The 144,179-nt window shown below is 42.9% G+C and overlaps 2 protein-coding genes across 2 annotated transcripts in view; both read right to left on the bottom strand.

The window, feature by feature from the left end:
• Positions 1-4,598, bottom strand: part of LOC311245703 (mannosyl-oligosaccharide 1,2-alpha-mannosidase IA) — a 468,514-nt gene extending 463,916 nt beyond the window's left edge. The window contains exon 1 of the mRNA XM_084335645.1: positions 3,094-4,598. Coding sequence (XP_084191771.1) covers positions 3,094-3,669 — 576 coding nt within the window. The 5' untranslated portion in view covers positions 3,670-4,598. The remainder of the gene's footprint in view (positions 1-3,093) is intronic.
• Positions 4,599-32,974: 28,376 nt separating this feature from the next.
• Positions 32,975-142,835, bottom strand: slc9a1a (solute carrier family 9 member A1a). The gene is made up of 12 exons (XM_084336880.1): positions 141,739-142,835; positions 100,122-100,585; positions 98,085-98,335; positions 94,732-94,949; positions 76,799-77,001; positions 64,025-64,114; positions 54,543-54,613; positions 53,753-53,935; positions 50,204-50,327; positions 49,311-49,412; positions 45,604-45,685; positions 32,975-41,339 (listed from the first exon to the last, which is right to left on the bottom strand). Exons 1-12 carry the CDS (start codon positions 142,031-142,033, stop codon positions 41,053-41,055), a joined length of 2,370 nt encoding a protein of 789 aa, XP_084193006.1. The 5' UTR covers positions 142,034-142,835; the 3' UTR covers positions 32,975-41,052.
• Between the last annotated feature and the right edge of the window lie 1,344 nt (positions 142,836-144,179).

The raw sequence follows: 144,179 nt of genomic DNA, 5'->3' as shown, positions 1-144,179 counted from the left end.
TAAGAAAGTACTGATGAGGTCCTTTGACATGATTGTATATTCATGTGTAGGGTAAAAAACAAACACATTTTACAGATTTGTGGACCAAATAGATGATCCTATGACTACCAGTGATTTGCTTTAGTCAACGACGGCCCAATTTGTCAGGCGAGAGGTACAAAAGAGGTGAGCGTGTGCAGCCGCTGTAAGACAACACGGATTAGCATTGATAAAAGGCTGTGGCAATACTCGCCAACTTGGCAACGTTCATATTTAAGTGCAGGCACATGCTCGTCTAGATAAGCGTCAACACACAGAAGCCCGCGCGGCTCTGGATCCCCCGAGGACAGCGCTCTTATCACCAGCAGTGGAGAAGGCTGAGGCACAGAGATGCTGCAGTGAGCCTGTCCTCTTGCTGCAGTGCTCCCAGCAGCCAGTTCCTCTCCTTCTCCCTGTGTCACCTGCCCCCCAACCCCCCACCCACCCCCATCCACCCCCCATGCAAACACCTCCTGCCGTTGAGCCCACATTGTACTTTTCCCATCGCCCCTAGAAGACGCACCTTCATTCCGCCTGTGCCGACACAGCCCTGAGAACATACAAAGACGTAATCGAGAGCAGATCTCTGGCTTTTGCAGAGACTTTCTCTTTTAGGCTAACGCGTGCCTCTCTTCTGACGTGTGTGATGTTGTGCAAAAGAGAGCGAGACGAGACTAGATAGAGAGGCCCGCGCCTGGGCCCGCGCCTCAGCCTCTGCATCGGTACGGAGCGCCTCTGACCTCTGACATTTCCTATTTGCTTTGACAATTGTGTTGGTTCTGACGATGCCGCCCGTGTACTTTGCAGTCACGCTGTGTTATTGTTTCATTCTGACTTCTAAACAGTACCCGAGTTCCAAGTGCATCCGTGACTTTAGAAAGGTATGTGGAGAAAGGACAACCTCCTGTTGCTCTCGGGCGCGATTATCAAATCTTGTATTCTGGAGCCGATGAGGCAGCAACATGGCCATGCAGGAAACTCAATGAGCCGCGACATCACAGGGCTTACAAACAGGAGGCCCTCATCCTGGTCCGGCTAAGGACTTTCAGGGGAGAACAAACTACTTTCCGAGCCGGGAGTTGACGTAGGTACAGACGCACAGTGCCGAGCGCGGAGGCCTGGCTGTGTTTGCTCGTATCATGGTGGGTCGAGGTGGTCGTTCAAACATTTCCCTTACGTGATCTGCTCGACATTGTCTCCCATGCCACCCTCCTCTCTTGGCAGTTAGCGTGCATAGGGGGCCTGTTTTCTGGTATTTTGTCAGTTGAAGAAAAAAACTATGCCCATTCACAGGTCGGGCACTATGAAGGGGGGCCCAGTTGGCCGGGCAGAGCCCCCTTTGTTTGCTCTGCGAGGGGAGCTGTGATCTCGAGGCGGCCTCCCCCTGCGTTCCCTTACCAAGAAATAATGAGTTTCCGTTGCCCCGCTGTTTCTCTGTCCAACAGAACACAGGCAGTAACACTCTCGTCGTTTAATTCCCTCTCTGCTCGTACTCCCTTCTCTACAGTATCAGTATCATATGATTCCCGGATGCTGGACATATCTACTATAGTGTTCTTCTCATAGTTTTTTTTTCTTTCACAACCATAAACATGGTCAAGCTGCCGGCTTTGAAATGTGCCGACCACAGGCTTGGAGTTGGCAGGATGAATGTGAGCCTCCGGGAACAGAAGAAGCTTCTGGAACGCTGCCAGCGAGCTTCAAACAGTGGAAACTGTAGCGCACAACAATAGGAAATAGTGAGAACACATGCTAAGGCTACAGAGACACAGGGACACGGACACCGGAGTGTGCAGTGTGACTCAGAAGGCTATAGGGTATTTATTCTCCCCCAATTAAAAAAAAATTATATTATCTACGTATCTATGTTCAGGGAAGAGAAATCAAAACTTGGGAGACAGCTACTGGGACGGGAGGGGTGCGGTGCAAAATAACAACCCCCCCCCCAGGCAGAGGAACATGCCGAGCTCAGCTAAAAAAGAAAGGGAAAGCAATGTCACGTTGAAGTTCAGTCGATTTTATTTTTTATAAACAGCCATAGAGGAGGTTTCGTCACTAGCTCAGCATACGAGGCTCAACTGACCTGCTCTGTCCCGACACACGCGTTATCATGTAACACTGTGACCTCTAGATGCAGGGTGATGGCAGGGTGATGGCAGGGTTTAAGTGACCATGACAACAGGCCGTACCCCCCCCCCCCCCCCCCTTCACACAGAAATGGCTCAGAGCCATCTGCACATGCTGGCTGGCCAGTGGTGACCTCTCCCACCAGCCTCTGCTGCCTTTGAGAGGGTGCAGATGTGCACCGCTCCAGGGGTGTTCTTGGACCCAAACAGTGCTCCACACACACCGGAACAAGAGCTTGGATAAGCCTCTGGCCATAGTGTCACTGGACATCATTTGATGTGTTGGGGATTGTGTGTGCGGCAGCTATGAGGTATACGTGTTCAGGTTCATCTTAGACAGAGGGGTTTGATGTGTGTCAGGAGTTATTATGACCCCCCCCCCCCCCCCCCCCCCCCCACTGTCACACGCACACACACACATTTTTCATTCATGGAAAACAGTCAAGCTTTCACCGAATCCCAACACGTGTTCAAGTTATCTTCCTTGTTGTGATGTGTCTGAGTTTATTGTACACCCCCCCCCCCCCCCCCACACACCATATTTTCATTAATGGAAATCTATCAAATGTTCACTATAGAAGAGGCAAAGCTATTAGGTAAATTGGACAATTGATGCGATTAGAACTCTGATAGGGTCATTTCGTTTCGTCCGCGCGGACAACTGTGCACGTGGATTTAGAAATGTAAACTCTATTTCGCGGGCAAAATCAGATAAATATAACGTGCGTAGTTTGTGCGTAATTACGCCATAGCGTGTGTTTATACCAGCTGTTATTATTATGACTGCTTTATATTGTGGTAATGACGTGGTGTCACTGGAGTTACCGGTCTGTTGTGTTTTGAGTTGACAGCAAGAACGAGGGGTCCCCGGCGACTCCCCGTCTCCCGAAAGAGTGTGCAAGTAAAGCGCGTGTCCATGCAGCAGGTACACGTGCAGGTCAGCCCCTACCTCTTTGACTTTCTCCCGGCGCTCCTGGGTCTGCGGGTCGCTTGGCTTGCCGAGGTCTTTCCCCAGTGGCGCTTTGGTCAGACACTTCACGAACTTGTTGTAATTTAAAGTATCCGATCTGGCGCCGTTACTTGAGGAGGTCACTCTCTCCGAGGCAGACTCCGTCTTGGACCTCGCTGGAGTCAGGTCCTCCTGCGCTTCCCCGGCGGCGCGCCTCTCCTCCGGCACCTCGTCGTGATGAGTGACAGTGGGTCTGCGTCTCGGGCTCTTGAGTCTGGTGCTGGTCTCTCCCTTGGCCGAGGCGATGCTGCCGCGCAGATGGTCTTGATCCTTAGCCTTTTTTATTAGATGATCAATGGCATCGTTGTTGTCGGAGCCCGATCCGACTGTGACCGGCGGCTGAGTCTCCGTTTTGGAAAGAAAGATCCGTTTTAATCGGACAGAGTCGGGCAAAAAGAAGAGGGCCCCGAAGCACAGTGTGACCAACCCCGAGAGGAAAAGTAGAAACACGAATTTTTGGGACAGGCGCAGACCCATGCCCGATGCCGACACACCGGGCAACTTTCGGAAAACCATTGCAATGTTATGTATTGAATGTTACCTTATTGTTATCGGCAGGAGTCAGGACTATGCTGTTGCTATACAGTCTCTCCACTATGTGCCGAGCAGCAGCTCCACGGTGCGCCTTGTTGCATGTGTGTAAAAAGTTGCTGTGCGGGTCGGGGTTTAAAACACACCCCGCTATGACACTTGCAGAGAGAGGAGCCAGGCTGCAGAGCGGTCCTCCTTATCTCGCTATCGATTAGATCTGCATAAGCAAAGGTTAGGCCTGCACGGAACTAGTACAATTTAGCAATCGTTTTGCACCGGTGCCACTTGAGAGCCTCGTAGCTTATTGTACATAATGTGGTTATTGACATCAATGGATTGTAATAATAATACAGGAATCCCCGCCTCTTTAAGAGGACGGGGCTTTGGGTAATAAATGGCACTCGCGTTTGCCGGTTGCCAATCTACAACCAGGGGTAACGGATACCGTGGAGGTCGGTCTAATATGCCTACTTTTGGGCAAATAATGATCAAATGCAACCACCTCACGAGGAAATGGCATACAAAGTTGTTCCCTTGTGCATTATTCCACCGCAATGCAAATCCTCAGTAAGACATGTCCGTACAGTCAAGAATCAAGCGTGCATTAGAGCATCTTCTCGTCGGCTCCGTTCATCATACCATACCGACCCACGTTGTTTGAATGTTCCGTAAGCCCGAAAATCACATTGATCACAAGCGCACGGCTGTGTATCCTGTACAGCTGCTGGATGAACGCGTTTGTTTATTCATGTCGCCGTCCGTTATGCACGCGCTTCAACCTCTTCTCCATCTGTGTGTTATTATAATGCAAAAGAATACACCAAAAACGGAAGGCGCGAACAACGGGGTCGTGTCCCACGCGCACGCGAAGTTATTATAGCCTCTACAAATCCCTAGAATAAACAATTCCGTCCTCCAGCAGAGAGAAACAGCAGCCCGCCGTGTCTTGTAGCCGCCGCCTGCCCGCCTTGCCCTCTCTGTGTGTATCTTGCTGTTCCGCGGCTGCCCGCTTGCTCAGCAGCGCAAAGGGAGAGGAGAGAAATGCAGCATTTGTAGCATACCTGTCAACCCTCCCGTTTTCCCCGGGAATCTCCCGTGTTTCAACCTTCTCTCTCGCTAAAATATTTTCCCGTATTTTTTATTTATTTATACAAAATGGCTGCAATTCCCAATAGGGGGTATCTGCAGAGCCGCAGAGCCAGGCTGGACGGGTATAAGTGGTCTGGACAAGTATAAGCGGGGTTCGTCTCGTTTACATAGGTACATCTAGAGTCACCAGTAGCTCAACTGCAAAAACTGCTTTTTTATTTGATTAGATTTATTTGGAAATTAAAAACACATCATAAAAACAAATGATCTTGACCAATTTGTATTCCTGAGGATATCACCTAAAAGCATTCATTAACAAGCATTAACACTTATTTCCAAGGTGGTCCTCGATGGAAGACATAAAAACACAGCACATTATAGCCTACTCAACTGCAAATTTTTCCTCAACTGCAAAAATGTATGCCTACTTAATCTTATGTATTAGCCTACAGGGAAAAACACATTCACAACAGGCAGCAAAGTTTGTTTTCAGCCAAGTATGGTAATAAGGTAACTATTATGATATATATGGTATGGATTACTTACTCTTAATAACTTATTACTATCTGTGGTAGCTCTAGTCTCCACCTACACAAATTGTTTTTGTGCTGTCCATTGATCATGCACCTTCACGTGGTAGGCACATAGGTCAAACTCCCCAAACAAACACACCATTGATTTAATTGCCATATAAGATGAATATAAAACAAGAAGGTGATCTATTAACTGTGTAAACCTTATGCAATATTCATCATTGATATTTGAATACTTGAAATCTGTATGAACTGAGTAGTTAGTATCAAATGAAATAAGATGGAACTGCTCCATGCATTCATTGAATAAACAACTATTTTCTCATTACCAGTATGGTATTGTTTAAATTGTACAGCTTTTTGCACATATTTGTCAGGGGATTCCAACAATTCTGGACCTGAATGTACCAGTTAATTGTAATCATCTCTCTCCTTATGTCTAGTCAAGCCAGGTTGTGGAGGAGAGAGACAGGGATGAACAGGCTATAGACTACTTTGCCCATCCTGAGCCTGCTATGATGCAGGTGTTTTTACATCACCACCCAAAACAAGATTCAGCCAAGAGCGAGTGAGTACACTGGTCCACTTGTCCATGGCACTTACTACCCAGCTTTGTAATGGGTTGTGGGGGGGGGAATAGTACAGTAGGTACGCATATTTAAGGGGACCGTAAGGATGGTGTACTGGTGGGTGGTGTCCGACCGATTATAGTGGGCCGGTCTGGGCCAAAAAAATAAATGGACCTCCCTAATTTCTAAACCCTGGCTACGGCCCTGATCTAGACATGTAATAATAGAGTAAACTTGTACCCATACAGTGTTACATCTAGACATACCAGATCTAGTAATAATAGAGTAAACTTAACTTTCGTCTCAGTAACAATGTTCATAAAGTGTTGAGTGCTACAGTGTAGGTTAGTTTATTAGGACAATTCCACCATTGTGGGGCAAGGACTAAGAATAGGCGACTTCTCTTTGATTACCCGACTTCTCTTTGATGACCCTCCCGGAGCTTGGATAGGAGTAGGAATAAACTGTACATATACAGCACTGTTTGAACCTGGCACACAACATACTTCACATGTCATTTTTCTTTTTGTGGAGACGAAGATGATGAGTACCGGTCTTCTCCTCAGACATAAAATCAGTTTTTCAATACAAGTACGACTCAAGACACAGAACATTAGTATGCAAAATAAAAAATGAACACAGATTTTGAGTGTGAATGAAAACTTTATTGCAACAAGATTGCAGAATGGGTACAATACAGTACGGCTCAATACACACAATTGTTAAGGGGATGCAGACGAGAGAAAGAAGTTTTGTCTTGTCTTCTCGTACTGAAAACGTGACTGTTAGCACAGAGACGGCTGCAGTTACACACAGGGCCATTTTCGTTTCGTTTTCAGGGTCAGTTTCGCTTTTCAGAACGAAACGTAATGGCAGGCAAGTTGCCCAGTCCACACGAGCGCTGGATTTAATATACCATGATTGTATGTGCGCAGTTGCACTGTTCGGCCACACACAACCGGGGATTTGCTACACTGCAACCCCGGTCTTTGAAAACCGGAGTCCAGGGTGAAGTTTTGCGGTTTTGTGTGGGCATAGCAACCAAGGTTCCCAGTGTACAGCAGAGCTGTCGCAATTATTTCCCATGTTCACGGCAGACTGTAAAAAAACAATAGCAAGTTAGCAACCGAGCGCGGGGTAGAGAGATTAGTGTCTCGTTTACATCAGGGTCATATCGACCCTGTACCCGTTGCTCTTGAAGGGCTATTAGACAAGTACAGTACAATGAGAGAGGTAGTGCGACCTTCCACACGTTACTCTCCCAGTGAGAATCTGCGCTGCGTCGGAGGAAAGCATGAGACAGTCTCCGGAGTTTCTTTCCAGCTATACGCGTCCGGCGTAGATGACAACATATTTAGTATGATTACAAATCCTGAAAATTAAGAAGTTGTCCTTTAGGTGGTCAGAGACTAAACCATTTAGGCGGGATGACTAACAGCTATAGTCAGAGAACACCCTGGAGTGTGTGTGTGTGTGTGTGTGTGTGTGTGTGTGTGTGTGTGTGTGTGTGTCCACCCATGTACATGCAGGTGAGTTAAAGGAGAAATGTAGGTGTCATGGGGGGGGGGGGGTACAGGTATGGACAGGGTAATAGTAGAAAGACATAAATACAGGCAATAAAATGTCATCTGAATATAAAAAATATGAGAAAAATAAACAGTATTATTCAGGCGAGGGTCTGTACCCTAACTGGCATGATATACATTATAGGTGCTGCAGGTTTTGGTGGTTAAGAGTCAGACACAGTTAGCAGTCAGACATTCCTAATAGTCGTGCAGCCATTAGTTCTCCAGCTGCTGGCAGCAGCATCTTTGAGGGAACAAAGTGACAACTAAACACACATCCTCCAACTGTTGACACACTGACTCTATTATTACATGTCTAGATGTAACATTACTGTCTATGTATAATGTACCTATGTAAACGAGATCGGTTGCCGAAAAACTGTTGGGCAAAGTGGGGTTGTTCCCGGAGAGCTCACTCTCGGCCGTGGTTTCTCAGTGTATAATGTATATGGTGCTCTCCCTCAACATGCGAGTAAGGTGAGACAACACCATTCTTTAGTCCAAATAATACCCTACTTTATACTATATTATTGTCATTCATTTAATGTAAAGTCAGTCTTACATTGGCACTGCTTTAACATTGCATTGCATTTACCCATAATCCATTGCTGTATTAGACCCATGTGCCAGTATAATTTTGTATTATAAGTAATGACGCGCAAATGTAAAGTTAATCAATACACAATGAAACAATATCTTTATCTATATCACATGTCAAAACTACTTTAATAAAACAAGATTTCCGTTTTTCATTTCTACTCATTCATCCAAAACAAGACAGCAATTCTACTTCTGCATGCACCAGGAGAATTGAGCTCATAGCACAGATTTGGAGTTGATAGAATGGACATTGCTGTTCTTAGGAAATGTTGCACATGGTGGAAATAATGGAAATTAACATTTCTAACATTAACATTTAGTGTATGTTTAAGTTGATACATTGATGCATGGTAGAATTCCACTTTATATTACAGCAGTATCCGTTTTTTTAACATTACAATTAGTGTCTGACACTATACACATGTTAAAAGTCAAAGTCAACTTTGTCATTTTCCAATTTGTTTAAGAAATACAGAAATTCAATTACGTGCCCCCCTTCCCACGGTGTATATAGAAAGAGACAATATACACAAAAGTAACATAGGACACAATATACAACACACAGGACTATGTACAATATAAACAGTACCTACAATTAAATTAATGAGTGAATTAAATAAGAGGTAAAAGAGAACTTAGTGTAAATATTCCTTAATTTGTGTCAACGTTGTAAAAATCCTATTGTATTTAACAAATTAATTATGATACACCACAATGTGCCCTTTCTATCTATTCTAAATCTATGGCCTTGCAATTCCACGGCTGTGCAGTGCCGACAAGAACAGGCGTTCCATCTCCTCTACAGAAACACTGACACTTCCATTCATTTAATGCAGGGATGTACACAGCATTTCACTTTCAACCAGGTATCGGATTAATTTAATGTAGCAATTAGTAGTTCACCCAGTCCTTGGGTAAATACAGGTTTTGACAGCAGATGGCAGCGACGAGGCAGCTCAGCAGAGAGCAGCTGAGCTCTCCCGTTTTTTCAAATCCCAATGTTGACAGCTAATGTCTACTGTACAATACAATCGAGAGGGTTGGTCGAAATCTTGACGGATACTCACAGCGGCTTATCAAAACACGGTGAAGCCATTCGATTCCACGGACAGAAGGAAAACTCTCGACGACTTTGTTTGGAATTATGTAGGCTATACGCAGTGTTGTCTGTTTAGGTGTGACCACGGATGAACCCCAAGCACCGTATAACAAGTTGTACAGGTGGGATGAGTAGGAGCAGGGCCGTAGCCAGGGTTTAGAAATTAGGGAGGTCAAATTTTTTTTTTGGCCCAGGCCGGCCGCTTATAGCTTATCCGCAACAGTAAGTGACTTCCGGGGTAGGCCTGATTGGCCCCGACAGGCACGTGACGCGCAACTTTCTCTGCCGCGCGGCACGCTCCGCGGAGCCGAGCGGCAGAGCTTACGGAATTACGTAACCGTCCAAATACGCCATGACTCTCATTCGGTGCTATAGCTCACCTGGCAGAGCACCGGTCCTGCGATCCTGTGGTCTGTTGTTGGTGAGTTCGAATCCCATCAAATCTTTTTTTTTTTACGTGATTTTTTTTTAACGTGTATTCTTTCGCCGGTTAAGGTTAGGCATGGTTAAGGTTAAGGTTAAGGTTAGGCATTGTTTCGGAGTTGGTTAAGGTTAGAACGGTTAAGTTTAGGCGCTGTTAAGGAGCTGGTTAAGGTTAGAGTTTGTCTTAGAGAATGGCAATATTCTTTCTATGGTTAAGGTTAGGCATGGTTAAGGTTAAGGTTAAGGTTAGGCATTGTTTCGGAGTTGGTTAAGGTTAGAACGGTTAAGTTTAGGCGCTGTTAAGGAGCTGGTTAAGGTTAGAGTTTGTGTTAGAGAATGGCAATAGACAGCCTATTTCCGCGCGACAGCTCTCAGCAGCCTCGTTGCGCGTCCTGAGTTTGCCGCGTCACGTGCCTGTCGGGGCCAATCAGGCCTACCCCGGAAGTCACTTACTGTTGCGGAACAGGTACACGCGGTCCGGACCTCGGTGACCTCATAGCTGGCTACGGCCATGAGTAGGAGTACATTGAAACATTAATTTGTTGTTTTGGCACTACTCCAGCACATTGGATTTTAAATGGAATAATGAGATTAAAGCTAAGGGCAGACTTTCAGCTTCAATTTGAGGGTGTTTACACACCGTACCCCCATTTAGGGGATCACATTTTTATCCTCATTGTAATGAGGATAAACTTAAAAGTAACGTCGTCATATGCAGCGTTGCAGTGGTGGTAGGACGGGGTAAGACGGATGTGCACGCGCGCACACAAAAATGCTTTCACAATTGTCACTGGACTCGTTGCGCCGTGCGCCAAGTACCCGGCCGGCACTTATCACCTAGACTTTGCATAATAATAGGATACCGATAGCATAACAACGAGAAGAGCCAAACCAAAATACAAGCCCTGTACCAATTGGTGGGGGTTTGCTTGATCTGTGGTCCCGACTGGAAGGACGAGACATTAAGTTGTGCTTCAGTCTGAAGGAAACTGTCCTTCTGTAAACTAAGTTACATTGTTAATTTAGTTTGTATTTACTTTTCTAGTTTAAGTTCATTCAATTAAAGAAATTGTAACTACAATTACATTTAAAACATTGTTATGCATAATAATCATCTGTTCTGTGCGCAAGCGAGGGAACATGTATGCGCGCGTGGCGTCTGGGCAGTTCCCATATTACGACTGCACCACTGGTCAATGTTCATATGTAATATTTGATTGCAAAGGATTAACTGCCTGAAGTCTTAAGGGGCCGTTCATTAAATTATGTAGTCTTATGTAGATATTTCCAAAATAGTATCACCTTTGTTATTTGTATATTCACAGGTTAGGAACTATGAAATAATGAACCAACTTGGTTGTAATTAGTAACTATTCCTATGTTGCTCCAGAGGGTTGTGTAATCGATTATTATTATTTAGAATTTGTCCTCATAGCGTTGCCCTTGAGAAAAGTGCGTAGTAGGCATACCAAAAGTTTTGAAAGTTATTTTACATAAGCAAGGAGGAAGATGAATCATGGACATGCTTGTTGTCTGCACTAGAGATAAAAAAAAAAATAGATGATTCCATGTGGTGGTCATTATTGAAGAGCATAGCACAGCACTATACAACTAACTCACTTGAGTCTAAGGGATTGAAGGCGATAATGAGAAAAGATAGGCCCGGTACACTGCAATATTGGCTTCTAATTGCAACCTGCAATGTACCCCCCCCCCCCTCTCTATCTCTCTCCCTCTCCCTCCCCCCTTTCTCTCTCTCAAGAAAACGGCAAATGACGTTTAAATTCCTCGAAAAACAACTCTATAATTTCTCGAGTACCGATAGCAGAATGGATAAGTTAAAAAAAATTCTCAGTGACGTGAACGTGGACGTTGGTGTCTAGGGGCCGGGCGCATGGGCGTTGGGCGTGAATGGCTCAGTCGCCGGCTTGCGCAAGTTTACATGGCACCGTTCCAAGGGACTTTGAGAACGAAAACCCCCTTCGAGCGTTGCCGCTAGGAGAACAAAAATACCAGCTAAAACGCTGTTGCCTTTTTTTTTTTTTTTATATATTTTTTGCACAAATCTCTCCAATATTCAACACATATCTTTCCACATCACAATATGCAACGTCCAAGATTTGCCTTTTTTTGTAAGAACATACAAAACATGTAAAAGAGATACAAATACATTAAAAACTGACATGGAAATTAAAAAAAGACTTACGAAAAAGAATACTATACATTGTGCATATATATCCCTGATGCACATACTTTACATGTAGACCGATCTACCGGCGAGCAGGTATGTGCTGCATCTTCTATCGGGATGCCATCCTTCTCCATATTGCATGTGAGAGAATGCGTCTCAGATATATGTAGGTGTGCATGAGAGCATGCATGCATGTGTGTCTCAGATATATGTACGTGTATCACGTAAGTATGTGTGCATGCCTCATACGTGTGTGTGTGTGCATCTTTCTGGTGTGTGACTGTACTCCTACCTCTTGTGTGTGTCTCGTATCCATGTGTGCCTCTGCCCCCTATGTGAGTGTGTATCTCAGGTATGTATATGTATGTGCGTCTCAGCTACGTATGTGTGTGTCCCCTATGTATGTGTATATCCCCCATATGTGTAAGTGAGAGCCTATGCTTCAACTATGTGTATATGTACGTGTGTGTATGCCTATTTCCTATAAATTAGTATGTGCATGTATGTGTGCCCCTGGCATGTATATCTCAGCCTTGTGCATATGAGTGTGTGTAAATCTATTATGTACACATACGAATGTGTATCCTAGATACGTGTATGCGGCTAAACATGCGCATATGAGAGTGTGATAGAGACGGTGGCCATTCCATAGATACACCATCCGGACACGCTGTTGCCTTTTAACTTGGACATGCAAACGAAATCATTCGAAAATACAACGTTGCTGTTTTCCCCCAGTGTAACCAAGGCCTCAATCCCCCGCTCTCTCTCTCACCCCCTCTCTTGCTCTCTCACCTCCCCCTCTCTCTATAGTACTGATTGATTGATTGATTGATACTTTTTTATTTTTGTGTCTATAGGGCTTACAAGACACATAGTAAAAATGTATTTAATTCTACATATCAATGATATATAATTGAGTAATCATCTACATTAATCAGTTGCCTGATTTGAATTCATTAAACTCAGCAATGACCAGTGGATTCTGATTCTGAACAGAAGAGACATATACAAACATCTTGATACAGGAAGTGGTTTATTTAAGATTATGAGAATACCAAACACCCACACAGATTCCAGAACAGTTTGTTAGGTTAGGTTAGGTTTACTTTATTTGTTCAAGGGGGACAGTGTACATTAATAAAACATTTTACAATGTAAATGCACCCAATTTTAGCCAAAAGGCTAATTTCCATTGGTAGTCCCCCTGCCAGAAGGTACAGGCTAAAATCCTGTGTAAAAAAAGGGTTAGCAATAAAAACAGAATAAAATAAAGATAAATACATTAGAATAAAAACACAACAAAAGCACATAGACATAGTAGGGATACAGGTCACAATACAGTCATGGACACAAGGACAGAGCACATCATGACATATTAAGAGACCCAGACATAGACAGACGCACCATATCCATATCCACACACACATATACACATACAGACACCTCAGTGTTGACAGTTCTGGTTATCAATGAGCCATTCCCTAACCCTGCACTTAAGTTCAAGTTTCAAGTTTCAAGTTTCTTTAATAGTTGTCATACAGAAGTACAGAATACTTTTGTACAAAATGCTTCTTACTGTTGCGCTCCAGAGACTGTGCAAGACAAGATAAGTATGAAATAAAAACATAGTAAAATTAGAAGTAAAAAAAGAGGTCACAGTGTTCAGTTTAGACATATGTACAATGTTCGATGCAGAATAGACGTAGTTACCATACAATATACAATACTGTGCAGTGTACTAATATACAATACTATATAGTGCAAGGCAGAAATGGAGAAATGGGACGAGGTGCAATTTAGGTACAATTCACAGTAGGTGTACGAGTTGTAGTGCAAATCCTTTATCAATAAATATAAAGTGTAAGTGTGTTTGTGTGATCTAAAGTGTGGAGAGTGGGTGCTGCAGTGTGTTGTTTGTTTGAGTGAGTGTGTGCGTGTGGGTGTGTGTGCTGTGTGCATTTGATGGTTGTTGCATAGTGATTATTGTTCGTTTAGCGATTATTGTTCGTTTAGCAGCCTGATGGCCTGGGGATAGAAGTTTCTTCTGAGTCTTTCTGTGCTCGCCTTAAGACTCCGGTATCGCTTGCCTGACCGCAGCAGTTCAAAGAGGCAGTTGTTCGGGTGGCTCGAGTCCTTAATAATTCTCTTAGCCTTCCCCTTGCACCGCTTGATGTAAATGTTCTGGAGGGTGGGAAGCCCCCCTCCAATTGTGCGTTCGGCTGAACGTGTCACTCTTTGTAGTCTGCTACGGTCTTGTGCAGTGCTATTCCCAAACCAGGAGGTGATGTTGCCGGTCAGGATGCTCTCTATTGTACATGAGTAGAAGTTCCTAAGGATCTTCTGACTGACTTGGAACTTCCTTAGGCGCCTGAGGAAGTAGAGGCGTTGTCGTGCCTTCTTCACAACACTGTCAATGTGTGTGGTCCATGTCAAGTCCTCGGATATGTGGGCTCCGAGGTACTTGAAACTGTTCACTCTCTCAACCGGTGCCCCGTCGATGCTGAGGGGGCTGTAGTCCTTGACCCCCGACCTCCTGAAGTCCACAATCATCTCTTTTGTTTTGCTGACGTTCAGGGAGAGGCAGTTCTCCTGACACCACTGTGACAGGTTCTCTACCTCTTCCAGGTAGGCCCTTTCGTCGTTGGCAGAGATCAGGCCCACCACTACTGTGTCATCAGCAAATTTGATGATGGTGTTGTTGTTCCGCTGTGCTACGCAGTCATGTGTGTACAGGGAGTAGAGGAGGGGGCTCAGAACACAGCCCTGGGGGGCCCCTATGTTGAGCGTGATGGATGAGGAGGTGCAGTTGCCGGCTCTTACCACCTGGGGTCTGCCCGTCAGGAAGTCCAAGACCCACTGGCACAGGTCATAGTTCAAGCCCAGGTCCCTGAGCTTGGCTATGAGTTTGGAGGGGACTATGGTATTGAATGCTGAGCTGTAGTCGATGAACAGCATTCTCACATAGTTCCCCTGCCTCTTGTCCAGATGTGATGCTGCTGTGTGCAGCACATGGGCTATGGCGTCCTCCGTGGACCTGTTGGGGCGATATGCAAATTGCAGAGGGTCCAGGTTGATGGGGAGGGAGGAACAGATGTAGCCCTTCACTAGCTTCTCAAAGCACTTCATGGCTATGGAGGTGAGGGCTACAGGGCGGTAGTCGTTGAGGCAAGCGGGCGTAGATTTTTTGGGTACAGGGATGATGGTGGACTTCTTCAGACAGGTGGGGATGACAGCCTGTTCCAAGGACAGGTTGAAGATGTCAGTGAATACCGGGGCCAGTTGGTCGGCACAGACTTTTAGGACGCGGCCGGGGATGCCGTCCGGTCCTGCTGCCTTCCTGATATTCACTTTTTTAAAGATCCGTCTCACCTCATGCTCTGTTACCCTGAACACTGAGTCTCCATCAGCAGACCCCCCCCCCCCCCATTGCCGTGGTTTGTAGGCTGGTGTTGTTATTCACAGCCTCAAACCTCGCATAGAAGGAATTGAGATCATTTGCTAAGGAGATGTCACTGTTCAGTTTGAGGGGGGTTCCTTTGTAGTCTGTCATTGTTCTGAGGCCCTGCCACATGCCTCTAGAGTCAGCCTGTTCAAACTGAAGTTCAACTTTATCCCTGTAACGCCGTTTTGCCTCTATTACTGCTCTCCTGACGTTGTATCTTGCCATCTTGTGTTCTTCCATGTTGCCTGTCACCAGCCCGGTGTTGTATGCTGATGTGCGCACTTTCAGAGCCTCACGGACGGATTTGTCTACCCAGGGCTTTTGATTTGGGTAGATTTTAATTTTGGTGGAGGGGATTGTTTCTTCTACCTGAGTACAGACATAGTCAATCACCGTTTCGGTGTATTCGTTAATATTGGCTGTGTTATCACGGAATACACTCCAGTCTGTACTTCCCAGTACAGCTTGGAGTGACTCCTCTGACGTCACGGCCCAACGCTTAACCTCTCGCGAGACCACCGGCGTTCGCTTGAGACTTTGTTTGTACTTTGGCAAAAGAAATATTGCAGCGTGATCGCTTTTACCGAATGGACTAAGAGCCTGTGACTTGTACCCATTCTTAAATTGCGAGTACACAAATTTACACAAATCATGTAAAACCCAGATTCGGCTCAAACAAGGGACTAAACACGTTTCGCAATTATGCCACATCAATGTGGAACGCCCTACCTAAAGCTGTAAAGGAATGTGAATCACTACCCACCTTCAAAAACACTCTCAAAAAACACCTACGTGAGACTGCAATTCGAAACTGGCCCCTACAAATGTCCTAACCTAGTTGTACAGTAAATGACCAAGTAAGGCTTTGTCAATATTCCAATGTACAGTGTAAAATGTGTGTGTGTCCCCTTCCCAACCCCCCCCCCCCCCCCCCCCACCTCCAATGTACAGCCCTCACCCAACCCACCCAACCCCACCCCACCCAACCAACCTCCTCCAATGTACAGTTTCTATGCCAAATGTATATACACTCCTTTTCTGGACACTTTTGTATCACAAACAGTACTGTATTTGCAAATCTGATATGTCATAAATGTATAGATGTAGCAGTACTGTCTATCTGTATGTCATGTATGTCATATATGTTATGATGAATTGAAAATGGGGGACCCTGATGTAAACAAGACGAAAGTCTTTCTCTGGTCTGCATCCCCTTAACAATTGTATGTATTGAGCTGTACTGTACTGTACCCATTCTGCAATCTGTTAATAAACTTTTCAATCAATCAATCAAGTATACATGGTCTAATATGTTCTCGCCTCTGGTGGGACAGGTCACATGCTGATAGAAATTCGGCAGCACCTTTTTAAGACGCGCGCTGTTAAAATCACCCAGAACCAAAATGGCGGCGTCAACATTAGCTGCCTGGAGTTTGTTTACCTCGTCGTGAAGTTTTGAAAGTGCGACCCCAGTGTTCGCGTGTGGTGGAATGTACACGCCGATGAGGATGATGGACGTTAACTCTCTTGGGAGGAAGAAGGGTCGACATTTTATCGTGATAAACTCCAGGTCTGGGGAGCAGTGGTTAGACAGTTCCTTTGTGTTGCCTAAATCGTACCACTCCTTGTTTATCATGAAGGCAATGCCGCCTCCTCTCGTCTTTAGTGACTCTTCTGCCGTCCGGTCCTTGCGGAGAACGAAGAAGTGGTCTGCCGGTTCTATTGCGTGATTCGGGACATCTGGACTCAGCCAAGTTTCTGTGAAACAGAGGACGTTACAATCCCGAATGTCCCTCTGGAATTGGATCCGTGCTCTGATGTCATCCAGTTTATTTCCTATCGATTGCACATTGGTCAACAATATGCTGGGCAATGTGGTTCTGTGTCGTTTGGACCTCAGTCTGTTTCGGACCCCCGCTCTCTTTCCACGTCTTCGCGGCGGTTTCTCCTCCTGGTCTTGGCCATGATAACAAAGGATCTCGGCGGGCCATTTCTGCTGTTCAGCGATCCGATCCAGAGAGCAAAACTTAAATGAATGGTATGATGTGGACACTCTAATTGTTTGAGGAATTGAGTTCCATTGGTGGGATGCTCTGTATGAAAAGACAGCCTGGCCAAATACACTTTTTTTAAAGGGATTGTACAGTCCCCCCTTGCCGCACCTCTAGTGTTCCTGGTTGAGGCAGACTTGAGGTTGATGAAACCGGACAAAGGAGGAGCCAATCCACACTTTATTTTAAAAACTAGACAGACGTTTTTGATATAGGGTCAGGTTTTCCCAACTGAGTAGATTATATTTTTTTAGAATGTGACAATGATGGTACCTGAATGGTTTCTTGTCTAGAATTTTTATTGCTTGTTTGTAAAGTGATTGAAGTGGTTTCAGAATGGTGGAATGTGAATTGGACCAGGTTATCAAACAGTATGTGATGTGGGAAAGAACCATTGAATGAAAATATAGCTTTGCTGCCTCTGTTGAAAGGAAGTTTCTTATGTACCTGAAGTTTGATAGGCTGAACTTTACCTTATTGCAGACTTTTTTTATGTGATTTTTGAAGCTAAGGTTTGGGTCTATGTGTAATCCTAAATACTTATATTCTGATACTACCTGTAATTTCTGACCGGAGATGAAGATATCCTGCTCTGCAACTTCTCTGTGGCCCTTGGAGAAGAACATACAGACAGTCTTAGAGACATTCAATTGTAAACAGCTGTTCTTAAGCCAGGATGTGACATTCACCATGACATTAGACAATTTTGTTGCAACCTCTTCTGTGGTTTTACCGTGTGTAAAGATCACTGTATCATCAGCATACATCAGTACATCACATTGGCCACACACAGAAGGCAAATAGTTAATGTACATGCTGAACAGGATTGGACCCAAGACAGAGCCCTGCGGGACACCAGTTGACATACAGATGGCAGTAGATTTATGATTTTCAATTTTGACAAGTTGGGAACGGAATGAGAGGTATGATTTGAAGAGGTTGAGGAACTCTATGGAGAAGTTGAAATTGACCAGCTTTTGGAGTAGAATAGTATGGTTAACAGTGTCAAAAGCTTTCCTTAGATCAAGGAACACAGCCCCCACAACCCCACCCCTGTCCATTGAAGCCTTGACTGTCTCTAAAAAGAAGCATGTTGCTGTTTCTGTTGAATGGTTAGCCCTGAATCCAAATTGCATTGGGTGCAGTGGGAAGGAGCTGTTATTGAGATGATCAGTGACCTGTTTGGCAATCAGTTTTTCAAACACCTTGGACACTATGGGTAGAATACTGATGGGTCTGTAATTGGATGTCATGAGAGGGTCACCACTTTTAAATAAAGGGACCACAACTGCAGGCTTCCATGGGTTAGGAAAACTTCCTTGATTGAAACCCATATTGATTATATGGGTCAGTGACTTCACTATAAAGGAGTTTATCTCTTTCAGCATGAGTGTGTCCATGCCATATATATCCTTAGCTCTTGATGATTTGAGGGATGTAATTATATTTGCAACCTCTATCTCAGTGACTGATTTTGGTATGACTGCTGGTTCATAAATATTTACAGTAGATGTAACCTCTATTCAACATGTTTTGTAATTGAACAGCCAACACATAACAAAACATTCATGTATGAATCAAAATTAACACAAAACTATTTCCCTGTCTTGTATATCTTAATTTGTCTTTCTTTCACATAACTATTTACAACAAGGTCTGTGCCCTGAAGCATGCTGGGAAAACCCCTCCTCTAGCCCTGACTTGGCACACCTCGGGATGCCCCACAGCCCCCACCTGAGGGGTTCAGCTGTTCCTATAGCAACCCACGTGTTCAGCTGTCCCTATAGCAACCCACGTGTTCCACCACAAATTCGCCTCATAGGCCCAGGAGGCTCAGGTGTTCCGGTGTGGGGGTCATTCGGTGTTGCGGGGCCTCTCAGTGTCGAACAATGTGTCTTCCATGGCGGTGAGGGCCCTGATAGGGTGCCAGCCAGTCCTGATGGTGGACCACCCTACAGCCCCCCCATCAGCGGCACCTGGTAACCCACATGGCCCAGTCCATCGGCTGCTGAGTTGAATAAATTCAACGCTTCGACAGAAAGTGCTTTTCGAGTCAAGTAGTAATAAAGAAACATTTTCATTTGATATTTAAAAATTGCTATAAAATGAAGGACGCAATTATATTGAATACATTTGACCTTATACATTATTTAAAAGCTACATGACCACAGAATAATTTATAAAAAAAAGGTAGAGAACATTCGCAGCTGCTTCTCCCAACCCCCACCCACTCCAAACGCTTATTCAAGAGCCTCATCTTTCACTCTGTCATCTTTATCTCCCATTACAGATGCAGAGGCCTTGACACTGGTATAATGTCGAACCATCCCACGACATGCCAGCTGGACCCGATACTCTCCCCACTCCTCCAGACCATAGCACCAGACATCCTCCCATTCCTGCATCAAGTCCTCTTTCAACTCAGGGGTGGTTCCCACCTCTATAAGCTCTAAAATAAGCTAGACTCACACTGCTCATCAAAAAAACAGAACCCCACTGCTCATCAAAACATCTTGGTTTTCCTCTCTAAATCACTTTAACACTCTGTAGCCATCCAGCTCACTGATTATCTATTACAGAACGACCTCCTAGACCCAAATCAGCCAGGCTTCAAGACTGGTCACTCCACAGAGACAGTCCTCATAGCAGTCACAGAGGCAAGAGCGAAAGGCCTCCTTTGTCCTGATTCTCTTGGACCGGTCACCAGGAATGGGAGTTGTAGAGTCTGCACTGCCATGGCATGCATCTTCTAACTACACACCCCCAAGACCCCTACGCTCTGCATCTTCTAACTACACACACCTCAAGACCCCTACGCTCTGCATCTTCTAACTACACACCCTCAAGACCCCTACGCTCTGCATCTTCTAACTACACCCTCAAGACCCCTTTGCTCTGCATCTTCTAACCACACCCTCAAGACCCCTACGCTCTGCATCTTCTAACTACACACCCTCAAGACCCCTACGCTCTGCATCTTCTAACTACACACCCTCAAGACCCCTACGCTCTGCATCTTCTAACTACACACCCTCAAGACCCCTACGCTCTGCATCTTCTAACTACACACCCTCAAGACCCCTACGCTCTGCATCTTCTAACTACACACCCTCAAGACCCCTACGCTCTGCATCTTCTAACTACACACCCTCAAGACCCCTACGCTCTGCATCTTCTAACTACACACCCTCAAGACCCCTACGCTCTGCATCTTCTAACTACACACCCTCAAGACCCCTACGCTCTGCATCTTCTAACTACACACCCTCAAGACCCCTACGCTCTGCATCTTCTAACTACACACCCCCAAGACCCCTACGCTCTGCATCTTCTAACTACACACCCTCAAGACCCCTTCGCTCTGCATCTTCTAACTACACACCCTCAAGACTCTCTCTCTGATCATCATCATCAGCTTATTTTTTGCCTTCTCTAAACGTGTTGAGTTTAAGCCTGGGATGAGCTGTTATTTAAACCCCAGTGTCATTGTCAAGCCATCTCCTCCAATAGCCCCAGTTGAATTGGACAAGGTGTCTATAATTTAAATTAACCTATTCTCGTCCAAATGCCATCCTCCAAGGTGAAATACAACGGACAGGTCTTTGTGCTGCTTTGTAACAGTTCAGCCATGCATGGCTGGAGATTTAGCTGAACAGATTTTAATACAATATCTACAGATAAGGATAATAGCATAATGTGTCTGTATTAATCAGCATCCCGTGAATGTACTAGGCGATGGAGTAGTCTATGAATTGAAGCTTGTGGATTATTCATACATATTAATTCCATCAAAAGGAACTAGCAACTGCCGCCTTCTTAAAACAACTTAATAGGCTCATCAAGTCAATGTTTCTCAAAAGGCCAAGTTATACATGAGGCTAGTCATTGAGCTTGCATGAAGCTGTGCAGGCCAGTGACAGCCTAGTTTATCATGGGGATAGATGAGGACGGCAATACACTCTCACCACTATCAACAGGCTTGGGCGAAGCCAAACCGCCAACATTTCTCATAGAAAATAAATGGTTTGCACAAGTAAATGGGTCTCTCAAAGGCCATTCCTTGTGTGCTTTGCATTACTTCTTGCCGTCAGAAAACCAAGCACAATCCTCTGGAGAGTGGTATATGATTCTGCTGCACAAATGTCACACGCAATGAGCGTTAGCTCTTTATAAAGCAGCACTGGCACGCCAGAAAAGCAACCTCATCAGCTCAGTAGTGAGCATGCTGGACGTTCTAATGCTTCATGGACAGATGCATATTTCTCTGTTTCTTAACGATGGGGAGGAGAATGTATTGCTGTATGCAAAGCAGTTTGCATGTGGATGATAAGAAGCCATCCCTCAATGGGCCTTCATTATCCAAATGACTATTTATCTGCTGGGCATCTGGATTTACATAAACAACATGCAACTGGGAACAGAAAGACATTTGTGGCCCTCTGTGCAAAATTAGACTTGCATGATGATCAGTGGGAAAACGTGGTACACGTGAAAAGAAAATGTGTTCATATCTGCATTTGTTTCATATTGTATTTAATCTATTTGATATAGATTAAGATATGCAATAGGTTTTTCTACTCAAGAATAACAATGTATGACCGCTGACCTAACAAGTGGTCGTACGATAACCGCTACGCGGCCTTATCAAAATAATATGACCCATCTCTACGCCACACGGTGCTCTTTACACACTTCTGACATACTGCAAGATGCCCTGTGATCCATAACTGCTTCGGTTCTTGTTTTTGAAAAATGTAATTCTGTCCCGATGTTTTATTCATCATGGGAGATGCCAATGAGAAAATCCAGCTTGGTGTTTCTGCGTATTCCAATACATCAAACAGCAGGCAGCGATGTATTGGCCGGTGCCACGCATGTCCGGATTAATAATATCGCCACCCTGCTATTTGTTTCTCTAAAGCGCCCCGACAGAATGGGCCCCGACACTGCAAATAATGGCTGCATAGCACGTTTGATGCTCGCTCCTCATCCTAGCCATCAGTACTGGGAGGGAGTTGTGTGTTGGCTTCTAGGAGCTTGGAGCCATGGATCTCACAGTGGATGTTAAAGGTGCATGCTGGGAGGTATTCCAGTCACCTGTAGGAGGATAGATGATTGGGTCACTGGCTATGATGACCTCCTGGATGCCATGTTGTAGGGTATTTTGAACATTCTTCTGAAAAGTAGTTTAGACATATTATATCTGCATGTTAGACGTTAGTCCAATCCCCTTGTATCCTTAATGTATGGTATCAATGTATGGTGTTTGGCAAGAATTTCTAAGCTATCTCCATGTTGAAGTTATGATGACCTCATTGCATGCAACCCTATTGCACTCCGTTCAGAATCAAACCGCTTCTCTAGTGGGTGAGGAAGCGTTGGCACAGTAAACATCAGCCCCGCATTGAAACCCAGCTTACTTAGCGTGTTTATTCCATTTCAAAGCAACTCACTTGAGAGGAACACAGAGGCATCGGATCAGGGCTTTTATTGCCTCAACACAACAATTAGCCATACATTAGAGCGGGGATATGAGGCATGTAAATGAGTGCAGAATCCAGAATGCAATAGCAAACATGCCATTACGCTGATGGAATGGGGACACCATAAACCCAATGATTAAAGGTGCCAGTCAGTTTTCTTTATAATAACAGTTCCCACAATGGGTATATATAAAAAAAATATATATATATATATAAATAAAAAGTTGAATCTTGCTCTGTGATCATAAGCCATGTCAATGTATGGCTACACAGTGCCATCTACTGGTGACCACTGAACATACCATGGATGTGGAGTCCTTCAAAGTTGCCATGGTAGCTGAATGTGAAGGCAACATACTATTTACATTATTATAATTTTTACTGATGTTCTAAACTCTGAAATGCACTGTAATCTTTTATTGAATTAGGAATAAATTATATGCGCAGTATGGGTGAAAGACTACCAGTGGTTGGTACTCACAGCAATTGGCAACCCAATGAGATGGGTCATTCTAAGATTCGGCTCAAACAAGGGACTAAAACTAACTAGAACTAATATAATCATTCCACGCAAAGGACATCTGAATGACTAAACATTAAAAAAATAATAATAATAAAAGTATCCGGAGAAAATTAACACTGGATGAGTCGTACACTGTATGTGTAAAGTTACAACACCAGGGGAATGCCATTAAATATTTGGCAGGGTAGCCAGTCTATTTGGGGTTTAATCCACAAATAGGACATGATAAGAGTTAGTTAAGTGCTTGTGGAATAGCATTGTTCGCCAAGCCCATCTAAATCCTATGTGAATTGTTTACTTTGGAGATAGGAAATGATAAAGATAAATTGATACCTTAATCTTATTTCTTCTCACAATGTCCATGTGTATTTTCTGGAGCTGCCAAAATAGAGGGCAACTTATCAGTCGGTGACGTAGTTTCTGTGCGATTGATAAAGCAACTCCTTCCTAATATCACAGCACGTCTTTATTATGCGTCAATAAGATAAGATGATCCTTTATTAATCCCCTTGGGGAAATTCAGGTCTCAAAGCAGCATGGGGGGGGGGGGGGGGGGATACAGAGCTTCACAGTCCGATAATATACTATAAGATACACCTATAAGATACAATATCACAGAGAGTGGTGCGCTCAGCTGAGTGTACTATGGGTATTGCACTACCACCCCTGCAGGACTTATATAACAAGAGGTGCAAATCCAGAGCCTGCAGAATAATGAAAGACCCTCACCACCCCAACAACAGCCTGTTCAAGCTGCTGCGGTCAGGCAAACGCCTGCGCACACCAGCAAGTAGGACAGAAAGACTTTGGCTCAGCTTCTTCCCCCAGGCCATCAGAGTCTTGAACACTGAACTCTCCACACAACACACATACTGTATACGCTCACACACTTAACAGTCACTTTAGCACGAACACACACACGCTCACACCAAACGGTCACTTTACAAAATGAAAAGGTCACTTTACTTTATAAAAAAAATAATAATAATAAAGAACGGGAGTGGTTCTTGTATAGCAATAGATGGATATAGCAAGATAGCATAAGGATATATAGTATAACTGTATATTGTATAGTATTGTATAGTAGTGTATATAAGACCCAGTGCCTCATCTGTAGCTTAACACTGTATTGCATTATCGCAGGACTTTAGCATGTCTTTTACCATGCATTTTAAACTTTATGTACATTATACCTGTTATGTCTTATTCTTATTACTTGTATTATTGCACAATCGCTGCGGGCATGACCACCCACATTTCACTGTATGCCGTGACAAAATAAAACTCTTGACTTGACCTATAAGATACAATATAAAAAGTACAAAATACAAGATAGTGCAAGGTAAGTAGGTATGCCTACAGCAGAATTACACAAGGGAATATGCCGTTAGTTCTCCTGGCAGCAGAGCCGGCCGTCCGAGCCCTTGGTTGAAGAGACTGATGGCTGCCATCACCTACATGCTCCACAGGTGTGTGTAGGCCCTGTGGAGCATGTAGGTGATGGCATCCTCCTCCAATGTTACTATAGGATTGACTTTGGCCATGTGTTTGGTGCCAACATGTTTCCTTTGGGAGTGGTTCAACATGGCTACATGTACTGAGGTTACATGTGTCACCTGACACGCCCCGATACTGCAAATGGATCAGAACGGAATATGACTGATATTTTGAGCTCAGAGCCTCGACATTTAGCCTTTATCCTATTTTCACACTAGTGCCCGTCTCCCTATGCTTTCTCTTTTGTTGTTGTTCTTAGCTCTATTCTATTTAAATCTTAAAAATGTCTTATGTACCCCAGTTGCTATTGCATGTACATATGTGTTTTATTACACGTATATGTTCATACATACCAACTATTTTGCCTATTCTATTCTCCACCCATTGATCATCCATAGCAACACTACTATCACCGACATCCAAGAAGGGGGATCCCCCTTGAACGACCCTTCTAAAGGTGTATTTTTCTTTATTATTTCTTTATTTCAGATCCCCATTAGTCACTGCCTCAGCAGCGACTATTCTTCCTGGGGTCTGGATCCAAACATATAAAATTAAACAAGAATAATCAATAAACAACATAAAAACAAAACAAATATCAATAAAACACCAATAAAATATACAAACAATTATAGAACATTAAACCAATTAAAATCAGACATACAACCAAATATGTATGCCAAATTTTCTAATATAGAACAAAAACAAATATCAATAAAACAACAAATATCAATAAAACAACAAAGACAACAAAAGACAACAATAACAAATATCAATAAAACAACAAATATCAATAAAACAACAAAGACATCTCAGAGCAAACTAAAATGTGCTCAAAAACAGCACAACATTCCATACACTCATACTCTAATACTCATAACCACTAGACAAACACATTCCAAAACAACACATAACCCAACACAAGAACCCATTCATTAGACACAGATTAGACCTAACCAAAATCAACCTCTTTCTGCATTACAGCCACTCGTAGTCTCCTCTTGAATCCCACCTTACTGGTAATTGAAACCAAATATTGTGGAAGTCTATTCCAGTAGGACATTGCCCTGTACATTACAGTTTTCTTTAAGGCTTCAGTTCTGGGTCTCGGCAGGGCGAACCTACCCTTCAAGGCTTGTCTAGTGCCATAGCCATGACCATCACTAATAAGCACCAGCTGCAAAAAGAGGCACACAGGTTTATGCAAAGTATAAATATTTCTCATAAACAAAATAAGACTACACACTAGTCTCTCATTGACTCTCATCCATGACAGTTCCTTGTGCATTTTCTCAACACTGTTTCTAATTGAGCTATGCAATGCAAGTCTTGCAGCTCTATTTTGAGTAAGCTGTATTTTATTTAAATCTTGTTTGGATGCATTTGACCAGATTGCTGGACAGTAGTCCAGATGTGACAAAACTAGTGATTGTATGACTTGCTTGGTAGCTGTGTCTGTTAAAAAATAGCCATTCCGTCTAATAATTGAAATACTTCTGCTCATTTTTGTTACAATATTGTTAATGTGAGTTGACCAAGAGAGTGTTTCATCTATTATAACTCCAAGCAATCTGGCCTCCTTAACTTGCTCAATATCTGCACCCTGCAAAGAAATATTTAATCTGTGATTCTCTCTCTGAGCATGCTTTGAACAAATAATTAGACATTTTGTTTTGGATGCATTTAGTTTCAGCTTATTTACCGTGACCCATTCAGAAATCTGCATTAACTCGCTTTGAAGAAGACTGCTGAGGTCTTTGGCATTGCTTGCCGAAGCATATATTGTAGTGTCATCTGCATAAATGGAACTGCTTGCATTTCTTAAACTTTGTGGCATATCATTTACAAATATTGAATATAATAATGGTCCAAGGCAACTTCCTTGAGGAATGCCACATTGTAGCGTTTTAAAGCTTGATAAAGTTCCATTAAACAGGACACATTGTTGTCTCATGAATAAATAACTTTTCATCCAGTTAGTAGCTGAGTGTTTGAAACCATAATCAGCTAGTTTTGTAAGCAGCAGTTCATGATCAATGAGATCAAAAGCTGCGCTAAAATCTAACAGTACTGTACCAACTAATAATTTACAGTCAATATTTCTTAGCCAATCATCAGCCAATTGTGTAAGTGCTGTGCATGTTGAATAGCCTGGTTTGTAAGCATGTTGAAAGTCAGAATTTATGTTATTAAGGGAGAAATAATTTTGAATTTGTTTGAATGCAATTCTTTCCATAAGTATACCTAAAACAGGTAAAATACTGATTGGCCTACTATTTGGTCCAGTGAATGATTCTTTTCTATTTTTTGGTAGAGGAGTGACCTTAGCTACCTTCCATATTTGCGGATAAATTCCTTCCTTAAGACTCAAATTGAATATATGACATATCGGACCAGCAATACTTCCAGCTGATAGCTTCACAAGTCTACTGTCCAGATTGTCGTGACCAGAGGGTTTGTCACATTTCAATTCAGACAATAACTTTTCAATTTCTGAAAGATTTGTGACCAAAAATTCAAATTCACATTCTTTGTCCTTCATGATCTGACTTTTTATAATTGAATCTGATAAGTTACCCTTTACAGGTGGCATGTTGTCTCTTATAGTATTTACTTTATTTGTGAAATAGTCATTGAAATAATTTGCAATATCCAAGGGCTTAGTGATGAAACCATCCCCTGATTCAATAAATGATGGTATTTTACCCATTTTGTCTCTACCCATGATTTGATTCAGAGTACTCCATAGTTTTTTACCATCATATTTTGTTTCTTCAATTCTGGATTGGTAGTATAGCCTTTTTTTCAGTTTATTTAATTTTGTCGCTTTATTTCTTAAAGAGCGATATGCTAACCAATCTTCTGAATTCCGTGAATTTAGAGCGATTATTTTCAGTCTATCTCTTTCTTTCATGTTGCTCCTTAGGTCAGTGTCTAGCCAAGGTGCAAGGTGTATCTCCTCCACATTGCCTGTGGTGCTTTTTTCCTATTGCTAGGTTTTTAGTGAGTTTTTCCTTACCTTCGCTGGGGTATGTCTGGGAGTGTTGTTTTGGATTTCATGATGGGTTTTTTGTTCTTGATTTATTGTGATATTTCTTCTTGACTTGTTTAAAGAAGACTTGTCCAGCCCATGGGGACATTAATGTGTGATTGCGGGCTTTACAAATACATTTGATTTGATTTAGTGATGACCTCGTCATACATCATAAGGCTGAAACACCTTGCATTTAAGGCAACAAGACTGCTGCTCCATGGCACTACCCTGAGTGAGTATGTGAGAGGCAAGCAGGATGAATCCCAGAGGCCTGAGAACCCACAAGGCCCATACCTTGGGGCACAACACTGAAGATCTCTGTGCTAAAGAGTGTGAAATTACGAATAAGGCCTCTCTGGACCTCTTGGTAATTGAGCACATTCAGTCAGAGCTCTCAGACTTGATGAAATGCAAGACGGTATTCGTCCCACTGTGAATGAAGAAGCATTCGGAGACCATGAAGAATGAGTTGTAAAAACGCAAGAGTGCAAGCTCCTGTTATTATTGACTTAGGAAATCTAATATGATCATGGAAAATAACAGAGCCACCTGTTTGAATAAGTCTGGGTAAACAATATTTTCAAACAATAGTAATCCTAGCTGTTGGGAGTCACATACTGTATTACAATTATTTCCATGTGTCATTACTTCGCCCACCCAGAAACACAAACTATGTTAGACAAAAAAAATTAAAAACACTGTCAGCTGTTAAAATGACTGCATATAATTTGGAGCAAATCCATTCCAAAAAAATTATAATTACACAGGCTCAGTTTGATTCTCGAGCCAAACAAGCAACATGAGTCAGTGATTTAACAGCAACAGAATATGAGTAAACAAATAAACTATCTCAGCCAAAATAGGACAGGCTCTCAGCCTGGATACCTCACATTCATTAGACATTCATATTCCTTCCCCATGCAAATCAATGCCTCTGCCAAGGGAAAGGAATGGCATTTATTTTTCGGGCAGGGCAGCCAATTCATTTTAGAGTTTATTAGACACAACTAAGTGGCAAGTCCTAAAATGCCTTTCCAAATGTATAAATGAGACAACTCTTTCCCAAAGTAATCAGAAGGTAGTGTCCGTTTTCAAGGTGGTGAATTTCACATTTTTGTTGGTGTTATTTAGTGTAGCATTGATTGATTGATTGAACATTTTATTAACAGATTGTAGAATGGGTACAATACAGTACGGCTCAATACTAGGGCTGACCCCTATTAGTCGACTAATCGGTCGAAAGGAGACCTCTTAGTCAATACAAAACAAAAAAATATGAATAATTTTTTTTATCATTTTTTCCAAAAGAAAAGAGGCATATAAGCGTGGCTAACGCTAATGGCACGCATACCAGAGGCTAACTGCATACGAAAACAGGCACAGAGGCACTGAAAGAGGATTTCACCCATCTAATGAACACACTAGACTAGACAAATATCAAGATGTATCCATCAGTGGACCAATTGCATGCTTTTGCAGAGGACAAGAAGCCTTTAGTCGACTCCTTCAGACATTAAGCACCCCCACAGCCCAAATGGAATGATACAAAAATATATAGATATTATATATATATTTTTTTTTGTCTACCAATAGTCGACTAACGGCAAATTTTGGCCAATCATAGTCGACCATCCAAATCCTTAGTCGGGGACAGCCCTAATACACACAATTGTTAAGGGGATGTAGACCAGAGAAATACTTTAGTCTTGTTTACATCAGGGTCCCCCATTTTCAATTCATGATAGCACTCCCCCTTCTGGTCAGACAATGTATTACAAGTTCAAGGCTTGATTGATTGATTGAAAATTGTATTAACAGATTGCAGAATGGGTACAATACAGTACAGCTCAATACACACAATTGTTAAGGGGATGCAGACCAGAGAAAGACTTTCGTCTTGTTTACATCAGGGTCCCCCATTTTCAATTCATCATAACATATGACATACAGATACAGTACTGCTACATCTATACATTTATGACATACCAGATTTACAAATACAGTACTGTTTGTGATACAAAAAGAGTCTAAAAAAAGAGAGTATATACATTTGACATAAAAACTGTACATTGGAGGTTGGGTAGGTGGGTTGGGTAGGTGGGGAACTGTACATTGGAGGTGGTTGGGTAGGCGGGATGGGGGAAACTGTAATTGGAATATCGACAAAATCTTACTTGGTCCCAAGAAGAGGGTCTCGTGTGTTATTGGGTTAGGACATTTACTGTACATTGGAGGGGGTTGGGTTAGGACATTTACAGGGGCCAGTTTCGAATTGCAGTCTCCCGTAGGTGCTCTTTGAGAGTGGTTTTGAAAGTGGGTAGTGATTCACATTCCTTTACAGCTTTGGGTAGGGCATTCCACATTGATGTGGCATAATTGCGAAACGTGTTTAGTCCCTTGTTTGAGCCGAATCTGAGTTTAACATGATTTGTTGAGCTCCCTCTGGTGTTGTGGTTGTGGTATTCACTGACCTTTGGGAAGTATTTTGACATGTTTGATTGATTGATTGAAAAGTTTATTAACAGATTGCAGAATGGGTACAGTACAGTACATCTCAATACATACAATTGTTAAGGGGATGCAGACCAGAGAAAGACTTTCGTCTTGTTTCCACCAGGGTCCCCCATTTTCAATTCATCATAACATATATGACATACATGACATACAGATAGACAGTACTGCTACATCTATACATTTATGACATATCAGATTTGCAAATACAGTACTGTTTGTGATACAAAAGTGTCCAGAAAAGGAGTGTATATACATTTGGCGTAGAAACTGTACATTGGAGGAGGTTGGTGGGGTGGGGTTGGGTGAGGGCTGTACATTGGAGGTGGGGGGGGGGGGGGGGGGTTGGGTAGGGGACACACACACATTTTACACTGTACATTGGAATATTGACAAAGCCTTACTTGGTCATTTACTGTACAACTAGGTTAGGACATTTGTAGGGGCCAGTCGTACCTTAGTCGTATAGTGTATCTTGTAGACCAGGCCCATTGCAAGTTGCTGTACTCTGTCGTCTACTCTACTCTAAGCCATCCTAGGTAGTCAAAGTGGGCAGGGGTGAGGTGGGTTCTAGGAGTAAGGTCAAGTAGTAGTCTGACCAGTTTGTTTTGTGATGTTTGTAATCTTGTTTTTAGCGCCTTTGAGATGCTTTGGTACCATGAGGTGCAAGCATAGTCGTAGTACCCTTGAATGAGTGCTCCTGCCAGAGTCTTCAGGGTATTCTTGTTTACCAGAGAGGAGATCCGGTACAAGAATCGAGTTCGTTGGTTGACTTTTTTTATTACATTGGATGCCATTTTGTCACAGGAAAGATTTGCCTCTAGGATGGAACCTAGGTATGTAATTTCATCTTTCCTTGTGACAATATTGTCACCCACTGTAACTGAGAAGCCGTCGGTCTTGCCGAGTTTGTTATTTGATCCGAAGAGAATAATATAAATATGCCCACCAGTGATGTCATCTGGGACATTGAATCTTTGTGTTAATTACAGCTTTTGTAGCTGTCATAGCAGCTCTAATGCTTGGTTGCAATTATTAGCGCTAATTCTTGCAAACAACAAAATATGCTTTGCATTGCAGGGGCAAGAATACTTCTGCTGCATTCACGTCATGTGGGAGAGATTATAGCTACTACATTCTAACATTCACATCAGCTCTCAGGTCCTATAAGCTTGCTACTACATTCTAACATTCACATCAGCTCTCAGGTCCTATAAGCTTGCTACTACATTCAAACATTCACATCAGCTCTCAGGTCATACACACTTGTTGTTACTACATTCTAACTTCATACTAACATTCACATCAGATTTCAGGGCCTATAACCTTGTTACTACATTCTAACTACATACCAACATTCACATCAGATTTCAGGGCCTATAACCTTGTTACTACATTCTAACATTCACATCAGCTCTCAGGTCCTATAAGCTTGCTACTACATTCTAACATTCACATCAGCTCTCAGGTCCTATAAGCTTGCTACTACATTCGAACATTCACATCAGCTCTCAGGTCCTATAAGCTTGCTACTACATTCAAACATTCACATCAGCTCTCAGGTCATACACACTTGTTGTTACTACATTCTAACTTCATACTAACATTCACATCAGATTTCAGGGCCTATAACCTTGTTACTACATTCTAACTACATACCAACATTCACATCAGATTTCAGGGCCTATAACCTTGTTACTACATTCTAACATTCACATCAGCTCTCAGGTCCTATAAGCTTGCTACTACATTCTAACATTCACATCAGCTCTCAGGTCCTATAAGCTTGCTACTACATTCGAACATTCACATCAGCTCTCAGGTCCTATAAGCTTGCTACTACATTCAAACATTCACATCAGCTCTCAGGTCATACACACTTGTTGTTACTACATTCTAACTTCATACTAACATTCACATCAGATTTCAGGGCCTATAACCTTGTTACTACATTCTAACTACATACCAACATTCACATCAGATTTCAGGGCCTATAACCTTGTTACTACATTCTAACTACACACTAACATTCACATCAGATTTCAGGGCCTATAAGCTTGTTACTACATTCTAACTACACACTAACATTCACATCAGCTCTCAGGTCGTATAAGCTTGTTACTATATTCTAACTATATTATACTAACATTCACATCAGTTTTGAGATATACCCCAATTTCTCCCATTTAAAAACTGACGTTGTCAACAGAGATGCAACGACATGCAGAGGGCCTCCTATTTTTTGCAAACAATTGTGTAAAATTAAAACAAACATAAGGTGCGATTTTCAGTGCAAATCATTTTCAACCATTTGAAATACTATGTCATAAAGCTGGACTTTTTAGTTCCTGCTTGACTTTTCAAATTCAGCCACAAAGCATGAACTAGATATAGAAGACTGAGAAGATAGCAGGCTGACTGCTAAGTGTGGCAAAATAATAGTATAATTATCACAAGCATAAAGCAAAGCCACACATTTGCACAAATACGTGTTAACACTTCTAAATAGTTTTTCCGACCCAACAAGTAGTTTGAATGATTATTAGGACATGAATGCAGCATTAATATATCCCATTGCCAAGGATTGGAACCATTTTAAGTGCATCGTATGTCAGATTCATGACTTAAATAAGAGAAAAAACACAAGTTTTATAAAGTAAAACTTTAATTTGGTGTAGTTTCAGTGGACATTACTGCTCGTTAGTAAAGTACAGGGATGGAATGCTCAAAGCTATAGGCTAATTAACAAGACAGTGCACACTTGCAGTGTCATCTCTTTTTGATTTGTACATCATCATAGATTCTTATAACATCTTTTCCCCGAAAAAATATTCACTTGTATATAAAATAAAAATATTTTTTATTATTATTCAAAAGTTCTACATTTGCAAATCACAAATAATTAGCGGACAAAAACAGACCCAACAAACAAAAAGGAAAATAAAATGGATGAAACCAAAAATGTGAATAAACATGGGGCGATACAATCTCCATGCCTCGCTATCACAAGCTAATTCTCCACTTGCACAATGTGGGGATTGATTGAAAACGTTATTAACAGATTGCAGAATTGGTACAATACAGTACGGCTCAATACACACAATTGTTAAGGGGATGCAGACCAGAGAAAGACTTTCGTCTCGTTTACATCAGGGTCCCCCATCTTCAATTCATAATGAAGATATCATATCCGGTTACGTCTTTAGCCCCGTAGACTTCTTCCGGTCCCTTCACAATACATTGAGTGTGGCAACTTTTCCCCGTCAATTAAACAACTTTATCGTCACTTTTTTCGAAGGTTTTTGGGCTGTATTTCATGTAAAAAGGTTTACTGTTAAGAGTTGACGCCCCCACATTGTGCAAGTGTAGAATAGCATGGAATCTACCAGAATTCAACATTGCATCCCGGTTCCTCTGCCCAGTGGCATCGGCTACAACTGTGGAGCGACTTAATGTTGTAAGGCTGCGTTACATTACTGTGAGACAGTACTTCCCCTGTGATGCGTCTCCAGTCGCCATGCACAGCTTGTACGCTAAAATACAGCCATTTATTGCTCTCTCTTTAACATTAGTGTTTGAGATAAATGTTTAGTTAAAGTGCTTGTTGTGGTGTAATCATAGCTATATATATATATATATATATAGCAACTCTATGGGTGTAATATCGTGGCGTGTATGATAAGTAGTAGTTATAGGCAATCAGTGATGAGGACATGACGAACACAGCAAGGAGACAGCCTTTAGAGCTTCATAATGGTGACATTACTCAACCCTTATGTTGGTGGTCATTTGAAACAGGCTTTACCATGCGCGTCATCACTTTGTCGTACTACCTTTATGTCCGCAAAGTACATGTAGAAATAAATGCTAATGTGTCCTCACATGCGCTTGCAGAGTGGTTAGTCTTACAGTATACTATGTAGGCTTCAAGGAAACCAGTTGTGTATGAACATACAGTACAGTTGGACCATGCAGTGGATTGCACAAGCGTTACACATGGACTCAATAGAAAAGCGAAACCAGGAACACTGGTCGTTCGTTTTTCATGGACTTGGGAACACTGAGCTCACAGGGCCATTTCCTTTTGACATATGCTCAATAATACCATTACAGATATTTTAACAAGCAGTTGTAAATTCATCCCACAGTGAGGGTAGTTGATGAAGCCAGGGCCCCGACACACGATGGCACGCGTTCAAGTTGGAGTGTTGTAAATGCCACTGGACTGCCGTTACAGTGAGGTAACCATGAGATGAAAAAACAAACGTATAAAGCATTCAAGAACCAAGCACCTGGGGCAACGTAAAGCACATTAAACCTAGTAAAGTAATTTCCACTCGGGGACAATAACATTTGTCTTTCTATCTGATCTGAAAACATGTTGAGCCCCTGTGAAACACACAACGAGAAAATAAAAGATCAATCTTTGTACGGTAAAGCAATTGAACACAGATAAAGCACATGGAGCGTTATGGATCACATGTAGCAAAGAAAAGCAATGTGAAGACCTCGGTCTAACCAGAGGCCTAGACCTTGAAATTCTTTAAAGAATCTTCCCACGAGGACAAGAAAAACTCTGCATTACTTGAATCAATTCACTACTGTAAAACAACATTCGGTGTGAATAGATTAAGTGATTAAAATAAGCATTCATCATTTGAAAAGTGTAAAAATAACAAAACATAAGCCACTTGAATGTAATTATTATAATTTTTTTTTGCTTAAGAGGACATTGCTTTCTAAGCAAATGTTTTAACAAAAGGCAAACCGATGGTCATATACATTAAAGCTGCAGTGTGGAACCTTTACATATAAATGAATGTCCGTTACATTTAAGCCCTCTGACTAACGAGTTTTCACAGTGCTGATTAATCACAACCAGGGGACTCTCTGTATTTCTCAGTATACCGTAGTAGTGTCTGTGTCTAGACATTCCCACGCTAGCGCCGGTAGTGATGTGTTTTACATCAACCAGCTATGATTGGCTAGTCTGCCAGAGCCCAGAGAGGAAGAGAACAACAACAACAACAACAGTAGCGACAGAGCGAAAATGGCGGGAAAACCCAAGAAGAGTCTAAGAATAGTTTCTGGAGTGGATGCTCCAGTTAAAAAAAGAAACCCTGCATTCAGAGGAAGGAATAAATATATATATATTTGAAATTTTTAAAGTATTTAAACGGCGAGGACGAACACAGATAACTACTTACTCTCACTGCCAATAGGTGGAGACAAAATGTTCCACACTATAGGTTTAACAGACATAAGTACTACAAAGTAGGTTCCTATTATGAGTTATATTGCTTAAGATCAAAGTGTCCGCACTTAAATGTTACCCAAAGGTAGTGATGTGTGTGGTGTTGCTCCAAAGAATGCATCCCTTCGGATGCAACCGTTGTGATTGGAGGATCAAGTAAAGAGGGCGGGGTTTGAGAGAGGAATTCTTAAGGGCAAATAGACACTTTGGTGGGACAGATGCTGGTGGTTTTGGGCCTTTCGATCAATGTAGTCACACCAACTGGTCCATGTAGCGTCATGGATTATATCATGAATGATATCATGAATAGCATTTCAGTATATTATATGTGTTGTAGCCTTCCTGTCTCTGAGGGTTTTTCATTTTAGTTAGTAGTTACTGCTCTTTACTGGACATTTGTTACATTGAGAGAAAAAGCTCTTCATATTCCCTCTAACAGCTTCGCTGTGGCTAGCTATGCCCCATGGTATTAATGTGGAATATTAACTAAAAAGCAATTGTTAGCCAAAAACTGAAGTTACTAGTAAAAAAGCCTTTCTCCGCAATGTAGGTTACCGTCTGCGTAGCACTGTTTTGTATTTTTGTGCGTTCGTTTCTTTGATTGTTATTGTGGATGATCTTCTGATGTACATGCATTGTTACGCAATAAAAACATTTGATCACAAAAGGAAAAAGAATCAACTAGGGAAAAAAATAATAAAAAATATCCCTTTAGTTTAGGGTATAGTAATTTTTTTTCAAGAGGGTAACATAAACTGCAGTTAAATAGATGCCAAATTACGAGACCATCTGGAAAGGTAATAATAGGTTGCCATTTCCCGATAGCACTGCATTAAGCATCCACTCACAGCTGCACAAAGAGATTGCCCAGTGTGTACAGTCGGTTAGGCAACTGCATCCCATCTCAGCAGCTTGCCGGTGTAACACTACCAGTTCATATGCGTATCATTTAAACAAAAGGAGAGGATTTTGAAGGGGAAAGTATCAAACGCCAACTGGACAGAAAAGCCCCCTATTCTCTTCTTATCCACAAGCCCTCCTCCCTGTGGCCTTATCCATGTTGACAGTTTGAGCAACGGCCCGACGCACCACCGACATTCCGGGGGTAATTCAATTTGGCCCCGCCGGGAAAACGAGACGCTTTATCTGTTTGACCTTCCTATCTCTCCACCTTCAACTGCCCTTCCTCTCAGAGAGAAAGGGAGTAGGGATGAGACGGAGAGCTCTACCACACAGAACGGTAACAGAGGGAATACTTACAGTACAGGCTCATTACAGATACACGTTCAAATTACAGATGGGAATGAATTAGCCAACGACTAGTCCATTGATCGCTGGGGGCGACGTACTAGTTGGCGATGGAAATTAACTGCAATGTTAATCTCAACTGAACCTGTAGCTGGAACAGGCGATGGCTCCAAAATAACATGTGGAATTTGCAATGCACATATATTTATCACCAATTGTCAGGTTGTTGGCCCAAATTAATGGTCAATATAATAATTTTATTTTTTTTACCCCCATATCATTTTAGCCTAGTAGGCTAGCCGATAACATAATTTAAGATGAATCCTCAGCCAAATTAATCACAATTCCCATCCCTATTTAAAATACACAAAGACAGACACACGTGGGTCATACTACCAGTGTGCACGTGTACACTACACACACACACACACGGGTCATACTACCATTGTGCATGTGTGCACTATACACACACACACACCCTCCTCTGCAGCCACGGTAAGCCCTAACAGATGGGACAGAGAAGAAGGGAGGAGAGAAGTAAACAAACACAGACTTTGCGCCTCTCATGCGCTTTCCCTCAGCTGTAATGAGAGCTTTCCAGAGGTGCTCTTATCAGCAGCATAACCATCTACTACCAACAATGCCTCAGTCCAGGTTCCTCGTGAGATAGACTGTGTGTGTGTGTGCGTGTGTGTCAACACCTATGTCCCACACCAGATTCGATGGACTGGCCTGCGGGACCACATTGATTGGAACTAGACGTCACACTCTCGCTGTGGTAATTTCTGATGACAATAAGCAGGCGTGAGTGGAATGAAAGTGAAGTGTGAGCTCATCCATGTTGATAGCACTGCAATTCAACCATTATGCATAAAAAAACAAACAAGTAATAACCGATGCGACACGATTAGGGTTCTCAGTTGAGATATCCGAATGGATAACTTACAGTATATCATATTGCATTGACAGTAGTAGCACAGATTGATGGAATAATATTCCCCTTCACCCCCAAGGCTGTGTGTATAAGAGACAAGAAATGTACTTTTTTCATTTTTCCCCCTACACGGAGTACCTTACATGTTATACAACCACTATACAATACAGTAGAGAATTTCTCAAGTCTTAAAACGGTACTCACTCACAAGATTCTACTACAACGTTGTTGTTTTTTAGCGTGCAGAATAGTGATGTTTCACCCTCGCTTGACAACAGCTGTACTGGAATCAGCTTTAACTAGCAGGTCATCTTAATGCCTGTGTTGGATGTCAGCCTTGATATTTGCAGAGGGGGAGTTCGCCTCAAGGTTTTTGCATGATTAAAAGACATCCTTTTTTTTTTTTTATAATTATTTTTTATAGAATTAATAAATATATTACAACCAATAAACACCTCTTTATCAATATTTACACATTTTACATGTTTTTATATACTGCATAGTACTTGTTTGACACGGCATGCCTATAGTCTTGGCTCCGAAGGTTAGTTTGTGGGCATGGATGAATTCCTATACATATACTCGCCTTCACACATGGTTGAAAATGTTGAGTTGAGTTCAACACCGCCTGGGGATTTAAAAGCCTCTTATGACGGGGCAGGCTAAATAAAATAAAACATTTAAACCTGGCCAATGGGAGTGATGTGCCTGCGAGGTGTGGTGCGCATGATTTTTAAAGGTCTTTCGATAAAAACATTGAATGTGAGATATTAAGTAAGAGTATGGCTCGTGTGACCCAAGGGTTAAAAAGGAGAAGTCTGAATCAATAATGTCCAAGGTCATACCGATGAGATGGATGAATATTATACAGAGGCTACCAAACACTGACACGATTCAGAGATCATTCATGTACACACAATTCTAAGTCGCTTTGGATAAAAGCATCAGCTAAATGACTAAGTGTAAATGTACTCCTTACTTGTGTTTTCTTAAAGGGAATCCTGAATTGAGGAAATTTTTTTAAAAAGATGATATGACTGAAACGGACAATTATTTTGTGCAATATGTCTCTTCCAACGTGGTAATCATACAGTATCACATACACCACTCAACTCTGCACTGAGTCTGTCTCAGAGTCAGCTTCCTTTGCGTTGAGCATTGTTGAAATGAGCAATAAGGTCAAAATGTGCAGAGTTTTTAGGTCCGCGCTGGACACATTCCCGTACGTGTCCTGAATGTCCTTTGCACGGCGGTTTCAATGGCGAGTCAATACAGAATACACCCAGCGTTCCCTGCCATCCAATGTACACTGGATATACATCCTAGGACAGACCCCAGACCAGCTCTGACTGGTACCGGGTCACACAAACAGAATGTCAACGTTAACCCTGACATAAAATAAAAATGGTGAGATTCCATTCCAGATAACAAGCACCGGGTGAATAGTTTGTATCAGACATAAAACAACTGTTTTATTTCTCGACATATAGAAGCTACAGTCTGTAAGATCAGACATTCAGCCACTTCAAGTGATTTAACGCAACTAAGTATATTTTTTTAGAACTTGAGATAGTCTTCCTCGAAATATCGTCTCAATGGAATGTCTACAGATCAAGTGCTGTGAGCAAAAGTTTTTATTATTTACGTGCTCTGTTTACATCTAGGATAAGAGGCCCCGCCGTGCCTACACACATCTTACAGACTGCAGCTTTAAGAGGCCCCGCCGTGCCTACACACATCTTACAGACTGCAGCTTTAACACTTTCAGTGCCGGCCATAACGTTGATTAATGTCCTTGAGTGCCATCATCCACTTCAATGATAGCGTTAAAAACGCATAATCTATGTTTTAAATTATGGCTATGTGTCTAATCTGCCCGTCGCTTATCAATGACTTGTTTGCAGTCAACATTGTCGAAACAGAGTTTTTTTTTTTTTTTTTATCGGTTCATATCCTTTTTATAGCATTTCGAAAAGCTATCGTTTTCTCGAAAATTTCCGGAAAATAGAAAGATTCCCTCATAAACAGCATTTATTGGAATATTCTCGAATACACTACACGTTGTCATTTGTCTGCCTATTTATGAATCGTTTTCAAATAAACGCTAGATTATCGATAGTATATGTGTACTTATGCACGCTATAGAAGCGAGCTGAGAAATCGATTACCTCATTTCCTCAACATCACACACACACGCGGTTATCTCATCCTAAAACTGGTAACATAAGACTCCTTACCTTAGATCAGATGTTCTCCAAAAAGATTATTCCAATTCCTGATCGCCATTCCAAATATCGATCGCGTTTATTGATTGATTATTGGCTGCTGTAAATATATATTCCAGGCTGCTTTCCAACTCGCGATCACTTCCATGTTCATCAGATCCCTCGCCAGCATAATGGAGCCAGTTGGCTCCCCCCACACAGATCCAGCAGTCTAATCGAATGGGGTGCAGTTACACAGGGATAGACGATAGGGGGCGGTATTTTCCCATCTGAGCTCCTAGAGGGGCTGCTGTACCAACGGGAGACTCGGTTGATGAAATATGAATTCAGATAGCTAATAAAAAAATCAAATGACAATTTGCGTCGTCGGCACTCAACGGGGGGCATGAAAAGACGACATAACACGTCACTGGCACTCAAAGTGTTAAGAGGCCCTGCCGTGCCGACACACATCTTACAGACTGCAGCTTTAAGAGGCCCTGCCATGCAGACACACATCTTACAGACTGCAGCTTTAAGAGGCCCTGCCGTGCCGACACACATCTTACAGACTGCAGCTTTAAGAGGCCCTGCCATGCCGACACACATCTTACAGACTGCAGCTTTAAGAGGCCCTGCCATGCCGACACACATCTTACAGACTGCAGCTTTAAAAGCAGACCAATGATAGTTAAAAACATAAAACTAATGTCGACAGCAAATCAATAAACATGAAACAGGGTCAGACAATAAAACAGTCCAAACCTTTGGTAATGCATAGTTCTGTCCCCACTGACCCCCACGCTAAAAATCTCCCAGATAGCAGCCACTGCTTCTCCCATCCAATTTGAAGAAAATAAAAAAGGCAACGACAAAAACAGCTGGCTATTTTTAAATGTTCTGTTGCAATCGCCTTTGCTCTTTTGTTGATTTGGTTCATAGAGCATAGACCATAACAACGCTCATAACCAGTTTTGGCTTGTTTGATTTCCTAACCAAAGAGATGATTATAAGTAGATGTCGGCTTAGTGGTCCTTTCTCCTTTACTGCCCCACCGTGGTGGGGGCATGTGCGTCCCCCCCCCCCCTCGTCCGGGCCCAGTGGGAGGAGCTATCCTAGGGCAGGAAGGGTTCATCTTCCTCCTCGTCAGCGCCGGGACCCGGGTCGCTCAGGCACCTCATAAGCCTAGGGTTAGAGTCCCCGTCGGCCGCCCTGCCTCTCCCCTCCCCGGGGGGTCTCATCATCAGGCCCCGGTCCCCCTCCCGGTCCCCCTTGTCCTGCTTGCCAGCCCGTCGGAACTCGTCCATCAGGTTGACGGAGTCGGGAGACTGTGGCGAGGCCAGGTCCACCTGGATGGTGGGGACGCTGTCCGACATCGCCTTCATGCTGTAGGCCTGCGGGTCTGAGCGGACAGGTTGGGACAAGGGGACAGCTTTAGAGGACGCAAAACCATCCCTTTCTAAATCAGCCAAGAAACAATAATTCCTTTCCGAGTCCACAAACACACAACAGAGAGTTGGGGAGGAGAACATGGGTCACAACAACAACAACAGGTATAAAAGTCACCAATGAATCAACATCATTGTACCAAACTGACAAGTCCATTCCGAGGCGTTTTCACAATAGCACGCAAAGCAAGCATGCTGGAACAGTGAGTAGCACTTTGACTTGGAAATCACATTTTCACCAGATGTAATAATGCAACCCATTTTAAGAATTCACAGAACGTTCTTCCTTCTTCCACAGGACAGTTCCGTCAGTATTTGTGAACTCGCACCACTCTCTCCTAAAGATAGAAATCAGAGAGAGAACCCTCCAATCGGTGATGTAACTGTAACAAAGCTCCATAGACAATGAATGGGGCTCAGTTTATGAGGCCATACAATTTTTCTGTGAGCCCTTAGACCCAAACGAGCCATGCTAGAAGGTCCGATTCACAATTAAAACCTAATTTGGATGTAAGAGCTCACACAAACCTATTATGGCTTCATAAAGGGGGGGGGGGTTCTCTCTCCAATCCCTAGCTTTAGGAGAGTGGTGCGTGTTCACAAATAAATAATGACTAATTAAATGGGGAGAGAGAGAGAGAGAGAGACACATCGGAAATACTCTAAATTAAAGATATAAATCATTGTTTTAGCAGAGTTATTTAATCTCCGGTCACTCGATATGAAATTATATGAAATAGCTGTCAAAGGTGCTATTTGTAAGATTTTCCATCATTTGGAATGAGGACTGTGTACTGTATACTCAAACATGTCTAATACCATGGAATAGGCAAAAAAAGAAAGGTGGCCCATTTAGACTCACCCATTATATTATGTGGTTTGGAACACAATTTTGTCCTTTTACCAATAAGCTAGTAAATGGTAAAGGGACTGCATTGATATATTGCATTTAAACAACTGTCCCGGGGCACAGGGAGAACATAATGTCCCGGGGCACAAGGAGAACATCATGTGAATTCTTAAAATGGGCGGCTTTCCCCTGTGTTTGTTGCTCATAAAATGGATCTAAACCCGGACCTGTCAATCAGACAATACGACCAAGCCCATGCGTGAAGCATTCATGAATGTTAACAAGCGGGAGAGATGATGCATGCAATGTTAGGATCATAACTGTGGCGGATCTCTCTGGTCACCACAACTTAAAGAAAACTAAATTAAAACGCACCATCTCTACACTCACAACATACCTGTACCTGGACTGATTTTGGTCCCTTTCTGCTTCTGAACAGGTTTGAAATCAGTATCTTTGCCTAAAATGAAACCACACACTGGTTTACATGCTGGCTGGCACATGCAAATTTCCATCAGAGGGGGGGAAATATCAAAGAGTGGAATATTGCTGCTAGAACAGTAGCGTGGGCAGTCCATCCAGACACACAGTGATCGTCGCCTAGCGTTAGTTGGTGTAGTGATTCAGATATTAGTGTGTTTTTACACAGTAACTAACTACCGGTAGTGTGTGACTCTGACCATACGTTATCTGGTGCTGGTGGTTCAGATATGAGTGTGTTTTTACACAGTAACTAACTAGTGTGTGACTCGGACCATACGTTATCTGGTGCTGGTGGTTCAGATATGAGTGTATTTTTACACGGTAACTAACTAGTGTGTGACTCTGACCATACGCTATCTGGTGCTGGTGGTTCAGATATGAGTGTGTTTTTACACAGTAACTAACTAGTGTGTGACTCGGACCATACGTTATCTGGTGCTGGTGGTTCAGATATGAGTGTGTTTTTACACAGTAACTAACTAGTGTGTGACTCGGACCATACGTTATCTGGTGCTGGTGGTTCAGATATGAGTGTGTTTTTACACAGTAACTAACTAGTGTGTGACTCGGACCATACGTTATCTGGTGCTGGTGGTTCAGATATGAGTGTGTTTTTACACAGTAACTAACTAGTGTGTGACTCGGACCATACGTTATCTGGTGCTGATGGTTTAGATATGAGTGTGTTTTTACACAGTAACTAACTAGTGTGTGACTCGGACCATACGTTATCTGGTGCTGGTGGTTCAGATATTAGTGTGTTTTTACACAGTAACTAACTAGTGTGTGACTCTGACCATACGTTATCTGGTGCTGGTGGTTTAGATATGAGTGTGTTTTTACACAGTAACTAACTAGTGTGTGACTCGGACCATACGTTATCTGGTGCTGGTGGTTTAGATATTAGTGTGTTTTTACACAGTAACTAACTAGTGTGTGACTCGGACCATACGTTATCTGGTGCTGGTGGTTCAGATATGAGTGTGTTTTTACTAGAGCTGGGCCGTTAACGGCGTTAACGTGCTGGGTTAACGCGAGACTAGTATCGCGCGATAATATAATTGACGCCATTAATCTATATATATATATTTTTTTTTATTATTATTTTTCTTTTATTTATTTTTTTACCTTTATTTACCCAGGGTAGGTTCGCTGAGCACAGATGCTCTTTTTCAGGAACGCCCTGCTTCACATTCACACAGTTCCATTCACACCTGGGAGCTGCCCAGTACAACCACAGTTGACACCATTGGCCACTGAGCAACTCCACTGGAGCAGTTGGGGGTTAAGTGCCTTGCTCAAGGGCACTTCAGCGGTTGGTGTTCCTGCCGGTCCCGGGGATCGAACCGGCAACCTTCCGGTCACAAACCTGCTTCTCTAACCTTTAGGCCACCGCTGCCCCACAGACTGAACTGAATTGAGTGACCTGACTGGTTTATGGGAGTTTAACACACATGCTGGACTGAAAATTAATTGTTTGTTTTATGAAATGTTTTCTTATGATTTGAATTGAATCCAATACATGGACATTTTGCTTTTGAATTGAGCATGACTCTTGAGTGGTTTTTGAATTTATGAAAAGGTAATTGATTGTTACATTTTAGCAAACTAACCTATGATTTAGCTTGCTCAGTAGTCTAGGCCTACTATTAATTAAATTATTTGTCTACCTTTATGTGGTACAGTCTTATGCCGGAGCTATAGGCCTAATTAACCAATTAAAAAGGTAATTTGATTTGCATTGTCAGGGTTTTGCCCTGTCTGGCACCCAACAGGAAAAATATTATAGGCACTATAAGTAGACACCGCTACATAAAACAAGCTGGTCTGCCTGAGTGACTGGTGGAAGAAGGAGAAATAGAGATTGGACTGATTGAGTCAAGCCATGTCACATAGTTCAAGTTTGAAATGCTTCTTTCTGTTTTGCTCCTGAGAGTATGCTAGATACTGTACTGTTCTGTACTGGTAATATTATTTATTTGTGTTAACTTCTGAATAAAACAATTTATTAAACACAAGTACATCTTATTGAACATTATTTTGATATTTCATTACCAATTATCATAGCAAAACAGCTTTTTCAAACAGTCTGTAATGCATTTTGGAAACGGGAGATGGGCTCATGGTGTAATGGGCAACCTGGCCTGAGAAACGTAAGGAGGAAAGAAAAAGTAAGGACTTACTTCTGGTCATTATTTGGGTAGAACACACATATTTTGAATGCCTTCGGCATTTGCCATTTTAATCTAGATTAAATCCAGGATTGCAGATAGATTAATCTAGATTAAAAAAAATTATCTATGCCCACCTCTAGTTTTTACACAGTAACTAACTAGTGTGTGACTCGGACCATACGTTATCTGGTGCTGGTGGTTCAGATATGAGTGTATTTTTACACGGTAACTAACTAGTGTGTGACTCGGACCATACGTTATCTGGTGCTGGTGGTTCAGATATGAGTGTGTTTTTACACAGTAACTAACTAGTGTGTGACTCGGACCATACATTATCTGGTGCTGGTGGTTCAGATATGAGTGTGTTTTTACACAGTAACTAACTAGTGTGTGACTCTGACCATACATTATCTGGTGCTGGTGGTTCAGATATGAGTGTGTTTTTACACAGTAACTAACTAGTGTGTGACTCGGACCATACATTATCTGGTGCTGGTGGTTCAGATATGAGTGTGTTTTTACACAGTAACTAACTAGTGTGTGACTCTGACCATACGTTATCTGGTGCTGGTGGTTCGCCTGGACGATGAAATGGTGTCGAACATCATTTCATCCCATTGGTTCACCGTGTGCTTGCAGTGTGCAACAATAAAAAGGTGGCTGTGGTTGATGTTGTCGTTACGTGGCTGTGAATGGGATGGCTGGACTTACCCGAGGCCAATCTGGCTCTAGTGATGGTCGGGGAGTCAGGAGAAGATGCGGGCACCGTCAGGTAATTATTCATCTCAGTTATCTGAGAAACACACATGAATACACGGAACCTGGGCTGAGCGTGATGGAAACCACTGATAAGTCACCAACAGTCGAACAACAGATAGAGAATGTTATCAGCTAACATTGTGGCGGCCAGAACTGCCCCAATCGACCAGAACTGCCCCAATCTTGAACAGGAACGGTGCTTTTTCCACCAGGGTGTAAATCTGTGGTGTAATATCAATGATCACAGCTACTGTGGTATATAGGCCACCCCAGTGATTCAGCGGCACTGCTAAATACTTTAGAGGGATTTTATATCTTGCGTTAGTCTGTGATAGAAGTTCTAAGGAGATACTAGGTCTACAGTGGCCTCTAGTGCACTCCCCAGAATATTTTTTCATTATGTAATTGCAGGCTGATTAAATGGAAGTTGGAGGCGAGGCAACTCAGTGTACAAATAAATCAGCCTCGAATTGTGTCACGCAAATGAATTAAAGCGGGAGGGAGAGAGAGAGAGAGACGTCAGAAAGACTCTTAATTAAAGATATAAATCATTGTTATTGGTTAGCTGATATGAAATGAGTGGGGCTGCTGGGGTATGTGAGGTCTGTGAACCATCAGAGCAGGTAGAGAGACCGCGGGTCCGTGTAGTGTACGGTTTGAGCCCAAATAATCCAAAACGAATCCAATGGAACAACATAATAAGTGAGCAGTCAGCGTGAGACCGCTGTTCACTCTTGTTGTGTTGCAGCGCAGGGCAGTAGTGGCTATACTGCTGACAGGCTCAACCATAGATATATAGTTCTATATGTATCTATGGGCTCAACATAGTGCTGCACTTCCTGGTTTAATAGCACAGTCTGGTGCGCAGAGATATATATCTGTATGTCATGCATGTCTTAAATGTCATGATTAGATTAGTTTAGAATGATTCGATTAGATTCTTATATCTGTATGTTGTGTATGTCATGAATTGAAAATGGGGGACCCTGATGTAAACAAGACGAAAGTCTTTCTCTGATCTGCATCCCCTTAACAATTGTGTGTATTGAGCCGTAGTGCTGTACCCATTCTGCAATCTGTTCATTAAAATGTTCAATCAATCAGTATATATTTGTTATTTATTTTTGGTATAGTGCTTAACAAGCATAATTTAATGTTGCCCAGTTGTGGCCTGTTGAGGGGCAATACATAACAAAAGTTCCAAAACATCTATTGTATTTGTATGATCCACTATATAAACATAGTAATTATAATATCTACATACATGGCATTTGATTGGAGGCTAGTCTCACTTTGTCCCACATTAAAATAGTTTAGATTTGTGTATGTTGTTTATGTAAAAAAAAATATGAAAGTAACGCAATAGTTACTTTCTGAAGTAACTAGTTACTTTTATAATTTGTAACGGAGTAAGTAATTTAGTTACTTTTTGGAAGAAGTAACTAGTAACTGTAACTAGTTACTTTTTAAAAGTAACTTGCCCAACACTGTTTAGCAGACAGACTATAGCTGTCAAAGGTGCTATTTGTAAGATTTGCAATTGTTTGGAATGAGGACTATGTACTGTATACTCAACCACGTGTATATTCTAATACCATAGAATAAGCTCAAATAAAAAAGAAAGAAAGGTGAACCATTTAGACTCACCCATTATATTATGTGGTTTGGAACACAATTTAGTCCTTTTACCAATAAGCTAGTAAATGGCATTTAAACTACAGTAGTATTCCGACTACCCAAAGTTCTTTACAACTTCACACATACACGTACTGATGGCGAAGGTATCCATGCAAGACGCCAACCAGCTCGTCGGGAGTCAGGGGTTAAGTCTCTTGCTCAAGGACACACATGAAGTCGGGAGGGGCCGGAATTTAACCGAGAATCTTCAGATTGCCGACCGCTTCTACCTGCCACTGCCGCACCATAGTATAAAATGGCTGGTATCTACAAATTCCTCAAGTTGTCTAGATTCCAATGAAACATTTATCCTCTTTAAAGCATTACAAGTCAGCTTTGAGTCCAATACGACATCCCAGAGACAGTGAGGCTTCATTACTAGAAATTTTTGTGGGTGTGACTCTTATTGCAGGGTTTCCACAGACATTGCAAAATGAAATTCAAGGACTTTCAAGTACTTTTCTAAGCACTGTTTTCCATTTTTAAAAGGGCATTTAAAAGGATACAATTCACTTTTAAATGCAGTTTTTTATTGAAAAGAAAATCGGATCCAATATTTATGGCTTAAAACCAATTTGACAATTAGTTACACTTTAGATAAGAAAAAATTATATTTCTTGATTCAGAACTATTTTATCATGGATGAACAAAACGTTCAATGCGAATGGTTGATTTGAACTTCAAGGAGTCTTTAAGCACCTTGTTAAAAAAAATGCTGTTTTCAAGGAATTCCAGGCCTTGACCTTTTTTTTGACAAAAATCAAGCACTTTAAGGACCTTGTGCGAACCCTGTTATTAACACTAGAACGGCTGGCCTGGCACACTTTGGAATGCTGCGAGGTCAAATGACTTGTTCCAAGGGAATAAAAGCCTTAGAGTTGGCAACCAAGAAACACTGGCTCAGTTGATTTGACCTCCTCAGTGCAAACCATAGCGGTTAAGGGCTAAACAGCATCTAACTTTATTATTTTTTTTTAAATGAAATCAATGTTAACCATTTCTGCGGCAAAAACTAATTAACTCGTTATAGCCCGCCAATCGTTGGACGCCAAACAACGAGTAAACTCGTTATTGGATCAATTTTTCTTTTATTCGCTATTTCCATTCATAATTCATCCTGCTGTACTGTAGGACTGGGTGACACTCTGTCTGAGACCGCAGCGTTGCGATACCACCGCCTAACGCCTTTCGGCCGCTATTACACTCCATTTGAAACGATGTGGTTTGTTTTCTCGGCCGAGCTGCGGCGTGGGGGCGGGTTCTAAACACTCCGGCAAGACAAGTGGTCACCATGGTTGCCTCAACGAGTTCATCCGCCCGCCCGTTCATGTGCAATGCTGGATAACGTCGGACAAACGATCGCAATGAATATTTGGAATGGCGATCAGATAATTGGATTATTCTTTTTGCAGTACATCAGAGCCAAGGTAAGGACTATATATTACCAATCTTGCGTTGATCCGATAATTATTTCCCCGCGATTGCAGCCTGTGTGTGTGTGCATGCCGTTGGCTGCTATGGACGCACGGAGGGCCGGTTTTCCCCCGTCCCCTTTCGTGCATGCACAAGGAAACATAATACCGATAATCTACCGTTGATTTCAGGATGATTCGATAATCAGGCAAAAAATGGCAATGTGATAAGTGGATTTCACTAAAGGGCTGTTTGACAGAGTTCCCTGGGATTACACAGGATCACTCTACAACTACCGGTATACACATATTCACCACGGTATAAAACGGAAATGTATAGATGAAAAAATTATCTGTTTTTTGCACGTTGACCGGAAGAAACCCACTGACAATCGACAGCGTTATTAGATCCATAGCTATAATATAAAATATAGGTTTAGCTCTAGAAACAACAAGGTGAGCGCTTACATGGGGTTAATGGGTGGCAAGGCCTATGCACTTCTCGGAAGGGGCGTGGCACCCAATGTGTTAATTGAAGTTGTTTAGTCACTAAGATCACTAGAACCATACCTTCTTCTCCAGCTCAATCATCTTCTGCTTCTTCAGTAGGAAGTCATTCAGACCGTCTTCATAGGGATCAGCCACCAGAGTGTGTCTGTTGTAGGAGCGGAGCTGAGACAAGAGACAAATACAAACAAAAACATGTCACAGTCATCATGTAAATAAAAGATGGTACGTACACACACACACACACACACTGTAGTGGCCGACTGTCACTCCCTGATAGTGTTGACAGGCGTCACGATGCACCCATAATTAGTTCTCTACTCAGTAACAGTTTGTGATGTAAATATAGAAGAATGTCCATGTTGCGGCTGGTACGGTTTACAGGGTTTTATTGTCCAAAGAAGAATGAATAAATGGTTCAATTAGAGCAGTTGTCAGTTGCTCAGTCTATCAGTTCCAAACAGTGAAACAGGTAGGAAAACAAATCTCCATAACAGGTGCATGAATTACAGTAATCAGCTAGGTTACTTATAGTAGGTGGGGTGCCCCCTAGAGTTCAACATAAATACGACACCTAGTCTAAACAAAATTAATTCTAATATTCTAACAATACAAATCCACCAAGTCGGTTTCTGCTTCTACACACACCTCATGGACCAGATAAAAACCAGATAAACCACATGACTCTGATGAATCAGTGTGTGTGTGTCTGTGTGTATGTGTGTGAGAACCATCACCCTGTGGGGCTTCATTCATTCCATTTTGAGCCTGTCCGTTCAGTTGACCTATGCCCATTTTCCCAGTGATTAAAACAAACCAGTTCACACATTCTAATACACCACTCACCAAATCACCCCAAATAGTAAACTAGTATGAACAGCTGAACCAAGCAAACCGTGTTTTTGTCTTCTTCCCCCCAATTGATTGTGGTAGCGTGAAGCTAGCCTTTAACCTACCCTCTGGCGGGTCCTCTGCAGGTTACTCCTGAGGATCTTCCTGATCTCCTCCTCTCTGCCTTTGGGAATCTGAGGCAGGACCCTCTCTGGCAGGGCGGGGGGAGGCTTCTTAGGCTGGATGTTCCTGGAAGAGGAGTAGAAACACATTGTCGTTACTATAAAGCAGGAGAGCTAATGTGGGTGGAGGGTTTGTGGGACCAAGGATGCAATCAAACATTGATTCATTACATTACCCTAAAGGGGAACTATCTTATAAATGGCCTTTTTCAGTGTTTAGCATTGTTTCCTAGCTATGTGGACTTATATTAATATGATCTATGTCTCTAATTCTCATATTGGCGCATTCTTCCAATTCTCCCCTCACAATATTCACCCTCACTGAACTGAGTCATCTGAAAATGTGATGATTTGTGATGTCAGAAAGACACCGCTGCATGATAATCATCATGTCCCACAGTGGTTTACCATTGTGGTTGGAGCCCAGGCTCAAAACGGCTTAAGATCTTGAGGTAGAAAAATGCTGTTTTTGAAGACTTGATTAGAAATACAAAACAATGAATAAAAAAAATATATAATTACAGAGGTGTTCCATAAACTCACAGGAATTGTGTAAAAGTGCCCAAATAGTGAAAGAAATAGTAAAATAGTTCCTCTTTACCCTAAAAGACGATTATCATCATAGGGTTGTTTTTTCCGCGAAAACGAGTGATTTTCAAAATGCTATCAAACGGAAATGAAGCGATAAAAAAACAATCTGCCTTGACAATGTTGACTGGAAAATGAGTCTTTGATAAGCGACGGGCAGATTAGACACATAGCCATAATTTAAAACATAGATTAGGCAATATTAAGTTAACGTTGGGAGTGGATGGTGGCATTCAAGGGGGTAAAAAGGAAAACACGGCTGGCTCCCAAAGTGTTACAAGCCCACGGTACACCTATAGGTTACATGATTAACAAGCACCAAACAGGCCCACGGTACACCTATAGGTTACATGATTAACAAGCACCAAACAGGCCCACGGTACACCTATAGGTTACATGATTAACAAGCACCAAACAGGCCCACGGTACACCTATAGGTTACAGGATTAACAAGCACCAAACAGGCCCACAGTACACCTATAGGCTTCAGGATTAACAAGCACCAAACAGGCCCACGGTACACCTATAGGCTTCAGGATTAACAAGCACCCAACAGGCCCACGGTACACCTATAGGTTACATGATTAACAAGCACCCAACAGGCCCACGGTACACCTATAGGTTACATGATTAACAAGCACCAAACAGGCCCACGGTACACCTATAGGCTTCAGGATTAACAAGCACCAAACAGGCCCACGGTACACCTATAGGTTACATGATTAACAAGCACCAAACAGGCCCACGGTACACCTATAGGTTACAGGATTAACAAGCACCAAACAGGCCCACGGTACACCTATAGGTTACATGATTAACAAGCACCAAACAGGCCCACGGTACACCTATAGGTTACAGGATTAACAAGCACCAAACAGGCCCACGGTACACCTATAGGCTACAGGATTAACAAGCACCCAACAGGCCCACGGTACACCTATAGGTTACATGATTAACAAGCACCAAACAGGCCCACGGTACACCTATAGGTTACAGGATTAACAAGCACCAAACAGGCCCACGGTACACCTATAGGCTTCAGGATTAACAAGCACCAAACAGGCCCACGGTACACCTATAGGTTACATGATTAACAAGCACCAAACAGGCCCACGGTACACCTATAGGTTACAGGATTAACAAGCACCAAACAGGCCCACGGTACACCTATAGGCTTCAGGATTAACAAGCACCAAACAGGCCCACGGTACACCTATAGGTTACATGATTAACAAGCACCAAACAGGCCCACGGTACACCTATAGGTTACAGGATTAACAAGCACCAAACAGGCCCACGGTACACCTATAGGTTACACAGGATTAACAAGCACCAAACAGGCCCACGGTACACCTATAGGTTACATGATTAACAAGCACCCAACAGGCCCACGGTACACCTATAGGTTACAGGATTAACAAGCACCCAACAGGCCCACGGTACACCTATAGGTTACACAGGATTAACAAGCACCAAACAGGCCCACGGTACACCTATAGGTTACAGGATTAACAAGCACCCAACAGGCCCACGGTACACCTATAGGCTACAGGATTAACAAGCACCCAACAGGCCCACGGTACACCTATAGGTTACAGGATTAACAAGCACCAAACAGGCCCACGGTACACCTATAGGTTACAGGATTAACAAGCACCAAACAGGCCCACGGTACACCTATAGGTTACAGGATTAACAAGCACCAAACAGGCCCACGGTACACCTATAGGTTACAGGATTAACAAGCACCCAACAGGCCCACGGTACACCTATAGGTTACACAGGATTAACAAGTACCAAACAGGCCCACGGTACACCTATAGGCTACACATGATTAACAAGCACCAAACAGGCCCACGGTACACCTATAGGTTACAGGATTAACAAGCACCAAACAGGCCCACGGTACACCTATAGGTTACAGGATTAACAAGCACCCAACAGGCCCACGGTACACCTATAGGTTACAGGATTAACAAGCACCAAACAGGCCCACGGTACACCTATAGGTTACAGGATTAACAAGTACCCAACCGCCCAGGCCCACGGTACACCTATAGGCTACAGGAACTATATCAAGTTGCATCAAGCAGAATACCACTCAATTTAAGTCCAATATGGAACCTAGGACCTGAACCTGTGATGTCATTAAGATGTCAAATCTACAGCTGTCGGAGCCAATCCTTCCCACACTGACAAAAACATCCTACCATACCAGCGCATACAGACGTACCAATACCACCTTTTAACTGCCGAAACCAAGTCAGAGTCTGACAGTATATCGGCCGACACTAAGCACAGATGTGTTATTACTTAACAGTATAGACTTTAGTTTGGGGTCACGGGACAAAGTCACGAAGATGATTGAAATATTATAAATGTTTCTCCATTAGAGATCTAACATGCTACATGCACAATCTATGTGCCATAAATGCAGAAGATCCGGTCACTTTGGTCTCTGACATATTACAAAGGGCTCTCCCATATTACAAAAGGGATCTCCCTATCAGATTCTAGTATTGAGGAAATGATCTGATACGGATGCCTTGTGAATTAGCCTGGAATCTGATGCAGATGCCCTGTATTAGCCTGGAATCTGATGCAGATGCCCTGTATTAGCCTGGAATCTGATACAGATGCCCTGTTTTAACCTGGAATCGGTTATCTGATACTGATGCCCCGTTTTATCCTGGAATATATTATCCGATGCCCTATTTTTGCCTATAAACTGTTCTGATACCAATGCCCTGTTCTAGCCTGGTAATTGACAGACAGGGAAATAGAGAAAGCAGAAGAAACACGTGTGTGTGTGTGTGTGTGTGTGTGTGTGTGTGTGTGTGTGTGTGTGTGTGTGTGTGTGTGTGTGTGTGTGAATGTTCGGGGGGTGTGGGGGTTACTACGCACTGCATAGAGACAGTGGAGGGAATGGCAGAGGGCAGCTTGGCCTTGATGCCTCCTCCGCTCTCCACCATCTCGATGGCCTGCTTCATCTCCATCTTGTGGTAGAAGGCGATGAGCTGAGGCTCCTTGGAGCGTTCGCCTGCTATCAGACACTTCTTCACATACTTCTTATTGAAGCGGTTCAACCTGGGAGGAGGGAGGGAGAAAGAGGCAATGGGGCAAAGAAGAGAGGGAAGTGTCAGAGAGAGAGAAAGATGCAAGGGGTCAAAGAAGAGAGGGAAGTGTCAGAGAGAGAGAGAGGCGAGGGGGCAAAGAAGAGAGGGAAGTGTGAGAGAAAGAGGCGGGGGGGCAAAGGAGAGAGGGATGTGTCAGAGAGAGAGGCGAGGGGTCAAAGAAGAGAGGAAAGTGTGAGAGAGAGAGAGAGAGAGAGAGAGAGAGAGAGAGAGAGAGAGAGAGAGGAGGGGGAAAAGGGAAAGAGGACAACCTTTGTTGAAGTGTCAAATACACTGAAAATAATGGGTCATAATACAAATATGAAGTATGTACTGTATACGGTGGGGGTTTTCCAAAACCCAGTTTACAAAAATGTACAGTTGAAAGGCTTGTCTGAAACAAAGATACTATTGTGTTGACGCTGCATATCGTTCATTCTGTAGATGGGTCATCTGGGATGTCTGGAGATTTAGCGAGGTAAAAAAGGGAGATGAGTCACACACTGTGAAAACAATAGGGATGGAGGCTTATTTAGAGAGACGACTCAAGCCTGTATCAGTGTTTAAATAAAACTCCATACTTGTCTTTCCAGTGATGGTGTCCATAGTGTCCACAGATGTCCTCTATTCCAGTCAGCAGGTGGTCCAGGAACTGGGGGGTAGTAACAGGAGACAGAATATGGACTTACTGTAAGACAGGACTGTTGAACAGACAAGACTGAGTCAGCAACAATTTTTTTTATAATTTTTGTATCCTCTTTTTCTCCACCTGATTTTTCTGTGCTTTTCCTCCCATCCCAATTTAGTCGTTATGCCAATTCCCCCCTCCCCTACCTGGTCGTTGTGCGCATGTGCCCCCTACTGGTCGGTCTAGGGAGCCCTGAGGTCTACCACATGCTTCCTCCGACACATGCAGAGACAGCCAGCGGCTCTCTTTTCACCTGACAGCGCGGACTCTCATTGGTGAAGTGTAACGCGTGGGAGGTCACACTGCCTTCACCACTTCCTGTCTTTTGCTGTGCAGGCACCCAGACCTGACCTGTAGGAGTCGCTGTCCACAACACCAGATTACCACCCATCAACTTCCCTCCCACTAACTCAGCCAAACGAGTTAGTATGACGGCTGGCCCAAGCCGGAGGCAATGCTGACACCCAGATTCGAGACCGGAGTCTCTCGCATTGGTGACGAGCGCAATCTCCGCTGCGCCACCCAGCTGCCCGAGTCAGCAACCATTTTTGCCATTTCTTGGATCAACTACATCAGAGGCTGCAGAGGTTCCAAAAAAATCTTATTCATGATGGAAAAACCAACACAAGCTGTGTGCTTGTAGCGCATCCATGCACCGGTGACTGTGCCAGGCCAGGAGAGCCAGCGCGGTGAAGCCTGCGACAGGTTCCTTTCTACTGCCAGGCTGCCTGGTGTCGTCCCTGTATTCAGATTACAGCCACTGCTCTGACAGTTTGACAGTTGCTATGGGAACAGACCATTAACCATGGAGCCACAGGATTTGCTTTGCGATTTACCCAAAGGTGGCTGATGCGTGGCAAGAAAGAAACAGCCTAGCGGGAGAGTTATTCTATAATTAATTATTATTCCGTGGAATCTGGGTCAATAAAATGTCACAAGTATTGGGGTATAAGGTGGTAGCCTTTATTCTGTCTTTTGACAGCAGTCTTGGCAAAAACCAAGACTACACAGGGAGTACAACACAAGGAGTCGTCGAAACAACAGACAATATGGACATCTTTTCAATGTACTACTGCCTGCTACTGTAGCCATTCTTCCGAGAAAGTGGTTCTATAGCTACAGTGACAGGGCTCTGGACAATAACTCTTCACTCAGCGGTTCCCAAACTTTTTTGGCCGTGCACCCCCTGTCACCTCCCGACCTAGCTGACACACCCCCAATGGGTTTCTGTTAGAAAAAATTGTTGCTGGTCTCCGTGCACAGATGAAGCACACCTGTGTCAGACACGCCCGAGACATTGTTTATTATTATTATTAAAACGTACGTTGAATTTCATGATTTACACAGTGAAAATCCCCATTTGAAATAATGTATATTAGTTATATTTATTAGGCATAAGAAAATATATAGTTTGGTTCCTGTTGGTTGTCAGTTAAGGCCATGAGTAGGTAGGGAATTTATTTTATTTTTTATTTTATCTCTTCCCACGGCGACTATGGATAGGGAATTTCTTTATTTAATTAAAATGTTCACGACAACATGGATGCATGTACTCTGCCAGCATGTTTAATATCCATAATACTAAAGGTTTGACTAAGATTTTTATGAAATTTTATTGTAAAAAAAAAAAAAAAAAAATTATTTACCACGATTAGCCTTTTCATGTCACGCACCACCTAGAGGGCGCTAGCGCACCACAAGGGGTGCGTGCACTACAGTTTGGGAACCGCTGACTTAAGGCCTCTACATGCTACAGCAACTTCAAAGCAACTTCAACACAACATCAGCGCGATTTCAGCGCGGTTGTTGTTTAGGGTCTTGTAGACTGTGTTGCGAGGAATCTGCGTACATGTCTCCAAAATCTAACCTAAACAACCGTTGTGTTGATATTGCGTAGCAGTGATTGGTTGGTTAGCGAATGGGGGCGGGGCTGTCATAGAATAATATAGGTCTCGCAGAGAATACCATCCGCCATTGTTGTAGCCAGCCAGCGTTGATGCTAAATAATTAGCGTCACATAGCTGGCCTTTTTCTGAAAACCCAAGCACATATTGTTCCATAGCATACGCCTTCAGTTGATCATGACAAATCCTCTCTTACCTTGACGATAAAAAAGCCTCGATAATTTAGTAAATAAAGCTGTAGCCAGCCAGCTAGCATTGGTGCTATACAAAATGCTATCCACATTAGCTACATAGCTAACCAACTAAATACAATGGTATCCTGAGGTAACTTTAACGTTAAATACAACGTTTGCTAGTCGAAATGACTGGACACACACAGGGACAAGTTAAACATCAATCAATTAATTTATTCCAATAGGTAGTTTGAGCTGCATGTGAGCCGGTCTTTCTCTCCTCTCCATTGGAAACGAATGAAGTTACGTTAAAAAGCAAAGAACCTGCTGACAAAAGTTAAGCTGTTAGCAACAGACACTATAATACTTCCGGTCGGGGAATTTCAAAATAAAAGAGCGAGTCTAAAAGCACCGTAAATGCGTTTATTTTGTACATTATCTAACGTTAACACGAACCTAAACTAACTTTAGATTAGTTTAGGTTCGTGTAACGTTAGATATTGTAAAAAATAAACTTATTTATGGTGCTTTTAGACTCGCTCTTTTATTTTGAAACCCCCCGCCCGGAAGTAAAAATCATACTTATTTTTCTGCTTTTATCAATGGGTTGGTTGAGAAGGGAAGCGTCATCTATCTAGGGAACCTAGCTACATACGGGGTACAATGTTACATAGGCTGCGCGTTGATTTTGCAGAAGCATAAAGGTAGAGTGTCTGCAACACCGTTGCTTTGTCGATGTTGTGTCGAAGTTGCTTTGAATTTGCTGTAGCATGCAGAGGCCTTTAGGCCATGTCCAGACGAAAACAATTTGTCGTATCCGTCAAAGTATTTTATCGTATGCACTAGGGGTGTAAGCTAAATGCATCGATTCTAATGTGTTCGATTCGATGCATCGATTTTAGAATCGATTATAATCTAAATTAATCGATTTTTTTTTTTTATGTTTTTTTGTGTGTGTATTGTTTTTATTGACCTATAGTCCATTTATGCTGAGTGAATCAGTTCCCCCAGCCACATTTGTGTATTACATTTTTTTTGGGGAATTAACTGAAAAATTTATCGGAAATGTATCAAATTTATCAAATCGTGGTCAAATGAAGAGATTTCATGATGCATTGAATCGTTGCCTGAAGAATCGTAATCGAATCGAATCGTTACACCCCTAGTATGCACCTTTCATCCACATGGAACTGCGTTCTGGGAGCCTGAATACGCTATTGCCTGCACTTCAAACCAGTCAGAACGGCCCTTAGCCGGCTGTGTTGACTTTAATCAGAGGTGTTTTTTTACGGTGGAGAAGCCATTAGGACAGCCTACTGCTCTCAAGCTCGGAGTGCTGGTGACTCACCACAAAGTCCCTGCAGACACTAGACACTGTGTGTGTGTGCGTTAGGGCTGAGCCCAAACGTTCGAACCTTCGTTCGTTACGTTGGCATTCGAATTCTAAATCAACATTAGAAAAAAAATATATATATTTGATTTTTTTTTTATAATTCTATTCATTCTGTTTAAACCAATGGGGTTTTTCTTCACAGTTGCAGATAAAGATTAGGCTACACTAATATTATAGTATTAAAAGAAACTGATGAGTTGGAAAGTTGATGTAATAAAAAGAAAAAAATACGAATTTAATCAGATTAATCACTTTATTGAAATTGAAGATTTAGTTTGAGGATATTTTAAAAAAATATATAAAAATTTAAATAAAATAAATCTTTTTGGAATTGCACCGGCCAAAGGTAAGAGCAATTTGACGTCAATTTCAGCTTGATCGTGCAAGGATTTCATAGCCATCCCCCAGATCAGCCTATGTTGTGGTAATAACAAATGCCGTTATTGGCAATCAATTAATCAGAAACGACCCCCCTTTCTTGCAGCCAGGTCTTGCTCGAAAAAGAGATCTTTGATCTCAAGTGACTACCTGGTAGGGTTGGGCATCGTTTGGATTTGAACGATTCCGGTTTTGATTCCGATTCTCTATCGATTCCTGTTCTAAACGATTCTCGATTCCGATTCTTTGAGGTGCAGGTCAAAACAGGTCACAGCTTATTTAGCAGGAGAATTTTTTATTAAAAAAGAAATTCATACAATTCACATTTTCAGTTGACTTGATACAGTTTAATTTGGTTGCTGTACTGTAACTAGGGTATTAATTAACAAAGTAAATTTTTTCTTTTTAACACATTGCCTGCCGGGCATTGTACCCATCATTGTACCCTCTCTGCCAGCGCTATAAGTCTGTGGCTCACCTTCTTTGCAGGGCTATAACTTTTAAAATTGTATTGCTATATTGACATTACTATGGCCCATTCAACATCGAGTATCTATCGTTCAGGATGTGGGAACGTTATTCTTTTTCATTCATACATTCATACAAAAATACCTTCTAGAATATAAGTATGTTTTTATCATTTTCTGCAGTAATTCCTAGAACGTGAGTTATAGGCCTAAACGCATATATAGATTATCGATTGCCGTTTCCCCCCTATACACGCTATATTAAAAGATTTAACTGTATATGATCGGTATACGTTATGCTTCATCATGCGTGGAGGAAAGGGGGGGGGGTCATTTATAATTCCTTGATCGTCAGTAAATGCTTTATGTAGTATGGGTGGATATATTGATCAGATGGTTTGCAAACAAGGAAACTCACAATTGGGTTGAAAATAACGTTAGTGTCCCCTTACCGTGCGCCAATGATACTGGAAGAGAAAGATCCCAATTATTCGACGTTGATCGCCTAGGTCCATTTCCGGTTTGTATGTCGCAATAAACGCCGAAAACATATCGATTATTACGTTTAGAAAGCGATCCATTATGTACATTGTGTCTGTCAGGAGCCTTGCAACGATATGTGACGGCCGGATGAATTTAATCGACGCACAGCAGCCATATCCTGTAAGCGAGTGTAACTCGCCCGACCATCCACCAGGCGGCGGTATTGAGCCGTCGTTGCCGTCACCTATAGGGTCCAGCTGGAGCGTTGCGGGTGTATATATGAATTATGAATGCCATGGCGAAAAAATTAAATATTGATCTCAATAACGCTGTACAGCGAGGTCTGGCGGTCAACGCATGGCGGGCAATAACGCTCTAAAGCGTTTCCGGCGGTGGATGTGTTAAGAATCTAAATGCAAATATGTTACTTCCGGTTCCAGAACGTTAGGAACCGGTTCCTATTAGAACCAAATATGTTACTTCCGGTTCCAGAACGTTAGGAACCGGTTCCTATTAGAACCGGTTTTCGGTGCCCAACCCTACTAGCTGGTAAAATAAGGTAAAATAAAAAATGATGGAACATAATACCGATCATATGCATTTGGATTTTTTACTGTATCGTGTGTAGGGATGAAACGCCAATGGATTTAACATTATTAGCGTCGCGCCTTATAAATAGCCTCACAGGAATTATCCCAGATCATTCAGATATAACGTTCATATTCACCACGGTATGAAACGGGAACGTATGGATGGGGAAATTATTTATTTTTTGCATCTTGAACGGAAGGTTCTTACTGTCAATTGACAATGATATTGGATCCATAGCTATAATATAAAATATAGATTTAGCTCTACAAACAACGTGACGCACAGTGAAAGTTTGTAATGGAAAGCTGGCCTAACTACAGCGGGCCCCGTCTAATGGCTGGCACCCATTGAGTTAAAAACATCCCCTTCTACTAGGTGGAACCAAAACAGTGTTAGAAATCCAACTGAATGAAGTAAAATGGTAAATGGTGCATTTATATTGTGCTTTACAATTTCTGTTCCTCACATTTTACCCATTCACACAGATGGCCGAGCCAACCTGCTCATTGGGAGCAATTAGGGGTTAAGTGTCTTGCTCAAGGACACTTCGACACTGCCGGGATGAGTGGGAATCGAACCGGGAACCTTCCGATTACCAGACGACCACTCTACCTCCTGAACCACTGTCGCCCCAACTCTCATTCTCACAGTACCATGTGAAGGTCTTTATCTCTCTCTCTCACACACACAGTTCCAAGTGAAGGTCTTTATCTCTCTCTCACACACAGTACCAAGTGAAGGTCTCCCTCTCTCTCTCACACAGTACCATGTGAAGGTCTCTTTCTCTCTCTCACACAGTACCATGTGAAGGTCTCTTTCTCTCTCACACAGTACCATGTGAAGGTCTCTTTCTCTCTCTCACACAGTACCATGTGAAGGTCTCTTTCTCTCTCACACAGTACCATGTGAAGGTCTTTATCTCTCTCTCTCTCTCTCTCACACACACAGTACCAAGTGAAGGTCTTTATCTCTCTCACACAGTACCATGTGAAGGTCTCTCTCTCACACAGTACCATGTGAAGGTCTCTCTCTCTCACACAGTACCATGTGAAGGTCTCTCTCTCACACAGTACCATGTGAAGGTCTCTCTCTCTCATACAGTACCATGTGAAGGTCTCTCTCACACACAGTACCATGTGAAGGTCTCTCCCTCTCACACAGTACCACGTGAGAGGTTATTTTAATTGTCTGGGCATATTGGGGACAGACGCATACATACAAGAAATGCATGTCAGAAAATGTGTCTGAAAATGACATGAATGTTTGTAAATGTTTACAATGAATAAAAAAAATAAAAAAATAAAAAAAGTAGTTTATTCATCAAAGAAATGTGTGGCATTGACAGCCTAGTTTAAGTAAGTGCCACAGAGGACAGAGAATAAGAGTGAAGATAGTGTGTGTGTGTGTGTGTGTGTGTGTGTGCGTGTGAGTGAGTGAGTGAGTGAGTGAGTGAGTGAGTGAGTGAGTGAGTGAGTGAGTGAGTGAGTGAGTGAGTGAGAGATGATACAGTGCATGGCAACCCAGAAAATGTTAGGGGGGGCATTGTTGAGAAATGAAGACAATAACCTTATTGCATTATTCTATAATAGGAATCTGTGGTTTGACATGTATATATGCCAGCAATGCACTTACAAAATAGCATTCTGTTCCCACAATTGGCCAGCAGGGGGCAGCAATAACTCAATTTAACTACATAGGCCTGTCTAGAAAGTAATGTGGTGTTTCATGTGACTAAAAATGAACATGAGTGTATTATGCTATGATGAGACGGATCATGGCGGAAGGAAATTATCAGTAGGACTGTTGTGCAATCTCTTATGTAGAATATCAGTATGCCCCATTTTGCCCTGGGTGCCTAGCAACTGAGCAAAGATAGGAAATGAGGGTGGGTTGGCGTGGGTCAACAAGACAATTAAAGAAGCCCCTGCCACTGTGCTTTCTGTGGGCATCAACATGTGAATTCAACGTGTCGCATTGTATAGCTAACACATCGTACCTAATGAACTTTTCCTCAACAACAACAACTGTAATAGGCTGGTAAGGCTGCATGACTTTCACAGTGGCTTATTTGCAGTTCAAAGGCTGTTCCGTTTTTCCTCTTCATAATGACAATCTTTTAGATTAGATTCAATGTTATTATCACCGCACAGAACAAGTACAGTACAACGTAAATTAAGTTGGCATCTAACCAGAGTGCAAGGTAAAGTGCATTGCAGTATACAGTGTAACATGTGAATAATGTGGACTATATATATAAATGATGAAGCTACATCAATATGCTAGGCTTGTATGTACAGTATTATTATTATATATACGGTGGTACAAGTATGAATACACAATGGCAGTAAACCATGCTAGCCAGTGGTATAACTAATGTGCACACACATTAGGTGTAAACATCAGTGCAATTAAACACAAAGCACATCCCTTGAAAAATGTCTAACCGGTAGCAACAGTGTTGTCATGAGTTTATTAACTGGTAATCGAATCCAATCGTGAGATTTCCCGGAAATCGTGCACCCCTATTAAACGATTTAGGATTACAGTGTACGTGATCCTCAAAACAGCTAGACCTCTCCTAGTCTAGTCTAGACCTCTCCTAGTCTAGTCTAGACCTCTCCTAGTATAGTCTAGACCTCTCCTAGTCTAGTCCTTTCCTAGTCTAGTCCTTTCCTAGTCTAGTTTAGACCTCTCCTAGTCTAGTCCTCTCCTAGTCTAGTCCTCTCCTAGTCTAGTCCTTTCCTAGTCTAGACCTCTCCTAGTCTAGTCCTCTCCTAGTCTAGTCCTCTCCTAGTCTAGTCCTTTCCTAGTCTAGTTTAGACCTCTCCTAGTCTAGTCCTCTCCTAGTCTAGTCCTTTCCTAGTCTAGACCTCTCCTAGTCTAGTCCTCTCCTAGTCTAGTCCTCTCCTAGTCTAGTCCTCTCCTAGTCTAGTCTAGACCTCTCCTAGTCTAGACCTCTCCTAGTCTAGTCCTCTCCTAGTCTAGTCCTCTCCTAGTCTAGTCCTTTCCTAGTCTAGTCCTTTCCTAGTCTAGTCTAGACCTCTCCTAGTCTAGTCCTTTCCTAGTCTAGTCCTTTCCTAGTCTAGTTTAGACCTCTCCTAGTCTAGTCCTCTCCTAGTCTAGTCCTTTCCTAGTCTAGACCTCTCCTAGTCTAGTCCTCTCCTAGTCTAGTCCTCTCCTAGTCTAGTCCTCTCCTAGTCTAGTCTAGACCTCTCCTAGTCTAGTCCTCTCCTAGTCTAGTCCTCTCCTAGTCTAGTCTAGACCTCTCCTAGTCTAGTCCTCTCCTAGTCTAGTTTAGACCTCTCCTAGTCTAGTCCTTTCCTAGTCTAGACCTCTCCTAGTCTAGTCCTCTCCTAGTCTAGTCCTCTCCTAGTCTAGACCTCTCCTAGTCTAGTCCTCTCCTAGTCTAGTCCTCTCCTAGTCTAGTCCTCTCCTAGTCTAGTCTAGACCTCTCCTAGTCTAGTCCTCTCCTAGTCTATACCTCTCCTAGTCTAGTCCTCTCCTAGTCTAGTCTAGTCCTCTCCTAGTCTAGTCTAGACCTCTCCTCTCCTAGTCTAGACCTCTCCTAGTCTAGTCTAGTCCTCTCCTAGTCTAGTCCTCTCCTAGTCTAGACCTCTCCGGTCCTAGAAGCTCGACAGAGAGTGAGGGTTGAATAGAGACGCGAGGCTGGATCTACAGCTACCTGAGTGTGGATCTACAGCTACCTGAGTGTGGATCTACAGCTACCTGAGTGTGGATCTACAGCTACCTGAGTGTGGATCTACAGCTACCCGAGTGTGGATCTACAGCTACCTGAGTGTGGATCTACAGCTACCTGAGTGTGGATCTACAGCTACCTGAGTGTGGATCTACAGCTACCTGAGTGTGGATCTACAGCTACCTGAGTGTGGATCTACAGCTACCTGAGTGTGGATCTACAGCTACCTGAGTGTGGATCTACAGCTACCTGAGTGGATCTACAGCTACCTGTGTGGATCTACAGCTACCTGAGTGTGGATCTCCTCGTTGATGGAGCGTTTGGCCTCCTGCTTCCTCTTTACCGCCAGCAGATCCACCAGAGGCTTGATGGTCATACCCTGAGAGAGGGGTACACAGAAAGAGAGGTGCATCAGGGCTTGATGGTCATATCCTGAGAGAGAGGGGTACACAGAGAGAGAGGTACATCAGGGCTTGATGGTCATATCCTGAGAGAGAGGGGTACACAGAGAGAGAGGTACATCAGGGCTTGATGGTCATATCCTGAGAGAGAGGGGTACACAGAGAGAGAGGTACATCAGGGCTTGATGGTCATATCCTGAGAGAGAGGGGTACACAGAGAGAGAGGTACATCAGGGCTTGATGGTCATACCCTGAGAGAGGTACATCAGGGTATTGAAAGCATGATTAAATGGTAAATGGCTGCTTTTTTATATAGCGTTTTTATCCAAAGCGCTTTACAATTTGTTACTCACATTTTACCCATGCACTCACACATTCACACACCGACAGCGGAGGCAACCATGCAAGGTGCCAACCTGCTCATCGGGAGCAATTGGGGGTTAAGTCTCTTGCTCAAGGACACATCGACACGCTGCCCGGGAGGAGCTGGACTCGAACCGGGAACCTCCGGATTGCCAGACGACTGATCTACCTCCTGAGCCACTGTCGCCCTGATTAGTACATTACCAAACCACAGACAGATAGATAGATAAGACAGACAGCCATCAACCAATGAACCTATCTGGGGTGAGGTTAGATAACATAAGATAAGATATGCCTTTATTGATTCCCTTGGGGAAATTCAGGTTAATAATAATTTAGGACCTGCTCAGAGGTCATCAATCGGCACACATGCGATGCATGCATGCAATTCGTATTTGCGATTAACCCATCCCGTCGTCCTTCCCCCCCAAGGGCAGCCGGGAGCAGACAGGCGTCAACGTGAGCCGCGCCAGGGGACCAATCCAAGTGCTCCTGTCCGTCTTCGTCAAGGACGCCACAGCGTTAGCGATCTATTGTTGTGCATGTTTTTTCATTGGGTTTATCTTATGGGGGGGAAACCCTTGCGAGCACGGGGAGAACATGCAAACTCCACACAGAAAGGCCTGGGAGATACCCCACCTGGGTAACTGGCATCATGGAAACCTGGTCCCCAAGCGGGAATCGAACCCTGGACCTTCTTGCTGTGAGGCGACAGTGTTAACCACTACACCACCGTGCCGCTATTTACCTGTTTACCTAACATGGACAAAGGGGGCGTGGTCCTAGTAGTCTACATTTACATTTAGTCATTTAACTGACGCTTTTATCCAAAGCGACTTACAAGTTCTGTACGACAAGTCATCAGGAAGGGCACAACTATATCAGCTGAGTAACAATGTTCATCAAAGTGTTGAGTGCTACAGTGTAGGTTAGTTTATTAGGACCAGTGCATGACAGTAAGGTTAGTTAGGGTTAGATTCAATTTTATTTTCAGATAATGGTTGAAGAAGTGCATCTTTAATAATAATAATAGATTCCATTTGTAATGCGCTTTACAGTTGCGGGGCAAATCTCAAAGCGCTACAGTTAAAATAACTTAAAAACTAGCGAGAATAAAAGGAAAGAAAGAATATAAAAATAGGCAAAACTAAAACATATAACATAGAAAAACATAGAATAAATAAAACTGATAAAAGAAATTGGTAAAAGAACATAAAATGTGTGGAGCTAAAAATTTGATAAAAAGTCAACAGAAGGCTCTACTAAAAAGGTGGGTTTTGAGGCCTTTCTTAAAAGCATCCACAGTCTGTGGTGCTCTCAGGTAGTCAGGGAGAGCATTCCACAGACTGGGAGCGGAAGAGCAAAAAGCCTGATCTCCCATAGTGCAGAGATTTGTCCTTGGGCGCTGGAGGAGGTTGGCCAGAGCGGAGATGTCGAGAGGAGGAGTGAGGGGTGATGAGTTCTTTGAGGTATAGGGGGGCATTTCCGTAGAGGCATTTGTGGGTGAGCAGGGAGACTTTGAACTCAATCCTGAGTGAGACAGGGAGCCAGTGAAGGGACTTGAGGATGGGAGTGATGTGGTGGTATTTCCGCACTCTCATCAGGATCCTAGCAGCGCTGTTTTGGATACATTGTAGCCTTTGGATGTTCTTGCTAGGGATCCCGATGAGGAGTGCGTTGCAGTAATCCAGCCTGGAGGAAACAAAGTGAGTGAGGGGCGAAGTTTGGTGATGTTCCTAAGGTGGTAGAAAGAGTTTTTGTATAGTTGATTTATGTGCGCCTCAAAGGTCAGGTGAGGGTCCATTTTTACCCCTAGGTTGGTGATTGTTGGTGACAGGGTGAGGTTTTGCCGGAAAAGGTGATGGTGGTGATGGTGGATGAGCGAACCTGGTGTGGGGTGCGCCAATAATAATGGCTTCAGTTTTAGAACTGTTTAACTGTAAGAAGTTGTGCTTCATCCACGCCTTGGTCTCCTCTTTAGTCGACGGCGAAAGATTGGACGGGTTTCGGCTGCCCTAACTGAGGTGGGTAATTCATTCCACCATTGTGGGGCAAGGACTGAGAAAAGGCAGGTTATCCTTGATGACCCTCCCGGAGCTCGGATAGGAGTGGGTCTGAGACGGCCAGAAGATGCAGAGCGTAGGGTCTTAAGGGTGTGTATTTAGAGACCATTGACCAGAGGTAGGCGGGAGCGGTTCCCTTTGCCGCACGGTATGCCAGGTCGAGGGCCTTGAAGCGGATTCGTGCAGGGGGAGCCAGTGCAGGTCCCTAAGAAGTGGGGTGACATGAGCCGACTTCGGTAGGTTTGAGATCAGGCGGGCCGCTGCGTTCTGAATGAGTTGAAGAGGCTTGGTGGCAGTGGCCGGGAGGCCAGCAAGCAGTGCGTTGCAGTAGTCGAGGCGGGAGATGACCAGTCTGGCTTCACATAGCTGTACTAGATGTCGCTTCAAGCTGCCTAACCGGAACCTGATGGAAATGCTTGAAACGCACTGAAATACCTAGACAGTCGTGAGTTATAGGCACTGGAATGTGTCTCCAAGTGTCTCCAACAGTGGAGACCAACTCCAGTGGAGACCGACTCTATGCAAGGCATGATGCAGAGGAAACAGAACATTCTCTCCCAGCTTTGCACAATCCTTCATGATTCAACACACCGACGTTTATGCTCATGAGCGGATAAGGTATAGAGGCCATTTGTACGGAGCAGAATTGGACCTGGGGTGAGTCCTGAGGTATTGAGACTTGTCAATCTTGCATGGGTCCAGAATCGCGTGTCCTCAGTGCCAGTGAAGCAAAGTATTGTATGAAAGTATGAAGTTAATCTTCAGTAGCCTTTCACCACGGAGCTTCTACTATCTGGGGGTCCCATCCTGACACACTGAGAAGCTATACATGCGACAGTTGCACGCAAGCACTTTTACATGCACACACACAATATGAACACACATAAATTAAACTACACTGCAACAACATTGTGTGTGTGTGTGTGTGTGTGTGTGTGTGTGTGTGTGTGTGTGTGTGTGTGTGTGTGTGTGTGTATAAAGCAGGTAGCGAGGCAGTACAAAAAATATGTCACGACAGTGGCACAGGAGGTAGAGCGGCCATCTGGTGACAAGTTATAAAGTGCTTTGGATAAAAGTGCTATATACGTAAATGCAGTCCATTTACCATGTTGACATTAAACCAACTCGAGTGAAAAGTTTATCCAAATCGCCATACCTTTTAAGGACACACACACCAAACAAGTGGGACTTATGCATGCATGTTTTAAATATATGATCATTATTCTCCATTCGTCGCCAGTGTCCAGTGTTGTTTCTCAACACGTGTGGAACATACAGGTATTTGTATTTAACTGAAAGCAGCCTCGATACTGCTATTCATGGTTTCATTCAGTTCCAGCCTTATCATGCCAAGAACAGGTTTTAGTGTCACCTATGGAAATAACGGTATAATATTCAGCAAACACCATAACTGTAATATCAGTTACAGTAATGGTTTGAATTTGTGCCAGTCCAGGTGTGTGTGTGTGTGTGTGTGTGTACCAGGCCATGTGAGCGGCGCGGCGCGTGAGCGGCACGGGGAGCGGAGCGGGCGGGGAGCGGAGCGGGCGGTTTTGACGTGAGCGACGGAGTGGGTTTTAAAATGGGTCGGCGCGACGTCCGGAGCGAGAGTTCTCCTCCGCTCCAATCCACTCCGGGCCGCTCACAGTGGTTTAACACTGATGTAATATACATGTAGTACAATGCCAAAGCAACAGATGGCGATGTACAAACATGAAGGCCATTTTCAACCAATGAGAAGGGTGAACAGTCACTCGCATCCTGTTAGAAAAAGTATATGACGCCATTGTTGTTGCATGCTAACGTTAATGGCAGCGACCATAGCATTGTGGCTAGGCTAGCTATCATCGCTTAGTTAGTAGAGCTATAAACAACGTTATTTAACATTGCAGAATGGGTACAATTACAATACGGCTCAATACAAACAATTGTTAAGGGGCCCAGGGGGTGTAGACTGTTGTAGTTTGGTCAAATCAAGCAAATTTACATCATGCTCCAAAAATAAATAAAAAATCTGCCGAGCGATGTGGAGCGGGGACCGGGGAGCGCTCGATTCAAGGTGAGCGGTGAGCGACTTGGGGGCGGGGTCAACATGAGCGATTAGCGGAGCGGAACAAGCAGTCTAGAGCGAAGAGCGGATTTCTCGCCCGCGCCGATCCGCTCACGGGCCCTGGTGTGCACACACATGTGCAAGTATTTGTTTGTGAAGGATTTTGCATATCACCGTCTTTCATAAGAAGATAAAGCCTGCCAATCTGCTTCCCTATAATGCCCTAAGTGGCTGACACAAAGCTCTGGCTCTTCAATGCCAGTATGTCAGTGAGGTTGAAAGAAACCGTGCAGCCGTAGCCCCTTGGTGTGAACTCACTTCTAAGTTAAATACCACCGCTTAGACATCTGAACTGGATCCTTTTTAGGTGGCGGAAGGGATAAGACTGGGGTGTTTAACTTTCAGGATCACGTGATGCTGGTGAGCGGAGGGTTGGTGGTTCGAGGCTCGTCAGAGGACAGGTGCCTGCCAGTAGCTTGTGACTACCGGTTATACGTGCAAAAGGAAAACACACCCCACACAAACAGTCGAGTTAATGAGGCATTGGCCACACCTGGGCCATGTCATCGAGATGAGTGGTGTCATCCCAGTTCTGCTCTATTGGCTCGGAATTAGTTAACTTTGTTAATTGTTTGTTTCAGTGAAGACCTGGTTCTTGTGTTCCGTTTGAGAGTATATTTGTGTTAATAAAGGGCCGATGTAAAGTCTCTCTCTCTCTCTCCTCTCCTCTCCCTCCCTCTCCTCTCCTCTCTCCTCTCTCCCTCTCTCTCCACCGGCGGTGAGAGCCTTCACCCCTCGAGTGTCTTCAGCATCAGCGGTGCTCCATATAGCGTCATGAATAAAACATGCTTCTGCTCTGGCTTTAGACGAGAGGGAACACATCTTATGGGCTCTTATTTTAGCTCCAGCCTCCTCTTCTCTCTTGGTACTGGGTGACACGTCACAACAGGAGATCTCCCTACAGTTCTACTGGCAGACCCGTCTGGTCAGCACTAGAACAGGGAGAAAAGCCTGCCGATTTTATCCAAAGCGACTTACAAGTTCTGTACAACAGGTCAGCAGGAAGGGTAAAACACTTTCAGCTAATTAACACTGTTCGTAAAACAGTGTTGAGTCTTGTGTGCATAGTAGTAAAGACATATTAGCATAGTAGGGCTGGGCGATATGGCCTAAATATGATATCACGATATTTTCTGACCTTTCGGCGATACACGATACACATCACGATGTTTTTCTTTTTTCCCCCAAACAATTCATTATGAGGCTTACCAAGACAGTATTTGAGTTTGCAAGCTAACATTAAAGACAAAATAAAATACCCATGCATTTAGCATTTTTATATTATATATTAGATTTAGATTATTGGATTATTAGATTATATATTGCATATATTTAGCAATGAGATATTATATGATTTAGATATGAAATATGATTAATTGAAAATGGGGGACCCTGATGTAAACAAGACGAAAGTCTTTCTCTGGTCTGCATCCCCTTAACAATTGTATGTATTGAGCTGTACTGTACCCATTCTGCAATATGTTAATAAAGTTTTAAATCAATAAATCAATCAATCAATCAATCAATCAATAGCATTTTAATGAAACTACTGTATATTTGTATGTCTCTAAATGTTTTGATGAATTGAAAATGGAGGACCCTTATGTAAAAAAAGCCGAAAGTCTTTTTCTGGTCTTCATCCTCCAGTCCACTGTTGTTGTATTGAGCTGTACTGTACCCATTCTGCAACCGTTAATAACGTTTTCATTCATTCAATCATTCAGCCGGCAACAGAATAATTTTGATTGACAGTCGAGTCTGCCAATTACATTTACATTTACATTTAGTCATTTAGCTGACGCTTTTATCCAAAGCGACTTACAAGTTCTGTACGACAAGCCATCAGGAAGGGCACAACTCTATCAGCTGAGCAACAATGTTCATCAAAGTGTTGAGTGCTACAGTGTAGGTTAGTTTATTAGGACAAGTGCATGACAGTACGGTTAGTTAGGGTTCGATTTTTTTTTATTGTGTTTTTTTTTTTTTTTTTTCAGATAATGGTTGAAGAAGTGCGTCTTTAGTCGACGGCGAAAGATTGGACGTGATTCGGCTGTCCTAACTGGGGTGGGTAGTTCATTCCACCATTGTGGGGCAAGGACTGAGAATAGGCGACTTCTCTTTGATGACCCTCCCGGAGCTTGGATAGGAGTAGGTCTGAGGCGGCCAGAAGATGCAGAGCGTAGGGGTCTTGAGGGTGTGTAGTTAGAGACCATTGACCGGAGGTAGGCGGGAGCGGTTCCCTTTGCCGCACGGTATGCTAGGTCGAGGGCCTTGAAGCGGATTCGTGCAGCAATGGGGAGCCAGTGCAGGTCCCTAAGAAGTGGGGTGACATGGGCCGACTTCGGTAGGTTTGAGATCAGGCGGGCCGCTGCGTTCTGAATGAGTTGAAGAGGCTTAGTGGCAGTGGCCGGGAGGCCAGCGAGCAGTGCATTGCAGTAGTCGAGGCGGGAGATGACTGTTGATTGGACGAGGAGTTGGGTGGCTTCTTTTGTCAGGAAGGGGCGGATCCTTCTGACGTTGCTCAGTAGGAATCGGCAGGTTCTGGTCGTCGCTGCGATGTGAGCAGAGAAGTTAAACTGGTCGTCGAGGACAACACCAAGGTTCTTGGCGGTCGGGGACGCAGTCACAGCTGCATTCTCGACTGTGATTGAAAGGTCGGTTAGGGGGGAGGATTTGGCCGGCAGGTGGAGCAATTCTGTTTTGCTTAGGTTCAGTTTGAGGTGGTTGGACGTCATCCAGGCTGAGATGTCGGACAGACAGGCCGAGATCCGCTCAGAGACGTGGATATCTGAGGGAGGGAAGGAGAGGAAGAGTTGAGTATCGTCGGCATAACAATGGTAGGAGAAGCCATGAGACGTGATAATGTTACCATTACGTCACACCGCTTGCACCCGCCCTGCTGTTCTTAGCACCAATCGGCAAGCGCTATGCGTTTTTTACTTTCCTGAAAGTCCTCCATTGATTTTGACGAGAGCTCAGCTCAACGACAACAACAACAACAGCTCCCCGCGGCCGACGAGTGATTACCAGCGCACCGCAGCATGACTAAACGAGGCATAATGATTTTACTGCAACGAATGTTATAATAAAAGCCTTTCCATACATCTGTCTGATTGAAAACTTTATTAACAGACCGCAGAATGGGCACGCACAACTCAGCACGGGCTGAGATATGAACAGTAATGCTTGCTATTAGGGATGTCCGATATTATCGGCCTACCGATATTATCGGCCGATATCGGCATTAAAATGTGATATCGGAAAATATCGGTATCGGTTTTCATTTTTTTTTTTTTTTACATTTCTATAACCTTTATTTACCCAGGCAAGCAAGTAAGAACAAATTCTTATTTTATTTATTGTCAAAAGTATGCATAATGTTGTGTTAATTCCACAACAAGAGATATGTAATGTTAATTACCTGAAATTATAAAAAAAAATTGGGGGGGAAACGCTGCATATATCGGTATCGGTTGATATCGGTATCGGAAATTAAGAGTTGGACAATATCGGTATAGGTAAAAAAGCCTAAATCGAGCATCCCTACTTGCTATCTATGTCGTCATCGGACGTTGCTATGTTTGGGTAAATACGCTGATGTTATTGAACGTGTAACTACATAACGTTAATGCCACAAAACGAATGCCTTTGTTAATAATAAGTAGTAACTTTGATGCAGTAGTGTGTGTGGGGGCGGCGTTGTTCAAAAGTTTGAACGGGTGTGGACCAGATTGACGCGACACAATCCTCTTGGGCAAAACATCACGATATCCACGATACGTTAAAAAAGTGTATCGTTAATGAACTGTACCCGATATTTATATAATATCGTCATATCGCCCAGCCCTATAGCATAGTAGGTAGTAATATAGGCAAGGAAGATTATTTAGTAGCAAAGTGCATGATAGTATAGTTTTTTCTTTCTTTCTTCATTTCAGATATTGATTGAAGAAGCGCTGCTAGGACCCTGATGAGGGTGCGCAAATATGACCACATCACCCCCAGATCACTTCACTGGCTCCCCATGGAACACAGGATCGAGTACAAGGTCTCCCTCCTCACTCACCAGTGCGTACACCCTGCCTACCTCAAGGAACTCCTCACGCTCCGGCACAGCCTACCTCCTCAAAGCCCCCAGGACTAAGCTGCACACCATGGGCGATCAAGCCTTCTGCTCTGCCGCACCCAGACTGTGGAATGCTCTCCCCATCCACCTGAGAGCACCACAGTCCGTTGAGGCTTTTAAAAAGGGGCCTAAAAACATTTTTTAACAAGGCTTTTGCCTGAATTATTCCTTTTACTTCTATTCATTTTATTATAATTTTTTTATTTGTATGTTCTTCCATTTCATTGGTTGTTTTATTAATTTTAATTGTTTTATTCATTTAACTTTTTATCTTTATCTCCTGTAGCACTTTGAGATTTTCACAAATATAAAGTGCAGTACAAATTGAATTTATTATTATTATAATTCTTTTTTGTTTTTGTCGACAGCGGACATTTTTTCCGCTGGCCTGACTGTGGTGGGAAGTTCGTTCCACCATTGCGGAGCAAGGACAGAGAATAGCCTGCTTCACTTTGATGACCCCCCCCCCCGGAGCTCGGATAGGAGTGGGTCTGAGGCGGCCAGAGGACATAGAGTCAGATGTAGAGCTGTACAGGAAGCAGCTCTGTGTCTGTGTTCTGTTGGCTACTGTGATCCGTGTGTGATTCTCTTCAGACTCTGAAAGTGGAAATATTCTTGCAGGAATGTATTTTGTATTCTCTGTGCCCGTTTAGTGTGTAAATCCGTCTGCCGGCGGATTCCAAAGCGATGGCTTAGGTGACATTTTGACCTGCCAGAACACTGGCCTGCCAAATCACTGACCGCTTGTGTAACTGAGGGGTTACAAAACCCTGACTGTATTAAAGATTGTGATATATTAAACCACTGCTAGTTATGTACTTTAATTACTGGCCAAACAGTACATCAAATATTGATGGTGAACACTCACAAGAACACGGCATGGACACAGAAATACTATTGGAGGGTAATTTATTATTATTAGGCAACGTTAGGTTACAGAATGAGAATTAGGGTCGCGCTTGTATGGCGAAGAATATACGTAAAGTCAGTCAAGAGCATAAGTCACTAAGAATAGCAGGAATCCTATGATGGGTCTAAGCTGACGCCACCTGTTATATAATTGCTACTATACAGGGCAACACCGGTACCAACTGGAGACAATGGGTAGAGGAATGTTCGGGTACTCCGTCTGAGTCAACGAGGAATAAAGAGGCTCCAGGTACAGGAGTCGGTGCTTGTACTCCCTTGATCAGCAGACAAAAGCAATAGTTGTAATCCAAGATGCTCGACAGCATTGACGACAGCTAGCCAGCCCCTTCCAAGAGGCAGGCCCGAGTGGTAATCCTCACGAGGTTAAATCCCAAACGATAGTGGAATCAACGGTGCTCTTCTCCGGTGGTCACGGTCCCAAAGCAATATAATCCAACCAGGAATGGTTCTGCAATCGCCGACGCCGATTCTCCTGTGCACTATACTTCACATTAAACTAGGTCGAACTTGACGTTACTTCACTAAACTCTGACACTTTTACTATTCTATTCGCACATGTTCTAAACGCACGGTTGCTCACTTCACTGCACGTTGACTCGTGGTGAAGGTGGGTAAGGTACTGAATGAACGAAGTGCTGCTGTTTACACCTGCGCCGTATTTATACTTAAGTGAATATCTAGTCCCAACCTCAGTCCTTGTCTCGTATTACTACGCTGACTCTGGGCATGTTCTGACATGCCTGCAGTTGTCTTTGAACTTGCCGTTGGGGGCTTGCGCGTTGGCGCCTGGGGGCGCTGTCCAATAGGAGAGCGAATATTACTCTGGTCTGTACGCAGGTAAAGGGATATTCTGTGTATATATATAAATAATATACAAAGTATATCAAACGATACATATATATATTCAGTTTAATCTGGCCCTTCACAACAGCTTGAGAGGACCACGACGAATATCTTGTGGCGTCGGTGGCATTTACATCAAAGTGGCCACTCCCACTTTTGAATAAGGATGCTGAAGGCCAATATACAGAACCATTTTGTGAAAAGTTGTTGTTATGTTGGACATTTGTGAATTCCACAAAACTTTATGAAATGGTTGGACAGTTTTATTTTTTTTGACCTGGGCAACAGGGAACAAGTCAGATGGTGGCTGAGGAACCGAGGCAACAATAAATCCACACGCTAGATTGAAGCTACCAATACCTTTATACCAATACCTTTATACCAATTGGCATTTGGCAAGGGAGAAAAACTCTTTGAATGGTCTTAATTGTATGAATAAAGAGCATTATTTTTAGAACATCCATTGCCCTCTCTTGCTAGTTAAAAAGATGTATTCATGCCCCTTGGTTGAAGGACGAAGTTGAGACAGATCTTTTGTTTCTCTTGTACAATTGGCAACAATTCAATTCAACAATTTCATATGGAAAAAATAATTGGCTCAACTCTACACTAGTCCTTGATGCAGAGGTTCTAGCTAGCACCTCATGACGCCTTAAAATAATAATGTTCTACACACCACAACTTGAAAACCAAAGGCTTTATATAAAAAACAAGAATTCAGGGAAACGTGAAATTTTCAGGTCGTCATGTGCAGAGTAGACAATTTTTCTGAACTGCACATCACAGTACAAAGCAACGTTGCCACAGTACAGCATTGGTCTCTTTACTGCAGTGTGTTATCTTTCCTTTAGGCAGTAGCTGGCCTGAAACAGGTAGGATGTGACCGTTTAGCTTTTGAATTCAGATGGTGCTGTAAAAAACATTTCTCACTGGATTCCTTCAGGAGAAAGTACTGCAATAACACATCCCTGCCCTTTTACTGTTGTTACTTTCTGCCACAAGGACAGATCTGGAGCTTATTTCCCTCTACCGCTCCACCCCTGCCCTCCATTGATGCATTCATCTCAATCATAGTGCTGTTCTCCATGGTTCTAGTTCTAGAGGACATGTCCGAGACCCTGTCCTTCATCGATTCGCTCATCCAACTCACTAGTCCTGTCCGTTCCCTGGTCTGTAACCGTGTAATCTGCCTGTGAGCTCTCGCAGACTCGGAGTGTTTACAGTCTGCACCACCACTGTAATAGGGTGCTAACCCATGCCAGCCGTGATGGGGTCTATTCCCTTCCGTCAGCTGTCTCTCCAAGCCGTCACATGGGCATTCCTTAGTTGTCAGTTGCTCTATTCACAGCAGTCACTAGCTAGGCTAGATCTGAATTCATAATAAACACAAGATACCTGTGGGCTTATAATAAGGATATAGACCCCATATTGTGGCTTCCCCTCTAGCTATACTAAGCAAACATGATTCAGTGGCAATGGGCAACTGTCCTATTGTCAATAAATGCCTGACTGAGTCTTTTAATTGTAGCTCTTAACACAGGAGTAAAAATGCAAGTGGAAGACAGACATCAGAGTAGTCTGAAAACCATGGGATCAGCCGAGAGACCTGTATACATTCAGAAGAAAGAAAGACGTGAGCATGATGACTCAGACAAAACTGTTTTGTGACAGTGTCTTCCACCAGAGGAAAATACATCATCTGGGGCAGGTCATATGATTTTGGGACAAACCATTTCTTGTTGATGGGTAACTTAAGCCCTAGCACGGGACTAGTATTACCTGGGGACCTCTAGTATTTTTTAATAATTGCAGAGGTCGTCTGCCATCTTAATCCCGTGCAAATCTGCCATGTCCGGTAAAAATGTACCAGCTCCAATTACGTATACAGCAAAAACAGAGGTCATCTGATAATATTAGTCCCATGTGTATCAGCAACACAGTAACTTGGGGTTGTACTTTGCTTTTGGTAGTAGTATAATCAGTGCATGAAGGTTTTTAATGCATTTTCAGTGGAAACTTTCAATCAAGCCAACCGTCCCAAACAGGCGAATCTATTGGCCCATCAAGGTCAGTCTCGGGACACCTTGGTAAAAACCCAGGGCCAGAGGTAATTGTTCTGTTCAGGAGATACTAGTTCAGTGCGGATAGGCTTTAGTTGACAAGGGTTTCTAAGACGCATATTAAATCAGATTTTGAACACAATTGACTAATCCCACCCCCCCTGTACCTGTACGAAGACGGTGAAGAAGATGACGGTGATGATGGCGGTGAGGAACATGGTTCTCATGGGGAAGTGGACCTCATCCAGCAAGTATCCCAGGGAGAAGGCGATGGCTCCACGCAGGCCACCGTAGGCGATGATGAACTGGTCCTTGGTGGTCAGCTTGACGATGCGGAACTTATTGATGATGTAAGTCAGACCCACCACACCTAGAGAGAGGTCAAAACTATTAAAGCACTCATGATGAGTTATTTCCTGATGAGCACATCTAACAAGCACTATATTTAAAGAGATCCTCCTACGTGACAAACATTTGACAGATTTCTCAATGAATTCAACTCATCAAGTAGTTGACAAAGTACTACCGTGACTATTAGTTGACTACGTAAGAACTTCTTTAGTTGGAGGACAGCCATACCTTTGATGTGGTTTCAAACACTAGTTCACATTACCTTTTGATGTAGTCAACAATGGCAGATTGCGGGAAGTATCTCTGTATTGTACTGTACTTATGCTGTATAATGACAATAAATTTGAATCAAAGTTCAAGTTCAATTCTTTATTGGTCATATGTACGTTAACAAGGTCAAAGGTCCAATGAAATGTGAGAAAAAGGTCAGCTCAGCAGTAAGAGCACTAGTCATATAAAGATAAATAAAAGATAAAAAGGTTTATGAAAATGGACAACATAGTAACAAATATAACACTACCGTATATGAAAATGAGGATTTATAAAAGTGCTGAGTGTATACAACAGTATTTCATGAGATATGAGAGAATGGAATGGGATGAATAAAACATAACACTATATACATATATGACAATGAGGATTTGTGTGTAAAGGTGTAAAGTGTATACAACAGTATTGCACATTGGTATAGCAGTCCAGGTTTCCCGCATTTCATTGTATACTTGTATGCCGTGACAAATAAAACTCTTGACTTGACTTGATAGCAGCAGCAGTCATGGTTGCTAGTGCATTTTGAAGTACCGGTAAACAGTGTAACAGCTCTAGAAGAGATCTATGGTGCCAGGCTGCTTTCCCGTGCCTGGCATTATCAACGACCCCTCTGGTCACCCAGCCGCAGGCCTCTTTGTCCCCCTCCCCTCGGGGCAGACGTTACCGCTCTATCACATGCTCTACCTCTCGGTTTACTAAGAGCTTCTTCCCCAGTACTGTGCGCAGCCTGAATGACTCCAAAGGCTAGTTTTGTATTTCGGTGTGTTTATTAGTGTTATTAGTCAGGTTTGTGGAAGTGCTGTTTTTGTGTGTCTGTGCATCATGCACTTTGATTATATGCACTTTTACTGTAAGTTGTGCCTCTATGCACTATGCACTTAACTATATGCACTTTTAGGAGATGTTGATATAAATTTTAGCATTTGTCCTTTTATACTGTGTGTTTTTACATATTTTTCCTGTACTGTTTCTACTCTGCTCCTGTATTGGATTAGTTGTAGACACAGTGTTTGCTCTGTACCTGTATTCCAATGTGGATTCGTCCATACATGGCAAATAAAATCTTTGACTTTTTTTTACTAACAGTGTAAACAGACACCAGGTAAGCAGATATGCAAAGTGGAATATTAGGTTTTATGAGTTGAGACACCTGATGGTCTGGTGTAGGGATGCACCGATCCGACTTTTTCAGTCCTGATACCTGGGTTTGGGTATCGGCCAATACCGATACCGATCCGATACCCATTGTCCACCCCCCCCCCAATGGATAATATTGTCAATAACAACTCTGAGGTGTTGATAAAAGAACACATTATGAAGGATAAAAACTGTGTTTTTGAATTCCAACAGGTGGATATTGTGACTGTGGATAGGCTATTGCGCTCTCTACCAGTCTCTAAATCCACTGGTAATGACCACCTGGATAGCAAATTGTTGAGAATAGCTGCGTCTCATATCTCTGCACCAATCTGTCACATTTTTTATAGGCGTTTAATCAGTGGCATGTGTCCTTTGTTATGGAAGGAGGGAAAGATCATTCTACTTCCTAAAGATGCTAAATTACCTTTTGGCGGTCCCAACAGTAGGCATATTAGCATTTTACCTGTTCTCAGTAAATTACTGGAAAAGATTGTGTCTGAGCAAGTCCAGGCCTACTTTTCAGCTAACTGTACACCAACATGCATACAGGGCTGGTCATTCGACCAGCACTGCTTTGACACAAATGTCTGATAGTTGGCTTTCAGCTATCGATAGTTCAATGCTGGTGGGTGCTATTGTGTTAGACTTCAGTGCCGCATTTGATGTGATCGATCACAATCTTTTAATATAAAAACTCATCTGCTATAGTTTTAATAACTCAGCAATTTTATTTTTCAGGAGTTATTTGTCCTCGAGGTCTCAGAGGGTCTATTTTAATGGTGCTTTGTCAGGCAGCAGAGGGTTAGAATGCGGTGTCCCACAGGAGAGTTGCCTGGGGCCCCTCTTATTCTCTATTTTTACTAATGATATGCCTTTTTCTATTCATCAGGCTAGTCTGACTTTATATGCTGATGATTCAACCCTTTATTATGCTGCAGCTACAAACTCTGAGCTTAATCAGGTTTTGGCTGGTGAATTGGACATTTTATATGACTGGATAAAAACAAATAAGCTGGTGCTTAACATATCAAAAACTGTTTGTATGCTTTTTGGGACCAATCAAAGATTGGCACGTAAACCTACATTGGTTCTACAAATTGCAGGTCAACCTATACAGCAGGTTGAAAAAATTAAGCTTCTAGGCCTTTGGCTCGATAGTACTTTATCATGGTCTGATCACATAAACAAAACTGTTTTTAAAATGGGAGCTGTTGCTACTGCCAGGAAATGTGCACCATTGCTTCCATTTGCATTGTTTAATCAGATTGTTTGTGCTTTGTTTTGTGCCACTTGGATTACTGTTATGTAGTGTGGGCTTCTGCTTCAAAACAGTTGCTAATAGGTTACAAGTGGTACAAAATAAGGCAGCAAGACTCGTTCTTGGTTGTTCATATAGGACTAGTGTTGAGAAAAGACTTTCTGCCAACTTATTCATTTGTTTTCATAAAGTGATCACAACCCACAGTCCTAAATATTTTGGATGGGTGTGTGGTGGGGATTGATGTGTGGGGTGTTTGGGGGACTGGCTGATCTGGGGGGGTGCACATGCCTTCGAGCAACATTGTACTTATTTTATGCCTATTCTTAAGTCTGCACGTTTACCTTGCACTACTTTTATTGTCTTTTATACCTTTTCTTATGTCTGCAATTTATGTTATGTTTTTATTCTGTCAACTGTGTGGTGATTTTATGCCTATGTTAATTGAAAAGGTCTGCATCAAGAAAAGAAAAATAGCCTGAGCACACCAGGGTTTCCGTTAGAAAAAATTGTTGCCGGTCTCCGTGACCTGCAAGATTTCAATCTACCGGACAAATGAGATTAATTCCGGTCATAGTTTATTGAGCTTTAAAACAATTGATAGGCAGGCTATATAAAGAATGTCATCCTCAAGGCATGTAGATTTATAATAGTATTACTTAAAACTAGGCTACTTTTGCGTATACAGTCATTAATATATTCCAAATAAAATAAGTCCCTCGATACTCCGTGCTGCTGCTGACTTGAAATAAAATAGACCGCGTATGTGGGCAGTCGGTCCGACACTAAACAGCAGTCTGTTATAATCACATTTTTATGAGCTAACGAATTCCGTTATATTGGACATTTGTATTAATTATATCAAGCGAAGAACTGAGAAAGCAGAGAGACGGCAACAATCGTGGTTTGCGTGACGACTCTCTCCACCTCGCAATGACTTATTTGCAAAGAGTATGGCGCTGCAGAGCAGCTGATTCAGCTGTTATTGGCTCTTTTCTGGGAACCGCACAGCAGCGCCCCCCACCCAACATTGGCTGAAAATGGCTGAATTGGAGTACTGCTGGAATACTGCATTGTGCTGCTGTTGCTATGGCTCTGCAGCTTCACAAAAGTTTGCACACCCAGCACTAAGCTCTCGCTGACAACGTCGTTGTCATTATTAGAAGCAACGAGGAAACAAATGTAATGATCGTTTCGTTCATCGCATAGGCTATTTAATTTTAGCCTATTTTAATACAATTCAAATAATCAAATTGTGCTTAGACTCAGGGAATTATTTTCACCGGACATTAAGACCGGAGAGATTAAATATGTCGGACTTCAACAGATTTTGCCGGTCAAATACCGGTAATTACCGGCTAACGGAAACGCTGGCGCACACAGCTTTTCACTAATGGTTTTAATATTTTCTTTTACAAAAAACGATAGGAAATCGAATGGGCTTTAATACAGCCAATACAGATTATACCGCCGTCGGCTCTACCAATCCTTCAGATGAGCTCTATTTGTGGGTTTGAGGAAGGGTCTACCACTACTTCACACATGGACTGTGTGTAAGGTGTCATAAGAGTGATTTAAAAAGTGCCCGCGCTGCAGAATTTGCGGTATATATATTGTGGTCTTTCATCTTGCATTATCACAATGAATTCAATGCATTATTCAGCAAGTGTGTACAGTATATGTCAGTGTTATGTGTAAGTCAGGTGGAGGTGGTATTAGTGAATAGATTAAAGTAAAGCTTTCAGATATTGTGCTGCAGTGTGTGGCATTAGACTTGGAGTGTGGATGTGTATGTGACCAGAAACCCACACCTCATTAACCGGAAAATTGCTCTCAGTCACAAGGTTTCATATCATGAGTATATATATATATGACTAAAAACAACAGGAATGAGCTTGTGATCGTTTGCGTTTAATCGTGATCAATATTATCATTCATGGCATCATGTCTGGCCAGAACAACTGCAGGTAAAGAGTTCAGTCTGGGAGCATGACAACACAACAGGGGTCATCTTCTTCCTCTTGGCATTTTTACTTTCATTCTTATTCCGTCTCTGTAACCTTCACGCTAGTATGACAGACCCTGAAGCACGAGGCCTTCTTGTGACAGTGTGAGTGCCGTGTGGAAACCCTCCATGACACTTCCTCATCTTACACACAGTCGCTGTGTGATGAAATGTGATGATGTGTGAATATTTCCGCTTCCTTTTTCTCGGAACAACAAAGTAACATGCAAAGTCAGTATAGTAGAACACGACTCTCTTCACCTCTGCTCAGTGTTTGACATACAGCATTAAAAAGATATATTATGGAAAATGGGATTTGCCAAGTCTATGCATGGATTTGGCTGCTGAAATGTTATTCAGGTGCTGCTGGGGAGAATTATAGATATATATACTCTGTGCCATTTGGCCTGAAGAAGTCTTCAGATGAACAATATTGCCCTTGGTGGTGTCACAAGGGGGAGGCAAAAGCAATAGAGTAGCGTTCTGAAAAGGTCTTGGTTGATTAAGACCCTAACGAGCGGTAAGTCGACTAACTGACTAAGAGAAAGGCAGCTCTAGTAAAGCCCTAGGAGGCAGCCCTAGTAAAGCCCTAGAAGGCAGCCCTAGTAAAGCTCTAGTAAAGCCCTAGGAGGCAGCCCTAGTAAAGCCCTAGGAGGCAGCCCTAGTAAAGCCCTAGGAGGCAGCCCTAGTAAAGTCCTAGGAGGCAGCCCTAGTAAAGTCCTAGTAAAGCCCTAGGAGGCAGCCCTAGTAAAGTCCTAGGAGGCAGCCCTAGTAAAGTCCTAGGAGGCAGCCCTAGTAAAGTCCTAGTAAAGCCCTAGGAGGCAGCCGTAGTAAAGTCCTAGTAAAGCCCTAGGAGGCAGCCCTAGTAAAGTCCTAGGAGGCAGCACTAGTAAAGCCCTAGGAGGCAGCGGCAGCCCTAGTAAAGTCCTAGTAAAGCCCTAGGAGGCAGCCCTAGTAAAGTCCTAGTAAAGCCCTAGGAGGCAGCCCTAGTAAAGCCCTAGGAGGCAGCACTAGTAAAGCCCTAGGAGGCAGCCCTAGTAAAGTCCTAGGAGGCAGCACTAGTAAAGCCCTAGGAGGCAGCACTAGTAAAGCCCTAGGAGGCAGCCCTAGTAAAGTCCTAGTAAAGCCCTAGGAGGCAGCCCTAGTAAAGCCCTAGGAGGCAGCACTAGTAAAGCCCTAGGAGGCAGCCCTAGTAAAGCCCTAGGAGGCAGCACTAGTAAAGCCCTAGGAGGCAGCACTAGTAAAGCCCTAGGAGGCAGCGGCAGCCCTAGTAAAGCCCTAGGAGTAGGGATGCACCGATATGAAAATTTGCCACCGATACCGATTGTTCAACTAACACAATCGGCCGATACCGATATTTGTGGCAACAAATTTTTTTTAATTTCTTTTTAAATATATTTTTTTTTGTAATTTCCTTTTTTTTATGAAACTACTGTATATTTGTGTTACAAATTCTGCTCACCGATATGAACATAGGCCTCTTTACTTACTTAAAAAAAGGAAACATCAATAAATAGCACTATCTCTCTCCCAGTATGTTCTGCAGGGCTGCATCTAGATACTAGTTCTCCCAGCATGGTCTACATGCTGGGCTGCAGCGAGATACTATTGTCTCAACCAATGACATTTTGATTGACAGTCGATTCTGCCAATTACGTCACACACCGCTTGCACCCGCCTCTGCCGTTACCACCAATCGGCAAGCCGTATAAATTTTTTACTTCGGCTTTCATCCGCCATTGATTTTGAGTTGACGAGAGGTTTTCTAGAACAACAACACGCGCGGCTGACGTTTAGCTTTTAGCTCCGCAGGATGACTTAAATGAGGCATAATGATTTTACTGCAACTAATGTAATAATAAAACAAAGCCTTTCTATACATGTGTCTGATTGAAAACGTTATTAACAGATTGCAGAATGGGTAAAACTCAGGGCTCTGTGAGCAACGGAAGGAACTGAGCCAGTAATACTAGTAGTATGAACGCTTGCTACGTTCGGGTAAATAATATGCTGATGTTATGAACGTGTAACACTAACTATATAATGTTAATGCCACAAAACGAATGCCTTGTTAATCATAAGTAGTAACTTTGATGCAGTAGCTTGTGTGTGTGTGGGCCGGGGGCGGCGTTGTGCAGGTAGGTCGCAAGTGAACTTTTTTTTGTCTTGACGCTACACAAATTGATGGATATTTATCGGCTACTGCCATCGGCACATTCGAGCTTATCGGCCGATAGGCCGATTGCAGTCAACAAGGCACTTATCGGCCGATACCGATACCCGACCGATACATCGGTGCACCCCTACCTAGGAGGCAGCACTAGTAAAGCCCTAGTAAAGTGTGGAGGGGAGGAGGTGGTGGGGAGGTGAGGTAGGTGGTGGGGAGGTGAGGTAGAATTATAATAAGACTCCTGTGACTGATGAATATTTATGATTACTTCCCCTAACCATTTTACCATGCATTTATTCATTACCACAGACCCTACAGATTTGTGTATTTTTTTAACTAATCGGTCAGTGCAGAATATTGAGGTTTGGATCAACAAGGTAATTTGTTCTGTACTTAAAAAAAAGAAAATCCGATTTGATTGAGAACACAGACTAGGCCCCTCGACCCCAGCACGGACAGGGCAGCGGCAATGGAACGTTTATTTTGAGGAGAAAACTTGGCCAACGTTCCTGATAATGACCGACATGGAGAAAGATGCACAGGACGAGTGCAGCCCAACAAACCAGAACTTCTACTGTACGTTGGAATAAAAGTGACCAGCGGTAGCCAACCTCACTGTCCCGGAGAAGACCGGCATCCCTACGAGCCACAGCTGTGCCTTCAGAGAGCATATTCTGCAGCCGGTGTGATTGTGAATAGAATTTGTCTCCTCACTGCTCATGACAGACGTGTTCTTATCTTCAGGAGAAAATATATCGATAGATTAAATTGAGTTAGTCTAGTCATTGTAGGGCTGGGCGATATGGAAAAAAATCATATCGCGATAACGATATGATAATTTTATTTTATTTCTCGATATCGATAATTATCGAATTGTTATAAGTATAAAAAAATAAAAAATAAATAATTTTTTTTTTTTTTTTTTTAACAACAGATGTATGTATATTTTGCAGCAATTCTTTGTCATTGCCGCCATCTTTAGTGTTACATCCCCTCACACTCCAGTTCTCAGGCTGCAGCTGGTTTAAAAGCTAAAGTAAACCGGCTTCTCTGCTGGCTGTGGCTCCAGAGGAGTTGAACAGTTCAGGCTCTGCTAGTTTATTTTCGATCTTTTGGCGCTTTTTTGGTGGACAAACCACCGCACATGTGCACTGTGACTCGTGACTGGAGTCTAGTTCTGCTAGCACACATAGCCTACTGTGTACAGACGGTTTCAAAATGTATTTTAAATTAGAAAGCAAACAAAATAAATGGACAAGAGAAAAAGAAATCTGAATTTGGTCAGTATTGTCATTTGGACAAGCAAAGCCATTACTTTAAGTTGCAGGCAAGAAAGACAAGTCTGTCCACTGTCTCTGGTTTTAAAACTGCCCTGTTGCAGGTAAAAAAAAAAAAAAAAAAAAAACGATTTTTCGATTTTTTTTAAAATTCGATATTCGATATCGATTATTAAAATATATCGCGATATTTATCGTTATCGTTATATCGCCCAGCCCTAAGTCATTGCATATTTATTTAAGCAATAGCTCACTTCAGACCATCGTATGGTTATTATTTCACAGCTAAAGGGCGTAGTTCGGCCCGACAGCCCCTTAGCTGTTATATAATGACCTTGTGCCAAGTGACCTATTGCTTTTATAAAAAGTAGGCTACTATGGCAATACAACTAGCTGGCATTATTTTTTTCATAGTCGGCCGAGTATTTAAGGCTGAGTGCTGATTTAATGTACGATCTATGAACATTATTATACAGTTTAAGAAAAAAATTAAATGTAACCATTTAGATTCCCAATATTATGTGGTCAGTTCGTCCAAATAACGCCTTTTTGGAAATTTGCTCCAACGTTTTCAAGATTCAAGAGATTTATTTGTCACATACATACACAAGACATAGTGAACACAATGTGTTCAACGTGAGGTTAACTATTGTAACTGATCGTCCTGCTATATTCCTTTATCTGTAATGTATCAGTCTCCCCAGTTAGTAGCTAGATTAATACATTTAGTGGAAGTGACAATAATCAAATAATCTAGATAAAATCATTGCTTTATCCGTCTGATTCAGATGACACTATCGGCCATTTTGAGCCTCTCTTGGTCCATATATGGGCATATTGTGTGTCGTGACGCAAGGGCTTCCCCAATCAAAGAGGATTCTTCCTTTTAACTGGGCCTGTGTCAGCCCAGTCTCATTTAACGAGGCTAATGTTTTTTCCCCCCTCAGGCTTTAGTCAGTATCAGGAATTAGAATCATAGCTGAGGGTATATGCTCATTATACCATGGCTATGACTGATTAATGCTATCAGATTGCTTGATTTGAGCTACCCGTTGAGGTAGTGTGGAGGGGAGGTGGGTGGGATGTAGTGTGGAGGGGAGGTGGGTTGGAGGTAGTGTGGAGGCGAGGTGGGTTGGAGGTAGTGTGGAGGGGAGGTGGGTTGGAACTTGGAGGTAGTGTGGAGGGGAGGTGGGTGGGAGGTAGTGTGGGTTGGAGGTAGTGTGGAGGGTCGACTAAAGACGCACTTCAACCATTATCTGAAAAAAGAAAAAAATATCAAATCTAACCCTAACTAACCTTACTGTCATGCACTTGTCCTAATAAACTAACCTACACTAACCTACACTGTAGCACACGTTGATGAACATTATTACTCAGCTGATAGAGTTGTGCCCTTCCTGATGACTTGTCGTACAGAACTTGTAAGTCGCTTTGGATAAAAGCGTCAGCTAAATCAGTGTTTCTCAACTGGCGGGTCGCAACCCAAAAGTGGGTCGCGGGGCCATTTTGAGTGGGTCGCTGATGTTTGTGTAAATATTTTTAAAAGTGATAAAAAAAAAACATACATATATTATAATTCGTTTTTTGCACTACCTATCTTTGTGCAAGTGGCTTCTCAGCTCTGGTCCAGCTGAAGACAAAGCAGAGGAACAGATTGGACATTGAGCATGACCTCAGAGTTGCTTTGTCTACCATCACCCCAGACTTTGAGACTCTTGTCAGGAGCAAACAACATCCCCAGTTATCCCATTAGTTCCCTGGGATGTTAAGCTAAGAAGTCTGCTAAGAAGGATATATTATTTTATTATTATTATTTTATTTCATTGTGTTTTTAGCCCTAGTTGCACTTTTGTTGCAACCCCAGTTATCCCATTAGTTCCCCCAAACTTACTGTAGGTCTGTTATGTTAAGCCAAGAAATCTGCTAAGAAGCATATTATTTATTATTATTTTATTTCATTGGGTTTTTAGCCTATAGTTGCACTTTTGTTGCAACCCCAGTTATCCCATTAGTTCCCCCAAACGTAAGTCTGTTATGTTAAGCTAAGAAGTCTGCTAAGAAGCATAATTATTTATTATTATTATTATTTCATTTCATTTCATTGGGTTTTTAGCCCTAGTTGCACTTTTGTTGCAACCCCACCCTAACCCCCTAACCCTCTAACCCTAACTTTTGTTGCAACCCCAGTTTTCCCATTAGTTCCCTCAAACTTAGGTCTGTTATGTTAAGCTAAGAAGTCTGCTAAGAAGCATAATTATTTATTATTATTTTATTTCATTGGGTTTTTAGCCCTAGTTGCACTTTTGTTGTAACCCCAGTTATCCCATTAGTTCCCCCAAACATAGGTCTGTTATGTTAAGCTAAGAAGTCTGCTAAGAAGCATAATTATTTATTATAATTATTTTATTTCATTCGGTTTTTAGCCCTAGTTGCACTTTTGTTGCAACCCCAGTTATCCCATTAGTTCCCCCAAACTTAGGTATGTTATGTTAAGCTAAGAAATCTGCTAAGAAGCATATATTATTTATTATTATTTTATTTCATTGGGTTTTTAGCCCTAGTTGCACTTTGTGTTTATTTCATGTTTTTAACAGTGCATGAAAGATTGCCTATTACTGCACTTTTTTTTTTTTTTTAAATAAATCATAGTGGTTAAAAAAATGTGGGTTGCGACTTAATGACTAAGGAAAATGTTGGGTCCCGAGGCTAGACCAGTTGAGAACCACTGAGCTAAATGACTAAATGTAAATGTAAATATATGGGTTGGAGGTAGTGTGGAGGGGAGGTGGGGTACAGTAGTGTGGAGGGGAGGTGGGGTACAGTAGTGTGGAGGGGAGGTGGGTTGGAGGTACAGTAGTGTGGAGGGGAGGTGGGGTACAGTAGTGTGGAGGGGAGGTGGGTTGGAGGTACAGTAGTGTGGAGGGGAGGTGGGTTGGAGCCAGGTAGTGTGGTGTGGAGGGGAGGTGGGTTGGAGCCAAGTAGTGTGGAGGGGAGGTGGGTCAGGGGTACAGTAGTGTGGAGGGGAGGTGAGTTGGAGGTAGTGTGGAGGGGAGGTGGATTGGAGCCAGGTAGTGTGGTGTGGAGGGGAGGTGGGTTGGAGCCAGGTAGTGTGGAGGGGAGGTGGGTCAGGGGTACAGTAGTGTGGAGGGGAGGTGAGTTGGAGGTAGTGTGGAGTGGAGGTGGGTTAGGGGTACAGTAGTGTGGAGGGGAGGTGGGTTGGAGGTAGTGTGGAGGGGAGGTGGATTGGACGTAGTGTGGAGGGGAGGTGGGTTGGAGGTAGGGATGGGTGTGAGTAATTGATTAATTAAAAATCGATCTTAAATTATTAATAATTTCTATACAATAAAATAAAAAATATATATATTTTTTTATATTTTATTTTTTTATAATTTTTTAAACAAACACATAAACATAACATAAAATTAGATATACAAGCATTAATTAACAGTGCACATCCAATGAAATTACCATTTAAATAAATGTAATATACAAGGTATACACCTAATACTTGCTATCTAATACCCTACACAATTATGTTCTCGCTCGCTCCCCCCCCCCCGGGCCCCCCCCTTGGATAATCCATCCACACATAATGCTCTCGCTCGCTCCCCCCCCCCGGGCCCCCCCCTTGGATAATCCATCCATTATCATTCGCTCCTAACCAGGCACTACCATTCAAATGCTAGTTTTTATTCTCTCCACCACTTCTAACCACCTTGTAATTTTGGATTCACTGAGACCCAAAATTCTTGCTGTAGATATTTCAAGATAAATCACTTCGAGATATGTAAGAATCCAGACCTTCCGGCACATTTTTTCCGGTTGAAACCATCGTGATGCTATCAGCTTTTTAGCCGCTGTGATACCAGATAAAACCAATCTCTTTAGCTGTATAGGGACTGCAAACTCGAAAACATCATTCAACAGTAATACAGAGGGGTGTACAGGTATATTCAGAGTTAAGAGATTTGATAATTGCTGGGTCACTTCTTTCCAGAATATCTTAACTGGTGGGCAATCCCAGTACATGTGCATAAATGTACCCTCATCCCCATTTGTACATAAGGAGTGTTCTGAAGGTCCAGATTAACACTAAAAGTCTGCGTTTATTATTTTGTATAACTTGTATATTGTTTATATATATAAGATATATATCTTTACGCCATCCGTTTGCATAATAGTATTCTTCGCTCGCCTCATTGGGTCCCGCCCTTGACATTGGAGGCGCCACCAGACGAGCCCCCCAGACATGGTTCTAGACATGTTCAGACAAGTTCAGACTTGCCCATAGCAGGCGCATTGATTCCGGACAGGTAAATCGGCTGCGCCCTAGAAATCCGTCTGAGTATATATATTGTAGATGGTGCAAGCAGCCGAGAAGCAGTAACATAACAGCAGTGGAAGTAACGAGTCGGCAGTATCAGAACAGGAGAAGCAGCAGAGCGAGAGCGTGATACGTCCGGTACAGTTGTACACAGACCTACCAACGGTGTATCGTTACAGATAGCTAGTAGCTACTTAGATACGACTATAATATGGTAGAGCCATTATTGGCGCAGTATAGTGACTTGTGTAAGCGAAGTAACGTGGAGAAACGTATAGTTAAATCCAGCGGCGTTTGGATCTAACTACTCATTGAAGACCGTCTGCGGGCTAGCTTCCAGTACAAACGAAGCTAGCTAGCTACCATCTATGCCATCTGGCTTTTGGATTAATAGCTATTAACCCTGCCATCGGGCGCTAGGATTACAAGTTCACGTTCTTCCAGTGACGACAGGATTATCTGACCAGTCTCCAATTCCTCCGGAGCTTGGAGCTCCAGAGGGGAACCATCATCTCCAACTACCCTTGCTTTGCCCCTTATCGCCTCGTCTCTTCTCACTCCCTGCAGAGCTCCGGTCGAGTATTCTTAACCTAGGAACTATTCATTACCGCTGACTTTGATACTCTGACATTCTATTATTAAAAGAGAAACGTGATAATTCAGATGTATGTTGCTATGACGATTAAAATGCTTATAAACCAGGTATCATTGTCCCTGTGCCGTCAATTGAGTGTCCGCCATTTTGTCTAACTATACTGTCTGGCTATTAATATTCTTTAGTAGTGGTTTAATCTAAACAATCTTTAATACAGTCCGGGTTGTGTAGCCCCTTAGCTACAAGGAGCATCTGGAGTCTTGTTTAAGACCCATTCTGTTCAGTCTTATAGGAGTCAGGTATGTCATATGAATATAGTTAAGATTGATTTGTTGATGGTCCGGGTTCCTTTAAGAGGAAGTTAAAGTGCCATCTGCTGATGAGCATGCACTGAGCCATTATGGCAAAGAGGTGAAAACCAGTTGACTGTTGGTTGTGTTTAAGTTGATGGCGGTGAGTGCTGCTCAGGAAGCACTATTTGTTTGATTTGAGTTATTTTAGTTATTTTCACGTTGGTTGTGTTTAAGTTGATGGCGGTGAGTGCTGCTCAGGAAGCACTATTTGTTTGATTTTAGTTATTTGTTATTTTAGTTATTTTATTTGAATGCTTTTTGCTGGTGGATATCTTGTACAATATCATTCTAACTGATGTTGATAGTGATGTACTGTAATTGATGATGTGACTGATGTTGATATTGATGTAATGTATTGATGTTGATGATGATGTAATGTATGTATTGATGTAATGTAATGTATTGAATACTGTTGTACATTTGTGCGTGCCGGACCCCAGGAAGAATAGCTTTTGCCTAGTGCAAAAGCTAATGGGGATCCTAAATAAACATAAACATAAACGTGACGCAAGTCGAACATTTGCCCAGGCTTCTTGCCAATCAAAATTTATTTCCAGGTCTGGTATATCCCTCCTCCAGACTGAGTCTAGGTGGAGGATTTCATACGAGGACGTTAGTAATTGATGATAAAAATCTGATACAACACCTCTCGATGTCTCTCTTTCATAGAAGAATTTGTGGTATCTGTAGTGTTCAATTGGTATCCTTAATGGGACACCATGAGCCTTCAAACATAACAATAACTGTGCGTAAAAATAATATGTGGAACTGGTGAGATAACATTTTTTGTGTATTTCCTCATAACTACAAAAACCCTGTTTGTTGAAAACATCTCCTAATGTGTGTATGCCCTGCTTTTCCCATCTAGGGAATCTTATAGGTCGTTTTCCAATCAGGAGTGCATTGTTATTGAATAAGGGAGTATGATTATGCCATTTATGTGGGTTAGAATTTTTTTTTTGTGTTTAACGCCATATCCGGATCGCATGAGTAATAATGGGGCCAAATTCCAGTTCGCATTGCTTAATTGATAATTTGGTGTATACTATGTCCTGCAGTCTATGTGGTGCTACTATATTTACTTCTAAATTTCTCCAGGATACTGATGCTTGGGGATCAAACCAGGTTGTCAGTGGTCTTAAAGTGTATGCCTTAAAATAGTGGAAAAAATCTGGAAATGCCATACCTCCGTGAATGAATGAATGAATGAAAACTTTATTTAACAGATTGCAGAATGGGTACAATACAGTATGGCTCAATACACACAATTGTTAAGGGGATGCAGACCTGAGAAAGACGTTTGTCTTGTTTCCATCAGGGTCCCCCATTTTCAATTCATATAGACATTTATGACATACACAACATACATGACATTTATAGCATAGGGACATATAGGTATTTAGTACTGATACATTTGTGACATATTCAAATATACAGTACTGTTACCCCTAGATCCTGACAGAGTATATACATATGATGGGGAGGGAACTGTACATTAGGAGGGGGTGGGAGAGAAATATACATATGGCGGGGAGGGAATATATACATGCGGTGGGGAGGAGACTGTCTATTAGGAGGTGGTGGGGGTTTTGGGCATTTACGGTGGCCAGTTTCGAATTGCAGCCTCCCGTAGGTGCTCTTTAAGAGCGGTTTTGAATGTGGGTAGGGATTCACATTCCTTTACAGGTTTGGGTAGGGCGTTCCACATTGATGTGGCATAATTGCGAAACGTGTTTAGTCCCTTGTTTGAGCCGAATCTGGGTTTAACATGATTTGTTGAGCTTCCTCTGGTGTAGTGGTTGTGGTATTCACTGACCTTTGGGAAGTATTTTGACATGTACATGGGTACCTTAGTCGTATAGTGTATCTTGTAGACCAGGCCCATTGCAAGTTGCTGTACTCTGTCGTCTACTCTAAGCCATCCTAGGTTGTCAAAGTGGGCAGGGGTGAGGTGGGTTCTGGGGTTCAGGTCAAGTAGTAGTCTGACCAGTTTGTTTTGTGATGTTTGTAATTTTGTTTTAAGCGCCTTTGAGGTGCTTTGGTACCATGAGGTGCACGCATAGTCGTAGTACCCTTGAATGAGTGCTCCTGCCAGAGTCTTCAGGGTATTCTTGTTTACCAGAGAGGAGATCCGGTACAAGAATCTAGTTCGTTGGTTGACTTTTTTTATTACATTGGATGCCATTTTGTCACAGGAAAGATTTGCCTCTAGGATGGAACCCAGGTATGTCGTGTGTGTCATATGATGAATTGAAAATGGAGGACCCTGATGGAAACAAGACGAAAGTCTTTCTCAGGTCTGCATCCTCTTAACAATTGTATGTATTGAGCTGTACTGTACCCATTCTGCAATCTGTTAATAAACTTTTCAATCAATTCAATCAATCAATCAATCAATCAATCAATTTCAATCAATCGATAATTTCATCTTTCCTTGTGACAATATTGTCACCCACTGTAACTGAGAAGCCGTCGGTCTTGCTGAGTTTGTTATTTGAACCGAAGAGAATGGACTCTGTTTTGCCCATGTGTAATGATAGTTTGTTATCAGCGAGCCATATGCAGATTTTGCCTAGTTCCGAGCTAAGGGTTTTTTTCAATCTGCAACTTGTTCTTGTCAGAGACCAGCAGGGCTGAGTCGTCCGCAAACAGGAACAAGTTGCAGTCACAGGCTGACGACATGTAATTTGCATAAATTAGGAAGAGTAGCGGTCCTAGTATGCTTCCTTGTGGAACACCACAGCTCACCGTGAGGGGGGGGGGATATAGTACCGTTTACCTCTACCATCTCTTCTCTCCCCTCCAGGTAGGATTGCATCCAGCTCACTGATAAGCTATCAAAACCAATTGCTTTTAGCTTGTCAATCAGAATGGAGTGATTGACAGTGTCGAAGGCCTTTTGTAGGTCCAGCATGACCATGCCGGCTTTGTTTCTCTGTGCGGTGGATCTTTTTGTTTTTATATGTGGTGGTTTGTTATTCCAAATAAATGTGTATGCGGAAGAGTGTAATTTTTTCCAGTAACCATCTGGAGGGGGTAACGGTAGTATTGAGCTGATGAAGTTGATTCTAGGTAAGACATCCATCTTAACTATTGAAACCCGTGCCTGTACAGAGTTTTTAAGTTTTGACCACCTGTCAAAGTCGTATTTGATTTTATTTTGGATTTCTATGTAATTGTGCTTCACCGTTTGGCTTATGGTAGGGAATACTTCAACTCCCAAACATCTAAAGTGTTTAACCATTGGTATTTCTTCTGGAAGGAGTATATTTTTTGCAGGGGCGTTAAGTGGAAAGAAAGCCGACTTTGGCCAATTTATCTTAAATCCCGATAGATCGCCAAAGTCATCAATCAACTTGAGAAGATGAGGCATTGCGGTGTTAGGGTTTTGCATGAACAGTATTACGTCGTCCGCATATAAACTAATTTTGTGTTGTGTGCCCTTGATTACGATTGGTTCTATGAATTGGGATTGTCTTATATATTGTGCTAAAGGCTCTAATGATAAATCGAATAGTCCGGGACTAAGAGGGCAACCCTGTCTAGAAGAGCGTGATACCGGAAAGATTTCGGAGATACCTGTTGTAATCATGGCCGATGGGTCTTTGTATAATACTTTAATCATATCAATGAATCCTTTTCCTAACCCCATCCTTTCTAATACTGCCCATAGATACGACCATTCCAACCTATCAAAAGCTTTCATCGCATCCAGGGACAGCATCGCCTTAGGTGTGGTGTCGTCCTTGCTGGCATCTAGTACGTGTAGTAATCGTCTTATGTTATCCGTGATCAAGCGGCCTCTTATGAAGCCAGTCTGATCCGGATGAACCAAAGACGTCATATGCTTTTGAAGTCTGATGGCTTATATATTTTTTTTTTTACATATTTGTTTCACATGTACGGTATGTGTAAGATTATAACTGTTTGTTGGTTTCCTTAAACATATACTTGAATGAACAAAATTAAGTTTAAAAACAAATTCACAAATATATTTTTTTCTTTTTTTCCCCCTTTACGAGTAATACACGATCACGAGTATAGCATGCGATCAATCGATCTGGATTTGTCTTAAAAATGCCCATCCCTAGTTGGAGGTAGTCTGTAGGGGAGGTAGTGTGGAGGGGAGGCAGTGTGGAGGGGAGGTGGGTGGGAGGTAGTGGGTTTGTGACATGAGATGATGAAGAACAAAGAGGGGGCAGGGTAAAGAGGGGACAGGGTATAGAGGGGGCAGGGTATAGGGATAAGATAAGAATGAGGGAGGATGGAACCGGTGGAAGAAAGGATGACCAGGGATGATTTTGGGCGACATGGAAACCTGGTGGATGAGGAGCATAATGAATGGAGTTTGACTCACCCAAGACGCGCGCCACCAGAGCCAGGATGATGGTGACTGTGACGAAGGTCCAGTGCCACTCGTGGGGCCCGGCCACCGTGGCCACGCCCAGGAAGATGAAGATGAGCGTCTCGCTGACGCTGCTCCACATCTTCAGGAAGTACTTGATGGTGGTGTGGGACTTGTGTGATATGTTGGCCTCCACGTAGGGTCTCATCACCACCCCACATGCTATCAGCCTGCAGAGGAGGACGAGACACTGTAACTACACGTATTCCCTTTCATCGTTAGGAGAGAACATGTCTATTCTGTCCAGTGCTATGCTGTTCCAACTTCAATACAATGTGTATATATATATTGATTATTCATTTCGTTTCCAGGCCGGGTTCAGGTCATCAAAACCAAAGCGGTTCTCCTGTATCCAAAGTGTCGGCAACAGTGATGTCAGGGCTTCGCAAATGTACCAGGACTCCGGTTACTTGTCTTGAGTTCCATAATGAACATGGAAACAAAACAAAACCAGGATGGACCCAGTTTAGTGACCACTTCTCTGTTCCATCGTGTCACACCGTGTTCCCCACGGCACAGTGGAGCGTAAAAAAGACCGTCTGGCTTACATAAGCCACTACAGCAGCTGCCAATCATACCGGCCAATTCAGCCCTACGCTGCAAGATTCCTTCAGCCTTTTTATGCAGAAGTGATAAAGGGAAGGGAGATGTGATGAAAGGATGTGACATTGGTTAAGTCATTCCTTTTTGTTTTCTTTTTTCTTTTTAAAAACAACTGTGGGCATGAAAGGCACAATATGGGAAACACGCTTACCGTCTTCTCCAGAGTCAGACAAGAAGATAGATACCCGTTTCCTCTCTGTGCACTCAGTAGAAAGCTATCTGGCTGCAAGCTAGTCCAGCACAGCACAAATTAATAGAAGTGGATACAGACCATTACCTTAGTTTAAAAACCCTAGTTTCTGGCCAACAGCTAGGCTAGTGGTTTACTCCAAATCCTCCATTTATGATTGTGCGGCATGACAAGGCAGCAGCCGCCACCAGCCAGCCAGCCAGCCAGCCTGGGAACAGACGGTCCTCCCAGCTGTGCTCTAGGGCTGTCAACGAATATTCTATATTCAAATTTATAATAAAAGTGTAAAAAAAAAAAAAAAACATGCATTCGATTTAAAAATTGATATTCGAAGTGTGAATTGGGTTTTTATTATTATAATTCTTTTATCCAATACACTAATAACAACAATAAACAGGAGCTCACAGGACATAGTAACAACAACAAAAACTGAAATAAGGAACAATAAATAAAATTACTAAAAATGTAAATAAGAAATTAAAAAAATATGTGCAACAATAGATATTCAAATATCATCATACATTTTTTTTATTTAGAAGGAATATTCTAATGTAATTTTTGGCCAATTTTTACAGCCCTACTGTGCTCCCCACGGCCCTGAGACACCAGGGAGACTCCATACATCAGCACCACGACTCCACGCGCACTCCCATCACTCACAGACCCCCTTAAAAACAGGAGCGGCAGGGAAGAGCAGAAGAGAATGAAATGTGTCGGAGGAGCTCTGGTAGCCTGGTAACGGGTGCCTCAGAGCATGTCAGCAAAGCCATAAATCCAGACGCTGTGCTGAGTGTACCCAGTCGTTCCTCAGACGCCTGGTTATACAGAGCTCAGGTAACCCGTCAGGGAGTTCATGTGACTTACTGCCATAGGAGAATAGCTGGGATAGGCTCCCGTTGGCAAGGCTGCAGCACACGGTATATTTATATAACCAGCTAAAAGGCATAAGGAACACAAGATACAAGACGGACATTGCGCTCATAGCCGGGATATTTCATATCGCCGGGGTGGCGGTCTTTTCTTTACACATATATATATAGAAGCCTGTGAGGTTCCAAAGGTCCCAGAGTACAATGTGTACATTGTGTACAGCAGTGTGACCGGTGAGTCTGTTCATGGATGGACCAGCATAGGGCTGAGCCCAAACGTTCAAAGGTACGGACCTTCGTTCGTTACGTTGGCACTCGAATCTTAATTAATGGGTTCGAACTGCCGCTTTTTTTCTTTATTAAGAAAAATAAATAAGAAATATTTATTTATTTTACCAAAAAAATATATCTCAGAATGTGATATATATATCAGAATATCACAGTACTATGTTGCGTTTACAATAATTTGAAAGTCACGCACGAACACACAGACACAACAGGGGACAGGGTCACCGTCCGTCATACATTATCAGGAAATGAATCAATCATGCAAAGAAAAAGAGAGAGAGAGAGACTCACACTCACTTGTCTTATTTCATAATACAACGTTTCCGAATGAATGTTTGGATTAAACCAAGTGTATGCAGTGATGCTGAAATTTCCCAGTGGAACACAACTTATTTAACGTTACACAGGTATGTTATGCAGTGGCACGTTAAGCTATGCACGTTAAGCTTGCTAAATTGAGATAGCAGGAGCCATCGGCCAACAAAGATGTTGTTTCAACAAATGGATTCACAAAATGGATTACCAACCAAACGTTATTGAAGACTCCTGTGACCAGTAAGTAGGTCCTACTAATTTTAATAACCATTTTTGACTGCAGCAATATGTGCATATGTTCTACGTTATATGCATAAATGTGCCTCGAATGAAGACTCGACAGTACTGAACCAGAAAGATTATTTAGGAGCACATTTTTTGCTGGATTAAAAACAAAGGTTTGAACGTCCGTTCGAGAAAAAAAACTGACAAAGTTCGAATCCCAAAAACAGACTTTGGGGACAGCTCTAAACCAGCAGCACACCCTCACTTCTGCCTGTCACACGTCACATGGGAAGTTAACTGTGGAACAGGGTAGAGTCACACTAGGAGCAAAGCAGCATTCAAGTGAGCGAGTGAGTGTGTTCCTGAGTTGAACCAGCCTGTAACCTATGCGTGTTTGTCTTGTGTAAACGTGTCTATACCCGCTCTCTCTCTCTCCTCAGAAAAGCAAATATAGAGAAGACACCAGATGAGTCTGATGTGTACTTAACCAGCCAGTGTGTGTGTGTGTGTGTGTGTGTGTGTAAATGTGTCTGTGTGGGGGTGATATGGAAGATGGAAGAAATCAATATTACGATAATCATAAGGACTTTTTCTCATTGAACTGTGTGGTCATGTAAACCAAAACTCAAAATTACATTCCCTCAAATATGTACAAATGTGGATATTTCAGATCAAATGTCAACATTTTAGATCAAGTCGGACAACAGAATTGAGTATCACAATATCTCAATATGATGATTCCATGATTGCCGGACAGGTGCAACATCAGGTGCCACTAAGCCCTCAGCCTGACTCCCAGTACACCCAGTACTCACGCCATGATGCCAGACAGGTGGAACATCTCGGCCGACAGGTAGGCCATGTAGCTGTAGACGAAGACGAAGAGCGGCTCGATGACACGTGTGTGCGAGGTGAAGCGCGAGGTGAAGGCGGCCAGGATGCCATAGATGGCGCCCACCAGGATGCCGCCCAGCGACACCACCAGGAAGCACACGAGCCCCATGATGCAGTCCAACACTGTTACCGTGGCCTGACCCGAGAACTCCTCGAACAGGTGGTACAACACCTGTAAGGAGGGGAGGTAAGACGTGGGGAGGTGGTGGTGGTAGGGAGGGGAGGTGAGATGGGATGAGGAGAGAATGCATGAAAACTTTATTTAACAGATTGCAGAATCCAATACACACAATTGTTAAGGGGATGCAGACCAGAGAAAGACGTTTGTCTTGTTTACATCAGGGTCCCCCATTTTCAATTCATAGTGACATTTATGACATACACAACATATATGACATCATGACATTTATGGCATAGGGACATACATGACATACAGGTATATAGTACTGTTACATTTGTGACATATACGATATGCAAATATACAGTACTGTTACCCATAGATCCTGACAGAGTAAATACATATGATGGGGAGGAGACTGTAGTGTACATTAGGAGGGGGTGGGTGGGTGGGAGAGAAATATACATACGGTGGGGAGAGAATATATACATACGGTGGGGAGGAGACTACATTAGGAGGGGGTGGGTGGGTAGGAGAGAAATATACATACGGTGGGGAGAGAATATATACATACGGTGGGGAGGAGACTGTCTATTAGGAGGGGGTGGGGGTGGGGGGGTTTGGACATTTACGGTGGCCAGTTTCGAATTGCAGCCTCCCGTAGGTGCTCTTTAAGAGCAGTTTTGAATGTGGGTAGGGATTCACATTCCTTTACAGCTTTGGGTAGGGCGTTCCACATTGTTGTGGCATAATTGCGAAACGTGTTTGAGCCGAATCTGGGTTTAACATGATTTGTTGAGCTCCCTCTGGTGTTGTGGTCGTGGTATTCACTGACCTATGGGAAGTATTTTGACATGTACATGGGTACCTTAGTCGTATAGTGTATCTTGTAGACCAGGCCCATTGCAAGTTGCTGTACTCTGTCGTCTACTCTAAGCCATCCTAGGTAGAGAAGGTGGTGTGGAGGGGAGGTTGGTGGAAGATAGGTGGGATGGGGAGGAGGTTGTGTGGAGGTGAGAGGTAGCAGGGAGGGGAGGTGAGAAATAGTGGGGATGGGTGGTAGATAGGTGTGGAGGGAAGGGGGTGGTGTGGAGGGGAGGTGAGATGAGATGAGGAGGTGGTGGGGAAGTGAGTGGGTGGGTAGTGGGTTTGGGACATAAGATGATGAAGAAGAGGAAGAAGAGGATGAAGAGGGGGGCAGGGTATAAGGATAAGGAAGCGGTAGAAGGATGGAACCGGTGGAAGAAAGGATGATTTTGGGTGACATGGAAAGACAAATACAAAATAATAACAATAATAATTTTCCAATGCATTGTGCTTTGTGTGTGTTGTTGACAAAGAGTACCAACACCATGGTGTAGATTTGATGTAGATTTTGAGGAGCAAACACCAAGGACACAGACAGCAGCTGTCAGAGCCGGTCATAAATCCAGAACCACAGGTCTACCACCAGGCTTTAATTAGCACAGAACCTGGCATGACGTAGGGTAAACTTTGTACTGCTCAATACTGACAGCACAATATTTCAAAGGCTCTGGCTCTATGGGGAAAGATAGCGCTCGTTATTGTTGGATATTCTCTGGGCTTCTCCTAAACTGTCCTGGAGGGACTAGGTAATTGGATACTGCGCTGCAGCTCATAAGATTGCTCACTTCTCCCTCATGCCATTATGCTGCAGAGCACCAGGTGGGTGAGAGAGGAAACTCCAATCTCCTGGTCAAGCTCAGGCGAGCGCCGCTACAGTAATGGATGGGCTTCGCATAGACAAATGTATTCATGGAGATGAAGCCATTAGCGAGCGTTTTCCCCACAGCTTCCGCCGTTAGTTACCATCACTCACCACGGTGACAGCGTCGTTAAGCAGCGACTCTCCGAACACCAGGATGTGCAGCAGCTCGTTGATGTGGATCTCCTCGAACACGGCCAGCACTGCCACGGGGTCCACGGCCGACACGATGGAGCCGAACAGCAGGCAGGGCAGCAGCTCCACCTGGCTCAGGTTGGTGCCCCGGATCTGGCACACGGCGTACAGGAGGCCCCCGATGAAGAAGGTGTTCCACAGGGTGCCCACCACGGCGAACATCAGGATGGTGCCCAGGTTCTCCATGAAGGGCCGGATGGGCAGGAAGTAGCCGGCGTCCAGGATGATGGGCGGCAGCAGGCAGAGGAAGAACAGCTTGGAGTCCAGCACCGGGGGGACATCCTCCCCAGCCAGCTTGATGAGACCCCCCACCAGCAGACCCACCACGATCAGCAGGCAGCTCTCCGGGACGATGTTGGACAGGCGTGGGATCAGGTGGAACCCTGGGGGACAGGAACCGAGAGACGGGAGAGAGTGGGAAGGGATGGGAGGAGAGGAGAGGGTCGGATGGAGAGAAGGAGGGAACATTTAAGTTGTCTGTGTGTGTTAAAGCAGTCTTCAACTTAGGGCTGGGCGATATAACGATAAATATCGCGATATATTTTAATAATCGATATCGAATATCGAAATTAAAAAAAAATAGTTTTTATTTTTTTTTTACCTGCAACAGGGCAGTTTTAAAACCAGAGACAGTGGACAGACTTGTCTTTCTTGCCTGCAACTTAAAGTAATGGCTTTGCTTGTCCAAATGACAATACTGACCAAATTCAGATTTCTTTTATTTTGTTTGCTTTCTAATTTAAAATACATTTTGAAACCGTCTGTACACAGTAGGCTATGTGTGCTAGCAGAACTAGACTCCAGTCACGAGTCACAGTGCACATGTGCGGTGGTTTGTCCACCAAAAAAGCGCCAAAAGATCGAAAATAAACTAGCAGAGCCAGAACTGTTCAACTCCTCTGGAGCCACAGCCAGCAGAGAAGCCGGTTTACTTTAGCTTTTAAACCAGCTGCAGCCTGAGAACTGGAGTGTGAGGGGATGTAACACTAAAGATGGCGGCAATGACAAAGAATTGCTGCAAAATAAACATACATCTGCTGTGTAAAAAAAAAAAAAAAAAAAAAAAAAAAAAAATTATACTTATAACAATTCGATAATTATCGATATCGAGAAATAATATAAAATTATCATATAGTTATCGCGATATGATTTTTTTCCATATCGCCCAGCCCTACTTCAACTAAATAAATCCTTATTCGGCTAATAGTCAGGATTTTGTTGACTAATTGAATAGTCCTTTTAATTGACAAATCTCTGAAGCCGTGTTTGTGTCCAATGAATGCAATCAACAAAGACCACTTTATATTATATTTTATTCATTGTTGGTAATGATTTTCTAGGAAATAACTAATTCAGCACAACAACAAACAACTGATGGACTGAAACAAGTCAATGAAGACACTCAACCTAATGATACGATTAGTTTACTAACTCACTAAAAGAGGGCAGAGAGAGAGAGAGAGAGAGAGAGATAGAGATAGAGATAGAAATAGAGATAGAGATAGAGGGAGAGGGAGAGGGAGAGGGAGAGGGAGAGGGAGAGGGAGAGGGATAGAGATAGAGATAGAGATAGAGATAGAGAGAGAGAGAGAGAAAGTAGCGATGGACCGATACAGAATTTCTCCGATACTAAAATCCAATACCAAAAAACACATCTAACATGTCAGAAATCAAAGCAAATAGACTTGATTTGCAGCATTTTTCACACGTTAACTCTCTCTAATGGAGAAGAGTCTGATATCTAGGGCTGCTCGATTATGGCAACAGCCATAATCACAATTATTAGTCAATATTGAGATCAAGATTATTTAACACAATTTCTCATCGACTTTGGAAACATCATGCATGTATTGAAGATGTGTCTTTCCGTGAACTTAAATATTCAACTGAAAACCAAAACATTACATGCTGCTCAATGGCATGACCTGGTTCAAAACATGACCTGGTTCAAAAACATGACCTGGCAAAAAAATCGATGATCTTGTTTTCATAATCTTTGGATACCAAAATCGTAATTCAAGATAACATTTTATTAATTGCCCAGCCGTAATCATATCACAATAGTTTTTGTCCAATGACCCCAAAATGACAGTCCAAGTCTGTACTGTTAAGGATCGGTGCTCTGTGTCGGCCAATACCTAAAGCCCAGGGCCCTGTTCCTCGTACCTGGCTAACTGAGTTAGCCGGATCATTTTCAGGATAGCTTGACTTAAGCCAGACCTTTCCGTTCCCTGATGTCGGATTTTCTAAATCACTATGGCAACATATCAGAAAGTTTGAACCTGGTCAAGGGCAGGGTTAAGTTCAGTTAGCTGGATAACCTGGCCACGCCCTCGCAAAGAAATGCAGCTCGCTTGCTGAAATATTTCTCACAGTCTAGATCCCATTATACCATTCTGAATTATGTTTTTGTGCTTAGTTTTTCTAGAGGGGGCTTTTGAAATGTAAAATAATATACCTAAAATGATGACAATAAATCATATTCAGCCTATGCGCTCGCGCGTCGCGACACACTGGTTATTTTAATAATGCGGAGCATTGCAAATGTGAATCATGCAAGGATATTTTTAATGAATGAAACCTATCGGGCGTTTGGCTCCGATTAGTTTCATATTCTCCGCTGTGGATGTATTTGCTTAACGGAGCGCCCGGATTGTGTTTCATTTAAGCATAAATTGAAGCGTCTTTATGCGTGGACTGTGGATATTAATTACGAGGAATCTGAATCTGTGGATTGTTGAATTGCATCACTGTCACTCACACGTTATTGTGATATTGTAACTGGGATTAAAATGTCTGATGAGATGCGCTGTTTGACAGATTTGAGAAATTGAATGAGCCTTTGACGTTTGAATGAATTAATTTGAGAAAATGCATTTATCTGTTCAATCACTTTTATCTGATGATTAACATGACTGGTGTCACTCAGGGCTGTACACTGCGACGAGATTATTGCAAATTGCCCCTTAATTTGGCCCGTGCGAGTGGAAAATAATATTTGGGGGCAACCTTGCGAGTAGTGATTTCAACCCTTCATTCGCATTTCACTCCTAAATTAATCCATACAAATTGGATAAAAAAATAGTAAAACATTAGCCTACAACCAGGGCTGTACAGTGTGACATTATGTCGCGGTGCTATGAAAGAATCGTCGGCAAATGAACTTACTGCGATAGCCTGTGTGGAAAAAAATTGTTGCGTGTGAAGTGAATCTGGGCCACGCAACTTGGTAGTTGTAGTCTATCGTGCGATTAAATACCATGTCCCCGTATGCGTAGAGTCCATACATCCAACACCAAATCCCATAATTCCTAGCGAACCATCGAAACTGAATGTGGGCTATGCATCGCCAAATAAGAACTTCCTTTCAATAAGTTTAAGCCGCTAATTTTGCTCTGCAAGAACAACGGAGCGAATATCAGTCCATCTTATGACAACCACGTCCGATGTGGAGAGATGATAAGAGACCATAGCTGATTAAATTAAGTCGGATCTGGCAGTGATGATTACACTTCTAACGTTCAGCCATGTATTAGGTGAGTAGCCCACTATTAGGACATTTTTCAATACTTAAATACTGTCTACTTAAATTTCCCTCCAGGGATCAATAAAATAATAAAGTATCAACCTATCTATCTAATAATGAGACAATATGCAAATAAGATAATACTAATAATTGTCACGGTTCCGCGTATGAAAGTGGCTTGCAACTTACTGCTGGTAAAATCACTGTTTATTTCTCGTTTTGCATAGTATTACATTCCACTTCTATAAACAATCAAAGTCCTACCGTAAGAGCCTCATACGGGTCAATTAAAGCTTTTTGATTTTTATAGTCTTTCCTTCGAGCTAAGTTGAACTGAACATTTCACTGTCAAAAGCGCAAATGTAAACAAGGTTGCGTCGCAACACGGTTTTCAAAATAAAGGTCACATATACACATACCGTAGTAGGCCTCTCAATTCTTATAAAAAAAATTCCCGGATATACATAAACATTAATTGGCATAGATCTCTATAAAAGGCCCAACACATTGATCACTTTAGGCACACCCTGAAACCAGTAACATCACAAATATGAAGCGGGTAATTACCCATACAAATTATAAACCTTTCATGGGGTTATTTACAATAATAATAATTCATTTTATTTATAAAGCACTTTTCATTGTGAAACAAAGGTATGCAGAGTTTCTTGTCCTCCTGATTAATGCAATGGTGTGTGTGTTGTGGTGATCTCATTCAAGGAGCACTACAAGCGCACGCACACACACAGTTTGTTGTTTTTGTTCTATTAGTGATTTACACACTCTCAGTTGGTTCATTATAAAAGATACAAACCTGAAAACAAACGCACTTAAATGTTAAATAAAATGACCACAGTAATGAGGCAGGAACATCATATTTCTTTGCACTATAATGGTAAAATTGTTATTAAAAAATGTGCCCCTAAAAAATATTCTTTGCCCCTAAATTTCTCATTTAGGGGCAAGTGTGCCCCTAGTGAAAAAGCTTAGCGTACAGCCCTATCACTGGTATGAACCAAAGGTTAATCAATTCAATGCATGTATGGATGATGTCCGAAACAGATTAAAACCCGATAATAGTGAAACTGTATAGCCTCCAAGCCTCTCTGACACATTATTTCGGGGGTCGCGCCTTGAACACTTTGGGAACCATGTATTTATATATAAAGTACATGATACCTAAGCCGAGCGCATACAGTACAGATATCCTCAAGTATCTATTATTTCGTATCAATTAGATACTCTTTGGGCTTGTTTGTATCTACTTATTCTGAAAGAGTTGAACTAATTATTTTCGCTAGCAAGATCTCATTAGATTATTCATTCCATTAAGCCTACTGCCAGCAGGCACATTTAAAGAAATATAATCTGATTGATTGGGGTAATGAGGGACTTAAAATTAGCCTATAGATATGCATTTAACTCGTCGGCGAGGCTATTAATTGAGCCGTACTGTATTGTACCCATTCTGCAATCTGTTAATAAAGTTTTAAATCAATCAATCAATCAATGCCGTTAGAAAATCAGGATTTCTGCTATCGACACCTGCTGTCTTTTCAGGTGAGGCGGCCGCACGCAATTATCCTGAGTATCAAGTCTGGTTTGAATTAACAAGACTGAATCAGCGTTCGAGGAACAGGGAAAGCCTGGATTCAAACATCGGGTTAATTTAATCTGGATAATGGGACTTTTGATCGACTTAGTTGAACCAGGTACGGGGAATAGGGCCCAGGTATCAGTATCTGGACTGTAAAGAAAGGAGGTTTCGGCCTATATGCCAGAGTGAGAGAGATAAAGGGAGAATAATCAAAATGGAGATAAGGGAGAGATGAGAGAGTGAGAGAGATAAAGGGAGAATGATAAAGATAGAGATAAAGGGAGAGATGGAGAGAGAAAGAGCAAAGATAGCAAAACATTGTTGTTGTCTATTGTACTTCAGTTTGTAAGAGGGTTCTCAAATCACCTGAAACTCAATGTTATGAGAGCAATAGTCTGTGTCACACCACCCCTCTGAGAGTACCAGCTCCAACACAGAAACAGAGGTGCCAGAGAGACACCTAAATGAATGCCTTTTCAAGCATAAAGGGGAAACTGCATGACTAATGGCTTTCATAAGGAGAATATAGACCCATCTCCCTCTCTCAAAGTCCAACCCTGTTTGACGAACAATGTTACTTAGCTGCCAGACTAGAGTTGTACCCTTCCTGCTGAGCTGTTGTACAGAGCTCAATGACTAAATGTAAATGTAAACCCGTCAATGGAGGAGGGCTTCAAAAATGGCACAACCCTCCCCAAATCCCATTAAACCTAAAGCCTCTGTGACAGGTCAGACACAGAACCCTAAACACAGACGAGTCTGCATATACACACACACACACAGCATGGAGGACAACCGCCTGTGGTCTTACATAAACAACACCACACAGAGGGTGAATGAAGACTTCAAAGAGGCAGCAGCATGAGGAGAGTGAGAATTCCTCCCCCCAGTTATATTTACACTGCAGCAGTAAGGGGTCAAGTAACCTTCCAACTGGAACGAGGCCACAAAATACAAAAGTAGTGCAGCATCAGGGGTGCACAGACATGTGTGCACCGAGACACATACATTACACACACAGATTTGTAGCTGTACAGATGACATGCTAACACTGCTGGCATGCGAACAAACTTGCACGTCCGCACACTATCCTTCACACTCAGGGGACAAAATATCGACACCCTCTCATCGGGACCTCAATATTCAGGTTCCACAGCGTGATCCTGCGTGACGGGCCCAGGGTGTGCTCCCTCCGGGACAGAGAGAGAAGAGGCAGGCAGGCAAACAGCTCCTTCACAGAGGCTCACGCCAGTGTTATGGTACTCTAGACCAATGGGGGGTGGGACCAAAAAAAAAATGTATACTTTCTTTGCTCGACAATCCCATTTTATTGCAATAAAAAAATATTGGAATGAGGTGAACTGACTGAAAACGTGATCTTATTAGATAAAACAGATTATGTGTATATATGTTTTTATTGCAGATGGTAAAAAAGGGACATCATTTGCAGTTGAAAAAGGTAATAAATTGCAATAGATCACGAAACTATTGTATTGTGACTTTAGTATGGTGATAATATCATATCGTGTGGGGCCTCTGATGATTCGGTGGTCTGTTCATCCGACGTCAATCATGTTTATTGCAGCAAAAGATACTTGGCATCTACCACGATACGATATATCGGCACACAAAATATTGCAATACTATGCCGTATCGACCCCCCACTCCTAATCATTACCTGCCTGGGCTTTATTTATCCTTTACCATGATTGGATGTAAAACGTCCCCCTTCAATTGCAACTAATAACTAGAAACTGTCCTAGTTTACCGCTTGTTCCAATTGTGCATCTCAGTGAGCGAGAATACATGGGAAAAGAGCGAGACTACGTCACCTCCTAATCCTACAGCTTCTTCAAGTCCACACACTGATAGACAACCTACATTAGTGAGTGAAAGAGACCGGTTACACATTCTATTTGTGATGGATTTGAATATACTCCCAATTATCATTTCTTTATTGACATAACCACATGACCTAAACTTGTCCCAATAGAAACATTTCTTCTTTTCATCCCCTTGTCAATCTCCATTTGCAATCATAATGCTGTGTTGTAAATTCAAATAAACATTGATAAGATTCTTTATGAGCCTTTGGAAAAATCCCTCCTAGTTTACCGCTCGTTGCAAGTGCACATTTGGGTGAGAGATTATGTTAAAGAGAAAGAGAGAGTTCAAGTCCGCACACTGAAGATCTTATAGCGATAAGATACATTAACCCTTCTATTGTAATGGGTTCAAAGACGTTCTTGTATTATTCCCAGTTTATAGACCTATAAAATGTCCCTATCTTACCGCTTCTTCTGATCCCCTGTCCATCTGTCATAATGCTGAAGTTTGAACCGAGTGCGAGGAGCGTTATTACCTCTTTATTGACATAATTAACAACAAATCGAAACGTTCCCCTAGTTTCCCGCTTGTTTCTATCCTGCTGAAGTGCTGCATGGCTGCAAGATGAGAAGAGGAGAAACACATCCATGACACGGATGAGTGCCAAGTGTCCCCTCTCTTCACCTGGTAGACACACATCCATGACACGGATGAGTGCCAACTTGTCCCCTCTCTTCACCTGGTAGACACACATCCATGACACGGATGAGTGCCAAGTGTCCCCTCTCTTCACCTGGTAGACACACATCCATGACACGGATGAGTGCCAAGTGTCCCCTCTCTTCACCTGGTAGAAACACATCCATGACACGGATGAGTGCCAAGTGTCCCCTCTCTTCACCTGGTAGAAACACATCCATGACACGGATGAGTGCCAAGTGTCCCCTCTCTTCACCTGGTAGACACACATCCATGACACGGATGCTAACCCTGGATGAGTGCCAACCAACAGTTGTTGAATGAGAGATATATAGAAATCTTTGGTGAGAACGCAAAAGCGACGTAATGACCTTTGACCAAACTAAACCTTTGTGTTTGAATAGTGAAGCGGCACAGTTTCTAGTATTAATATATATATATATTTTTGTATCCAGTTTTTCTCCTCCTATTTCTGTATTTTCCTCCCATCCCAATTTTAGTCGTTATGCCAATTCCCCCCTCCCCTTCCTGGCCGTTGCGCGCATGTGCCCCCCACTGGTCATCTAGGGCAGGGGTTCCCAAACTTTTCAGGCCAGGACCCAGAAAATAAGGCGTCAGAGAGCCGCGGCCCAATGCACATCGTCAGGCTTTTTTTTTTTTTGCCAGGCGACCGATTTTTTAAGCCAAATATCACTTCAATCCTATTAAGTTAGTTCAAGTTAGTTATTCATTTATATGTGCTATTTATGAGAGGGCTAACTTGTTGCAAAATAATAATGATAATAATAATAGCCTCATTAAAATACTATTGTTGCTTCGGTTGTTTTCAGCGTTTTATGTGCATAATCTGTTATTTAGTTTGAAATGTTCGTTGAAATAAGTAGATTTTTTTGTTTTTGTTTATTTATTAAGTTAATATAAAACCATATAGTCACATTTTAGAATACAATAGAATAGAATACAACTAGAAACACTGTCCTGGCCTGCTTCTAAGTTCAGTGGCCTGACAAAAAAAAAAGAAAAAAACATTTTTTTTTGGAAATCATCTCGCGGCCCACCCGTGGCTGCTCGCGGCCCACCTTTGGGTCGCGACCCCGACTTTGGGAACCACTGGTCTAGGGAGCCCTGAAGTCCATCACATGCTTCCTCCGATACATCCAGCAGCCTCTTTTCACCTGGCAACGAGGACTCTCATTGGTGAAGTGTAACGCGTGGGAGGTCACACTACCTTCACCATTTCCCTCCCTCGCTGTGCAGGCGCCCTGACCGACCTGTAGGAGTCGCTGTTTACAACGACCAGATTACCTCCCGCTGACTCTGCCAATTGAGCCAGTATGACGACCGGCCAAGCCGGAGGCACCGCTGACAGCCGGATTCGATACCAGTGTCTCTTGCGGTGGTGAGCGCTTAGTCCGCTGCACCACCCAGTATTAATATTATTATAATATATATAATATACAGCATTAACAAATTGTTCTAAATAAATAATAATGATAATAATTAGAAGTTTTGAATATATATATATTTCTTTTTTACAACTGAGGTAGGTAGATTACATTTTTAGAGACTAAAGTACAGAAAAAAGGTACCGTTGGGTACCGGTATCGATTCACAGGTACCGGTACCGGTTCAAATGTGAACGGTACCCAACCCTACATCCGATGCGTGGTGTGTTTCCATTTGACAACTAAGAGAACACAATTTTTTGTGTCTAAAGTGCAAAAAGTAGATATCTGAGGAATTGAGAACACAGCTGCATTTCAAAGCTCTAGCTGAGCTGGCTCTGAGCTGGCTCTGGTTGGGTGGGTGGGGTGGGGGGGGGGGGGACTACACTGTACAACTGTACAAGCAAAACTGTACATTGGAATATTTACAAAACCATACTTGGTAATTTACTGTACATTGGAGGGGGTTGGGTTAGGACATTTACAGGGGCCAGTTTCGAGTTGCAGTCTCCCTTAGGTGTTTTTTGAGAGTGTTTTTGAAAGTGGGTAGTGATTCACATTCCTTTACAGCTTTGGGTAGGGTGTTCCACATTGATGTGGCATAATTGCTAAACGTGTTTAGTCCCTTGTTTGAGCCGAATCTGGGTTTAACATGATTTGTGGAGCTCCCTCTGGTGTTGTGATTGTGGTATTCACTGACCTTTGGGAAGTATTTTGACATGTACATGGGTACCTTGGTCGTGTAGTGTATCATGTAGACCAGGCCCATTGCAAGTTGCTGTACTCCGTTGTCTACTCTAAGCCATCCTAGGTTGTCAAAGTGCTCGTGCTCGTGGGGAGACGATGAGTATGATGTGAATTTGATGAATCTCACAGCTCACTCTGAGACACTAATTCAGGAGGAAGGCATTAGCTCACACAGCTGGCTTCAGAATCACAGCGTCTATCATCACTAGGATGTTTACAACACCTCTGCCCCTGTCAACATCGCCACAGAATGAAGACACGGATCAAGACTGATGTAATTTAAGTATAGCTAGCCGGAAGACACCGCAACATCACGTAAGTATCTCTGTTTGATGCGATACACACACAGCAGGTTCCTCCCACGAGCCAATAAGCCATTTCCCTGTTGACTACAATAAAGCAAAGATTCGAGACCTGCTTAAAAAGCCCCGCCCAGAACACCCATTTGAGTATGTGGTGGAACCGGAGAGGTAAATCACACGCGTGGTCAAATCTTCATGGTTGATACAAATTCAATGTTAAAAACATTACTAATCAAAATACAATTTTAGATTCTGGATATCAGTAGAGGACTTGACTTTATCTGGCCAGGAGAATGGATCAAGCACCCCCCTCACCATTCTGCGAGTTTGCCTGTTTCTGGGTAAAAGAGGGCGGGGGAGAGGTGAACAGGTGAGGGGAGATTTAAATAGAGGCCTTAAAGGGAACATCGACAAGTAAAACTACTCCCAGAGAAAAGTTGCATGAGCAAACAGCTGATGAGGAACAATACTGAAATCCCCTTGTCAACAGTTATTAGCACACCTTGCACTGAGGAGCTTGTTCAACCCGTCACAAGCTGATAGTGAGCGCAGGGGACAACAGAGTTGATTTTGCAAAAAAAATAATTGAATTTTATTTTCATATTCGAATCCCATGCCCATCGAACGAAGCTTCGACGTATTTAAGACAGCCCTATTAAATGGACTGTTATATCTTAAATTGTGGACATTTATTCATTCCTACTTATTAGACACTATTTCTGATGGTAAAATGAGCGTACAAAGCAAAAAATACAGAATTCTGAAATATTAAAACGGAAAAAACGGAATTTGAAAAAAAATATTATGAAATTTGGAAAAAAATAAAACGGATTTCATATGGCTCTAAGGCAGTAGCCATGCTCTGCCAACGGAGCTACACACTGTGCCACAAAAGAATGGAGTGTTGCATGTGAAACATAACTACTATGAATCTGAGCAGGGGCCCTATGATCCATTAATAATCCACACCGACCTGTATATTTATATACTGTATATTTGTATGTCTTGTTTGTATGTGATAAATGTCCTGATGAATTGAAAATGGAGGACCCTGATGTAAACAAGACGAAAGTATTTTTCGGTCTGCATCCTCTTAGCTGTTGTTTGTATTGAGCCGTACAATATTATACCCATTCTGCAATCTGTTAATAAAGTTTTCAATCAATCAATCAATCAATCAAACCTGTCCAGAGAGCTGAGAGCTCCAACAGGCAAACAGAGACAGTATGAGAATTATTGACAGCCCATCTACATGAAAGGGTCTAATCTCCCCAACAGCCTACAATTTATGAGCCCAGAGATTAGGGGTGTAAAGGTACGGGTATCCGTACCGAACTGTACCGTACCGTTCAGTACGGCTGTGTACCGAACAAATACAACGGTGTTAACCACTAACAACCGCCCACTGGGGGCTGTTTTTTTCACAGTCTAATATAATTATTTTTTTATTTAACAAATCAATTATTAATTTCAATATAGAATATTCATTGACAGCCCTACAAGTACAATTAGTTACTGCACACTAACTACATCACCCCTGAGTGGAACATGGAAAGCCAAACCTTCCCCCACTATACCGAAAACCCGTACCGAACCGTGACTTCAAAACTGAGGTACGTACCGAACCGTGGTTTTTGTGTACCGTTACACCCCTACCAGAGATATCATGTTGTGCCATTTCTCATGGCACTAAATCAACTACAGTAGTCGAAGATTACCTGAAAATAAATATTGCTTCACATTCATGCAAATTGTTATGAATTCACAATTCTTATCAGTCGAATGAGCTTTATTCAAGCCGAGGAAAAAGCAATCAGCTTGGCTAAACAGTCCCTAAACTGCAAATAACGGTGGTGTAGTGGTTAACACTGTCGTGTCGCCTCACAGCTAGAAGGTTGTGGGTTTGATTCCGGCTTGGGGACCAGGTTGCCGTGTTGCCAGTTACCCAGGTGGGGTATCTCCCAGGCCTTTCTGTGTGGAGTTTGCATGTTCTCCCCGTGCTCGCAAGGGTTTCCCCTCCCGATAAGATAAACCCAATGGAAAAACATGCACAATGGATCGCTAACGCTGTCGCGTCCCTGGTGAAGACGGACAGGAGCACTTGGATTGGTCCCCGGGCGCGGCGCTCACCGCAGCCCTCGTCTGATCCCGGCTGCCCTTGGGGGGATGGACGACGGGATGGGAGGTGCAGAGAACATTTAGTCAGCGACTCAGTGCATGTGCGTGTTCCTGTGGGTCGCCCATCGCATGTGTGTTAATCTGATGACAAATAAAGACTTACAGTATACTTATACACAACACATTTTGAGTCATTAAGACTGACACAGGCAGGTTGAGCTAGAGAACATAGAACGCTGTCTGGGAATTAATTTAGCCTTCAGAACTCCCCACAGGAAATTAAAGGTGGGTTGAGTCTCCACGGAAAGGGCAGACGGGTCATAATTGGATGTACTTAAAGTGATTACCACTGCTGCTGCTGTTGCTGCAAACTGTCGGAGACCCACAGCAGCCACCAGAATGCTTAATCAGCCATTATCCTTCATCTGTGACCAGGAGGGACAAGTGAAGACTGTGAGGGCCGGTCGACCAGGAGGACAATGACTCATCGCTGCTCCGGGACAAAGACCGCCTTTCAGTCTCAACAGTCCGAGTATGTCGACCTCTCTCTCTCTCTCTCTCTCTCTCTCTCTCTCTCTTGACGCACACACACACCCAAGGAGAGACCATGAGACAGCACTCAGCGGAAGACCGGTATTCAACAGATCTGTGAAAAGATTGAACTGTAACTCACTGTAATTCAGGTACACTGGGTGTCCTTAAAAAAAAGAAATGATCTCATTGGATGTGCCCTGACAATTAATGCTTGTATATCTTATCGTGTGTTGTCATGTTTGTTTATATGTTTGTTTAAAAAAAAAAAAAAAAAAATACAAAAAGTAAAAAAAAAAATGTTGCATGGATTCTCTCTGATAATAATCGTTCCTTGTCCTTCTTCTTGATAAACGCCGATCAATGGGACGCCTTGTGATGGTGCCTGATCGATGCTCCTAAGTGGTGACAGATCACACCTTTTTAAATCTCTCCAGCATGAGACCTCTAGTCCTCACCCACTGGAGAACCAGTCACTGAAGATAAGATGGGGGGAGGGGGGAGACTAGGGTTGAAAGAAAAACTCATCGTTGCCAAAACATGAGCAATCACGTTTGAACGTTCGGACCTTCGTTCGTTACGTTGGTGTTCGAATTCTAAATCAACATTCGAATTTATTATTATTTTTATTAATAATTTTTATTATAATTGTTATATATCATTTTTTTTATGCGTCTATTCATTGTTTAAACCAATGGGGGTTTTCTTCAGTTGCAGATAAAGATTAGGCTACACTAATATTATACTATTATATTATATTATATGACTTGTCATAAACATTTTAATAAAACATTAATCATAAATTATGTAGCCCATCTACATCCGCTTGGCACTCGGCGCTCCATCAAGACGTCACCATCACTTTCGTACCGACGTGCCCTTATTGGATTATTTATGTTGCCGAAATATTCATTAAAGAAAGTTGATTTAATAAAAAATAAAAAAGACTAATTTGATCAGATTAATCACTTTAGTCAAATTGAGGATTTAGTTTGAGGATATTTTATATTAAAAAAAAAATATTGTAATTAACGTCCATTCGAAAAATCCTGACGAAGTTCGAAGCCCAAAAACAGGCTTCGGGGACAGCTCTACTGGGATGTAAACTCTGTGGCTGCTCCGGGACTTTATGGGGCCATACAAAATGTTTGCGTGAGCTCCTACACCCAAACAAGGTTCTAGCATTGCTAGTAGGTCTGAAACCAGAATTAAAACCGAATTTGGGTGTAAGAGCTCAGACAAACATTGTGGGGGGTATTCCCCTTTAAGGTCCTCTATGGCTACAGCTTGAGCACTTGCTGATAAGACTTGTTCTTCTCCCTGTTCCACCGAACGGCCCACCGCCCACTTCAATGAGGAGCTCACGTGGGTCCATCTAGGCTGCTCGGCGATGATGGCAGGCACTTTGTCCCTTTGTCCCGCTCCCTCCTGAGAAACCTTCATGCAGCAAGGTCACTGAAAGCAACACGTGGGTTTGTAGCAGCTTGTAGATTGGTGCCTGTGTGAACACGGCCCGATCCCTGCTGTAAATCACCATCTCCAGAGCCAGCAACCATGTCCCGTTGCCCGGTGACTAACTGTACAAAGATGGCTACAAAGCACGACACAAGAGAGAGAGAGTGAGGGATAAGACTGTATTTACAGACTCTTTGTGGATTGGAGATATGAAAGCATAGCAATAAGCTTATTTTTTTAATTGTGTATTTTGCATGTATTTCTATCTGCCTGTATCAATGTGGAACACCCATTTTGACATTCAATGAATAGGAGTGTTATTTTTATTCTTTCGACAACAAGTGACAAACCATTTAATTCAGACTGATGTTGGCTTTTATCCCACACAATGACTGCATAATAGATGGACCTTCATGCATTGTTTGATAACGGTTGTGCTTGTGTCGAGTGTACTTATGAAATGCTTGTGTTGGTTTAAGTTATTAATGGTTATACGTATTAGCGTTAGGCCTGCAGCTGGTATCTACACAGAATGACTCGCTACACACAAACAATTATACTTCTTCACAAAGACATGTTACTAAACCAAGTCAGGCCTCAATGGTAATACAACGAGGGCTCTGTTCCAACTTGGGACTCTCTCTCACTCACACACACACACAAACAACGCCCACTGTAGCAGCTGATGGGAGCAAATTAGTAAGATTCCATGGAAACATCATTGACAACATTTAGGCCCTCTGATGTTTATATGTTTTCCTGAAGATAAAATGAGCATAACGGGAGACACATTTGACAGTAATTGTTGACTGTTTATCATCTGCAACTCCACCCTGAGGGGTTCCTCTGTATTCAGCACTGAGCAGTGACCACGGCCCAATCCATCAGATTAGAGCGGATCCCTTTAAATCCCTAATTCTATCTCTGTAATGACTGTTGCCGTCGGTGAGAGATTACAGTGCTCCCCGGAGATGAAGACAAAATTTAGGATGACAGCCATGGCAACTATGGAGGCAAAAAAGCCCAAAACAAAGCACTTTGTTTAACCACTATGTTTAGAGCATTACTGGAAATGAGCCAAACAATAATTAGTTAAATCACAACTCAATAATGAAGCCAGAAGTTTGTTTCCTACGATTAGGCGGGGGAAAAGGAACGCACCAACCTTATGGGAAATACGCTTACCGTCCTCTCCAGAGTTAGACAAGAAGATAGATACCAATTTCCTCTCTGTGCGTTCAGTAGAAAGCTATCCGGCTGCCAGCTAGTCTAGTACCAAATGAATGGAAGAAAATATGGACCACTAGCCTAGCTTAAAACTCTCGGAGAGGTATGTTTGGCCAACTGCTAGGCTAGCTGGTCCATATCTGCTTCCATTCATTTGTGCTATGAGCATCGGGTCCCCCCAGGGCTGTGTTCTGAGCCCCCTGCTGTACTCACTATACACACACGACTGTGTGGCCAAGTTCAGCTCCAACTCCATAGTGAAGTTTGCGGACGACACAGTGGTGGTGGGGCTGATCTCGGACAACGACGAGAAGGCCTACCGGGAGGAGGTTGAGGTACTGGAACGCTGGTGCCAGCAGGGTTTCCGTTAGCCGGTAATTACCGGTATTTGACCGGCAAAATCTGTTGAAGTCCGACATATTTAATCTCTCCGGTCATAATGTCCGGTGAAAATAATTCCCTCTAAGCATAATTTGATAATTTGAATTGTATTAAAATAGGCTAAAATTAAATAGCCTACGCGATGAACGAAACAATCATTACATTTGTTTCATCGTTGCTTCACCAAGCAGGTCTAATAATGACAATGATGTCGTCAGCGGGAGCTTAGTGCTGGATTTGCGAGAGCATGCAGCTGCAGAGCCACAGAACCCACAGAGCTGTGCCAGCACAGTGCAATACTCCAATTCAGCCATTGGCAATTCAGCTGTTGGGTGGGGGGCGCTGCTGAGCGGTCCCCAGACCGGACATGAAAACACCGCTGCTCTGTGGCTCTGCAGCTGCATGCTCTCGCAAATCCAGCACGAAGCTCCCGCTGACACATCGTTGTCATTATTAGACCTGCTTGGTGAAGCAACGATGAAACAAATGTAATGATTGTTTCGTTCATCGCATAGAGGCTATTTAATTTTAGCCTATTTTAATACAATTCAAATGATCAAATTGTGCTTAGAGGGAATTATTTTCACCGGACATTATGACCAGCACCAAGTCATTGGGAGGTGGAGATACAAACCCACGATAATGGCTGTGGCATGCTGGGGAGGCTACATCAACTCAAGGGACACCAACAAGCTCAACAAGCTGGTGAGGAAGGCTAGCTCTGTGGTGGGAGTCGAGCTACCTAGACTTGAGGTGATGGTAGAGAGGGGGATGATAAGGAAGCTGGATGCCATCATGGAGAACCCCTACCACCCCCTCTACGACGAGCTAGTCAAGATGAGAAGCTCGTTCAGCCACAGACTCATCCCCCCCCGACACTCAACTAACCGCCTCGGACAGTCCTTCATACCAGCGGCCATCAGGCTCCACAACAGTGGGCAGCGACTAGCAGCCTCCAGGCCCCACAACAGGGGGCAGCGACAGCGACTGCTACCAGACATTGACCTGGGACTTATAGGAACCCAAGGGGGACAAAGTAGACTACCCTGGTACTTTGATTAATGTATACTCAGTAGATAGTAAATTATTATAACACTACCTCTTGCATACTGCACCTCATGTGACACTGTGAATAATGTGAATATTCCTCAGCTAGTCAGATAGTAAATTATATTGACCATATTGATCAAATTGTTTACACTGCCTGTGTTGTCTTTTACTACCTGTATACTGTGTTGTTTTACTACCTGTACCCCTCCCCCCCCTCCCCCCCATGCTGCTATGATGCCTGAATTTCCCCAAGGGGATCAATAAAGGAATATCTTATCTTATCTTATCTTAATGTTGCCGTCTCTCTCTGCCAAATTTCTCAGTTCTTCGCTTGATATAATTAATACAAATGTCCAATATAACGGAATTCGTTAGCTCATAAAAATGTGATTATAACAGACTGCTGTTTATTAATGTCGGGCAGACTGCCCACCGACACCTCAAGTCGGCAGCAGCACGAAGTCTCGAAGGACTTATTTTATTTGGAATATATTAATGACTGTATATACGCAAAAGTAGCCTAGTTTTAAGTTAAAATATTATAAATGCCTTGAGGATGTCATTCTTTATATAGGCCTATCAATTGTTTTTAAGCTCAATAAACTGACCGGAATTGATCCCATTTGTCCGGTAGATTGAAATCTACCGGACACTCAGACCGGCAAAAAAATATTCTAACGGAAACCCTGGGTGCCAGGACAACAGCCTGCTCCTGAACATTGGTAAAACCAAGGAGCTGATCGTGGATTTTAGGAGGAGACAGCAGGAGACACACACACCACTGAGGATAAACGGGGCTACCGTGGACAGGGTGAACAGCTTCAAGTACCTGGGGGTCCACATCTCAGAGGACCTGACATGGACAACACACATAGACTCAGTCGTAAAAAAGGCGAAGCAGCGCCTCTACCACCTGAGACCGTTAAGGAAGTTCAGAGTATCTGGGACGATACTCCAGTCCTTCTACTCCGGAGCTGTAGAGAGCATCTTGACTGGAAACATCACATGCCTGGTATGGCAACAGCACGGCACAGGACAAGAAGGCCCTACAGAGAGTGGTGCGCTCAGCAGAGCGTACCACGGGTATTGCACTACCAACCCTGCAGGTCCTATACAACAAGAGGTGCAAATCCAGAGCCTGCAGGACAATGAAAGACCCTCACCACCCCAACAACAGCCTGTTCATGCTGCCGCGGTGAGGCAAACGCCTGCGAACACCAGTAACGAGGACAGAGAGACTTCGGCTCAGCTTCTTCCCCCAGGCCATCAGAGCCTTGAACACCGAACTCTCCACGCACAAGCACACATGAGCACACACACAACACACACACTGTTCACGCTCACACACTAGCAGCCACTTTAACACTTTAACATGAGCACACACACACACACTCATGCTGCACACGCTCACACTTATGGACACTTTACAGAAGGAAAGGTCACTTTAAGCAGGGCTGTACAGTGCGACATTATGTCGCACGTGCGACACTGACGTCAGTCTGTGCGATGAAAGGATTGACTTCAATAGCACTGGTGCGATGGCCCGTGCCTGGCGGAAAAAAGAAAAAAAAAGTGACGCGGTAAATTGAACAGCGCCACGCTATCCACTTGGTACTTGTAGTCTTGTGCGATTAAATACAATGTCCCTTCTGCGTAAGACTCCATATATCAAACACCAAATCCCATAATCCCTAGCGAACAATATCCCCGCGAGTTGCGAGCAGTGACTCATATCCGCTCGGCTCAGCTCACAACACAGCATGTGAGCAGGACTCGTCTCAGCAGCAGACAGTAGCGTTTGGAACGCGGACATTGAAACAGAGCTAGTGGATAGTGTTGTCGCGACCCAAAACAAATCCCTGCTGTTTTATTCGGCAACGGGTCAAATGCATATAACCAGTGTTGGGCAAGTTACTTTAAAAAAGTAACTAGTTACAGTTACTAGTTACTTCTTCAAAAAGTAACTAGTTACAGTTACTAGTTACTTCTTCAAAAAGTAACTAGTTATTTCAGAAAGTAACTATTAAGTTACTTTCAAGTAAAATTTTGCTCAAATGTGACCCGACCTCCACCCCTCTTTAACGGAACATAAAATACATGTGCATGTTCAATTATTTATGATAAATCTAAATATTATAATGAAAAACTTAATACAATACATTATTAACATAAACAATGTACACAAATCTAAACTATTTTAATGTTGCTGTGGGACAAAGTGAGACTAGCCTCCAATCAAATGCCATGTATGTATATTATTATAATTACTATGTTTATATAGTGAATCGATACAAATGAAATACCACAATAGATGTTTTGGAATTTTGATATTTATTCAACAGGCCACAACTGGGGAAAATTTAATTATGTTTGTTAAGCACTATACCAAAAATAAATAACAAATATATACTGATTGATTGAACATTTTAATTAACAGATTTCAGAATGGGTACAATACAGTACGGCTCAATACACACAATTGTTAAGGGGATGCAGACCAGAGAAAGAGTTTCGTCTTGTTTACATCAGGGTCCCCCATTTTCAATTCATGACATTTATGACGAAAGTCTTTCTCTGGTCTGCATCCCCTTAACAATTGTATGTATTGAGCTGTACTGTACTGTACCCATTCTGCAATCTGTTAATAAACTTTTCAATTAATCAATCAATGACATACACAACATACAGATATAAGAATCTAATCGAATCATCTAAACTAATCTAATCATTACATTTAAGACATGCATGACATACAGAGATATATATATCTCTGAGCAGCTGAAGCCTGTGCTATTAAACCAGGAAGTTCAGCACTGTTGATAAGGCTGTCAGCAATGCAGTATAGCCACTCAGTGCCCGCTGCAAAGAGTGAACACTGAACACAAAACGCTCAAGGACCCGCGGTCTCATGTTGACGAATTGTGTTGTTCGTTGGATTCGTTTTTGAGCTCAAAACGTACACTACACGGACCGCGGTCTCATGCTGACTGATCAGTGATCGCTTGTCTTGTCGCGCTGTGTGACTCTGGATGCTTTAGACACCCGCCCACCTCCACCTCTGATTGGCTTACCATGACATTGTATTCAACCTCAGCCAATCGTCAGCATGTATGCTTGGCTCGCGCACTGTCCACTAAACAAGGAAGAACATTATTATTGCCTCTCGGCGCAGAGATATGTCTGATGAAAGAAACAGGTTCATTCATAGTAACGCGCCGCATTTTTTTGTAGTAACGGTAACGACGTTATTAAGATTGGAAGAGTAATCCGTTAGATTACTCGTTACTGAAAAAACGAACGCCGTTAGTAACGAAGTTACTTATAGTGCCGTTATTCCCATCACTGCATATAACATGCTTTGCAATCCTCGCGTCATAAAGTCCGAAATGAACGTTACGTTAGCATGAGCTAACAACAAGCTGTTCATAGCCATATAGAGAGAACAACAGACAGGCAGAGTGAGGAGGAGGGGGCAGACATTCTCCCTTCTCTGTGTGTGTGTGTGTGTGCGTTTGGAAAGATCACATGAAGTCAGACGAGTATATTATATTGATAGTAAATGTACTGAGGGTGGACAGATAATGTTGATATTTAAACATAAAAAATACAATACAAAATAAATGTATTCATGATCATGCAACATAAAACGGTTGCGTGTTGTGAGTTCCAAAACATTTAACTTAAAGTTTAAAGCTCAATATATCAAAACGTGGCACTTTACAGTGAACAGGAGGTCTATGTGTATTAAAAACAATAGATTGTTTTTCCTTTAAAAGTCTGGAAGAGGTCAAAAATAAAAATGTCAAATGATATTTCCGTTGCCTTTTTTGAGTTGATCTAAATGTTACTGATTGTGTTAAATGGGCTTATGTTATGATATCGTCTCATATCGATTGCAGGCACCTGCATCGTATCATATCGTGGCATATATCAGCAAATATCGTATTGTTGTCCAAAGAATCTATATCGTATCGTATCGTGATGAAACTGGTGATTCCCACCCCTAGTAGAGTCCATACACCCAACACAAAATCCCATAATTCCTTACACGTAACGTGTCTGGCTGTGTGACGTCAACTTGTCAGCATAAAATGACAGCCAAACATGGCACTGCAACTAAATAACACAAATACAATAGGCACATTTGTGACTGTTACAAATATAACACATTTTATACTTGTGCTACAAGATTTTGGCCTGTGCTACAAAACGATCAACCTCTGTAGTAGGGCTGGGCCTGGGCGATATGACGATATTATATAAATATCGGGTACAGTTCATTAACGATACACTTTTTCAACGTATCGTGGATATCGTGATGTTTTGCCCAAGAGGATTGTGTCGCGTCAATCTGTCCATACGTTACTCGTTCATATCTCAGCCTGTGCTGAGATATGCCCATTCCGCGGTCTGTTAATAAAGTTTTCAATCAGACAGATGTATGGAAAGGCTTTTACTACAACGAATGTTATAATAAAAGCCTTTCCATATTCCATTATGCCTCATTTAGTCATCCTGTGAAGCACTGGTCTCCTACTCGACGGCCGCGGGGAGCTAACGTTAGTAGCTTTGTTGATGTTCAGCACACGGGACATTCAGGAAGTCAAAAACGAATAACGCTTGCCGATTGGTGCTAAGAACAGCAGGGCGGGTGCAAGCGGTGTGACGTCATTGGCAGACTCGACTGTCAATCAAAATGATTATGTTTCCGTCAGAATGAATGAATGAAAACTGTATTAAAAGGTTGCAGAATGGGTACAATACAGTACAGGAGGATGAAGACCAGAAAAAGACTTTCGGCTTTTTTACATAAGGGTCCTCCATTTTCAATTCATCAAAACATTTAGAGACATACATATATACAGTAGTTTCATAAAAATGCTAAAATGCTAGTTATTGATTGATTGATTTAAAACGTTAACATATTGCAGAATGGGTACAGTACAGCTCAATACATACAATTGTTAAGGGGATGCAGACCAGAGAAAGACTTTAGTCTTGTTTACATCAGGGTCCCCCATTTTCAATTCATCATATTTCATATCTAAATCATATAATATCTCATATGCAATATATAATCTAATAATCTAAATCTAATATAAAAATGCTAAATGCATGGGTATTTTATTTTGTCTTTAATGTTAGCTTGCAAACTCAAATACTGTCTTGGTAAGCCTCATAATGAATTGTTTGGGGTAAAAAGAAAAACATCGTGATGTGTATCGTGTATCGCCGAAAAGGTCAGAAAATATTGTGATATCATATTTAGGCCATATCGCCCAGCCCTACTCTGTAGCACCAGTGCTATGTGCAAAAAAAGTTTACGTACAGCCCTGCTTTAAGAATAGTATAGTAGAGCTTGAGATTGTATAATATAGCATTGTATAGCAGTGTACATAAAGACCCAGTGCCTCATCCGTAGCTAACAGTGTACTGCACTACCACAGGACCTAGCATGTCCTACCATGCTTTGTTTACTTGTTTATTGCACATGTCGCTCTATTGGTTGGATAATGGATTCTTATTATATATTATTACTATTGTATTATGCACATCGTTGGGGGCAAGACCCCCCGCATTTCACTGTATACCTGTATGTCGTGACAAATAAAACTCTTGTATCATGTATCTTGTATGCTAGGCTAGCTTGCAGCCGGATAGCTTTCTACTGAACGCAGAGGGAGGAAATTGCCATCCATCTTTGCATTTCCCATAATGTTGGGTGTGTTTCTTTAAGAAATAAACCCACTGTAAATACATTGACACATTGTTTCATGTTACACTACTAAAGGGTGTGTTGACTTTGTTAATGATTCACCTGCAATCTCTCCTACAGTCATTAGAGATTATGACATCACCAAGGCCACTATCTCCTGGTATCTATCTTCTAAGGCAGGGCTAGCCAAACTCTTGTAACTTCAGATTGTTCTGTGACTCACTTCTAAGATACACATTCCTGCCACTAATGCATCTTGGCGTCAAGGTCTGTTTGTAGAGCTAATGTGTCATCTTTGTGGATTTAGTTTACAACTACTCACTTTTTTTTTTTTTTTTTTTTAATCTCTCTCTCAGATTTTCCTGTTTTCTCCCTGTCCCAATTTAGTCGTTGTGCCAATTCCCCCCCTTCCCCTACCTGGTTGTTGTGCACATGTTCTCCTACTGGTCGGTACAAGGGAACCCTGAAGTATCCGCACGCTTCCTCCGACACTTGCGGCGACAGCCAGTGGCTCTCTTCTCACCTGGCAGCGAGGGCTCTCGTTGGTGAAGTGTAACGCGTGGGAGGTCACGCTGCCTTCCTCAAGTCCTGCCACCGCTGAGCAAGCGCCCAGACCTGATCTGTCCCACCCACGGCTTCCCTCTCTCCCTAACCCAGCCAAACGAGTTAGTATAGCGATCAGCCCAAGCCAAGGCAATGCTGACTCCGGGAGTAGAGAGACCGCAGCCTCTTGCATTGGTGACGAGCGCAATCTCCGCTACGCCACCTGACCACCCACAACTACTCACTTTAGGCCGATCTATTACGCACCATTACCAATACTGGTATGAGCCCCAGAAGTGAATTTGGTTTGTTGTGGGGTCCATTGGGATTGAGCTGTGGCTCTTAACACGTGAGTGCCAACGATTGTTTATGCGTTCGCAAATGTGCTCGCCCTCTCATTGAATAGAGCGCTGGCACTCAAGCGCTAAATCGTGCGCCCCCTGCTGGCACTCAAAGTGTTAATAATTGCTGTAGCAGTCATCCTACTACTTTCTTACGGTTTAGTTGGACATTTGTGATTAATGGTTGTTTTTCCACACAGAGGTGAGGACATTTCAAAGTAAAAGCTCTGCTATATGAGAAAGAAAATAGGGTGAGGTGAGTATCACACTGGGTGGATAATAGGGGTGGGGGGAAAATCGATACGTAGTAGTATCGCGATACTTTGGGTGGCAATACTGTATCGATACAGGGACGCCAAGTATCGATATTTAATTATTCATAATTTTTATTTATTTTTTTTTGTATAAGGAAGTTGCATTGTTCATTTCAATACCTGTAATAGTACAGTAGTCACACACGTGCATTCAGTTAAGTTGGAATATGACTGTAATACAAACAGTTCAGTTTGTCAGGTACATGCAACACAGATTATTACATCCGTCTGCTTGAAAAAATACCATGTTCTGCAATAAAAATGATTGAAGTGAGATGAACAGACTGAACTTTATTTTATTAGATAAAACATGTTGACAGTTTTACTTTGCAGTTCATTTTTTATTTTTAAATACAAATAAAAAAACACAATATTCGCGATATATCGGGTATCGTGATACTATCGTATCACGGCTCAAGTATCGCGATAGTATCGTATTGCGAGGTCTCTGGCGATTCCCACCCCTAGTGGATAACCCATCAAGCTTTTACTTTGATACTTGTCTTTCAGTAAACTCTGTCATCTTCCATGCATGATCCTAATGCCAAGGCAGATCAGCCTAGCATTGTGCCACAAAAGGTCATATTGTGGAAGAACTAAACTATTAATCCTCAAATTACAACTAAAAGGTAACAGTACACAATGTAGTAGGACCAAGATGGAGCAACCACACAGCAACCCCTATGGACGCCGCAATGAACGAGCCTTAGGGCACCGCAGGTGAGCCAGATTGAACGCTGTGGCTTTGGAATAGTGTCCTTCATATCAAAACCATCTCCAAAGCCGATTTTGGGACTATACTGGTATCAGATATCAGACTTAGAATGTCCCTGATACTATAATCAGATACCAAGTGCCATGTCAAACCTTTGAAAACATTTCTGCATTTTGGCACACAGCAGCATGCTGGATGGGGAATAATTGATTACTGTAGGTCACATCTCAAAAGGTTTCATCCAAACTAATGCTAATAGTTTGTTCAGTAAAAGTACTGGATCAGATTGGTACTAGTCTGTTATCTACCTTGGCGTTAGGATCAGATTGGTAGTCGTTTGTTATCTGCCGCGATGGTTAAGACTCTGAACTGGTATCGGCAGTGAGAAAGTGGTATTGGTGCAACCTTACTCCCTGTCCTTAGAGAGTGTGTGCATCTCAGCCAAACTATCCATCTCTAGCAACTTGGAAATACAAATCTAGTCTCCTCCAAATCTCTCAAGGTTACAGTACTGTATGACACAGGGAGGGCCATACAGCATCAAATAAAAGGCATTAACTGGAGCAGCCAACAAGTATTGTAAAAGTACAATCAGTTGCTAATGTGTAAGTGGCACAGTGAGTCCACCCACTGATAACAATACCTAACCTCCCAGGTTCTCATTCATCTCCAGTGTGTTTATTATTAGATGGAGTGGCCGGGGCCTGGCCTGTATCATAGGCGACCTTTTGCTCGACAGGAGGTAGTGGACCTGAACTAGATGGATCCTGGTCCATCTGGACTAGGGATGCCCCGATCACGTTTTTTGCCACCGATACCGATCACCGATCGTCTTGAGCCATATCGGCCGATACCGATCAGATATTGATCGTTTTAAATATATATATTTTTTAAATAAAATATATATATTATATAATCATACTTGTAGTTGTATTATCTGCGAGACATCGCCACCACGCAACAAGTCAAAATGCTCGCTATCTGCAAACAGCTCCACTGTCTGTGTGTACTCGAGTAGCCTCCAGCTACGGCCAGGATTCTCCGGAGCTGCAGCTGGACCCTATTGATCACATTCAACATGCCCTCAGCTCGAATATGCATCGAATCAGTGTTATAAGACATTGATATCAGGAGCCATCTGTAGCTACTGCTAGCCGGCTAGATAATGTTAAGACAACGCCTCAGTGAACTATTTAGTTTAATGGGACGTTTCGTTTTGAACAGTGAGCTAACGTGAGCTAACGTGAGCTATCATGCACTACTAGACTTGCTGGAGCATTTGTTGATATCAGGAGCTATCAGTAGCTAGCCGGCTAGATACCGTTAACAATGCCTCATGTATTAAACTAAAAGTGAATAGTTGACTGGGTCATTCTGTTTAAACAGTAACGGTAGCCAACGTTAGCTCACGGAGGTCTCATGCACTAGGTTAGAGCAGACTATTGCCCGAGCTTGTTTACATGGGTAAGGGAGGGGCAGGAGGAGGAGACGGAGCGGCAGTTTGCAGCTCCGAGACAGAACTCAGCGAGTGAGATTTCCGCTAAGAATTGGATCATGTTTTTCTATCGGTTTTGGCGATCGGCGAAAATAAAGCATTATCACCGATCACCAATCGCATATTTATACTGATTATCGGCCGATAACGATCGGTGGCCGATCGATCGGGGCATCCCTAATCTGGACCCTTGACGCCACACTGCCACCTAATAAGCCAGTGAGAAACATCCCATGTACCAGGCTGGACGCAGAATCACCCACACACACTAATGAATCTGTAGACGGCGGAGAGCCGATTTGAGTTTGTAGACGTCCTGGTGGCAATGACTCTGCAAAGGACACCTGACCACACGGCATGTGTCCTGGCTGTCTTCTCCTCACACAGTAGACACCATGCGGCATGTGTCCTGGCTGTCTTCTCCTCACACAGTAGACACCATGCGGCATGTGTCCTGGCTGTCTTCTCCTCACAGTAGGCGACGTTCTCTAGCCTTAACAACACCGCGGGGGAAATCCCCAACTATGCGTGTCCTCAACCACAAGCTTATATCAATAATGGATGGCGCCTGAAACACGGCTCTTTAAATACTCTACAATTGCCTGACAGCAAACAAACGCAGCATAGGCATTCAGAGATCCAATGTAGTGGATACCAGGAGGCCTGAATAAGCTAGAACAAATCAGCCACTATTAATATACCTATACAATAAATGGGAGACCTTGGTGGAAGAGCTGATGATGTGGTGCAGCAGCAGGGTCACAGAGGGTGTGATGCAAGTCAACCTGACAATATCTTGTTCTCATTGATCCCTCTTAACACACTCTGTGCCAAAAAAGGTTTTTTACATGTTTGGCCGCCGACCGTTGAGTGACATAAACATAAAAAGTAGTTTTTGGATTGTTTGATCTTTTTACTTTGATCCCCGCTCTACACAGTTGCCCAGAGCGATCTGCATCATTTAGGCACGTCCCGACACATTGGAACTGCATTCTGATCGACTATCACCAGGTGGCAGTATCGTCCCGTGTCTGAACTGCATGGGGCTCTGGGCTGATAGTCAGCTTCACTTTCAGTTTCTCCTCACGAGTGGCCCCTCCTTCTCCTGGGACAGAAATTCACAGTCCTCGCCTCAGGATTCCGTTGCATAAGCACATTTGACCATCGAAACGTGTATAGACATATAGACTGGTAATCGCGATGGCGATGCGATCACTTGGAATTATTCTTTTGGAATACCTTCTGGCTAAGGTAAGGTACAATCTATGTCTATTTTACCTAATCTGAAACGTGTTTTTCTAACGATCACAGTTCTGTTTCAACGGACTAAAAACATGCTCGGCAAACGTGATCATAGTTTTGAGTTAAAACGACCCTCCCCCCTCGATGATTTTGTGACGATACATATATACAAGTCATATACCTTTGATATGGGAGTCTTCGGGGTTTCAGGGGATCAGCCAGAACGGTTTGGGCTTATTGCACATAACATGTTTTATCTCGCGATCTATGAAAAAAGACAGCATGTGGCGGCTAGGTGGTGTAGTGGGCAAGGCGCTCACCACCAATGCAGGAGACGCTGGGTTCGAGCCCAGCTCTCCACATTGCTATCAGCTTGGCTGGTCGTTCATACTAATACAATTGGCAGTATTAGGGGGTGGGAAGCTGATGGGTGGGGATCGGACGTTGTGGACAGCGACTCCTACAGGTCGGTTGGTGCGCCTGCGCAGCAGAATCAGGAAGCGACGGGGGCGGCGTGTCCCTCCCACACAGACCCTCGCCGCACTGTGCAGGTGAAAAGATGCGACGGCTGCTTCCTCGAGTACCGGAGGGGACACGTGATGCAAGGCTTCGTCCACATTGCAGCCGGCTTGTGGGAGGCATGGCCTAACAGCGTTCGAGACAGGGGAGGGTAGAATTGGGCGATACGAAATTGGGATGGGAGAAAAATAGAAAATGGGAGAAAAAGTAGATAAAAAAAAAGAAAAAAGACAGCGTGTGGAAACAAACTATTATCATTCAGCTATGATAGAGAACACACACACAGCTTCGCAAACATAGTGCAACGACCACGGAAACGACTAGGAGGCTGGCATTCTAAAGGTAAATTAACCAAACAGCGTGGAACTCAGTGTTAAGATCCTTTCAATGTCAAATCAATTCATATTTGACATGTCCTCGATGTCTGTGGTTCACAGCTAAGAATTTAACCAAGTTAACACACCTATGTAGCTTAGCTACCAGTTGTGTCAACATGACAAATATTGACCTCGGATAAGAGCAACAGCACATAATAGGGGTGTGTGTCCAGAAGTCTCTTTTTCTCTTAAACTGGTTCTCCGAGGCACTCTCATTCATTTGTTTTACCATGTTTGTATTGCAGATGCGTTGCGAGACGAAAGTTGACAAGAGTGAGCACGTGGGAGAGCTACCTATAGCGAGGAAGCGCCCTCTCCTCGCCCACCCCGCATTATAGCCTTAAGTTGTCATGGTGGACCCAGTGGCCGGTTCATTTTCAAATTTGTCCAGCTTGAAGAGGTTGTAAACCTAGTGGTTTTACAGCCTTCTGCAGCCATCATTGGGGACAACTGGCTGTGAGAAGCGTAGACTTCTACGCAAACCAACCCAACCACCGTTAAACATTACTTATTATTACATTGATTCACACAAGAGATGTGAAACTGAGCCATTTAGATAATAGCTTGTTAACATACATTCTTTCTGGCAATGATTAAACTGATACAGTGTTGCCTGTGTAGACTACAGTGAGAAGATTAGACCAGCCAGTGCATGATTAGTTTATGAAGGGTGTGTGGGCGGCCTAATGTAGCTTACTAATTTACAGCCTTTCTGCCAAGAAGATAAGAGGACATTTCCGTGCATCTATACACCTGGGGAGTCACATGGTTGTTTTAAGAAATAAAAAAGTTGAATATGGTCTTTTACCATAGGACTTTTTCATGGTAGAGGTTTTATATGGTTCCACTTATTCAAATGGTCTGACATTTGACGGGAGCAGAGTTGAGCATATTTAAAACTAAGTATTTTTTTTACAATTTAAGAAAACGAGAAACAAAATCATGGGTACAAGAGTATGTACTTAATGCGATTGAATCTCTACTTGTTTCCATGATAACTACTACAGCACCCGCATTTGAAGACCAGTCGTGAGCGCACTGCAGAGCTGAGCGTCTGGTAGGGCTGGGCGATATGACGATATTATATAAATATCGGGTACAGTTCATTAACGATACACTTTTTAAACGTATGTATCGTGGATATCGTGATGTTTTGCCCTCGCGTTAGAGGCCGCCGCGGCTGAGATGAGACTTACGGCACGGGCACACTTTATTTAGAATATAGAATGACCCGGAATTAAAGAAACGCCAAAGTAGTCGTGCTCTTGTGATTGGTCAAAGTTGCAGCATGCAGAGTTTATTTACCATGGAAACAAAGGTTGTAAACATTACAATATAAAAAAAATAATGTATTTAACTTGATTGGTTACAACAGTATAAGAATTAAATTATATATATATATGTTAAAGTTAAAGATCTATATTATGAACCTACAGAATACGGTTTAGCTGTAATACTTTAGATGACTAGTTTTGATCTTCAATGGGTGGCAAAATCACAGGTGGAACCTCACAGTCAAAATATGGCCTGAGGGGGCAGACTCTCTCAGACGCTGCAGCACCAGTTTCAACACACAGACTTGAGTATGTTTGCCACACACAGGCCCGGACTGGCCATTGGGAGCACCGGGAGTTTTCCCGGTGGCCTGGCCTGCACAGATATAAAAAAAAAAAAAAAAAAAAAAAAAATTGTATATAATTTTTTTTTTTTTTTGCCAGGCGATTGTTTCTAGTTGTGGCGGCGGCGCGGCGCGATAGTTAGATAAGGTGGGTGGGGAACAACCAGGATTTCACTGTCTGCCACAGAGTTGGAGAACTATCTGACTCTCTCTCCCTCACGCGGATCACACACACACACAATGGAGCCGTGCTGCCGCTTGTGATTGGTGGAGGCGGGACCAGGCGATACAACTGATTGACAGCGGAGGCGGCGAATGGAATGGCAGACGGCACTCAGATGCAGAATAACAGCCAGGCAATGAGCCAGGTAGTGTGGGACTCGGGAGAGATACAGTCAGTAGCGGCTGCTGGTTCTCTCTCCACTAGGGGCGCTATACCAAAACATTTTGCAAACATGTACAGTACCACGCAACCGACTCATGGCAAGACGTGAGCGATTCGACTCACGCTCACGGCAATGAATCGGCTCTTATGAACGAGTCGCTCAGCTGTTACTACAACAACACACAACCAGTCAAATAAAGTATAGTCTAATTCACAACTTGAAACACAATATATAAATAGAAAAGTTGGAAACAAAACTCGCTCCGTCTCCAAACACACGCAGATCTCTCCCTCTCTCTCCTTCTCTCTCTCACACACAGCGCGACGTGGAATCGATTCGTTACACAATCAGACCTAGTATATGTAGTATTATATACCAAGAATAACTTCAGTATGAGTACAGGGCTGTACACATATTTAGCATATTGTTAAACGAGCCAAGGCTAGCTATTAAACTATCGATATGAATCGAAAATCTGGGACCCTGATGTAAACAAGACAAACGTCTTTCTCTGGTCTGCATCCCCTTAACAATTGTGTGTATTGAGCCGTACTGTATTGTACCCATTCTGCAATCTGTTAATAAAGTTTTCATTCATTCAAACATAGACGATATTGAACAAGCCATAATCCACGTATTTTCAATCCAAAAGAAGAGAGAGAGAGAGAGAGAGAGAGAGAGAGAGAGAGAGAGAGAGAGAGAGAGAGAGAGAGAGAGAGAGAGAGAGATAAGCGTTATCTGAGTGGCTGAGAGAGAGAGAGAGAGAGAGAGAGAGAGAGAGAGAGAGAGAGAGAGAGAGAGAAAGATCGCTAATCTTGTTGATAAAGTATATCCACTCCATGGCATTGTCCATCCAGCCTGTGTTGATGTCCATCCATTGTCCATGCATGTCCCTCCACACTGCATCCATAATATAGCTTGTTAATAGCCAACAAGTACTGTGAGTGCCTTTGTCCATGTCCGCCTCGAACAGCCTGCAAACTACCTGGTGTTCTATCGCCATGCTCTAAGACAAACTCTAACCTTAACAAACTTTGAAAGAGTGCCTAAGCCTAACCGTTGAAAGAACTTGCCATCACGCTCCAAGACAAATATCTGCATCACACAACACAACAACAGCATAAACTCATGTTGTAAACTGCGGTTACGGAAAGTACCGCGTCGGCCAATCAGAGAGCTTTTAGACGCTCGGCTGCTTGCTAGGTCGTTTCAAACCAGCGCCCGAGTTCCATCATAATACATCATATTCAACGCAAAGCGCGTGGCTGCGACGGATACAGCGATGAACCAGTGCACGGCGGGCACGCGCACTCCAGGCGCAATTGCGCCTAGCCCAGAGAGAAATACGGCGAGGAGAAATGCCTGCGGCTACGGTAATGGAAAGGTCTATATCAGACAGAATCGTCACTTCCTGTTCAGGAAAACTATTATTAATCTTTGTAAAATTAAGTTATATTGTGCATTGGAAACACAAACATACTTAAAATGAGTAAATATTATTCATTTTAAACATGTTTATATTATTTATAGGGCTATAAAACAAAAAACAAAAAAGTTTTTTTCTCTTCTTCTCTCATTTAACAGGTGGGTCGGCGCCCTAGCGCCCCCGGTGGCGAGCCGCCACTGGATACAGTAGAGCGAAAGTCAATTAACGTTAATGTCAAGATGGACAGTGGAAGAAAGAGAAAGGGTGGAGGAGAGAGGGATAAAACAGACAAGAAAAAGAAAGGCCCTTACAGGAGAGAGTTAACCCTTAGGGGTCACGCTGGAGCTTTGAACCCGTCGGCGGACAACAAAAGAAATTAGAATCCCTCTTAAATGCTCAAAAAGGACATCTTTTCAGAAATCGATAAAAATAGAAAAATGGCCATTTCTAGTGCTTTGACATGTAAGGTATAGGTCCCCCAACTTGCTAAACCTAATACGACTTGTAAATACGTTTAATTCTTGCTAGATGGTATGCTTGTAATAATCTCCATTTGCGATAAGAACTACATCGCGCATCACCAAGCGCACATACATGGACGCGCGCACACACAAACAGCGCATAGGTGTTAATCACTGAGTGATCTAATATGCATATTCTTCAGCGCGAGAGGGGGGGGGTTGTGTTTCTCACAATCTGAAGAGGTCCTGCATTATTATTATTATTATTATCGAGAATACACGGGACCCGACGGAACGTTAATTTATGTATTAAAAGTAGTCTAACATGCTTTCATCCTCGCCCGTGTATATACCCACGTCGCGCTAAAACAACATACTGTATGGCAGAGACAGAGTGCATGTGTGTACGAGTTATCTCGCAGTTCATTCAAGCGCGCATCACGGTGATGAGACAGCTCTCTAGAGTAGAAAGGTGTGCTCACAGGGGCGTAGCTGGAGATTCTGGGCCCCATGAAAGAATCAATTTGTGGGCCCCCAATCTATTAAAAAATGTGGGGCCCCCAATCTATAAAAAAATGTGTGGTCTCCCTCTATCTCTTCTTTCTTTCTTTCTCTCTCTTTCTCTTCCTCTCTTTCTTTCTCTCTCTCTCCCTCTCTCTGTCTGTATCTCCCTCTATCTCTTCTTTCTTTCTTTCTTTCTTTCTTTCTTTCTTTCTCTCTCTCTCTCTCTCTCTGTATCTCCCTCTATCTCTTCTTTCTTTCTTTCTCTCTCTCTGTCTGTATCTCCCTCTATCTCTTCTTTCTTTCTTCCTCTCTTTCTTTCTCTCTCTCTCCCTCTCTCTCTCTCTCTGTCTGTATCTCCCGCTATCTCTTCTTTCTTTCTTTCTTTCTTTCTTTCTTTCTTTCTTTCTTTCTTTCTTTCTTTCTTTCTCTCTCTCTGTCTGTATCTCCCTCTATCTCTTCTTTCTTTCTTTCTTTCTTTCTTTCTCTCTCCCTCTCTCTGTCTGTATCTCCCTCTATCTCTTCTTTCTTTCTTTCTTTCTTTCTTTCTTTCTCTCTCTCCCAACACCTGTCCTGGAGTACAACAAGTACATGGGAGGCGTTGATTTGTCTGACCAACTCATCCAGTACTACTCTGCACACCACAAGACCATGCGATGGTACAGGACTTTGCTCTATCATTATCTGGACATTGCCGCCACTAACTCCTACCTTCTTCACATGGAGCTCTGCAGAGAGCAGCAGGTGCAGCCGATGACCCACCTGGTCTTCCAGCAGGAGCTGGTAGCTGAGCTGTGTGGCGTCACAGTTGTACAGGTGCCAGTGGACAACCTACCCACGGCAGTGGACAATCTACCCACAGCACCAGTGGACCGCCTACCAAGGAACCATTCACCTGTTGCGATCACGCAACAGGCAGATAAATCCCAGAAGGCCACGGCTGGCCGCCTGTTTTGCGTACATTGTAAGATGAAGACCCCCTGGAAGTGCTGTGAATGTGGTGTGGCCCTCTGTCTCATTCCAGACAGGAACTGCTTTTTCACATATCACTTAGTGTGATACAGAACAGGCAGATACAACCATGAGGAGACACTTTTTTTTTTTTTTTTTAATACATGTGCATAATTTAATTTTTTTGTCGATTTTGCCTAAATTCATTGTGGTCGCGCTCTCTGCCAAATATCATATGAGGCACCTTGTATTACTATTGTAATCCAAAAGTGATATATAGGGTTGTTCATTGTACAATACAATTGATACAGTTGATGTTTCTTGTTGATTATTATTCTCTATGTGTTTTTAATAAAATTGTGTGATATTCTATTCCAGTTGTCTTTGGTCTTTGTTTTCTCCCACATTGAGTTTCTCCACCACTCTCTCAACAAAATTACGCATAGCTGGGAATCCATTCCTTGTGCCGTCAGAACCATCTAGAAGGAATACTACATCCTTTCTGGCAGTGTCATGATCAACTATAACGGTGGTTGGTACAGTACTGTAAATACCATCTGAGTAGAGTAGAAAGTAGAGAGGTGAAGACCTGTTCTCTCTCTCTCTCTCTCTCTCTGCCACACGTGCTGCCACACGTGCTGTCAGGGTCAAACCAGTCTGGATTGATGTTGTAGTCTGAAAAAATGCCAGGAAATGCTCAGAGAATTGTTGCATATATAGAACACAAATGTTCTAGAATGTTCGATTATGACATCATACTGTGACATACTCCTCCTGTAGTGTGAAAAAACATGCATTCTCATAAATATTACGATCAAATCTATTTTGTACTTGATACATTTGAAATTGGTTTGGTTATGATCATGTTATTAGTGTGTGTGTGTGTAAAAAAACTAATTAATAATATAATTATTATAAATGTCGCTCTCTCTCTCTCTCTTGAAATCTACAGTTACACATTGCTGTATTTAGTGAGGTAAATGAGTACAAGACATGTTTCACAGACACACACACACACACACACATACACACACACATACACAGACAGACAGACACACACACATTTACATTTACACATTTACACATTACATTTACATCTAGTCTAGTTTGCTTATTTTTTTTGATATGGTACAGTACTGTAAATACCATCTCTCTCTCTCTATCTCTCTCTCTCTCTCTCTCTACTACTTTTGGATATGAGCATTTTTTCAATACCCAACTATGTAGTGGCCGCTTGTCGCTAGGCTAGGCCTCCTGCTGGGTCCATTCACTGGAATAACAAAGGAATGACTGGGCCTTTGCTCCAGGTGTGAAATGGTTCTAGTGACAATGATCACATTGAATTCTGGGAGTGTAGTTCTCTCATCAGATAGCTGAATGAACTTGGAGCAAGTTCTCGTCCTATCCTGAAAAGTAGTTAGGATTTTACCAGAATGTTTGATAGGACATTGATTGAAAACTATCGTCTCAAATTTGACAATTGATGGCTTATTTTGAAGGTATGAATCTGTAATTTTACATTATGTAACAAAAAAAAAAGTATATTCTGAGAAGGTGGAGCTACACACTCTAGACCTCAGGGGGTCTGTATTATAATAGTAAATAGAAAAATATATTGTGCTCTTGCTTTTTTCTTTTTGAAGGTGGAGAGAGTAGCATTGCTAGTGCCACAACAGTTTTATTTGAGGTCCATAACAGTACATTGTACTAAGCAATTGTTGGCTCATTAGTTTGTGATTCACATGCACTCAAATTCACCAGAATGCAGGAAATTAAGTCTTTGTAACAAAAGATTTCCTGGTGGGGGTCCCCCAGACCCCCCGCTTAAAAAGTGGCCTGATTGGGGCTATATTTCGCGCTATATCTCCCGGTATGACTTATTTCCCCAGTCCGGCCCTGGCCACACAGGCCACACTGGACTCCCATACTGACATTCACTCCTACACCTCATCCGTTGTAGACTACATTAACTCCAACATTGACAGTGTCACCACCCTGAAATAGATCACTACATTCTACAATCAGAAGCTGTGGATGAACAGAGGTCTGTATAGTGCTAAAGGAATGTGATACCGCTTTCAGATCTGGTGACACGCAGGCCTCTTCAGCCAGGGCTAACCTGAATAGGGGAATGAAGTGGGCCAAGCACAGTCACAAGCTAAGTGCTGAAGAGCACTTCAACAACTCCGACCCCTGGCACATGTGGCATCCAGGCCATAACAGACTATATAAACCCACCAACAAATCTCCCCCAACCACTGACCCCTACCTGCCTCCTGACAGGGACAACAAGGAGGCACCCACTAAGGCCTACCATAACCTCCAACTAGGGCTGAACGATTAATCGATTTTAAATCGAAATTTGAAGTGATGCAATTAGCAAATCGCAAAGCCTGCAATTCATTTTTTATTTAATTTTTTTCCAGGAGGTCCCATTGAGATACAAGATCTCCTTTGCAAGGGAGACCTGGCCAAGATGACAGCAATAACATTTGTAATACATCACACAGCAATAAATGTGCAATACATCACACAAGCACATAATAAAAGTGCATGTATACAATACATCACATGTAAACACAAAGCAGAATAGTCATGATAGTAAAAGTGTATGACAGCAGTATAATACAGGGTAATACAGTAATTTTGCAGTTTTGCAGTTGGGACCAGACTACAGAAAGCAGCGACATTCTTCTTGTAGGAAGTTATGTAATACAGATTTAAATTCACCAAGAGAGACCGGGGTGTCTAAATGGATATGGTCCTGTAACCCATTCCATGCCCAAGGTGCGAAGCTTGAGAAAGCTGTTCCTAGCTAACCCTGCTCAAGACGGAGAAAACATCTGAGCTGAGTAAGGAAAGGGTGGGTGGGAGCGGGGCTCGGGGAGGGGGGGGGGAGCCCATCTCTCTCTCTCTATTGGTTCAATTAATGTTTAAAGCCCAACCTCTAGGTTAAACCCTACTGATCAATTATGGGTAGTTTACATCATTGGTATATAATTTCATTATTTATTTTTTTCCATTTGACACCGGAAATGCCACTCTGAAAGTTAAAAAGGTCCACGCACGAATAACATGCACGCGCGAATCAAAAAAGCTTATCAAACGCCGACGTCACAACAGGACAACAGGTGCATATTAATGAGCCGAATCTAAAAGCTTATCAGACGCTAGCACCTAGCATGGCCGTGACGTCACTTCAGGAAACGTATGCCTTATGTCCGTCCGGGTCATAGTACTAGATCAATGGTGGCTCACTCGGTGCATCACAGTTAGCCTATATCTCCGCCGTCCCTGCTACACTCACTGACGTTAGCCTATAGCCCGCCGTCCCTGCGGGTGGTTCTCTCCTCTTTGTGTGCCCCCGTCCCCGCGGAGGAGCTTGTGGACTCGACAACAGCGGCGGCCGCAGGGCGCCGGAGCCCGCAGCGCTAGTTAGCTCATAGCTATCGTGTAACACTAGCCTTTACGGGCTCGAGCACCCTACGGCTGCCGCCGCCGTCGCGTCCATGGGCCCCCCGGCAGGGCACCCGTGGGGACGGGGTGTACAGAGAGGAGAGAATCATTTTGGGTCGGCCGTTCATGCCGGCCAGCGAGCCGGATGTCGGGATATGTTGTTAGCACAATAGCTACCAAGCTAAGCTATGTTATCTACTAACGTTATAAACACAATACGTGTACAACGACACAATGATTTACATTATTACAAATATGGTAACGTGGTTGTGGCTTTTACAAATAGTGGTTAGCTTTAGAGATGGATGGATGGCTATAATCACGGAGCAATAGTGAGGTGAAACATACGTTTTAATTCGGCTAGTAGTAGCAAGCATATATCTATGGTAGCAAGGCTCTCTGCCTGCCACTAGCTGTGTGTGACTCTCAGCGCCCCCTGGTGAGCCCCCTGGTGCCCTGCACCTGTTGTGACGATCATTTCGATTACACACGCACGTTATGAACCATTGATTAAAATATGCACGTGCGTGGTGATTGTGTTGGGCAGACAAAATGTTTGATAAAAACGCTAAAACTGGGTCAATTTCAATACTTTTTTTTCCCTTCTTCATGAAAGCCACTGTTGGCCTAGTCCACATTGTTTATTGAACAAAAATACAACGTGGAGGTTGACCTTTAAGTAGAAAAACGTTGCACTATAATCGAACTGGATAGTTGATAAACATTTAACTTCATTAGCTGAAGTATTCTAAAATCATTTAAGCCATTCTCCTTTTGTATGTGTGTGCGTGTGTGTGTGTGTGTGTGCACACGTCTCATATCTGGTCTGATAGAGGAGTTTGATAGTATTTAGTACCGAGGATTGCCAGATAATGTTGATATTTAAACATTAAAATAAATACAAAATAAATATAGATGATCATGCAACATTTAAAAAATTGTTGTAGGAACGGTTTGGGAGAGGGAGATATGGGGTTTTAGATTGTGTGTTGTGAAGTTTAGACTTCAGAGAGGGAGAGTACAGAAAAAAGGCACCGTTGGGTACCGGTATCGATTCCCAGGTAAAAAGAAAAGTTTTCAGACTCGGTGTCCCAAACAGACAGACCGCGTAGGCTAGATGCAAGCCGCATTTTACAATAAACCTTTTATAATTAATCGCAAATTGAATCGCAATCGCAATATCTGTCAATCAATTAGATTATTTCCCAAAATCGTGCAGCCCTACCTCCAACCCCTCACTCTCTCCCCCACCAACGTGTGTACCACACTGAGCAGGACTGATGCATCTAAGGCAGCTAGCCCTGATGGCATCCCCGGCCGTGTGCTCAGGAACTGCGCTGAGCAGCTGGTCGAGGTCTTAACTGACATCTTCAACATGTCACTAGCCCAGGCAGTTGTCCCAGCGTGCTTCAAGAGGCTAGTCCTGGCTGACTTCAAATCTGGCCTTTCATGCTCACAGGACACCAATTCTCCTACCGTGAGAACAGCGCTAGATTCCGCCCTCTCCCACCTGGATGAGAGCAATAATGTGAGAATTCTGTACATCGCATTCAGCTCAGCATTCAACACCACCATCCCCTCCAAACTCATCTCCAAACGTGGTGCCCTTGTGGAAACCAAGGACCTCTACATTAACCCCTCTGTCTGCAACTGGATACTTGACTTCCTAACTAACAGACCCCAGGACGAAGGTTGAGCGTGTCTCCAGCTTCAAATTCCTGGGAGTCCACATCGTGAGGACCTCTCATGGACCCTCAACACCTCAGCTCTGGTCAAGAAGGCTCAGCAGCACCTCTTCTTCCTCAGGAGAATGAAGAACGCCCGTCTGTCTCCTCAGATTCACCTCTCATCCCAATCATGGACTGGGTGCTACAGGAACCTCCGCTCCAAGTCAAGCAGACTCAGCTTCTTTCCGTCAGCGGTCATCTCTCTGAACTCTGTACCACAATGACACCCCCAACTTTGAACTCTGTTGCCCATAATCAATTTATACCTACCTACTGCTTTCACTGTCAACAACGGCCCTACACTGTAATCATCATAACTACCTCTCATACTATAGTCTACCCATATAATTCTGTAGTCTGTATGATAGCATACTGTACAATAATGCTATACATTTATATTTACCACATATATATCTACCCACATCTGTCTGTACACTACATACCTGCATAATAATCCTTTTTACATATCTGTAGATACTATATCTATTATCTGTACATATCCCTTACTAGTTACGCTGCTGGCCAGTATGATTTACTACCATAGTGTATACCTGTATCACTGAGCATAGTACTACAACTTTGTACATACATCAGATTAGTACTATTACTCAGTAGTACTAATTTATACCCAGTGTAATCACCTGTACATTCTATATTACTATTGCACTTTACTGCGACATTTGCACTCTGGTTGGATGCCAAAATTATTTTCATTGTACTGTACTTATTTAAATTTTATTCAATCTAATCTAATCACTGCCCAGGTATATAGTCTTGAGCTAGAAGGCACAAATAACTTCTAAAGTTCTAATACATCCAATTATCTCCCTTAATATGACACTTTCAGCTACAGCACCAATAATAATATCCCATGGGCATATTGATTCATATGATGTGCTTTTGCACTGGGGATATTGATTTGAGTAGTTGTGATTAAGAAGACTGGTCTTGGAGACAGGGGTCCGGACAGCCAGGGCTGCTGGGAAGATGAACCCTTTCACCACCACACTACAGAAGGTTAACCCTTTACTATCACACTACAGAACCTGTAGTGTGATAGTAAAGGGTTAACCTTCTGTAGTGTGGTCATGAAAGGGTTAACCCTTTGTTGCATGGCAGTGAAAGGGTTAACCTTCTGTATTGTCACAGTGAAAGGGTTAACATTTAAATTTTGTCATTTAGCTGACGCTTTTATCCAAAGAGACTTACAAGTTTTGTACAACAAGTCAGCAGGAAGGGTACAACTCCATTTGGTAGTGTGACAGTGAAAGGGTTAAGGCACAATGGATGTGCCTATGAGCTTGTAAGGTACTGGAACTACGGGAATGAATCAGACGATGTGTCATGGTGGCTGAGCGGCACAGCGTATTACTGCCAACAGCCCTGTTCCAGCCAGCATCTGGGCTAATGGGGAGCTGAAGGTCACCGCTGTCACAGCTCCTTTTTCAATCTACTGCTCCAAAGTAGTGTCTCCTTTTCCATGTATTGTATTTAGTACCGGAGGTAAAGAACTTTAACAACTAGCCTATACTTGTTGATCTGCTGTAACACTATGGTTATTATTATGCCCTTCTTGTGTTTGTCGATCTGTTGTCTTACTGCCATCCTCACATGGACCACAAAGGGAATAAGCCTCAGGGCTTTATTGCATTATCCTGACCTTTTCTGTTTTTTTATTTGTATGCGTGTCCTATCTGGTGGAGCTGTCAATAATTTAAAGAAATGTCAAATCAATCAATCCTGACTCTCTCTCCTCTCCCCCCAGAGACAGTTTGACCCTTCCCCTCAGAGACAGGGAGCATCCCACTGCAGAGATGAGGCAGTGTCCTCGCTTGGCATGACCACAGGTTGGCGCTCAATCAGGCTCATAAATGAGCATGGAAGTGACAGCTGCTGGTGCTCAGCTCAAGACAGCAGGGAGACTGCAGGGGCCTGTGGAGAGTGCACCACGGACAGGAAGGCAGATGGAGAGAGGGAGGGAGGGAATGGAGATGAGGGCAAGGCGGTTAAGAGGAGGAAGGAGAGTCTCAGGGGGTGAAGAGGCGCGCAGCACTGCAGGGAGAGGGAAATGGAAGAGGCCAGTGAGGCATAGGAAAGAAGACGATCAGCGCTAAAGGACTGCAACCTCTGTGTTTGTTTAAGGTTATGGGTGTGTCTGTCCTTATATTTCTCAACATCGTCCATGATAATGATGCAAAATGGCATTGCCTCACTATAGTGTAAGCCAGAAATGCCCCCCCCCCCCTGGCTGAAATGCTACCAATGCCCTGTGCTCCAGACTGCTGCATCAGGTCTGCTTAGTCATGGTTGGTCACCGTGGCAAGTACCAAGGAGTAAGCAGTAAGCTCAACTCAAACAGGCCATTTATTGTCTGGATCTGATGACCTAATCTACATGGCCACTGCTCTCTATATTACCTAGGTTAACGAGTCACCTAGTAAACTGAGCTATCAGGGTAGCTCGTTTTATCCTCCTACCAGGAGCATCCCAACATAGAGACGTCACAACAGGGTTCCAATAATCATTTTTGGCTGAGATCCCTATTGGCATATCAATGTTGCCTCTGTCTCCGACTAGTTGGGTAATGTATCTGATAGGCCTAGCCTAGGTGATACAACCACTCGATACAATAACTTATTCTTCAGTGAAATGTGGTTGTGGTTCAAAGGGTAACCCGATATACCTGTATACCGTCCATCATCATCATCAGTTTTCACCCTGTTCTTTTGATAATGCAGGCTAACAACACAATGCATTTGTTAACTGCCTCCCGCACTGGTATCAATTATCTCGGGCCGTTGCAGCAGGAAGCACAGGCAGCATTTCCATAAAATAATACTCACCCAATTTCATTAACGAGGCTAACAGCACCCATAGGGAGATTTCGAACGGCGTCTGTATGTGATGGTAATCAATTTCGAGGACAGGGAAAGCCTTTTTCGTGTAGTTGGGTTGCACGTGAACCACCGTGTGGTAGTCGGGCTGCTCCCGGCGGCTGGTGTCCGGCGAGCTGGCCGCTCCGAGGGGCAGCACCGTGCCCTGCAGCAGCACCAGGAGCAGCAGCAGCAGCACGCCGCGCTCCGGGACACCTCTGCACAAGCTGCTGCTGCTGCGGGGAGACACTGTCCGAGAAGCCATGTTGTTGAACACGACAGGTATCGTGACTACTTGCAAACACTTGAAGTTGTAAAAGTATTTGGGGTCTCTTGGAAGTTGAGTGTGTAATGAAGTTAATTACACATTGTTCGGACAGGCTGCTGGCAGCCAAATCAAATAGTTATACACCCAGAGAGGCAGAGGGGAAACAAAATATATAATTTTAGGTTATATACCTTAACATTGTGCCAATATGCCTGACTCTAAAGTGGGTGCAGCTTCCATAGCAGCTCAGGTAGAGGCTACTGTGTCTCACCAGTCACCACCACTAGGCCGTGATGAAGCAGGAAGCGGCAAGTCAGATGCTCGTTGTATTAGCACCGGCTGTATCAACAATGCAATAAATAGCATCCCACTGACATCTGACAAGTTTGCTCAAAGCCGCGTGTCTGTGGCAGAAGGAATGTCCTCGTCTGTGAAAGGTGTCATCGTTGTTGATACCGACGAGTAAAAGACAGCGGCATCTCTTCCGACTCTTCCCCCCGAGTGTCCCGAGAAAGTCCCCGAAGAGACGAAACTGACAGCGCTGCTCGAGGAATATTGACCTTGGGAGAAAATCAAAGAGCCGTCACGTCGCATTGTGCGAATAATCCAGAGGAATTTAACTTTGTGTTTTGTTCATGTCCGTGAATGCGGCATTGTTTCCCGCCCCTACTGGACGTGACAAGACGTTCGCTGAGCTAATGATGGGGATGTGGAACCGGGAGAGAGCGTGTCTTCTTCTGTCTTCCCGTCCTGCCTGGGGTCGCCAAGCCGAGAAGTGCCTCTCTCTGCAGCGGTGTTGACCACCTAAATACAACCTTCAAAACGCACACCCTTTTCGCGGAGGTTTTGTGGAGGAGAGGAGGAGAGGAATGTGGAGAGGGTGGGGGGCAGGTTGTTGCCTGACTGCAGTGACACCTATTGGAGAGGAGGCTGAAGGTGTGCTGAGGATTTTGGCATACTATTGCAATACATTGATTGGTTGATTGATTGATTTATTGATTGATTGATTGATTGATTGATTGATTGATTGAAAACTTTATTAACAGATTGCAGAATGGGTACAGTACAGTACAGCTCAATACAGACAATTGTTAAGGGGATGCAGACCAGAGAAAGACTTTCGTCTTGTTTACATCAGGGTCCCCCATTTTCAATTCATCATAATATATATGACATACAGATAGACAGTACTGCTACATCTATACACTTATGACATACCAGATGTGCAAATTTAGTACTGTTTGTGATACAAAAAGAGTCCAGAAAAGAGAGTATATACATTTGACGTAGAAACTGTACATTGGAGGTGGTTGGGTGGGGGGGGGGGTTGGGTAGGAGGGGTGGGTGGGTGGGGGACACTGTACAACTGTACAAGCAAAACTGTACATTGGAATATTGACAACCATACTTGGTAATTTACTGTACATTGGAGGGGGTTGGGTTAGGACATTTACAGGGGCCAGTTTCGAATTGCAGTCTCCCGTAGGTGTTCTTTGAGAGTGTTTTTGAAAGTGGGTAGTGATTCACATTCCTTTACCGTTTTGGGTAGGGCGTTCCACATTGATGTGGCATAATTGCTAAACGTGTTTAGTCCCTTGTTTGAGCTGAATCTGGGTTTAACATGATTTGTGGAGCTCCCTCTTGTGTTGTGATCATGGTATTCACTGACCTTTGGGAAGTATTTTGACATGTACATGGGTACCTTGGTCGTGTAGTGTATCTTGTAGACCAGGCCCATTTCAAGTTGCTGTACTCTGTCGTCTACTCTAAGCCATCCTAGGTTGTCAAAGTGGGCAGGGGTGAGGTGGGTTCTAGGAGTAAGGTCAAGCAGTAGTCTGACCAGTTTGTTTTGAGATGTTTGTAATTTTGTTTTTAGCGCCTTTGAGGTGCTTTGGTACCATGAGGTGCAAGCATAGTCGTAGTACCCTTGAATGAGTGCTCCTGCCAGAGTCTTCAGGGTATTCTTGTTTACCAGTGAGGAGATCCGGTACAAGAATCTAGTTCGTTGGTTGACTTTTTTTTATTACATTGGATGCCATTTTGTCACATGAAAGATTTGCCTCTAGGATGGAACCCAGGTAGGTCATATGCAGATTTTGCCTAGTTCCGAGCTGAGGGTTTTTTCAACCTGTAACTTGTTCTT

This window comes from Notolepis coatsorum (genome assembly GCF_963971535.1).
Source record: "Notolepis coatsorum genome assembly, chromosome: 19".
In the NCBI taxonomy this organism is placed as follows: Eukaryota; Metazoa; Chordata; class Actinopteri; order Aulopiformes; family Paralepididae; genus Notolepis; species Notolepis coatsorum.
The sequence above is the reverse complement of the archived record's forward strand: the minus strand, read 5'-3'. Positions and strand labels throughout refer to the sequence as shown.

Bases quoted from the DNA above. Each gene is read 5' to 3' on its own strand.
- slc9a1a (XM_084336880.1), bottom strand. From the start codon at position 142,033: ATGGCTTCTCGGACAGTGTCTCCCCGCAGCAGCAGCAGCTTGTGCAGA. The intron at 64,115-76,798 runs GTACAGGGGGGG...CCCCTCTCTCAG, and splicing joins TCTTCACCGTCTTCGTACAG to GGTATGACCATCAAGCCTCT. The intron at 54,614-64,024 runs GTAGCTGTAGAT...ACTACCCCCCAG, and splicing joins ACGAGGAGATCCACACTCAG to TTCCTGGACCACCTGCTGAC.